The following is a 140,493-nucleotide window of genomic DNA, read 5'->3' on the forward strand; positions in this document are numbered from 1 at the left end:
GTATATATTGCAGTGGCACTCCTGAGGATTCAAACACTCCTTTCTCCAGGGACAAGACTGAAGGAACTGTTCAGCTGCTTCTTCTGAGACTCTGCTTCAAGGTAAGCTTCTGCTCCTTCCTCACCACTCACTCCAATATCAAAGCTTTTCCTGAGCATTGCAATAAATATATATAAAGACAAAGTCAAGGCTAGAGTTCCTGAGCTCCAAGGAGCAATCAGAGCTTATGCATGCGCTGAATTTTGCAGCACTTTGCTATTCTCTGTGAATCAGGAGGGCAGGAGAGAAGGAAGGATTTGGGAAAGAAACTCAAGCCAGCTCACCTGAAAATTAACATCAAATGGTTGAATAACAAGGAGGGGTGAGGTGATTGAGCACCAAACCTCCAACCATGACCTTGCAAAATGCCTCTGGAAAAACACAGGTGACTAAACTTGAAAATTCTCTCCAAACCCTGTTTGGTAAATCAAACAACTCTGTCTACTTGGAGATCATACAAAAGCAGCCAATGTGAGACTGCAGCAGAGGCATTTGGGAGTCCTCTGCCACTTCAGGGCTGTGAGCAGTGTCCTGTGCTGCTCTTTGTCATGGAGGGTTTTTATCTCTGTATCTATTAAGTAAGATGCCAAGTTAGATAGATAAATTTTAATCTCATTGTGTGAGTAACACTAAAGGACATCTCAGACACTTCTCAAATTGATTTGGGGCAGACAGGGTTGTGCTCTGCAGAGTAATGTAAGAAGTCATCACCAGTAGCTCATGTTCTCAGTTTCCAGCCCATTGGTCAGCACATTCCAGATCCAGGGCTTGAAAAGGGAAAAAGGACCAGATGTCCTGGGTCAGAGGAGGGCTGTGTGTAGCTCTACATGCTGAATGCAGTGGAAATGGAGAGATGAGGGTCAGGGAGAAGGATAAGAAAAGAACAAACGTGCAAGGTGACTTGTCAAGCCTTCAGCAGCCCTCAGCTCAGCCCCTTCCCAGCCAAAGCTGAGCTTTCTGCTTTAGTGGCTGTGGAATCTTTCTGTGCCAGGAACCCTTTGAACTGCCTGTCCTACCTGCCTTATTCCAAATGCTGCTGATAATAAATCACTCCTCTGAGTGTCTGGCCATGCAAATGGAAGCATCCCTGCCATCCCAAACTTGTGCTGCCTCTGAAAGGACACAAAGCTCCTTGCTTGGTTGCCAGCATCCCAGGGAGCTTTTCAGCACTTTTCTCATAAAGGAATGATCTTATTGAATGCTGAGAATCACATCAGCACTGAGAAGGACAAAATGGGACAGCTGGTTCTCCAAGAAAGTCCTGCAATGATTCCTTTCACAGTACAGGAAAATCCATCATCAAAGATGAAGAGGGGCAGCAGCAGGAACCCCAAGTACCCACAGGAAGAGCTGCACCCTCTCAGTGCTTGCATTGCAGCAGCCACTGTGCTGATAAAATTAAGGTGTTGTCCCTCTTACTTGCTGCTACCATCTGCTTGACCCCTTAATTTTTTCCCCCCATGCTTCTGCAAGTTCAGGGTCTGGGCTTGGATAACATGGAAATGCAGGGTGAGCAGCAGGACAGCCATTGCCCAATGCCAGCTGAGAGGCAGGAGCCCAAGTGCATCATTGGGGTTCAGAATTGGGTCTGACTGGAAGAGCTGTGTGTCTGTGTGAACATGGATGGGGCCAGGGCCATGTAGGAAGTGCAGCACTGCTGTTCTTTCCCTGCCCAGTGCCCCATGAGATTCAAGCCCAGCTCAGCATTGCAGGGGCTGAGCAGAGTCCGTGCCCAGCTGCAGGTGTCTGCTGTGGGGAGGTGCTCAGGGCAGGAGGGAGGTGGGGAAAGGTGACCTTGTCCCAGGGCTGTGCCTCACTTGCAAGATAACTTTGCAGTGACAGGTGATGACACTCGTGGTGGCTTTGGCTCCTTCCTCACCCAGGCTGAATTCTCCCACTGCTGCCTCCTCCTCTGGGCACCTAAACCCTGGTTTAGGTTTCACCCTTATTGCCTTAATGATTTTTCCATATCCAGTAGGACAGAAATTTCTTCTTTCCTGCTCTCTCATAATTCCCTCCTCTGCCAGCTCTGTTCCCCTGCACAAAAAGGCTCCAGGCCATGCCCAGCTGTGTCCAAGCTGAGTGTCCCTCTGCATTTGTCTTCCAGGGGAGCAAGAGTCCTTCACTGAAATCCTCCCACCATGCTGGGGCTGCTGCTGCTGCTGCAGGTGCTGGCGAGCTGCCTCTGGCTGGGACACAACGAGGTGGTGCACAACTTTATAAATCCATGTGTTCGGTTTTTCTATGCACAGACCCCCCCACGTGGTGGCATTCGTCCAACAAATGCAGCCAGGATCTGCCAGGTCTATCAAAACCAATATCGCTTTGTCACCCTGTATGACAGAACCAATAGAATTCCAGTGTACTCTGCTTACATCTACCAGCCTGGACCTGGAAACAGATACAACTCATGGTTTGTTGAGCCCCAGGTGAGTGTCTCTCTTACTGCACATCACTCTCCACTCACTCACAGATGAGCTGCAGCATTTAAATTACCACTTCCATTTCCTACCACCCCACTACTCACATGCAAATGGACACACACTGGATGGGAATTTTATCCTTTTATTTCAAACAACTGCACCACGCGGTTCCTCTGATGCATCTGAGACATCAGCAGGAGGATGAGCTGAATCATATCCCAAAGGTGCCCAGTTTTCTGCCTTCACCTGACAGCAACAGCAAATCAAATTAATTTGCTTTACATTACAAAGTCCAATGATTCCCCTCCCTGTGCCCTGCTGGGGTGAGGGACCAAGTGACGGAGAAAAGGCTCCCAAGAGAGGCTAAACTTGAGGGACCACCAGTCCTGCTGGGATCTGATCCCCACTTTACCCTGAGCTGTTCTGCAACCCTGACAGAGCTTATCTGCTCCCAGTGAAGAGTCAAACAGGCTTTGTGAGGGCTGTGAGAGAAGTGAGGAGAAACTCAGAAGGGGCTGAGATGGCCCAGGGACAAAGCCTTGGGGGAAAAGGCACTGGGGATGAGAGGGTCAGCTTAAGTGTGGAGGGATTTCTGGAGTGATGTTTGAGGCAGTGAAAAGTGAGGAGCAGCAGTGTCAGTCCAGTCAGAAGGGTGTGATCTCCATGCATGGGCAGTGAGCCCTGAGCACCTTTGGCTCAGGCTTGGCCCAGAAGGATCCAGCAGACAGACAGAACTCCAAAGCTATTGAGCCCTCACAAATGTCCTTCACACCTCCAGGAACACAGGCCAGGCTAATTCAGGAACAGAAGAGCAGTAAATTCAGGACCTTTCCCTGGGCAGAGTAGGGGGAGAATTCTGGGTGAAATTGTGGAAGACAATTATGTCCAGTTCCAGAGGAAGGCTAAATGTGCTTCCACACAGATGAAGAACAACCTGTTGAAGTTATGAAAAAATAATCATTTGCACTTGTTACTCACATGAACATGAGCAATTAATCTGCTCTTCCACCACTGCAGTTTTCACGTTAGTGAGGCATAAACACTTCTGTCATTTTGTAGAATCATAGAATGGTTTGTGTTGGAAGGAACCTTAAACATCATCTCAATCCAAACCCCCTGCATGGGCCAGGCCACTTGCCACCAGGCCAACATGCTCCAAACCCATCACTGGCCTCCTCTTCCTAGACCATAGACACAGGATACCTGGAAAATCTTTGATTTTGTTAACTTTCTCCAGAGGCTTTTTGGAGTACTCCAAACATTTTCCAGGACTCTTCTGGGATTACAGGCTCCTCTCACAGGCTGATCATTTGTGACTTCTTTTGAGTGATGCTGCAGAAAATGCTCCCTGGCCCAGAGCAGCTCTCACACACGTTCTTAGCACTGCTGTCACAGATTCCATTTACACTGAGATCTTTTTGCTTCCTGAGCAAAACTGTTCATCCTTGAACAAACTGAAGCCCTCCCAGGGAAACCTCAGCTGCAGGACTGATTTCCTGTCACATCTCCCTGGGTATGGGGTTAGAGGAGGCAACCTCTCGTGTTCCAGGACAGGGGTACACATGTAGCAACCACACATAAAATCACAGAATCACAGCGTGACATGAGGGGATACAGAGAGAGCCCTGGGCAGATTTGGGATGTGGAGACAGGAGGAAAGAGGAGCAGAGTTGGTAGGGAAGGTGTCTTACCACAGTCACCTTTCAATCCTGGGAGTGGGAAATTCTGCTTGTCTCATGCATCCATCCATGCTCCCAGCACTGGCTGAAGGCTGGATCACAAAGGTCACAAGGCGAAATGAGAGCAGTCACATTCTTAGCTGATTTCTAGTTAAAGCTTCTGTGTTCATGCAGGAGTAGCATGTCTATGATTTCTCTCTGATTCATACATTTCCCTACACTGAGGTAACAATAAACGGGGTTTTGACAATCAGAGATGTCTGCTCCAGGTTAATCTGTTTCATTAAATGCATCCTCAGTACTGACACCTTTTCCTTTTCTTACCCTGTCAAGCTGATCAACCAAAAGTATCGCAAGGATATGGATGAAGAGATTGCAATCATACAACAATACAAGATCAATTCAACAGTAATTGCCCAGAGTCAGGCTATTGACAAAGACTACAGTGGTGCCCCGGGTCTGGACCGTGGTCACTTGTGTCCCAGTGGCCACCAGACTGGCATTGACAAGACGGCTACCTTCACCCTCACCAACATAGTGCCCCAGTACATGGGACTCAACCAGGGTGCCTGGCATGACTACGAGGAAATAACGATGCGTGACAAAACCCGGGGCTGTGACACCACCTATGTCATCACGGGCGCTGTGCCTGGGAACAGAAGCATCTCCAATGGGAGGGTTAATATACCCAGCCACATCTGGTCAGCTGCCTGCTGCCTGAATAGGAGAAAGCCCATAAAGGCTTGGGCAGCCATTGCTGAGAACCAGATAGAAAGGAACCATGTGAGGAACCTGGACCTGGGGGAGCTGGAGAACAGGTTGGCCACTCTCTATGGGAGGGGAGGGATTACTCTGTTCAGGAATTCCTGTACTGGGAAAGAAGCCTCACATCCTTGATGGAAAAGGCTCAGGAGCTTTTCCCATATATCACAAAATCACAGAATCACTGAACGGGTGGGTTTTGATGGGACCTTAAAGCCTTCAAGATCATCTCATTTTGACCTGCCTATCACAGGCAGGGACACCTTCCAGTGCCCCAGGTTGTTCCAAGCCCTCCCCAGCCTGGCCTTGAACGCTTCCAGGGATGGGGCAGTAAGAACAGCTCTCGGTAACTTTTTGCTCTATATATCACAGCCTGCTCCCAGGAATTTACTTCTTTAGAATATCCCATCTAACTCTGTCCTCCATCAGTGTGAAACCATTCCCTCTTGTCCTGTCACTCCATCCCCTTGTCCAAAGAGCCTCTCCAGCCCTCTTAGACATCCTGTAGGTACTGGACTCTCTGGAGCCTTCTCCAGGCTGAACATGCCCAGCTCTCTCAGCCTCTCTCCAGAGCAGACGGGCTCCAGCCCTCAGAGCACCTTCATGGCCTGCACTGGACTCCACTCCAACAGCTTTGGATCCTTCTGGAGCTGTGGGCCCCAGAGCTGGAGGCAGCACTGCAGCTGGGCTCTCAGCAGAGCAGAGCACAGGGGGACAAATGTCCTGTGCAGCTTCTTTGCTGCTTCCTTGTCTGGTGTGTTTGCAGCTCTGTCCCTCAGGGCACCTCCTCCTCTGCCCAAAGGCACAAAGCCATGGCCAGAGCCTCCAGCTGCTTTGCTTTGCTGCCCATCTCAGGAGAGAGCTCTCAGGGACGAGTCCTCTCCTCCTTAGCTCTCCCTGACAGAGTGCAGCTGACTTGTCCCTCCCCTCCTTAGCAAGGCTGTGCCACCAGGGCACCTCAGGCTGCCCAGACATCTTGTCTGGACATCTCCATGTCTGCACATACCCAAACCCCAACCATGATTCTGGACAACCTGCTCTGGCTCATCCTGCTTGAGCCTTGAGTGTGGACTAGAAGATCTTGAGAAGTCCCTCCAGAACCCAACAATTCTGTGATTATGTGATCCTGGGACATGCTTTTGTTTGCTTGCTTTTGGAAGGGCACCTTGAGAGCAGCACCTGTTGTATCAGACAGGTAGGCTTTGGCATCAGATACACAGAAAGGTTAGAGCAGCCAAAGCTAAATTCCTGTGATGCACTCCTTGCATACCTTCATTCTCCGCTCTGCTTCTGAAGCTTTTCTGCAGATTTATGGGAAATTGATTTGGGGAAATGTATTCAATGGTTGTAAAAGATCACTGTGTGCAACATCATTCAGTTTGCAAGAGCTTACAATAAAAGTTATTTGCTGCAGTGTTGGATTGCAGGGTCATGTCTTATATAAACCACAAGTTGCTTTGCACCAAAATTTTAACTATCAGCAGTGAAGTCAGTGCCCAGAGCACCCTTGCAGGATTGGGGGTCCAAGTGCAATCTGAGGATGCCATAACACCCACACAAGTGTCAGCATCAGACACCAGTTATTCTCCTGTGAATGGGCATGGACAATGTGGGCCAGGGTCCCAACAGCTAATGAAAGCTGCATCACAATCGGAGGTGGCAGCTCGGGTGTGGACTGCTCAGCTCAGGAGCTGTTGTACATGGTTCTGCTTGATCTCATTGCTCAGGTAGGACCAACCTTTTTGTGGGCTGCATTAAACCATAGGTTCTGGTGGAGGTGCAGATTTAGGCAGGGCTATGTAAGTGTCCCCAGGCCTGGTGGTGTCCCAAGTCTTACCACAGGTAGCAGAACTCCAGGCCTGTGTCAGCTGCATAAAGACATTCACCCTGGACCCCTGCAGCTGCCCTGAGTTATGATCCCCACTGGGGCTGGCTGATGTGCTGCAGGATCCTGGGGAACACCCACCCCCACTTGGGTCAGCAGCCAGGGGCCAGGCCCTTTTCCCAGGGACAGCTCTGGGGGCTCTGGACACCTGAGCACAGGAACCAGATGCCAGCACAGACATGGGGCACTGCCTGGCAGCACCATGGACTTGTGCTGCTGTTGCCTCCAGCTGCCACGGGCAGAGCAGCAAGAGCCCTGCCTTGTGCCAGCTGGGCTGCACAGAGATCCAGGAGAAGATTGTGCTTTGGAGGAGAACAGAGTGAGCACATCACTCTCACCCCTTTGCTGGACAGCTCCTGCAATCCCAGGTCTTTGCCTGGATGGATTTTTTCTGCAGGCATCAAATGCTGACACAGCCCGTGATGGAGTGAAGGCTTAAGGGTGATTTCAGGCTGAGTCACTTCTGCAGACATCTCTGCTGTGGCTCCCTCTGACTTGCTCACCCACCTCTGCACACTGGCTGCAGCTTGTGACCCCACTCATCCTCACCATGGCTCATCCCATGCCCACTGCCTCAGCTTTCCAGGCTCTGCAGCCACTGGCTGCTTGATCATCTCCATCAGACCCTCCTCTATCAATTTCACAGGTTCTGCCCTGGACCTTTATCCCTGGCAGTACCCAGAAACGCTCAACCCTCCACAAGAAGCTTGTGAAACACTTAGGAGCCCCTCAGAGAAAGGAATCTTCTGAGTCACTTCAAAATCTCCACTCTCCAGTACTGCAATCACAACGCAGTATACATTTCCCTGAATTTATTTATTGTGAAAAAACTCAAGCCACGTCACCTTGACAACTGATATCAGACATTGCAATTAGAAGGGAGAGGGAGCATATTGAATACAAAAACCCCTCCCAAGACAGTGCAGAAGTCCTCTGGACAAACACAGGTGCTGGCATAAGTCCTGGACAAACTCACTCTAAACCCTGTTTGGGAAATCCTACACATCTTCCTTCCTGGAGATCCTATAAAAATAGCCATTCTCAGACTGCAGCAGAGACATTTGAGAGTCCTCTACCACTTGGCAGAAATGCCCTGCCTTCCACAGCAGGGAGGTGAAATATTTGGAAAACACCAAGTAAAGGATCAGCCTGACTGCTGCCTTCCCACAGCTATTAGTGGTGCTTCTCACAGCAGCCCAGCCTGGAGCAGAGCAGAGGGCTGCCCCAGCTCCACAGCCATGCTGCCAGGCACCAGTCATCTGGGATTGCCTCTGTTTTCTGCTGAGCCTGGTGTGCATGGGGAATAGGGATAGAGCCCTTTGCTGAGCCGAGAGCTGCTCCATGCCCACGCTGGGCTGGGAAGCTCCTCTGCTCCCTGGGAAGATGCAGCTGCACTGACATGGCAGGGTAATTTTGCAGTTTGCTCTGTGTCTGTCCACCTTTGGGGACAGCTCTGGGCTCCACTGTGTCACAGGGATTTTAGCCACAAACGAAATATTATTTTTGCAGGGAGATATTAGGAAACACTGTGACCTAAAGGCACTCCACTGCAAAGTGGGTTGGATCATGCCCCTTGCTTAGTCCTTTTCTATTTTAACGAAGGGTTCAGATTCTGTGGACTGAACACGCTGCCATGTGGAGTACTAAAAGAGAATGACAGAGGAGAATCAAGACAGTGGCAGTTTCTGGCCTCTGTTTGAGAGAACTGCTGGGAAAAGCTCCTTTGGTCCATCCAGGAGCCAAAACTTTTTGTTAGGTAACTTTTATAAAGTTACATTGTAAAATTAAACCTCAGATGTCTGACGAACTATTTCTCTGTTGTCTATCTTGGTTGGTTTCTTGTCCCACTCCCTGCACTGAGTTTCTCACTTGCTGTACACCTGGGTAAAATGTCCCTTGCTGTTGCCAACAGCACTTTGGCACAGGAATATCAGCCAAGAACCTCTGAGGGTCAGGTGAGGAGGTGTTCAGGAATGTTGCTGCCCAAGCACTGTGCCCCACAGCCGAAGATGCTGCAGACAACACTGATACCATGGCAGTGTTTTTGGGGGATACAAACTGAGTATCCAACATCACCCATGTCAGCCAGGCTCACACCGTGCTCCAGGCTCTGCCTGATTTCTGTGGAAGATCAGCCTGTGAAGGTCTGTTATACCAGGAGGTTTGGAAACTCCTGGCTGCTGATTACAATGAAGAAGGAAACACCTCTTGACAGACCATGCTCCTAAGAGAACTGGAGACACAGTGTACCCAACAGGACTCTGGATTTGGAGCTGATCAGTGCATGTTCAGACAGCAGAAATGACCAGATAAATCTGACCTTCACCAGTTGCATAATATCAGCTATACCATAGAAAGAAAAAAAAATGCATAGTTCTATTTCATTACTTGGGGAGGGATAACTGAGGAGGAAATACATTTGGAGCAAGCTTAGAGAATCCACGGTAATACTCATTCAAGATTTTGAAGTGTTTTGCCATAAAAAAGTGAAACACACAGATCTCTGACAGGAGAATTTAAGCAGGGAAATGCAAAGCAGCTTCTCCAAGTATATGCAAGAACACTGAAGCACAAACAGCACACAGACCTCCAGGGACCATCTCTGTGTCCTACCATCCTTATATTTTACAAATAGTACTTGTCATTTAGTGCAACAGTTTGCCACACACAGTTTTAAGTGTCAATTCTCATCTTCCTGTTTTTTTGGGTTTTCTTATATAATGTAATTTAACTCATTATCTCCTCCTCTCTACACACATGATAGAAAATGATTTAGCACTTCAGAATGGCAAAAAGACCAGAAAAAGAAGAAATTTTCTTCTTAAGGCAAATTCTCTTTCTAATGGGCACACGGAACATACGTTTGAACTAGCATTCATTCCTTCTCTTTGAAGGAGAGAAAACTCTGTGTATAAAGTGCAAGGCTACTAAATGTATATGTTTAAGATATTGTGATTTCCTGCATCAATGTGTTGTCTAATGTGTGCTGTGTGTTATCTGTTTATCTGGCAGATTTCACTGCAGGCACATTTGAAACAAGTACACAAACAGCTGATAAACAAATAAAAAAAATTTAAGGGCACCAGTAAATCAAAAGTTTACTTCTTTTACATGTGCAAACTGTAGCTGAAGTGCAGAAAGCTTTGCACTTACAGGCAGAGTGGTGGGTGGAGCCGCCTGAGAGAATTTACGGAGTTCAATACAGCAGCATACAGAGACAGAAAATTGCTGCACATGACCAAGCTGAGGTACCAGAAGTGTCATTCACACTGTGCTGTGCTCAGAGTAGGAGATCTGGCCTTCCAACTGCACTATATACTCTGCTCGGAGCCTATCACACACCGGGGAGGACAATATGGGTTTTTCTGCCTTTCCTTGAAACGTGGCTTTTCAAAATGTTCTTGGGTTCTGCTCAAAGCTCTGGTGTCCACCAGTCATGTTTCTGAGTGCTCTCCCAAAAGCTCATCTCCCTCATCATCAGTGTGTGCAGCAACAAGCTCCAGAGGTAATTCAGTGGTGTGGGCAAACCCGGCCCTTTCCCCAGGGACAGCTTTGGAGGAGAACAGAGTGAGCACATCGCTGTCACCTCCTGTTGCTGGACAGTTCCTTCAATCCCAGGTCCTCTGCCTGGATGGATTTTGTCTCCTGGCATCAAATGCTGACACAGCCCCGGATGGGATGAAAGTAACAGATTATTTGTATTGCATTACAAAGCCCAATGATTCCATTCCCTGTGTCTGGAAATGGTGGGTGCCCATGTAATGGGGAAAAGGCTCCCAAGAGAGGCTAAACTTGAGGGACCACCAGTCCTGCTGGGATCTGATCCCCACTTTACCCTGAGCTGTTCTGCACTCCTGACAGAGCTTATCTGTTCCCAGTGAAGAGTCAAACAGGCTTTGTGAGGGCTGTGAGAGAAGTGAGGAGAAACTCAGCTGGGGCTGAGATGGCCCAGGGACAAAGCCTTGGGGGAAAAGGCACTGGAGATGAGAGGGTCAGCTTAAGTGTGGAGGGATTTCTGGAGTGATGTTTGAGGCAGTGAAAAGTGAGGAGCAGCAGTGTCAGTCCAGTCAGAAGGGTGTGATCTCCATGCATGGGCAGTGAGCCCTGAGCACCTTTGGCTCAGGCTTGGTCCAGAAGGATCCAGCAGACACACAGAACTCCAAAGCTATGGAACCCTCACAAATGTCCTTCAGACAAACTTCAGTGGAACTGGCCAGGACAATTGCAGAAGAGAAAAAGAGGCAATTCCTGTCTTTGCTAAGGACAAAGTGGCAGGATGGCATTTGGGGGAAGGTGAGCCAGAGAAGGAACACACATGCCCTACTGCCGAGGAAGGCTAAATATGTTTCCCTATAGATAAAAAAGAATCAGTTAAAATTCTGAAAAACTAATCTTTTCATCTTATTACACATAGGAACTTGAGCAACAATTCTGGTCTTGCACCACTGCAGCCTCCACTATCTCTCTTTTTGTAGAATCATAAAATGGTTGGTGTTGGAAGAATCCTTAAAGACCATCTCATTCTAACACTCCTACATGGGCCAGGCCACTTGCCACATGACTAGCATGTTCCAAGCCCTATCCAATTTGGCATGTTCTGCCTGGATCTTGAACGCAGGCCACCAAAAAAATCTTTGGTCTTGTTAAATTCCCCAGTATTCTACTCAGCATACAGACCCCTCTAAGAGGCTGATTATTTATAACTTCTTTTGATGCTGCAGAAAATGCTCCCTGGCCCAGATCAGCTCTCAGAGCCGTTCTTAGTACTGCTGTCACAGATTCCATTTACAATCAGATCTTTTTGCTTCCTGAGCAAAACTGCTCGTCCTTAAAGAAACTGCAACCCTCCTAGGGTAACCTCAGCTCCAGGACTGATTTCCTGTCACATCTCCCTGGGTATGGGGTTAGAGGAGGCAACCTCTGGTGTTCCAGGCCTGGGCTACACCTGTAGCAACCACACATAAAATCACGGAATCACAGAATCAGAGCATGGCAGAACTGGGCTGTGGAGACAGGATGAAGGCAGGGCAGAATTTGCAGAGAAGGTGTCTCACCTAATTCACCTTTCAGTCCTAGGAGTGGAAAATGCTCCTTGTCTCATGCATCCATCCATGCTACCAGCACAGGAAGGTTGGATCACAAAGGTCGCAAATCAAAATGAAAGTAGTCATATTCTGAGTGGCTTTCTAGTTAAAGCTTTTGTGTTCGTGCAGGAGGGGCATTTCTATGATTTATCTCTGATTCATTCATTTCCCTACATTGAGATGACAAAAAATGAGATTTTGACAATCAGTGATTGTGCTCCACGGTAATCTGTTTCTTTACAGGCATCCTCAGTACTGACACCTTTTCCTCTTCTTACCCTGTCAAGCTGATCAGCGACAGTTAAAACAAGAACATGGCTGAAGAGCGTGACATCGAACCCGAATACGGCATCAATTCAACGGTAATTGGCCAGCATCAGGCCATTGACCAAGACTACAAGAACCTCACAGATCTGGACCGTGGTCACTTGAGTCCCAGTAGCCACCAAACTGATGTCAATAGCAGTTGGGCTACCTTCACCCTCATGCATATTGTCCCTCAGGATAGAACATTTAACCAGAATGTCTGGAGAATCTACGAGAATAAAATGATGTCCAATAACAGTAAGGGCTGTGATACCACCTATGTCATCACGGGTGCTGTACCTGGGCACACCTACATCTCCAATGGGAGGGTTAATATACCCAGCCACATCTGGTCAGCTGCCTGCTGTGTGAAGAACAAAAAACCCTTGAGGTCTTGGGGGGCCATCGCTGAGAACAAGAGGAACAAGAACAAGGTGAATATCCTTGGGCTGTGGGATCTGGAGAAAATGTTGGTTGGGATCTATGCGGGGAGAGGGGTTACTCTGTTCAAAAATTCCTGTGCCTAGAAATAAGGCTCACATCCTTGACGGAAAAGCCTCAGGAGTTGTTCCCACATGCCACAGAATCACTGAATGGGTTGGTTTTGATGGGACCTTAAAGCCTTCAAGATCATCTCATTTTGACCTGCCTATCACAGGCAGGGACACCTTCCAGTGCCCCAGATTGTTCCAAGCTCTCCCCAGCCTGGCCTTGAACGCTTCCAGGGATGGGCAGTCAGAATAGCTCTGGATAACTTCTGTTCGTACCACAGCCTGCTCCCAGCAATTTGCTTCTTTAGAATATCCCATCTAAGCCTGCCCTCCATCAGTGTGAAACCATTCCCTCTTGTCCTGTCACTCCATCCCCTTGCCCAAAGAGCCTCTCCAGCCCTCTTAGACATCCTGTAGGTACTGGACTCTCTGGACTCTTCTCCAGGCTGAACATGCCCAGCTCTCTCAGCCTCTCTCCAGAGCAGACGGGCTCCAGCCCTCAGAGCACCTTCATGGCCTGCACTGGACTCCACTCCAACAGCTTTGGATCCTTCTTGAGCTGTGGGCCCCAGAGCTGGAGGTAGCACTGCAGCTGGGCTCTCAGCAGAGCAGAGCACAGGGGGACAAATGTCCTGTGCAGCTTCTTTGCTGCTTCCTTGTCTGCTGTGTTTGCAGCTCTGTCCCTCAGGGCTCCTCCTCCTCTGCCCAAAGGCACAAAGCCATGGCCAGAGCCTCCAGCTGCTTTGCTTTCCTGCCCATCTCAGGAGAGAGCTCTCAGGGACGAGTCCTCTCCTCCTTAGCTCTCCCTGACAGTGTGCAGCTGACTTGTCCCTCCCCTCCTTAGCAAGGCTGTGCCACCAGGGCACCTCAGGCTGCCCAGACATCTTGTCTGGACATCTCCATGTCTGCACATACCCAAACCCCAACCATGATTCTGGACAACCTGCTCTGCCTCATCCGGTTTGAGCCTGGAGTTTGCACAAGGAGATCTTGAGAAGTCTCTCCAAAACCCAACAATTCAGTGATTATGTGATCCTGGGACATGCTTTTGTTTGCTTGCTTTTGGAAGTGCATCTTGAGAGTACAACCTGTTGTATCAGACAGGCAGGCTTTGGTATCAGATACATAGAAAGCTTTGAGCAGCCAAAGCTAAATTGCTGTGGTGCACTGCTTCCACACCTTTATTCTCTACTCTGCTTCTGAAGCTTTGCTGCAGATTTATGGGAAATTGATTTGGGGAAATATATTCAATGGTTGTAAAAGATCACTGTGTGCCACATCATTTAGTTTGTAAGAGTTTACAATACAAGTCATTTGCTGCAGTGATGGATTGCCGGGTCATGTCTTATATAAAACACAAGTTGCTTCTCACTGAGATTTCCAGCATCCACCAGTGATGTTTCAGTGCCCAGAGCATCCTTGCAGGGCACTGGGTGTCCAAGGGCAATCTGAGGATCCTGTAACACCCACACAAGTGTCAGTATCAGACACCAGTTACTTCTCCTGTGAATGGGCATGAACAAAGTTGGCCAGGGTGCCAACAGCTCACACAAGACACCCCTATAACTCCAGCAATAAAACCTGCAACTTTCATGTCCTGACTCTTGATCCTTAACGGTGGGGGCCTGTGCAACAAAGAGTTCAAAGGGTTCTGTTCCTTCAGGCTTATGTGGAATTGCCCCCCTTTTCCCTGGGAGGGGTTTACCCTGTGTCATGCAGCACTGTGGGGTTGGGGACACTTTGGGGGTCTCTGATGCTTTATGGCCCCTTCTAATGATGTGACCACTGTTGGGCTCAGCTTTGTTATGTCAGATGGGCCTCAGCAAAAAGGAGGAATTTGCCCCAGCTCTGCTTCTTCTTGGCCTTCTCCCTCATTCTGGCTAAACCCCTCTTTGTTTAAGGCATCTGTTCCAGGTTAACAGAGAGAAAAGGAACCACATCACTGAAACAGTCTGTTTAAAAATCTTTGGTCAAACCTGCCTATTTCTCTGCATGTTTCTGGTTGAATCAACGAATTCATAACTCTCTTATCCCTGGACTTTTGGAAATTGAAAGGACCTTAAGGACCAGCTAGTTCCATGCCCTCTCATGGCCAAGGACACCTTCCAGTATCTCAGCTTGCTCCAAACCCAAGCCAAAATGGTCATGGACACTTCCAGGGATGGGGGAGCTTGTGGGGGCAACCTGTGCTGGGGTGTTACCACCCCACAGTAAGAAATTCCTTCATAATATCCAATCTATATCTACGTTCAGTGCATTTCAAGCTGTTTCACTTTCTTCTAATGTCTTGGTTTTTCCCCAGCCTGCACCCACACCCCCACAGCTGTTCCCTCACTCCCCAGACACCGGGATCAGGGAGAGAACTGGGAGGGTAAAAGCTGGAAAACTCGTGGATGGAGAAAAAGACAGTGTAACGGGGAAAGCAAAAGCTGTGCACACAAGGAAAGCACAGTCAAGGAATTCTTTGCCCATTCCCCATGGACAAAAAATGTCCACCCACCTCCAGGAGAACAGGAGTCATCCCACCTAACAGTTACCTGGGAAGATAAAACTCACCACTGCAAATGTCCTCTTCTTCTTCCCCTCACTTCATATCCTCAGCATGATGCCACATGGTCTGGAAGATCCCTCAGGTCACTTAGGGTCACCTGTCCTGGCTGTGTCTCCTGCCAACCTCCCAAGTACCCCCAGCCTCCTGGCCAGCCTGGCAGTACAAAAAGCAGAAAAGGCCTTGGCTCCGTGAGAGCTCTGCTCAGAAATAACCAAAAATATCCCTGTCTTATATACTCTGTGTGCAGTAGAACTGCAAAAACACAGCCCCATACCTGCCACTGTCAAGAAAATTAACTCTGAACCCAGCACATTTATGAGCTTCACACCCTTGTCCATAGTCTGTCTCCAGCTCTCCTGTAGGCTCCTAAAGACCTGGCAGGAGCTCTGAGGTATCCCCAGAGCCTTCGCCTTCCCAGGCTGCTGGGATGAAGCTGGTACAAAGCCATGAACATCAGGCAAAAGAGTATTTGTTGCCTGGCCATAGCAATGATGTTATGTGAGGCTGCAGAAGAGCAGCCTGTGATTGTCTGAGTGTACTCAGAGACAGGCCAGCCCATCTCATGTCACCAGAGATGTTCTGTTGGGAGCAAAAACACATGGAGGAGCTGGAGCAGCAGCAGCTGCAGCTGGTGGGATTGATGAAATGACCAAGGAAGTCACCAGACCCTGTTAACTGATCCTGACACACCATGCTGCAAGTCAGCAAATTTCAGAGAAATTCTGAGGAAACCATTACAAACAACTGTCAACCTATTTCATGGTGGGTATGAACAAACCCCCTGAAAAAAAAAAACCCAAAAAACGGAAAACTTCTCTTTTCTGTGGTATTCCCTGCTTATAAAAATGGTATATATTGCAGTGACACTCCTGAGGATTCAAACAGTCCTTTCTTCAGGGACAAGACTGAAGGAACTGTTCAGCTGCCTCTTCTGAGACTCTGCTTCAAGGTAAGCTCCTGCTCCTTCCTCACCACTCACTCCAATACTCAAAGCTTTTCCCTGAGCTTTGCAATAAATATATAAAGACAAAGTCTAGGCTGGATTCATTGAGCTCCAAGGAGCAATCAGAGCTTATGCATGCACTGAATTTTGCAGCACTTTAGTATTCTCTGTCAATCAGGAGGGCAAGAAGGGAAGGAAGGATTTGGAAAAGAAACTCAAGCCAGCTCACCTGAAATTTAATATGAAACTGTTGAATAACAAGGAGAGGTGATTTTATTGAGCACCAAAACTCAACTCATGACCTTGCAACAGTCCTCCAGAAAAATATGGATGGCTGTATTCCTAGAAAATTCACTCTAAACCCTGTTTGGTAAACCCAACAACTCTGTCTACTTGGAGATCATACAAAAGCAGCCAATGTGAGACTGCGGCAGAGGCATTTGAGAGTCCTGTGCTCATTCGGGGCTGTGAGCAGTGTCCTGAGCTATTCTTTGTCATTGAGGGATTTTATCTATGTATCTATTAAGTAAAATTACTAATCTATTGGTAAGATTAAGTTAGTTAGATAAATTTTAATCTCATTGTGTGGGTAACCCTAAAGGACATCTCAGTCACTTCTCAGATTGATTTGGGGTAAATAGGGCTGTGCTCTGCAGAGTACTGTAAGAAGTCACCACCTGTGGTTCCTGTTCTCAGTTTCTAGATCATTGGACACCACATTCCTGGTGCAGCTCAGCCAAAACTGGGCTTTGTGCTTTAGAGGCTGGAGCAGCTTTCTGTCCCAGGAACCCTTTGAACTGCCTGTCCTACCTGCCTTATTCCAAATGCTGCTGATAATAAATCACTCCTCTAAGTGTCTGGCCATGCAAATGGAAGCATCCCTACCATCCCAAACCTGTGCTGCCTCTGAAAGGACACAAAGCCCCTTGCTTTGTTGCCAGCATCCCAGGGAGCTTTTCAGCACTTTTCTCATAAAGTAATGATCTTATTGACAGCTGAGAATCACATCAGCACTGAGAAAGACAAAATGGGACAGCTGGCTGTCCAAAAAGTACTGCAAAATGCCTTTGACAGTACAGGAAAATCCATCATCAAAGCTGAAGAGGGGCAGCAGCAGGAATCCCAAACACCCACAGGAAGAGCTGCACCCTCTCAGTGCTTGCATTGCAGCAGCCACTGTGCTGATAAGATTGAGGTGTTATCTCTCCTGCTTGCTGCTACCGTCTGCTTGGCCCCTTCATTTTCTCTCTCCATTGTTGGGAAGGATGAATCAGGAAAACCTTATAAATATGATTTTCTAGCAAAAGATTTTGAGAATATGGAAACCATAAGTGATATAGAAATGATAGCAGTTTTTGACTGTGTGGCTGAGAGCAACAATGTGGACGCTTGAAGGATTCCTTCCTTTGTTTAGATAATGCCAGGTGCCACAAATACCAAAGTGCCAGCAGAGATTCTCTCCAGGCGTAAGAGGAAGGGTCCAGGATAAGGTTTACACACAAGAAAGCAGTAAAACATGGTAATATAGCAACTTCTATAGGTTGCATGCAAATGTTAGAGAATTTGTATCGTGTATTAGATTGGTTAGTGGAAATTAGAATATTCAATATAGAAGAAGATTTATTGTATTGTAATGAGAAACTCGGTCTCTTAATTCCTTCTCTTAGTTCTTATTTACTTCTCTTACTTTGTCCTCTTACTTATCTCTTAGAACTCCTACCACCCCAAACTCTCTCTCTGCCCTGCTCTGAGCTATGGCTGGCAGCTCCAAGCAGGGCCCTCTTTACCCACGCCCTATGCAATAAACTGCAAACTTCAAGACCAAAATATAGAGAGCACCTGAGTTTGTCCTGACCACCATCCCCCACCAAGGCTCTCCCACACTCCATGTCTGCAAGTTCAGGGTCTGGGCTTGGATAACGTGGAAATGCAGGGTGAGCAGCAGGACAGCCATTGCCCAATGCCAGCTGAGAGGCAGGAGCCCAAGTGCATCATTGGGGTTCAGGATTGGGTCTGACTGGAGGAGCTGTGTGTCTGTTTGAACCTGGATGGGGCCAGGGACATGTAGGAAGTGCAGCACTGCTGTTCTTTCCCTGCCCAGTGCCCCATGAGATTCAAGCCCAGCTCAGCATTGCAGGGGCTGAGCAGAGTCCGTGCCCAGCTGCAGGTGTCTGCTGTGGGGAGGCGCTCAGGGCAGGAGGGAGGTGGGGAAAGGTGACCTTGTCCCAGGGCTGTGCCTCACTTGCAAGATAACTTTGCAGTGACAGGTGATGACACTCGTGGTGGCTTTGGCTCCTTCCTCACCCAGGCTGAATTCTACCACTGCTGACTCCTCCTCTGGGCACCTAAACCCTGGTTTAGGTTTCATCCTTATTGCCCTCATGACTTTTCCCTATCCAGCAGGACAGTAATTCCTCCTTTCCTGCTCTCTCATACCATCCTCCTCTGCCAGCTCTGTTCCGCTGCACAAAAAGCCTCCAGGCCATGCCCAGCTCTGTCCAAGCTGAGTGTCCCTCTGCATTTGCCTTCCAGGGGAGCAAGAGCCCTTCACTGAAATCCTCCCACCATGCTGGAGCTGCTGCTGCTGCAGGTGTTGGTGAGCTGCCTCTGGCTGGGACACAGCGAGGTGGTGCCAAGCTTTAAAAGTCCATGTAGTCAGGTTTTCTATATGGATACCCCACCAAGTGATTCCCTGAATCCAACGAATGCAGCCAGGATCTGCCAGTTCTATGACAACAAATATCGCTTTACCACCCTGTATGACAGAAACAACAGAATTCCAGTGTACTCTGCTTACATCTACAAGCCTGGACATGGAGACAGATCCGACTCATGGTTTGTTGAGCCTCAGGTGAGTTTCTCTCTTACTGCACATCACCCTCCACTCACTCACAGATGAGCTCCAGTATTTAAATTACCCCTCCTATTTTCTACCACCCCAGTACTCACATGCAAATGGACACACACTGGATGGGAATTTTATCCTTTTACTTCAAACACCTGCACCATGTGGTTCCTCTGATGCATCTGCGACATCAGCAGGAGGATGAGATGAATCATATCCCAAAGCTGCCCAGTTTTCTGCCTTCACCTGACAACAACAGCAAATCAAATTAATTTGTGTTACATTACAAAGTCCAATGATTCCCCTCCTTGTGCCCTGCTGGGGTGGGGGACCAAGTGATGGAGAAAAGGTTCCCAAGAGAGGCTAAACTTGAGGGACCACCAGTCCTGCTGGGATCTGATCCCCACTTTACCCTGAGTTGTTCTGCACCCCTGACAGAGCTTATCTGCTCCCAGTGAAGAGTCAAACAGGCTTTGTGAGAGTGTGAGAGAAGTGAGGAGAAACTCAGAAGGGTCTCAGATGGCCCAGGGACAAAGCCTTGGGGGAAAAGGCACTGGGGATGAGAGGGTCAGTTTAAGTGTGGAGGGATTTCTGGAGTGATGTTTGAGGCAGTGAAAAGTGAGGAGCAGCAGTGTCAGTCCAGTCAGAAGGGTGTGATCTCCATGCATGGGCAGTGAGCCCTGAGCACCTTTGGCTCAGGATTAGTCCAGAAGGATCCAGCAGACACACAGAACTCCAAAGCTATGGAGCCCTCACAAATGTCCTTCAGACCTCCAGGAACACAGGCCAGCCCAATTAAGGAATACAAGGGCATAAAATTCAGGACCTTTCCATGGGCAGAGTAGTGTGAGAATTTTGGGTGAAAATGTGGTAGATCATCAAGTCCAGTTCCAGCAGAAGTCTAAATATGCTTCTTTACCGATGAACAACAACCTGTTGAAATTATAAAAAAAATAATAATCTCCACTTGTTAGTCACATGAACATGAGCAATTAATCTGCTCTTGCCTCACCGCAGCCTCCACATTAGTGACGCATAAAAACTTCTTTATAGAAGCATAGGGTGGTTTGTGTTAGAAGGAACACTTAAGATCATATCAATCCAAACCCCCTTCGTGGCCCAGGCCACTTGCCACCAGGCCACCATGCTCCAAACCTATGACTGACCATCTCTTCCTAGACCGTAGACACAGCATAACTGGAAAATCTTTGATTTTGTTAACTTTCTCCAGAGGCCTTTTTGGAGTATTGATAAAGTTTCTCCAGGACTGTTCTGGGATTACAGGCTCCTCTCTAAAGCTGATCATTTGTAACTTCTTTTGAATGATGCTGCAGAAAATGCTCCCTGGCTCAAATCAGCTCCTCTCACACATTCTTAGCATTCCTCTCACAAATTCCATTTACATTGAAATCTTTTTGCTTCCTGAGCAAAACTGTTCATCCTTGAACAAACTGCAGCCCTCCCAGGGAAACCTCAACTCCAGGGTTGATTTCCTGTCACATCTCCCTGGGTATGGGGTTAGAGGAGGCAACCTCTGGTGTTCCAGGACTGGGGTACACCTGTAGCAACCACACATAAAATCACAGAATCACAGAATCACAGAATCACAGTGTGGCATGAGAGGATCCAGGGAGAGCCCTGAGTAGATTTGGGCTGTGGAGACAGGAGGAAAGGGAAGCAGATTTGGCTGGGAAGGTGTCTCCCCAAAGTCACCTTTCAATCCTAGGAGTGGCAAATGCTACTTGTCTCATGCATCCATCCATGCTCCCAGCACAGGCTGAAGGCTGGATCACAAAGGTCACAAGACAAAATGAGAACAGCCACGTTCTGAGCTGCGTTCTAGTTAAAGCTTTTATGTTCATGCAGGACGGGCATTTCTATGATTTTGCTGTGAGTCATCCATTTGCCTACACTGAGATGAGAAAAAATGGGGTTTTGACAATCAGAGATGTGTGCTCCATGGTAATCTGTTTCATTACATGCATCCTCAGTACTGACACCTTTTCCTCTTCTTACCCTGTCAAGCTAATCAAGCACAATTATCGCAGGGATATGGATACAGAGGATTCCATCATAGATACCTACGGGATCACTTCAGCAGATATTGGCAAGAGTCAGGCTATTGACAAAGACTACAGTGATGCCCAGGGTCTGGACCGTAGTCACTTGTGTCCCAGTGGCCACCAAAGTGGCGATGACAAGAAGGCTACCTTCACCCTCACCAACATAGTGCCCCTCTACAGCACACTCAACCAAGGTGGCTGGAGAAACTACGAGGACAAAACGGTGGCCCAGAAAACCCAGGGCTGTGACAAAACCTATGTCATCACGGGAGCTGTACCTGGGAACACCTACATCTCTGATGGGAGGGTTAATGTACCCAGCCACATCTGGTCAGCTGCCTGCTGTGTGAAGGGCACAACGCCCATAAAGGCTTGGGGGGCCATTGCTGAGAATGACAAGAGCAGTAACTATGTGAGGGACCTCGAGCTGTGGGACCTGGAGCAAATATTGTCCGGGCTGTATGGGAAACCAAGGATTACTCTGTTCAGAAATTCCTGTGCCAAGGCATAAGTCTCACATCCTTGATGGAAAAGGCTCAGGAGCTTTTCTCACATGTCACAGAATCACAGAATCACAGAATCACAGAGTGAGTAGGTTTTGATGGGATCTTAAAGCCTTCAAGATCATCTCATTTTGACCTGCCTGCCAGGGGCAGGGACACCTTCCACTGCCCCAGGTTGTTCCAAGCCCTCCCCAGCCTGGCCTTGAACACTTCCAGGGATGGGGCAGTCAGAACAGCTCTGGGTAACTTTTGCTCTATATAACACAGCCTGCTCCCAGCAATTTGCTTCTTTAGAATATCCCATCTAAGCCTGCCCTCCATCAGTGTGAAACCATTCCCTCTTGTCCTGTCACTCCATCCCCTTGTCCAAAGAGCCTCTCCAGCCCTCTTAGACATCCTGTAGGTACTGGACTCTCTGGAGCCTTCTCCAGGCTGAACATGCCCAGCTCTCTCAGCCTCTCTCCAGAGCAGATGGGCTCCAGCCCTCAGAGCACCTTCATGGCCTGCACTGGACTCCACTCCAACAGCTTTGGATCCTTCTGGAGCTGTGGGCCCCAGAGCTGGAGGCAGCACTGCAGCTGGGCTCTCAGCAGAGCAGAGCAGAGCACAGGGGGACAAATGTCCTGTGCACCTTCTGTGCTGCTTCCTTGTCTGCTGTGTTTGCAGCTCTGTCCCTCAGGGCACCTCCTCCTCTGCCCAAAGGCACAAAGCCGTGGCCAGAGCCTCCAGCTGCTTTGCTTTGCTGCCCATCTCAGGAGAGAGCTCTCAGGGACGAGTCCTCTCCTCCTTAGCTCTCCCTGACAGTGTGCAGCTGACTTGTCCCTCCCCTCCTTAGCAAGGCTGTGCCACCAGGGCACCTCAGGCTGCCCAGACATCTTGTCTGGACATCTCCATATCTGCACATACCCAAACCCCAACCATGATTCTGGACAACCTGCTCTGGCTCATCCTGCTTGAGCCTGGAGTGTGGACTAGAAGGTCTTGAGAAGTCCCTCCATAACCCAACAATTCTGTGATTATGTGATCCTGGGACATGCTTTTGTTTGCTTGCTTTTGAAAGTGCACCTTGAGAGCAGCACCTGTTGTATCAGACAGGCAGGCTTTGGCATTAGATACACAGAAAGCTTAGAGCAGCCAATGTGAAATTCCTGTGATGCACTCCTTGCATGCCTTCATTCTCCGCTCTGCTTCTGAAGCTTTTCTGCAGATTTATGGGAAATTGATTTGGGGAAATGTATTCAATGGTTGTAAAAGATCACTGTGTGTCACACCATTCAGTTTGCAAGAGCTTACAATAAAAGTTATTTGCTGCAGTGCTGGATTGCAGGGTCATGTCTTATATAAACCACAAGTTGCTTTGCACTAAAATTTTAACTATCAGCAGTGAAGTCAGTGTCCAGAGCACCCTTGCAGGATTGGGGGTCCAAGTGCAATCTGAGGATGCCATAACACCCACACAAATGTCAGCATCAGACACCAGTTATTCTCCTGTGAATGGGCATGGACAATGTGGGCCAGGGTCCCAACAGCTAATGAAAGCTGCATCACGATCAGAGGTGGCAGCTCGGGTGTGGACTGCTCAGCTCAGGAGCTGTTGTACATGGTTCTGCTTGATCTCATTGCTCAGGTAGGACCAACCTTTTTGTGGGCTGCATTAAAACATAGGTTCTGGTGGAGGTGCAGATTTAGGCAGGTCTATGTAAGTGTCCCCAGGCCTGGTGGTGTCCCAAGTCTTACCACAGGCAGCAGAACTCCAGGCCTGTGTCAGCTGCATAAAGAGATTCACCCTGGACCCCTGCAGCTGCCCTGAGTTATGATCCCCACTGGGGCTGGCTGATGTGCTGCAGGATCCTGGGCAACACCCAACCCCACTTGGGTCAGCAGCCAGGGGCCAGGCCCTTTCCCCAGGGACAGCTCTGGGGGCTCTGGACACCTGAGCACAGGAACCAGATGCCAGCACAGACATGGGGCACTGCCTGGCAGCACCATGGACTTGTGCTGCTGTTGCTCCAGCTGCCACGGGCAGAGCAGCAAGAGCCCTGCCTTGTGCCAGCTGGGCTGCACAGAGACCCAGGAGAAGATTGTGCTTTGGAGGAGAACAGAGTGAGCACATCACTCTCACCCCTTTGCTGGACAGCTCCTGCAATCCCAGGTCTTTGCCTGGATGGATTTTTTCTGTAGGCATGAAATACTGACACAGCACCTGATGGAGTGAAGGCTTAAGGGTGATTTCAGGCTGAGTCACTTCTGCAGACATCTCTGCTGTGGCTCCCTCTGACTTGCTCACCCACCTCTGCACACTGGCTGCAGCTTGTGACCCCACTCATCCTCACCATGGCTCATCCCATGCCCACTGCCTCTGCTTTCCAGGCTCTGCAGCCACTGGCTGCTTGATCATCTCCATCAGACCCTCCTCTATCAATTTCAGGTTCTGCCCTGGACCTTTATCCCTGGCAGTACCCAGAAATGCTCAACCCTCCACAAGAAGCTTGTGAAACACTTAGGAGCCCCTCAGAGAAAGGAATCTTCTGAGTCACTTCAAAATCTCCACTCTCCAGTACTGCAATCACAACACAGTATACATTTCCCTGAATTTTCTTAGTTTATTTCTTGTGAAAAAACTCAAGCCACGTAACCTTGACAAGTGATATCAAACATTGCAATTAGAAGGGAGAGGGAGCATATTGAATACAAAAACCCCTCCCAAGACAGTGCAGAAGTCCTCTGGACAAACACAGGTGCTGGCATAAGTCCTGGACAAACTCACTCTAAACCCTGTTTGGGAAATCCTACACATCTTCCTTCCTGGAGATCCTATAAAAATAGCCATTCTCAGACTGCAGCAGAGACATTTGAGAGTCCTCTACCACTTGGCAGAAATGCCCTGCCTTCCACAGCAGGTAGGTGAAATATTTGGAAAACACCAAGGATCAGCCTGACTGCTGCCTTCCCACAGCTATTGGTGGTGCTTCTCACAGCAGCCCAGCCTGGAGCAGAGCAGAGGGCTGCCCCAGCTCCACACCCATGCTGCCAGGCACCTGTCATCTGGGATTGCCTCTGTTTTCTGCTGAGCCTGGTGTGCATGGGGAATAGGGATAGAGCCCTTTGCTGAGCCCAGAGCTGCTCCATGCCCACACTGGGCTGGGAAGCTCCTCTGCTCCCTGGGAAGATGCAGCTGCACTGACATGGCAGGGTAATTTTGCAGTTTGCTCTGTGTCTGTCCACCTTTGGGGACAGGTCTGGGCTCCACTGTGTCACAGGGATTTTAGCCACAAACGAAATATTATTTTTGCGGGGATATATGAGGAAACACTGTGACCTAAAGGCACTCCACTGCAACGTGGGTTGGATCATGCCCCTTGCTTAGTCCTTTTCTATTTTAACGAAGGGTTCAGATTCTGTGGACTGAACACGGTGCCATGTGGAGTACTAAAAGAGAATGACAGAGGAGAATCAAGACAGTGGCAGCTTCTGGCCTCTGCTTGAGAGAACTGCTGGGAAAAGCTCCTTTGGTCCATCCAGGAGCCAAAATTTCCTGTTAGGTAACTTTTATAAAGTTACATTGTAAAATTAAACCTCAGATATCTGAAGAACTATTTCTCTGTTGTCTATCTTGGTTGGTTTCTTGCCCTACACCCTGCACTGAGTTTCTCACTTGCTGTACACCTGGGTAAAATGTCCCTTGCTGCTGGGCAACAGCACTTTGGCACAGGAATATCAGCCAAAAACCTCTGAGGGTCAGGTGAGGAGGTGTTCAGGAATGTTGCTGCCCAAGCACTGTGCCCCACAGCCGAAGATGCTGCAGACAACACTGATACCATGGCAGTGTTTTTGGGGGATACAAACTGAGTTTTCAGCATCACCCATGTCAGTCACCCTCACACCGTGCTCCAGGCTCTGCCTGATTTCTGTGGAAGATCAGCCTGTGAAGGTCTGTTATACCAGGAGGTTTTGAAACTCCTGGCTACTGATTACAATGAAGAAGGAAACACCTCTTGACAGACCATGCTCCTAAGAGAATTGGAGACACAGTGTACCCAACAGGACTCTGGATTTGGAGCTGATCAGTGCATGTTCAGACACCAGAAATGACCAGATAAATCTGACCTTCACCAGCTGCATAATATCAGCTATACCATAGAAAGTAAAAAAAAATGCATAGTTCTATTTCATTACTTGGGGAGGGATAACTGAGGAGGAAATACATTTGGAGCAAGCTTAGAGAATCCACGGTAATACTCATTCAAGATTTTGAAGTGTTTTACCATAAACAAGTGAAACACACAGATCTCTGACAGGAGAAATGAAGCAGGGAAATGCAAAGCAGCTTCTCCAAGTATATGCAAGAACACTGAAGCACAAAGAGCACACAGACCTCCAGGGACCATCTCTGTGTCCTACCATCCTTATATTTTACAAAAAGTACTTGTCATTTAGTGCAACAGTTTGCCACACACAGTTTTAAGTGTCAATTCTCATCTTCCTGTTTTTTTGGGTTTTCTTATATAATGTAATTTAACTCATTATCTCCTCCTCTCTACACACATGATAGAAAATGATTTAGCACTTCAGAATGGCAAAAAGACCAGAAAAAGAAGAAATTTTCTTCTTAAGGCAAATTCTCTTTCTAATGGGCACACGGAACATACGTTTGAACTAGCATTCATTCCTTCTCTTTGAAGGAGAGAAAACTCTGTGTATAAAGTGCAAGGCTACTAAATGTATATGTTTAAGATATTGTGATTTCCTGCATCAATGTGTTGTCTAATGTGTGCTGTGTGTTATCTGTTCATCTGGCAGATTTCACTGCAGGCACATTTGAAACAAGTACACAAACAGCTGATAAACAAATAAAAAAAAATTTAAGGGCACCAGTAAATCAAAAGTTTACTTCTTTTACATGTGCAAACTGTAGCTGAAGTGCAGAAAGCTTTGCACTTACAGCAGAGCTGTGGGTGGAGCCGCCTGAGAGAATTTACGGAGTTCAATACAGCAGCATACAGAGACAGAAAATTGCTGCACATGAGCAAGCTGAGGTACCAGAAGTGTCATTCACACTGTGCTGTGCTCAGAGTAAGAGATCTGGCCTTCCAACTGCACTAAATACTCTGCTCGGAGCCTATCATACACCGGGGAGGACAATATGGGTTTTTCTGCCTTTCCTTGAAATGTGGCTTTTCAAAATGTTCTTGGGTTCTGCTCAAAGCTCTGGTGTGCACATGTCATGGTTCTGAGTGCTCTCCTGAAAGCTCATCTCCCTCATCATCGGTGTGTGCAGCAACAAGCTCCAGAGGTAATTCAGTGGTGTGGGCAAACCCGGCCCTTTCCCCAGGGACAGCTTTGGAGGAGAACAGAGTGAGCACATCGCTGTCACCTCCTGTTGCTGGACAGTTCCTTCAATCCCAGGTCCTCTGCCTGGATGGATTTTGTCTCCTGGCATCAAATGCTGACACAGCCCCGGATGGGATGAAAGTAACAGATTATTTGTGTTACATTACAAAGCCCAATGATTCCATTCCCTGTGTCTGGAAATGGTGGGTGCCCATGTAATGGGGAAAAGGCTCCCAAGAGAGGCTAAACTTGAGGGACGACCAGTCCTGCAGGGATCTGATCCCCACTTTACCCTCAGCTGTTCTGCACTCCTGACAGAGCTTATCTGCTCCCAGTGAAGAGTCAAACAGGCTTTGTGAGGGCTGTGAGAGAAGTGAGGAGAAACTCAGACGGGGCTGAGATGGCCCAGGGACAAAGCCTTGGGGGAAAAGGCACTGGAGATGAGAGGGTCAGCTTAAGTGTGGAGGGATTTCTGGAGTGATGTTTGAGGCAGTGAAAAGTGAGGAGCAGCAGTGTCAGTCCAGTCAGAAGGGTGTGATCTCCATGCATGGGCAGTGAGCCCTGAGCACCTTTGGCTCCGGCTTGGCCCAGAAGGATCCAGCAGACAGACAGAACTCCAAAGCTATGGATCCCTCACAAATGTCCTTCAGACAAACTTCAGGGGAACTGGCCAGGACAATTGCAGAAGAGAAAAAGAGGCAATTCCTGTCTTTGCTAAGGACAAAGTGGCAGGATGGCATTTGGGGGAAGGTGAGCCGGGGAAGGAACACACATGCCCTACTGCCGAGGAAGGCTAAATATGTTTCCCTATAGTTAAAAAAGAATCAGTTAAAATTATGAAAAACTAATCTTTTCATCTTATTACACATAGGAACTTGAGCAACAATTCTGGTCTTGCACCACTGCAGCCTCCACTATCTCTCTTTTTGTAGAATCATAAAATGGTTGGTGTTGGAAGAATCCTTAAAGACCATCTCATTCTAACACTCCTACATGGGCCAGGCCACTTGCCACATGACTAGCATGTTCCAAGCCCTATCCAACTTGGCATGTTCTCCTGGATCTTGAACGCAGGCCACCAAAAAAATCTTTGGTCTTGTTAAATTCCCCAGTATTCTACTTGGCATACAGACCCCTCTAAGAGGCTGATTATTTATAACTTCTTTTGAGTGATGCTGCAGAAAATGCTCCCTGGCCCAGAGCAACTCTCAGAGCCGTTCTTAGTACTGCTGTCACAGATTCCATTTACAATCAGATCTTTTTGCTTCCTGAGCAAAACTGTTCGTCCTTAAAGAAACTGCAACCCTCCTAGGGTAACCTCAGCTCCAGGACTGATTTCCTGTCACATCTCCCTGGGTATGGGGTTAGAGGAGGCAACCTCTGGTGTTCCAGGCCTGGGCTACACCTGTAGCAACCACACATAAAATCACGGAATCACAGAATCAGAGCATGGCAGAACTGGGCTGTGGAGACAGGATGAAGGCAGGGCAGAATTTGCAGAGAAGGTGTCTCACCTAATTCACCTTTCAGTCCTAGGAGTGGAAAATGCTCCTTGTCTCATGCATCCGTCCATGCTACCAGCACAGGAAGGTTGGATCACAAAGGTCGCAAATCAAAATGAAAGTAGTCATATTCTGAGCGGCTTTCTAGTTAAAGCTTTTATGTTCATGCAGGAGGGGCATTTCTATGATTTATCTCTGATTCATTCATTTCCCTACATTGAGATGACAAAAAATGAGATTTTGACAATCAGTGATTGTGCTCCACGGTAATCTGTTTCTTTACAGGCATCCTCAGTACTGACACCTTTTCCTCTTCTTACCCTGTCAAGCTGATCAGCGACAGTTAAAACAAGAACATGGCTGAAGAGCGTGACATCGAACCCGAATACGGCATCAATTCAACGGTAATTGGCCAGCATCAGGCCATTGACCAAGACTACAAGAACCTCACAGATCTGGACCGTGGTCACTTGAGTCCCAGTAGCCACCAAACTGATGTCAATAGCAGTTGGGCTACCTTCACCCTCATGCATATTGTCCCTCAGGATAGAACATTTAACCAGAATGTCTGGAGAATCTACGAGAATAAAATGATGTCCAATAACAGTAAGGGCTGTGATACCACCTATGTCATCACGGGTGCTGTACCTGGGCACACCTACATCTCCAATGGGAGGGTTAATATACCCAGCCACATCTGGTCAGCTGCCTGCTGTGTGAAGAACAAAAAACCCTTGAGGTCTTGGGGGGCCATCGCTGAGAACAAGAGGAACAAGAACAAGGTGAATATCCTTGGGCTGTGGGATCTGGAGAAAATGTTGGTTGGGATCTATGCGGGGAGAGGGGTTACTCTGTTCAAAAATTCCTGTGCCTAGAAATAAGGCTCACATCCTTGACAGAAAAGCCTCAGGAGTTGTTCCCACATGCCACAGAATCACTGAATGGGTTGGTTTTGATGGGACCTTAAAGCCTTCAAGATCATCTCATTTTGACCTGCCTATCACAGGCAGGGACACCTTCCAGTACCCCAGATTGTTCCAAGCTCTCCCCAGCCTGGCCTTGAACGCTTCCAGGGATGGGGCAGTCAGAATAGCTCTGGATAACTTCTGTTCGTACCACAGCCTGCTCCCAGCAATTTACTTCTTTAGAATATCCCATCTAAGCCTGCCCTCCATCAGTGTGAAACCATTCCCTCTTGTCCTGTCACTCCATCCACTTGCTCAAAGAGCCTCTCCAGCCCTCTTAGACATCCTGTAGGTACTGGACTCTCTGGAGCCTTCTCCAGGCTGAACATGCCCAGCTCTCTCAGCCTCTCTCCAGAGCAGATGGGCTCCAGCCCTCAGAGCACCTTCATGGCCTGCACTGGACTCCACTCCAACAGCTTTGCATCCTTCTTGAGCTGTGGGCCCCAGAGCTGGAGGCAGCACTGCAGCTGGGCTCTCAGCAGAGCAGAGCACAGGGGGACAAATGTCCTGTGCACCTTCTGTGCTGCTTCCTTGTCTGCTGTGTTTGCAGCTCTGTCCCTCAGGGCACCTCCTCCTCTGCCCAAAGGCACAAAGCCGTGGCCAGAGCCTCCAGCTGCTTTGCTTTGCTGCCCATCTCAGGAGAGAGCTCTCAGGGACGAGTCCTCTCCTCCTTAGCTCTCCCTGACAGAGTGCAGCTGACTTGTCCCTCCCCTCCTTAGCAAGGCTGTGCCACCAGGGCACCTCAGGCTGCCCAGACATCTTGTCTGGACATCTCCATGGCTGCACATACCCAAACCCCAACCATGATTCTGGACAACCTGCTCTGCCTCATCCTGCTTGAGCCCGGAGTGTGGACTAGATCATCTTGAAAAGTCCCTCCAGAACCCAACAATTCAGTGATTATATGATCCTGGGACATGCTTTTGTTTGCTTGCTTTTGGAAGTGCATCTTGAGAGTACAACCTGTTGTATCAGACAGGCAGGCTTTGGTATCAGATACATAGAAAGCTTTGAGCAGCCAAAGCTAAATTGCTGTGGTGCATTGCTTCCACACCTTTATTCTCTACTCTGCTTCTGAAGCTTTGCTGCAGATTTATGGGAAATTGACTTGGGGAAATGTATTCAATGGTTGTAAAAGATCACTGTGTGCCACATCATTTAGTTTGTAAGAGTTTACAATACAAGTCATTTGCTGCAGTGCTGGATTGCCGGGTCATGTCTTATATAAAACACAAGTTACTTCTCACTGAGATTTCCAGCATCCACCAGTGATGTTTCAGTGCCCAGAGCATCCTTGCAGGGCACTGGGTGTCCAAGGGCAATCTGAGGATCCTGTAACACCCACACAAGTGTCAGTATCAGACACCAGTTACTTCTCCTGTGAATGGGCATGAACAAAGTTGGCCAGGGTGCCAACAGCTCACACAAGACACCCCTATAACTCCAGCAATAAAACCTGCAACTTTCATGTCCTGACTCTTGATCCTTAACGGTGGGGGCCTGTGCAACAAAGAGTTCAAAGGGTTCTGTGCATTCAGCCTTATGTGGAATTGCCCCACTTGACCCTGGGAGGGGTTTACCCTGTGTCATGCAGCACTGTGGGGTTGGGGACACTTTGGGGGTCTCTGCTGCTTTATGGCCCCTTCTAATGATGTGACCACTGTTGGGCTCAGCTTTGTTATGTCAGATGGGCCTCAGCAAAAAGGAGGAATTTGCCCCAGCTCTGCTTCTTCTTGGCCTTCTCCCTCATTCTGGCTAAACCCCTCTTTGTTTAAGGCATCCGTTCCAGGTTAACAGAGAGAAAAGGAACCACATCACTGAAACAGTCTGTTTAAAAAAACTTTGGTCAAACCAGCCTATTTCTCTGCATGTTTCTGGTTGAATCAACGAATTCATGACTCTCTTATCCCTGGACTTTTGGAAATTGAAAGGACCTTAAGGACCAGCTAGTTCCATGCCCTCTCATGGCCAAGGACACCTTCCAGTATCTCAGCTTGCTCCAAACCCAAGCCAAAATGGTCATGGACACTTCCAGGGATGGGGGAGCTTGTGGGGGCAACCTGTGCTGGGGTGTTACCACCCCACAGTAAGAAATTCCTTCATAATATCCAATCTATATCTACGTTCAGTGCATTTCAAGCTGTTTCACTTTCTTCTAATGTCTTGGTTTTTCCCCAGCCTGCACCCACACCCCCACAGCTGTTCCCTCACTCCCCAGACACCGGGATCAGGGAGAGAACTGGAAGGGTAAAAGCTGGAAAACTCGTGGATGGAGAAAAAGACAGTGTATCGGGGAAAGCAAAAGCTGTGCACACAAGGAAAGCACAGTCAAGGAATTCTTTGCCCATTCCCCATGGACAAAAAATGCCCACCCACCTCCAGGAGAACAGGAGCCATCCCACCTAACAGTTACCTGGGAAGATAAAACTCACCACTGCAAATGTCCTCTTCTTCTTCCCCTCACTTCATATCCTCAGCATGATGCCACATGGTCTGGGAGATCCCTCAGGTCACTTAGGGTCACCTGTCCTGGCTGTGTCTCCTGCCAACCTCCCAAGTCCCCCCAGCCTCCTGGCCAGCCTGGCAGTACAAAAAGCAGAAAAGGCCTTGGCTCCGTGAGAGCTCTGCTCAGAAATAACCAAAAATATCCCTGTCTTATATACTCTGTGTGCAGTAGAACTGCAAAAACACAGCCCCATACCTGCCACTGTCAAGAAAATTAACTCTGAACCCAGCACATTTATGAGCTTCACACCCTTGTCCATAGTCTGTCTCCAGCTCTCCTGTAGGGTCCTAAAGTCCTGGCAGGTGCTCTGAGGTATCCCCAGAGCCTTCTCCTTCCCAGGCTGCTGGGATGAAGCTGGTACAAAGCCATGAACATCAGGCAAAAGAGTATTTGTTGCCTGGCCATAGCAATGATGTTATGTGAGGCTGCAGAAGAGCAGCCTGTGACTGTCTGAGTGTACTCAGAGACAGGCCAGTCCATCTCATGTCACCAGAGAAGTTCTGTTGGGAGCAAAAACACATGGAGGAGCTGGAGCAGCAGCAGCTGCAGCTGGTGGGATTGATGAAATGACCAAGGAAGTCACCAGACCCTGTTAACTGATCCTGACACACCATGCTGCAAGTCAGCAAATTTCAGAGAAATTCTGAGGAAACCATTACAAACAACTGTCAACCTATTTCATGGTGGGTATGAACAAACCCCCTGAAAAAAAAAACCCAAAAAACGGAAAACTTCTCTTTTCTGTGGTATTCCCTGCTTATAAAAATGGTATATATTGCAGTGACACTCCTGAGGATTCAAACAGTCCTTTCTTCAGGGACAAGACTGAAGGAACTGTTCAGCTGCCTCTTCTGAGACTCTGCTTCAAGGTAAGCTCCTGCTCCTTCCTCACCACTCACTCCAATACTCAAAGCTTTTCCCTGAGCTTTGCAATAAATATATAAAGACAAAGTCTAGGCTGGATTCATTGAGCTCCAAGGAGCAATCAGAGCTTATGCATGCACTGAATTTTGCAGCACTTTAGTATTCTCTGTCAATCAGGAGGGCAAGAAGGGAAGGAAGGATTTGGAAAAGAAACTCAAGCCAGCTCACCTGAAATTTAATATGAAACTGTTGAATAACAAGGAGAGGTGATTTTATTGAGCACCAAAACTCAACTCATGACCTTGCAACAGTCCTCCAGAAAAATATGGATGGCTGTATTCCTAGAAAATTCACTCTAAACCCTGTTTGGTAAACCCAACAACTCTGTCTACTTGGAGATCATACAAAAGCAGCCAATCTGAGACTGCGGCAGAGGCATTTGAGAGTCCTGTGCTCATTCGGGGCTCTGAGCAGTGTCCTGAGCTATTCTTTGTCATTGAGGGATTTTATCTATGTATCTATTAAGTAAAATTACTAATCTATTGGTAAGATTAAGTTAGTTAGATAAATTTTATTCTCATTGTGTGGGTAACCCTAAAGGACATCTCAGTCACTTCTCAGATTGATTTGGGGTAAATAGGGCTGTGCTCTGCAGAGTACTGTAAGAAGTCACCACCTGTGGTTCCTGTTCTCAGTTTCTAGATCATTGGACACCACATTCCTGGTGCAGCTCAGCCAAAACTGGGCTTTGTGCTTTAGAGGCTGGAGCAGCTTTCTGTGCCAGGAACCCTTTGAACTGCCTGTCCTACCTGCCTTATTCCAAATGCTGCTGATAATAAATCACTCCTCTAAGTGTCTGGCCATGCAAATGGAAGCATCCCTACTATCCCAAACCTGTGCTGCCACTGAAAGGACACAAAGCCCCTTGCTTGGTTGCCAGCATCCCAGGGAGCTTTTCAGCACTTTTCTCATAAAGTAATGATCTTATTGACAGCTGAGAATCACATCAGCACTGAGAAAGACAAAATGGGACAGCTGGCTGTCCAAAAAGTACTGCAAAATGCCTTTGACAGTACAGGAAAATCCATCATCAAAGCTGAAGAGGGGCAGCAGCAGGAATCCCAAACACCCACAGGAAGAGCTGCACCCTCTCAGTGCTTGCATCGCAGCACCCATAGGGCTGATAAGATTGAGGTGTTATCTCTCCTGCTTGCTGCTACCGTCTGCTTGGCCCCTTCATTTTCTATCTCCATTGTTGGGAAGGATGAATCAGGAAAACCTTATAAATATGATTATCTAGCAAAAGATTTTGAGAATATGGAAACCATAAGTGATATAGAAATGATAGCAGTTTTTGACTGTGTGGCTGAGAGCAACAATGTGGACGCTTGAAGGATTCCTTCCTTTGTTTAGATAATGCCAGGTGCCACAAATACCAAAGTGCCAGCAGAGATTCTCTCCAGGCATAACAGGAAGGGTCCGGGATAAGGTTTACAGACAAGAAAGCAGTAAAACATGGTAATATAGCAACTTCTATAGGTTGCATGCAAATGTTAGAGAATTTGTATCGTGTATTAGATTGGTTAGTGGAAATTAGAATATTCAATATAGAAGAAGATGTATTGTATTGTAATGAGAAACTCGGTCTCTTAATTCCTTCTCTTAGTTCTTATTTACTTCTCTTACTTTGTCCTCTTACTTATCTCTTAGAACTCCTACCACCCCAAGCTCTCTCTCTGCCCTGCTCTGAGCTATGGCTGGCAGCTCCAAGCAGGGCCCTCTTTACCCACACACTATGCAATAAACTGCAAACTTCAAGACCAGAACATAGAGAGCACCTGAGTTTGTCCTGACCACCATCCCCCACCAAGGCTCTCCCACACTCCATGTCTGCAAGTTCAGGGTCTGGACTTGGATAACGTGGAAATGCAGAGTGAGCAGCAGGACAGCCATTGCCCAATGCCAGCTGAGAGGCAGGAGCCCAAGTGCATCATTGGGGTTCAGGATTGGGTCTGACTGCAGGAGCTGTGTGTCTGTTTGAACCTGGATGGGGCCAGGGACATGTAGGAAGTGCAGCACTGCTGTTCTTTCCCTGCCCAGTGCCCCATGAGATTCAAGCCCAGCTCAGCATTGCAGGGGTTGAGCAGAGTATGTGCCCAGCTGCAGGTGTCTGCTGTGGGGAGGTGCTCAGGGCAGGAGGGAGGTGGGGAAAGGTGACCTTGTCCCAGGGCTGTGCCTCACTTGCAAGATAACTTTGCAGTGACAGGTGATGACACTCGTGGTGGCTTTGGCTCCTTCCTCACCCAGGCTGAATTCTACCACTGCTGACTCCTCCTCTGGGCACCTAAACCCTGGTTTAGGTTTCATCCTTATTGCCCTCATGACTTTTCCCTATCCAGCAGGACAGAAATTCCTCCTTTCCTGCTCTCTCATACCATCCTCCTCTGCCAGCTCTGTTCCACTGCACAAAAAGCCTCCAGGCCATGCCCAGCTCTGTCCAAGCTGAGTGTCCCTCTGCATTTGCCTTCCAGGGGAGCAAGAGCCCTTCACTGAAATCCTCCCACCATGCTGGGGCTGCTGCTGCTGCTGCAGGTGTTGGCGAGCTGCCTCTGGCTGGGACACAGCGAGGTGGTGCCAAGCTTTAAAAGTCCATGTAGTCAGGTTTTTTATATGGATACCCCACCAAGTGATTCCCTGAATCCAACGAATGCAGCCAGGATCTGCCAGTTCTATGACAACAAATATCGCTTTACCACCCTGTATGACAGAAACAACAGAATTCCAGTGTACTCTGCTTACATCTACAAGCCTGGACATGGAGACAGATCCAACTCATGGTTTGTTGAGCCTCAGGTGAGTTTCTCTCTTACTGCACATCACCCTCCACTCACTCACAGATGAGCTCCAGTATTTAAATTACCCCTCCTATTTTCTACCACCCCAGTACTCACATGCAAATGGACACACACTGGATGGGAATTTTATCCTTTTACTTCAAACACCTGCACCATGTGGTTCCTCTGATGCATCTGAGACATCAGCAGGAGGATGAGATGAATCATATCCCAAAGGTGCCCAGTTTTCTGCCTTCACCTGACAACAACAGCAAATCAAATTAATTTGTGTTACATTACAAAGTCCAATGATTCCCCTCCTTGTGCCCTGCTGGGGTGGGGGACCAAGTGATGGAGAAAAGGTTCCCAAGAGAGGCTAAACTTGAGGGACCACCAGTCCTGCTGGGATCTGATCCCCACTTTACCCTGAGTTGTTCTGCACCCCTGACAGAGCTTATCTGCTCCCAGTGAAGAGTCAAACAGGCTTTGTGAGGGCTGTGAGAGAAATGAGGAGAAACTCAGAAGGGTCTCAGATGGCCCAGGGACAAAGCCTTGGGAGAAAAGGCACTGGGGATGAGAGGGTCAGCTTAAGTGTGGAGGGATTTCTGGAGTGATGTTTGAGGCAGTGAAACGTGAGGAGCAGCAGTGTCAGTCCAGTCAGAAGGGTGTGATCTCCATGCATGGGCAGTGAGCCCTGAGCACCTTTGGCTCAGGATTAGTCCAGAAGGATCCAGCAGACACACAGAACTCCAAAGCTATGGAGCCCTCACAAATGTCCTTCAGACCTCCAGGAACACAGGCCAGCCCAATTAAGGAATACAAGGGCATAAAATTCAGGACCTTTCCATGGGCAGAGTAGTGTGAGAATTTTGGGTGAAAATGTGGTAGATCATCAAGTCCAGTTCCAGCAGAAGTCTAAATATGCTTCTTTACCGATGAACAACAACCTGTTGAAATTATAAAAAAAATAATAATCTCCACTTGTTAGTCACATGAACATGAGCAATTAATCTGCTCTTGCTCCACCGCAGCCTCCACATTAGTGACGCATAAAAACTTCTTTATAGAAGCATAGGGTGGTTTGTGTTAGAAGGAACACTTAAGATCATATCAATCCAAACCCCCTTCGTGGCCCAGGCCACTTGCCACCAGGCCACCATGCTCCAAACCTATGACTGACCATGTCTTCCTGGACCGTAGACACAGCATAACTGGAAAATCTTTGATTTTGTTACCTTTCTCCAGAGGCCTTTTTGGAGTATTGATAAAGTTTCTCCAGGACTGTTCTGGGATTACAGGCTCCTCTCTAAAGCTGATCATTTGTAACTTCTTTTGAATGATGCTGCAGAAAATGCTCCCTGGCTCAAATCAGCTCCTCTCACACATTCTTAGCATTCCTCTCACAAATTCCATTTACATTGAAATCTTTTTGCTTCCTGAGCAAAACTGTTCATCCTTGAACAAACTGCAGCCCTCCCAGGGAAACCTCAACTCCAGGGTTGATTTCCTGTCACATCTCCCTGGGTATGGGGTTAGAGGAGGCAACCTCTGGTGTTCCAGGACTGGGGTACACCTGTAGCAACCACACATAAAATCACAGAATCACAGAATCACAGTGTGGCATGAGAGGATCCAGGGAGAGCCCTGAGTAGATTTGGGCTGTGGAGACAGGAGGAAAGGGAAGCAGATTTGGCTGGGAAGGTGTCTCCCCAAAGTCACCTTTCAATCCTAGGAGTGGCAAATGCTACTTGTCTCATGCATCCATCCATGCTCCCAGCACAGGCTGAAGGCTGGATCACAAAGGTCACAAGACAAAATGAGAACAGCCACGTTCTGAGCTGCGCTCTAGTTAAAGCTTTTATGTTCATGCAGGACGGGCATTTCTATGATTTTGCTGTGAGTCATCCATTTGCCTACATTGAGATGAGAAAAAATGGGGTTTTGACAATCAGAGATGTGTGCTCCATGGTAATCTGTTTCATTACATGCATCCTCAGTACTGACACCTTTTCCTCTTCTTACCCTGTCAAGCTAATCAAGCACAATTATCGCAGGGATATGGATACAGAGGATTCCATCGTAGATACCTACGGGATCACTTCAGCAGATATTGGCAAGAGTCAGGCTATTGACAAAGACTACAGTGATGCCCAGGGTCTGGACCGTAGTCACTTGTGTCCCAGTGGCCACCAAAGTGGCGATGACAAGAAGGCTACCTTCACCCTCACCAACATAGTGCCCCTCTACAGCAAACTCAACCAAGGTGGCTGGAGAAACTACGAGGACAAAACGATGGCCCAGAAAACCCAGGGCTGTGACAAAACCTATGTCATCACGGGAGCTGTACCTGGGAACACCTACATCTCTGATGGGAGGGTTAATGTACCCAGCCACATCTGGTCAGCTTCCTGCTGTGTGAAGGGCACAACGCCCATAAAGGCTTGGGGGGCCATTGCTGAGAATGACAAGAACAGTAACTATGTGAGGGACCTCGAGCTGTGGGACCTGGAGCAAATATTGTCCGGGCTGTATGGGAAACCAAGGATTACTCTGTTCAGAAATTCCTGTGCCAAGGAATAAGTCTCACATCCTTGATGGAAAAGGCACAGGAGCTTTTCTCACATGTCACAGAATCACAGAATCACAGAATCACAGAGTGAGTAGGTTTTGATGGGACCTTAAAGCCTTCAAGATCATCTCATTTTGACCTGCCTGCCAGGGGCAGGGACACCTTCCACTGCCCCAGGTTGTTCCAAGCCCTCCCCAGCCTGGCGTTGAACAGTTCCAGGGATGGAGCAGTCAGAACAGCTCTGGGTAACTTTTGCTCTATATACCACAGCCTGCTCCCAGCAATTTGCTTCTTTAGAATATCCCATCTAAGCCTGCCCTCCATCAGTGTGAAACCATTCCCTCTTGTCCTGTCACTCCATAGCCTTGTCCAAAGAGCCTCTCCAGCCCTCTTAGACATCCTGTAGGTACTGGACTCTCTGGAGTCTTCTCCAGGCTGAACATGCCCAGCTCTCTCAGCCTCTCTCCAGAGCAGACGGGCTCCAGCCCTCAGAGCACCTTCATGGCCTGCACTGGACTCCACTCCAACAGCTTTGCATCCTTCTGGAGCTGTGGGCCCCAGAGCTGGAGGCAGCACTGCAGCTGGGCTCTCAGCAGAGCAGAGCACAGGGGGACAAATGTCCTGTGCAGCTTCTGTGCTGCTTCCTTGTCTGCTGTGTTTGCAGCTCTGTCCCTCAGGGCACCTCCTCCTCTGCCCAAAGGCACAAAGCCGTGGCCAGAGCCTCCAGCTGCTTTGCTTTGCTGCCCATCTCAGGAGAGAGCTCTCAGGGACGAGTCCTCTCCTCCTTAGCTCTCCCTGACAGTGTGCAGCTGACTTGTCCCTCCCCTCCTTAGCAAGGCTGTGCCACCAGGGCACCTCAGGCTGCCCAGACATCTTGTCTGGACACCTCCATGGCTGCACATACCCAAACCCCAACCATGATTCTGGACAACCTGCTCTGCCTCATCCTGCCTGAGCCTGGAGTGTGGACTAGAAGGTCTTGAGAAGTCCCTCCAGAACCCAGCCATTCAGTGATTATGTGATCCTGGGACATGCTTTTGTTTGCTTGCTTTTGGAAGGGCACCTTGAGAGCAGCACCTGTTGTATCAGAGAGGCTTTGGCATCAGATACACAGAAAGCTTAGAGCAGCCAATGTGAAATTCCTGTGATGCACTCCTTGCATGCCTTCATTCTCCGCTCTGCTTCTGAAGCTTTTCTGCAGATTTATGGGAAATTGATTTGGGGAAATGTATTCAATGGTTGTAAAAAATCATTGTGTGCCACACCATTCAGTTTGCAAGAGCTTACAATAAAAGTCATTTGCTGCAGTGCTGGATTGCAGGGTCATGTCTTATATAAACCACAAGTTGCTTTGCACTAAAATTTTAACTATCAGCAGTAAAGTCAGTGTCCAGAGCACCCTTGCAGGATTAGGGGTCCAAGTGCAATCTGAGGATGCCATAGCACCCACACAAGTGTCAGCATCAGACACCAGTTATTCTCCTGTGAATGGGCATGGACAATGTGGGCCAGGGTCCCAACAGCTAATGAAAGCTGCATCACGATCAGAGGTGGCAGCTCGGGTGTGGACTGCTCAGCTCAGGAGCTGTTGTACATGGTTCTGCTTGACCGCATTGCTCAGGTAGGACCAACCTTTTTATTGGTTGCATTAAAACATAGGTTCTGGTGGAGGTGCAGATTTAGGCAGGTCTATGTAAGTGTCCCCAGGCCTGGTGGTGTCCCAAGTCTTACCACAGGCAGCAGAACTCCAGGCCTGTGTCAGCTGCATAAAGAGATTCACCCTGGACCCCTGCAGCTGCCCTGAGTTATGATCCCCACTGGGGCTGGCTGATGTGCTGCAGGATCCTGGGCAACACCCAACCCCACTTGGGTCAGCAGCCAGGGGCCAGGCCCTTTCCCCAGGGACAGCTCTGGGGGCTCTGGACACCTGAGCACAGGAACCAGATGCCAGCACAGACATGGGGCACTGCCTGGCAGCACCATGGACTTGTGCTGCTGTTGCCTGCAGCTGCCACGGGCAGAGCAGCAAGAGCCCTGCCTTGTGCCAGCTGAGCTGCACAGAGACCCAGGAGAAGATTGTGCTTTGGAGGAGAACAGAGTGAGCACATCACTCTCACCCCTTTGCTGGACAGCTCCTGCAATCCCAGGTCTTTGCCTGGATGGATTTTTTCTGTAGGCATCAAATGCTGACACAGCCCCTGATGGAGTGAAGGCTTAAGGGTGATTTCAGGCTGAGTCACTTCTGCAGACATCTCTGCTGTGGCTCCCTCTGACTTGCTCACCCACCTCTGCACACTGGCTGCAACTTGTGACCCCACTCATCCTCACCATGGCTCATCCCATGCCCACTGCCTCTGCTTTCCAGGCTCTGCAGCCACTGGCTGCTTGATCATCTCCATCAGACCCTCCTCTATCAATTTCAGGTTCTGCCCTGGACCTTTATCCCTGGCAGTACCCAGAAATGCACAACCCTCCACAAGAAGCTTGTGAAACACTTAGGAGCCCCTCAGAGAAAGGAATCTTCTGAGTCACTTCAAAATCTCCACTCTCCAGTACTGCAATCACAACACAGTATACATTTCCCTGAATTTTCTTAGTTTATTTCTTGAGAAAAAACTTAAGCCACATCACCTTGACAAGTGATATCAAACATTTTAATTAAAAGGGAAGGGGAGAATATTGAATACAAAACCCCCTCCCAAGCCAGTGCAGAAGTCCTCTGGAAAAACACAGGTGCTGACATAACTCCTGGACAAACTCACTCTAAACCCTGTTTGGGAAATCCTACACATCTTCCTTCCTGGAGATCCTATAAAAATAGCCATTCTCAGACTGCAGCAGAGACATTTGAGAGTCCTCTACCACTTGGCAGAAATGCCCTGCCTTCCACAGCAGGGAGGTGAAATATTTGGGAAACACCAAGTAAAGGATCAGCATGACTGCTGCCTTCCCACAGCTATTAGTGGTGCTTCTCACAGCAGCCCAGCCTGTGCAGCCTGCACCAGGGCCTCACCAGCCTCACACCTAAGAATAAATTCCTAATATCCCATCTAACCCTGCCCTCTCACAATGGGAAGCCATTCCTCCTTGCCCTGTCACTTCATGCTCATGTCTAAAGCCCCTCTCCAGCTCTCCTGGAGCACCTTTAGGCACTGGAAGTGGCTCCAAGATCTCCCTGGAGTCATCTGTTCAGGTTGAACATCCCCAGCTGTCTCTGTGTATATCCTGGAATATGGCTGCAGACAGAGAATCCAAACCCTGGGGTCCATCTTCAGCCTCATAAAGTGCAGTGAGTAACAGATCACTTCAGGACACAGCTCCTGCTCATGTGGCACAAGAGGAATGCTCCCATATAATGCACGTAAAAATTTCTCAGTGCCAATGGTGGTGCCAGAATTTTCTATATGGAAGCATTACATGGTAGGTAAACTCCTAAAATGGAAATCTGAGAACTAGTCCTAGAACACATCTCTGTTTGCAGAGCACAGGTTAAACTTACAGATACTTTCACATCTGACATAAATTAAAAGTTCTCTTTTAAAACCAAGTTGTGTTTTCATGTTCCAAAGCCATCTAGAAGACAGCACTGTCAAATGGAGAGTTTCTCTCTGAATCCCCACTGTCTGTGTGAATGGCTACTCCCCTCACTTCCATCAACACTGACCTCTTCAGGGTTTGTCTCCTTTACTGCCTTCCAAGCCTGTGGACCTTCTCAGAAGAACAGGGACACCTGAAGATGAAATGGCTTCTTGGTTACCTTTGCTGCCTGTACTTCCCTCTTCAAACCCTCCTTTTTATTTAGAGTGAAGGTCCATATCACAGAATCACAGAATTCCAACCACAATTAGGTCAAATCTTTGACCACTTTGTGGCACCTTGGACTCAGGGTGTGGCTTCACCAGTGCCAAGTACAGGACAGCAATCACTGCTCTGGTCCTGCTGGCCACTCTGCTGCTGTTATAAGCCACGATGCCATTGGCCTTCTTGATCACCTGGGCACAGCTGGCCCATGTTCAGGACCTCTTGGTCCTGGGATGCTTTCTAGTGACTTTGCCCCAGGCTGTAGCACTGCCTGAGGTTATTGTGGCTGAAATGTAGGACCCAGCACTTGGTATTGTTGAACCTCATTCCATTGGCCTCCCACCATAGACTCAGCCTGTCCAGGTCCTTCTGCAGACCCTTCCTACCTTCCAGTAGATCAACATTCCCAGCATACTTGACATTATCCATGAACTTACCAAGGGTTCACATGATATGTAGTACATATAACAGGAATTATTATTCTAACAGGAATAAAAAAAGCCATGGCAAATATAAACATCAAGGCTATAGAGTGAGAGTAACTCAATGGAATACTAAGCAGTGAAGCAATGACACATACACTCTATCTTGAAACAGGAAACTAGACCAAAACCTCCTCATATCCTCCAAATTATAAGGAAGGGATCAATCCCATTTGGCTTTTGTCATATGCCAGGTAAACTTCTGTAGTTAATCTGGTCAATCTGGATATGTTAAAGTCAATGCAGAGAAGCAGGTCATGACCCTGAGTCATTTGACCTCTATATATACACGAATAACTATATATCTCTGTGTGTGTATAAATTAATACATATTCACATGCATACATTACATAACAATAATATATATTATTATATATAATTTATATTCTTTATTATAGATATCTAGGCAATAGGGTGAGATGAACTATTCTCTAAAGGGACTTGTTCCTCCCCACTGCTTGCCTCAGACACAGATACTTGCATTCAGCCAGGTGAAATTCATCTTACCCAGCTGAGTGTGGCTAAAAAAAGGCAGAAGAATATCCAGACCTTGCAAATTCCCAATAATACAAGAACATGTCAAGTATTATGTGTGCTTGAGCCTGTCCTCAGATGCCTTTGCACTGGGCTCTCTCACACTCTGTAGCTACAAAAGGAGCTGTCAAATTAATCAGCTGCCATGATCTGCAGCTTCCTTGTCTGAGCTGGAGGAATTATGTAGGAACTGTCATAGAAAACACTAATCCAAAATAACTGGGAAGAGGGGAGTGATGAGGAATGCATGTATATAGTGAACCATAAGGGAATCCAGTCAGATTTTCAGCTGCAGTGCAGGGGGTGAAGGGGTTTAATTTCCAAGGGGAACAATTGAAGAGAAAAGTGTTCCTGCACTTGACCCACCTGGGTGGGGAAGAGGCAGGGGGACATCAGGCGTCCAGCAAAGCTGCTGTTTGTGGGGAGGGTGGTGTGTGGGCTGAAATGACAGTGGTACCCTTTAATGTGCTTGGGATAATGGTCCATATGTACTCCTGGTGGCTTGGGAGGGGCTGCAGTTTTATTGGAAATACATCTGCTGCATGGTGGGAGGAGAAGTGGGTTTGGGAAGCAGTTTCAGGCAGGGCTCTTTCCCATCTGTCAGTGATAGGGTGCAGTCCTCCTACCAGCACTCTGTAGGTGGAAGGGCATGCTGTCCCCATTAGACTTAAGCTGTGACATCTTCTGCCTCCTTCACAGGTTGGATTTGTGTCCAGGCTTCCTCCTCATTTGCCACTGCTGGTCTTAAGGTTGCTGGAACAATCTGGTTTCTTCTGTGGCAAGTCATTAACTTCATGAGTTTACATCTGAATGCCACAATTCCCTGAGAAGTTGTCCCTACAACAGGAAAAAGACTCTATTACAGGTGAGAAAAAGCAGGTTTTCCATGGTTTCTTCTATATTTACTATGAGAAACGACAGATTATTTTTTGCAGAAGACACCATTTAGGATCTCAGTTACTATTTTATCTGGCATTGGCTATTTCACTTTTGTTCTGCCACAGAGCCAGTACAATGTAAATGATTCTCGGCACTTTTCCACATAGCATATTTTCAGAAATCCTACAAAGGCCCAGGCAATCTGCACCATGGTTGACTACCTTCACTAAAACATGTTTCAAAGCATTGTTCACACTTTATATGGCTTTATCCAGCCATAAATTAACAAAAGTCTGATTCTGATGTGATTTCACAAGGTCCTGCCTTCTCACTTTTCAAAAATCCCCAAAAAATCCCCATTCAGATAAGAACTATCAGTAAATAGTAAGGAACATGAAGAGAAACAGCAAAGGGAGCAAGAGAAGAGGAGAATTCCCAAATGTTAAATAGGGACATCTTGGCTTAAGTAGGATGTGGAGCCTGTGAACAGGAACAGCCTTGGTGCATCTCAGTGTAGTAACAGAAACAGGGAGGAGACCAGACTGAAATAAATCTGAAATACAAAGTTGACATGACACAACTCTGAAATCAGGGGGATGAAGGAAACAGAATTACATGGTTGTGGTGGCAGATGCTCCCCCAGACTTCCTACAGTTTGGTCAGAGAGAAAAAGACTGATTGCATAATCTATCTGAAACAATGTATTTGTATAATTAATCTTAATTTTCCCACAGAATTAATCTCCCACCCATTATTTGAACTGTCATTCTCAGTTCCACAATGGCTGGGACAAAGACTGCTTTTTAGAATTATAGAACCACAAAATGATTTGGGTTGGAAGGTATCTTAAAGCCCACCTCATTCCATCCCCCTGCCATGGGCAGGGACACCTTCCACTAGACAAGTTTGCGCCAAGCCCCATCCAACCTGGCCTTGGACACTTCCAGGGATGAGGAGTCCACAACCTCTCTGGGAAACTTGTTCTGAGATTTTTTGATTACAAAAGCTCTAGTTCCTCCTTTTCTTGTGCCAGTATTTAACAGGTGAATCCGACAACCTCAAAATCCTGGGTCATATTTAACACCAAAGATGTCCAGAAATCTAAGCAGTGCAATAGGGACAGGCTGATCCAGTTGATAACTCTTCCACCTCTAGGGATTTTTTTTGTTAGATTTCACATTTTCCTCATTCTGTCCCACTTACCTTATTGTCTGCTTGGTGAGTCACACAAAGGCAATGGGAATAATAAGCAGAACAAACCAGATAGCTGTAAAACCTGAAAATCAATATGATTAGCACCTGGAGTTATCTTAATTATTGCATTTACTACAGCTGGCAGGGGAGGGCAGGGATTTTGTTGCCCCATTGCTCCCAGGCCCCAACCAGAGGGGACTTGAGCAACTAGAGATTGACCACAGTCAAATAACCAGGGACTACTGATGTTGTGGTCTTTAGAGTAGTTTGCAAAACTCCTCCTTCCCTTCCTTCATTCACTCCATTATTCCTCCTCACCATAACATGCACTACAGTTTTTGACAGACCCCAGATGGAATCAAGAGCCCTTGTGCAAAGTCTTGAGCATATGCACAGTGAGACACAATTTCTATTTCATCAGCTAATGGCTGAGTGGAAGATGAGGAAGGGGGAGAAGAAAATTTCTTCAGACTGATCTAAATGCACTGATTTAGCTGTGAAGAAATGTTATATTTGCCCACCTTTTTTATTCCTTTGAAAATGTAAAAAAACACTCAGCATTTAAATATTTACATTTTTTCCTGCTTTTTTCCAGTTGAAGTGATTTGCCGAATTCACAGAAAGTCTCAGAGAAGAATCTGAAAATGGCTCCATTTAAAAAGAGACTTCTGGTTGATCTGTTTTCTTTTACATCCCTTACAAATCTTTGAAAACTTCTTTATAAAAGCTCAAGTGCTTAAACAATCTGTTTATATGTCTTTACTAACTTCTCACACAATACATGGATACAGACTTGTCTTGCAGCATATTTAGCAGCTCTTCTAATAGAAATGGACCTCTTTGGAATAGAACAACAAACTGAAAGACCAATTAAGTGCTCTATGTGATGGAGTGAAGTCTTTAATAAAATGGCATACCTGTCACTGGCAGTGTCCCTGATGAGGAAGGGGAAGAGGACAGAAGAGTCAAACCTATGAAGAGAGAAATTCTTGATTTTAGTATCAATTTGCTCTTTTGATGAAGAGCACCACAGCAGTGATGAGGAGAGAGTCAGGCAAAGAGCCAGCTCATTCCAGCACCAAAGCAGTGCCAAGGGTAGAGTCTGACAGCTCACCCTCTGCACAGAACCCTTAAAAATTGCCATGTTTATTTCCTGACCATCAATAGAACTTTCCAGCCTGCATGCCAACATATCCACTGATCTGATACCTGCTAATGGTGGGCATGAAGTGAACTGGAATGGGATCCATCTAAAATCTTTACTTCATATGTGACTGTGGAAGGATGACTTTCAGTGTGCCAAGTTACTTGGAAACAACCAGGACTAGTTTTTACCCAGAAATGTAAGCTACAACTTCTCTGGTGCAAGAAATTAATTGAATTTCTCTCTTATCCTGAAAAGGAAGCTCTGAACTTGCCCCAGTATGGACAGATTTTTAACAAGATGTCCTGTAATAGTGGTTTCCTGATAAATTTCTTTGTGCTAGCACTGAAGGAGAACTGAGAAAGTTCCAGCCCCATTATAGACATCACATCATAGTAAATACAAAGGCAACACTTTAGGGGAATTAATATTTGGTGCTCTATTTGCAAGGATCTGACCTTGCTGAGGTTTGAGAGCATTTTGCAGGCAACTGGAATTACTGTTTTGTTGAAATAAAGGCCAAGGGGGCTTCTTTTGTTATCCAGTCCCATGTTTTTCACAAACCCAATTTAAAAATTCTAAAATATTTGTAATTTTAAAATATATGTAATTTCAATCGGCTATATTATTTTCTAGGACTGGTTTGTTGATGGGTCATATCCATCACAGCAAGAAGTTCTTTTGTTCTGATAGCACCAAGTGAAATTTTTAATGGTGTCATAACGGAAGAGGAAAGACCAGACAGCAAATTATGACTTCTGTACTAGGAACACTCTGAACCAGGCACCACAGGGAAACAGATCTATAAAAAAAGGGAGAAAGCCCTGGGCTGATGCTGCAACAGTGTGTGCAGTGATGTGGTATGGTCATAAGGGCTGGAATGACAAAATAGGCTGGATTTCTCACTGACAGTCATTCCTTTTACACATATAAAAGCCACAGCAAACTTTCACAAAGCAGAAACCAACAACACATTTTCCTGGAAATGTGTGGAGTTTCTTCCATTAGTGGGGACACCTACTTCATAGTTACTTCCCAAGGGATTAAGTGAAGGACACAGTCTGTGTACATTACCATAATTTCAGTATTAAGTTACTGTTTCTTTTGTTGGCTTTAATACAGTTATTTTGATACAATGCACTGGTTTATGTTGTGTAATAATCTGCTAGAAGTTATTTTAGTTTTATACTGTGTAGTAAGTGATTCTGATGAAGATCTTTTGTCTGTTACCTCCTGTTCATTTGTCTTAATAAACAATTCCTATTTATATAAATAATCTGATTTACCATCAAGAGAACTTGCAGGACAGCGTGATTCCTTAAATTTAAACTCTTGAAAAAATCTGAGGCTAAGGAAGGACTGCCTTCATTTAAACCTCTTTCTGTGAAGGTGTTTAAATACACAGGGAGTTCTTTCTTCCCCTCAGTGGCAGGGCTTCTTTAGTAAACTTTTTTGAAGCTCCCACTCTCCCCATGACAGTTGGAGGCTCTGAACCCCACATGAGCAGGTCAGGACATTGTTGTGGTGTAACCACAACCATCTTACCTGGCCCAATGATCTCTGGTGGCCATTGGTTGCTGTCATTGGTGCATCTCATATCAAGGTGGGTCCAGATGATTTTGCCATTCTCCTCCTTGCATGTCCTGTTGCCAGAAGTGGGGGGTCTCTTATCATAACCTGTCTGGCACTTGAAATGTAAGACTTGTCCCACATAATATTTTTTGGGCAGACTTATGGAGGCATGTGGAACAGACTTGGGAGGACCACAGAAATCTGTGGGAGCACAAGGCAGCACATGGTTAAAGCAAATAGATTTTGCATACTGTTCCTGTTCTTGAAAATCTTGTGTTCTTAGAAAATATAGACAAGCAGGATATACCAAGCCTTTCTAATTTTTGGTTAGGATATAAAATACTCATTTGCTTACACCACATCTCTTATTCAGCCAAGATATCACAGAAATCATGTCTTTGTCTCTGACTGCAAAATCATTAAATATCACTCACCACTTTTACACTACTTCCATGGAAATCAGCAGGAGAAGCATTATAGTATTGAATGAGATCTTATTTACCTTTCTGTTTGGACTCTGAAATGTCTTCTTGCTTCTGGGGTGCATGGCCCCTTGATTCTCTTTCTAACTCCATCGTGGGAGCCATTGATGACAAATTTTTCTCATCTGTGGAGAAGTTACATTTGTTGAGTTACAGCAGGACAAATATCAGAACAAAGTGCCGGAGCACCCAAGCTTTTAGAGGTTGGATAGAACTCTTCCAAGACCTAACTTAGAAAAATAAGCACACAAGATATTTTGTTAATGCCCAGATTTGTTTTATACCAAGTAACACAAGAGGAGAAACACCTCTATGTATAGAAAAAAAAACCAACACTCACTCACCAATGCATTCAAATGGTATGTATATCCAAACAGCACGCTGCTGTTTACTCTGGCACTGAATTCCTGGGTATACACCAGCTTTTCTGGCATAGCCAGGGTCACACTTATAGTACAGTTTGGTCTGTAGTGGATACATTTCAGCAGTAACATCAGCAAATTCAGTTGTTGGAAGATGTGGGCATGTACCTGCAAATAGAAAGCCTGAGAATCAGGACAGACTGGCATTTCACTTTATGCATCAAGGACTTCCCTGTTCTCAACACCAGACACGTCCAGCAGATGGACAACATGAAACATTATCAACATTTTCTTAATGAAGCTGTACACAAGAATTTTGGAGAGCAGCTACCCACACTAGAGTGTGCAGCCTCAGTCTATGGAGTGAGGCACACTAGGCAAAAATAAGCAATTAAAAGTTGCAATCATCTGTAACCAAACATTGGGAATGGGCATAGACTCTCAGTTCTGTCTGAGGACACCAAACAGCTTAACTGTGAAAGAAGTTTGCAAACATAAATATAACTTGTCCCAAAACAAGGATATGAAGTGTCGTGTCATCAGCAAATCATATCTAAATATATTTCTCAATCAGTTGGAATGAATTAAGTTAGATCATTTCTGTGTACTTGAAAAGCCTGCTCAAGCTGAACTGGGGACCCAGAGGTTGATAAAGGCACTACTTAATGATTATTTATGGCCTAAAGGCTGAGAAATTAAAGGATCAAACAGTCTGTTTGCACCAGGGCTGGCACTCTGGATCTTTCTGTGCACTATGCACAGCCCTTTATGCTTGTGCACAACAGTAACAGCATTCAGGTGTGAAATTTCTTAGTCATCATATCCTCACATTTTCTGCAACCATAATTAATGCAGCCTTAGCAACCAGCAGGAATAACTGTGAAAGGCCTTCAAGTTCCTGATAGCTATTCATCATTTGGTGTCTCCCAAAGTGCCTTTTCTTTGAAAGACCAACAGGAACTCGACCTGTGACTCCAAGCCCCAACCCTGAAATGCCCTTTTCTTTCATTTCCTCACTCTGTTATTTTCTGCCCTTTTTATTTTACATTGTCTTGCTGTTTAGTAAAAGTCACAAAGTTTGAAGAAGGCAACAACAAAAAGTATGTGAGCAGTTTAACAGCTAATCTGCATAAGGCTTGTTTTAATCCCCTTGTACCTTTGTGTTATCAAAGGATTTGCCTTGTAAACGACATCAGACTGTGGCTTTGAGAGAAACGACTGCACCCGAAATAGTTAACCACATGGTTTACCACAGACTGTCAGGGTGATTAAAATTAAAGAGTTATCAGATCAGCAGCAAGTTGAGATCATGTACTCTCACTTTCCCTGAAAGCTAAAAGCTTGTTTCCCTCAAGACTTCAAAAGCCTCTTTGAAGCAGACTGCAGATTTGAATCTCAGCACAAGGCACTCAAACCTACAACTCATTAGTCTCTTCTTAAGAAAACCCACAACATTTAACCTACTCATCATAAAGGGCAAACATTCATTTAATTGATGATCAAATGTTGGGTTCTTCTGATCTTGCACTCATCAAACAGGGATTGTGCAGAAATGGTGCACTTGGGAGATAGTGAACATCCACCCTCAGCTGGATTGCACACAACCTTCCTTGAATCCAGCCTTTTTATTTCACCCACATTGCTCAAATTCTTGTCTTCTAATATCTAAATAACTGCAATATCTTCTTTGGCCTTTACAATCATATTCCTTTCTCTGATCCAGAAAGAATTTTGGAAGATGAATTTCCAAGGTCTTCTTGTGACCTTCTGCTGCTGCCCTATGACTTTTAACTGCTTTTAGCTGCTGTTGTCCCATAAAAGATTTTGCTCCCATTTTCAAGAACCTTCTCCTTCACAACCATCATAACGTTTTAAAACACTGGCTTCTCCTCCCACACTAGAGCTCCTCACCAATGTGTTTGGTATCAAAGTCATCAGTTTTTGAGTTTATTGTGGTACGTGTCCTCACACTGGGAGGAGCCGTGAATGAATACGGATATTGCAAAATATCGTTTGTCATGATTGCTCTTAATTGTCTCAAAGTATCTTATATACCTTCAGAAGTGCTTCACTTTATGTGGTTTTTACTCCTCTTTCTAGAAAAAGTAGGCACTCAGCATACAACCCATGCACGCTCCTGCCAGGCAGCTGTAGGGAGTGAAAGGTCCTCTCTGAGCCTCCTTTTGTCCAGGCTGATCTCCTCCAGATCCCTCAGCCTCTCCTAATCAGACTTGTGTTCCAGACCCTTCCCCAGCTCCACTGCCCTTCTCTGGACCTATTCCAGCATCTCCATGTCTTTCTTTGGTTTCATAGCATGGCACTTCCTGGTGTCGTGTGGGAAGACTGCAGAGAGGATGCAGACTTGGTGAGGTCTGGACCATACTGACCTCTGGAGTGAATCATGCCTAAAATTTCATTCCATCTTTGTGCCCAAGGAAACTGCATGGTTTGCCCCTAAAAAAATCAACATCCTTGCTGTGTGAGTGGTAAAATAGACAAAGGATTGGAAGAATCCAGGGAGTAGGGAATGGCAGGGTGGATTTTTTTTCCTTCATGAGATTTCTGACCTTTTACATTTTTAGGGAAGATTAGCTTTGTTTCTTGAGGTTTTTTGCTGTTTTGCACCTTGTTGGTAGTCAATTCTTGTTAGAGTTGGCATGATATGAAAATATCAATCTTTTAAAAGGCCAGCACATCTGGGCATAACCTGCCTCACAGCCTGTGGTGACCTGGTTTTGCACAGCTTTCCCTGGATTCTGCATCCCTCCACAGCTGCTTCAGGGTTGCACTCCTGCTATTACTGGGTTGAAATACTGCCCTCACATTACCTTGAGGTGTCTTGATGTTTTGTTTGCCTCCTCATTTTCCCTCTGCACATATTCCAATTTTTTGTCCCCATGACAAGGGGTTGTGTGCCACTATTTCCTTCTCTTTCTATCCCAATGTTCACTGTTATTTCTTTCCTTCATTCACAAAATTCATCAGCCCCTACTAATTATTCTCACTTCCCACACCCCAAAAGTGTCCTGGGACTCTATTTCTCAGCACTTAGAAGTAGTAAATGGGCCAAACAGAGAGGTTGGTGTAATTCTGTTCATGGAGATTTAACCCTTCTGTCAGTTTCAGAATTGTAAGAACACTTAGCTCTCCTAAGGCAGATGGGAAATTCTGTTCTCCAAATGTCTACAGGATTTGTAGAAATTCTGGAGGTGGTTTCAATTATGATGATGGAGAGGATGGAGATAAATCCTTGGAATTAGAAGGAGACTTGTATATTGAGACAATAGACAGCCATGAAAAATAAAAATTCAAAACTAGGTATTGGTGCTGCCTAAATTAAGTTTGAAAAGTTTTTGGAGACCTGCAAGCCTTGTAATCTGAGCCAACAATAGGTGTGAGTTGGGGAGTGTGATGTCATTTGAGATGTCTCAGGGCATCTGGGATTTCCACATGAGCTGTCAAATATCACACAGGAGATATTGGAGGGAAAGAAACCCAGCATCTAAATCAGCATCAGTTCTTTCAGGTTTCTTCCCTCACGTTTCCCAGTTAAGTATGTTACTCACCCAACCACAAAACTGGTCTTGGTGGGTGTGCTGGCAGTACCAGGCTTCATGAAACCTTCCTGCCTGCTTCTCTTCCATGTCTGAGCTGGCAGAGCAGTGATAGATGAGGCTTTAAAACAACACCTTAAGTCCACGAGAAGAGAGTGGGGAAAATTTGTAACAGGTATTTTTAGTGTTAGGTAAAACACAGACAGTGAGTCATGCCACAATAACCTAAAGTCAGAACTTCCTCTGTCACGTGGCTGTGTGTCACCAGTGCTGACATTATTCTGATGTCAAGTTAAAGCAGCAAGGTGCAAAAATAGGCTGATTTTCCCCTTACTACAAAGGCAGTAGGATGGGATTGGTGGGAAACTGAATGTTCTGAAGTTTTGGGCAGAAGCAGTGGAAGAAACCAGGCACACACCTGTCTAGTTCAGAGATGAAGAGCACCTCTCCCCAGAGACACCCACAAATCAAACCAGGCTAAAAGCAAGCTATTTCCCCAGCTGTGCCTGAAAAGCCAAACCAGCCCTGGGGATTATGTGCTGTGTGAAACTGGGCTCTCTAAATGGTGCAGTCTCATGAAGATGAAACTGATACAGGCAAGGCGAAGGAATTGATACCAACAACAGGACTGAAACGGTAAATGAACTTTTTCTAACTTCAAAACTTATTCCCAAAGGATCCTTTAACAAGCCAGCCTTGGCTCTGCAGGATTCTTTCTCCCACTAATGTCATTTAATGCTTATGTGAATTTGTAAGATGGGAATAGATGACAGATGTGGGGTTGGGGTACAGATCCCAACTTTATTGTAATTTGCCTGCAAGATTATAATTAGCTGTACCTTAGATTATAGAGAGATTATCTTTAAAAAATTAATTTGAGTAGTAGTGAGTCTGCAGTGTGACAGAAATACAGTGCAGATAAAATGACCGAGCATAAGTTTTAATACAAACAGCAATGGAGGAGAGAACAACCTTAGGGGGTTGGAGGTGGGTTTGAATATTTCCTGCAGTGGTGAACAAGAATGTCTTGTTCTAAGGATCTGGCAGTTCAGTCCCTGCTGAGTTTGCTGTACCAGATGTTCTCTGTTCAAACAACATTGCAAAATAAAGTAGAATATGAACTGTCAGGAGATCCAGGACCATAGAAACCTGGGTTTGGGAGAAATGCACTTCTCTTACCTGTTGGCTTAATCCTGCTGACCAGTTGTTTGCCATTGACCTAGGCAGTAAAATCTAATACAAAAAAATTCTATATACAGCAAGGCTAGAGTGGTTTGCACAGTGGACTAAGCTTTCTCATGCTAAGCATAATTTAGCCTCAGGAATGTGCCTTCATAGCTCCTTCTGTGGGAAGTGGAGCCAGGCAAACCTTTCTAGAGCACAGCAGACACCTAATCTACCTAATCTAGAGCAAAGCTTTAAGGTGCTTCTTTCTTTTTATCAGCTGCAGTGGTGGAAGAATGTTCTTACATGCTAGCATTGAAAATCAGAGTGGTTTACCTGATGCACTGACAGATCTCACACCTGCCCTAACAGGGAGGCTGGGCTGGGGACTTAGACTCAAAATGTGGAATCGGAAGAGGGAACATTAGGAAAGAGAGAGAGAGGAAAACTAGCCTGGGCACGGTGTGCTGTATAGAAAGTGCACAAAGTGAAGAATGGGGAACACTTTTGGTTTTGTTTCTGGGTGTTTATAACATCCTTGGTTCCGTGCTAAAGCCACAGAGCTCAGACTCTCTAAATGCAACCACAGCACATGGTTTTGTAGCAGAACACAGAGCCAAATTTTGAAAACAGCATAGGTGAAAGCCTTGTTTTGGTGTGTGACATTTTTGCTCAAATAGACAACCTCAGTAACACACATCTTTGATATTTTCATCTAAAAGGAAACAAAAAGTCTCTTTTTAAACAGCAGCATAGATAGAGATTCTTTCCTTTGTCTGGAACTTTCCCAGCCTTGCCTTTTGTATGGCTGAATGGGCAGTAGAGAATATCCTCTCTGAAAATAATTGAATGGTCTGACAAATGCGTGTCCCAGCCTCGGGAAAGTGAAAAGAGTTCTGGTGGAGAAATTTTGATTTCAAATAAGCCCTAAGGACTCATCTCCCTGACTTAGGGACTTAGTATGGTCATGGAACTTTGCCCCGGAGATCTCAAGAATGAGATGGAAATTTTCTGCACCTGGCAATGATTTTTCTCATGTCATGCATGAAGTATTTTTCCACGTAGAGAGGGTTACATATTCTTTATGTGAGGGCTCACACTTTACAAATCAAGAACATGAAGAAAAAGCAGCAGATGACAGAGTGCTGCTCCCCTGGCAGGGCTGCAGAACAGGAAGTGAAGTGAGGAAAGTCATGGAAGGGCTTTGCAAACGTGGGTTTTGGGGAAGCATTAGAGGAGACGGAGCACAGACTCAGTGAGACACGTTGTTCCAAAATTCAGGACCAAGGTCAGGGAATGGAATCCGTGGGTAGAAAATATCCAGAAGCTGGGCTTTGAACATAGCATTAATGCAACAGGGAAAACAGGGCAGACAAAGCTGAACATTGAGGAGGTAGGGGGACCAAAATAACAACACTCTGAAGGCAACAGTGAGCAAAGTCAGAAGCAGTGGCTTTCTAGATGTAAAGAGTGGATATTTTTCTATGATAAAAGGAAAAAAGGACATAATATCCCACCTCTGATAAGGTGGGGGAACAATTTCTCCAGCTGAAGAAGCAGGTTCTGCAGGATCTCTGTCTGTGATATCTGCTTTTCGTCAGTAGGATCACACTTTCTTAACATTTTTTAAACATTTTTTAATTGTAACAGTATCTTGAGCCCTTTGTTCCTGAAAGCTGCTGTAGCTAAAAGATTTACAAAGGTATTTGCTCTCTAGCTGACCTTACAAGAATCACTTGTCTGTGTTTGACAACTTTAATGTATTCTACATTGCATTTCAAATCCATGGGAGCCAGCACCAATATGCAAGTACAATAGGAAAGAAATTCCTCTCATTTACATTACTGAGATCTGGTACCCATCTTGGATGAATGAAATTCATTTGAATGAGTTTCTTTATTTTGTGAGTTGTAATCCTTTCCAGGTTTAAGTTGCAAATCTGTTCAGTGTATCCCTGTATGAGGAACAGCAAGATGGAAGGGTTGAAGGAGCACAGACACCTTTTACCTTGTGTTTGCCCTCACTTCGTGCTTCACCCATACCTGCATCCTCTAGGCTGCTGTGCAGGATAAAGGAGATAAATGTGATGCTCTTCACAGGAAATCCAGGATTTCTCTTCTTCTTCTTAGCACTAAGGTGTAGTTTAATTTTTATTAAATGAATTATCATCCCACGCCTTAATTTCCCCAGTCCCCCAGGACTTTGCCCTCTCAGAACACTTCGAGAACTATCAGTGAAACTGTTCTGTAAAACAAATACTTTTTATTTCCGTTTCCCTCTAATTATCTTTATTATTATTACAGTTGTTATTATTATATAGTGCATTTTGACAAACACCATCTAGGGCTTGACCTATTTACAAAACTGAACTTGCAGTGCTGGGACAAGCTGAAAATACTGAGGCAAAATAATTTAAAAAAGCACTGCATGTGCTGAGGCCTGGTTGATTTTTGACCAGTTTGACCCAGCCCCTTTCCCTTTGCTTTGCTTATGTCTGTTCCCAGGTCTCCTTGTTGACCCCCTTTAGGAATTTAAACCAACAGGTCCTACAGCCACAATTCCTTAAGTGTCTCCATTATTAAAAACCCCTAAATTGGTAAAAGATGGTATTTCTACCTTAGTATACTATTTGCAGGGAGAAATTACAAATATATATATTTAAATATTATTTTTAAAAATTGAGAGAGACATTGAAAATAAATACAGGAAGATGAGGAAAGAAGAGCTTAGTGATACAGTGGAGAATGCAATGCTGTGCATTTATTCATTCAGTGGTGAATAAAATTACATAGCATAAAATGCAACTGCTCTGACACCCCTTGATTTTTTTCCAAAAAACCAGAAAGGTTTCTGATAAACGAGACCTGCCAGCAAGAAATTTCACAACATGTTCCAGGCAGAGTAATACAGAAAGTGTGATCTAGGGGACCTGACTCATCCCAGAACTGATCCCACTGACATATCTCTGGCTGAGCATCTCGCAGTGCTGCTCCTGCACGCAGCACCACAGGGCTCTGGCACCACATCTGGCACTGAAAACACCCCATGAAGGAGAAGGTGCAACATTAACTGGCAAAATAATGAGAATAAAATCACCTGGGGCTTCAACACTGGTGAAGGTCCTTCCTGCATTAATGAGTTCATTCATTAGCAACACACACTTCCCCTGACGTGGCCAGCCCCAAGGAAAATTCCCAGCCCTGCTAAAGATGATCCATTAGCAGTTACAGTACCAGCATATCTGAGAGCCTGCCTTAGACTGTGTCTGTTCATGCCTCTCAGCCTGCACATCATCATCATCAGACACAGAAGGAAATATCACATTTATGGAGCTCTGAGAATGGAAGATTTTTTTTTCCCTGCCTTTGAACAAAGCAGTTTAAATTTAAATACACTAATGCATCACCAGACCATTTCTCAATGCACACACTTGTCAAGATAAATAAACCAAATCTAAGCAGTGTCACCATTTATAAATGTGTAAAATTATGCTGAATTGGATTAGCTATCTCCATTCACAGTTTATAGGCACTGCTGATAGAGAGGCATGGCTGAAAAAGTATTTCATATCTATAGTACCCATAGCAAATTTGGATGGTACCTTTTAAATAACAGTATTGCCATCAATTTTTCCTACACAGATACTGGCATTTCAGTGTCTATTTTTGTTTCCTAAAGTTACAAGAAAATGGAAAAAGGAAATTCAAAGGGCTGCCTCAAGCTGCTTTGATCTGCCCACTCTTCAAATGATGGGTTGGAGGATACATACATTAGTCAGACAAAAAATATCCTCTAGAGCTCTGGATTTTCTGAAGTTGACAGTTTGTGGGCACAGAACCCACTTCTCTCATTTCCTTAGAATAATAAATTCCTTAAGCTCCTTAACATCTTTCCTTTGCTGAAAGGAGTCAGAATGTTGTGAACACCTTCCAGTAGCCACCAAAAAACCCAAATCATACTTTCCCACCCCAGAAGGCAAAAAAGAATCTTTTACCTGTCTTATTCCCCTTGATGAATCCAAACAAGAGCCACATCAAAAGCCACTTGAGCTCCATGGGACTTGTCCACATCTTTTCTCCACTCCTCTGAGGATGGTGAAGTTTCTCAGAAGTGATGAGCTGTTGCCAACTAAACCAAGGAGCTGATTACTGCCTGATGAGGCTGGCTGGGAGCGTCACCCACGTGTGCAGCGAGGGCTTTGGTCAGCAAATCATCATTTTGCTGGCTCCACGAGAAAGAACAAAGGCTGCTTTCTGTTCAGGTATTAGTCTGTTATCCAGGAAACCAAACTCGATGTTCAGTGCGGCCGAGCATGCCATCGTGTGTAGGAAGTGGTTTTACACAGCAGAGCTCCTGGCTCCAGAGCTCTTTCACATTTCACTACAGCTGAGTAGAAGCACAGAGACTTTAATAGGTTTAATAGGTTTGTTCAGGCACTCAGCCCCAAATCTGTGGCTGGACAGGTATTAGAGAGTATGTATTCCATATGGTAGTGGAATAGATGTCTGGTGTGTGACAATGGATCTCAGGCAACATCTGTGGGCTCCACCTGTGAAAAAAAGGTTCCATGGCTCATCCTTTTGTCTTTTCAGAGGTCTTCTGTTAGTGATGATTAAGCCACACTGCATTTGGTTTTGATGGAAGCATGTGTGTGCAGTTTCTCTGAATCACAGCTGAGCTTCTGAAAGATGGACAGCTTGACTAAAAAACAAAACAAAACAAAACAAAAAAACATGAGGGTGAGGCTGGAAGGTTTGGAAGAGCTTTCCCTTGCTCCTAAATTGTCTGGGTGTGATATGCTTCAATGAAATTCTTCCAAATGCCAGTGGATAACTGGAAATTACCAAGGAAGTATCACACTTCATGTAGTTTTTCTTCAGCCACTTCCACAGAAATTATTTCCTATTAGTAACTAGAGAATTAATTGGGGTAGACTACAGAAAAAACCAGATTTAAACTATCTGTGGTATTCCATTAGATTATTACATGCTGGGCATTTATTTCTCCTTTATAAATCATCAATTAATTAATTATACTTAACAGGCAAGCTAAGGAATAGATGTGATACATTTTTAACTGCTGCTATGGCTGCATTCATCCATCTGCCACCTTTTTCCTGATAAAGCTCCCTTTGCTCTCTCCATGAGAGATTTTGTGCAGCTTTGTGATGCAGGTGACAAATCCTCCTGCAGGGTTTGCCAGCTGCAAGGCTTTGCCAGGAGATTACTTCTCAAATCCAAGTGCAACAGGGCATGGAGAACAAGATTTCTGAAGCAACTGCTGAGGGTAAAATGCTCTGCTCACCCCAGGGCTGCTTCATGCTCCACAGGTATTTACTGCCTTTGCTTCAGTATCAAATCATCTTCCACATTTAACAGTGTAATAGGAAAAGCTCATGTCAAAGCCCTCTGAAGGATTTAGAGAGTTTCACTCCTGAAAAATCTGTCAGAAAGTCTTAGACCCCAATCCTTCACCTTTTTCCAAAATGCCTGGAGATATGTAACTGCCTGAACCCTGCAGTCATCCGGGCTGGTAAAACATATTTATTATGTTGCATGGAAAGAAATCCCAAACTTTTTATCCTTTCCTTACTAAATATGGAGTCTGTTCTTTTGAGGTGAAGGGATTTACTTGCCAACATCTGCTTCAATTTCTTGCTTGGTCTAACTATTTAATTCCACAGCTATTTTAATGATGGACAAAGAGATGAGGAATGTTTTCTGCAGTCCTCCAGCTCAATATTTCATGCAGCCATTTGCTTTCAGATAGCAAACCTCAGCACTGGTGAATAACAGCCACTAAGATTTTATCATAAAAGGTGAGATTTTATCCAAGAATGAATGGGAAGTACAGTCAGTTGTACTGGAAGGAATGGTGACTCCAGGTGGCTCATTGCTACAAACACAGACTGCATGAGAAAGACCTGTAAGTCAGCCTTTACATCTCTTAAAGGTCAGAAAAAACGGTTATGGTTTGTGAGAGGAATTAGCCAGATCAGCTTTGGGAAACAGGTCAATTTGCGGAATGATTCTACGAAAAACACAGTGCAGATTCTGCAAGGAACAGACCCAAAGTAGGGCAAGGTAGAGCAGGGGAGAGTGAGAACAGAGAGACTCAGCAAGAGGGAAAGGCACCCAGGCACAGATAAAAACTGGGGTTTATGAGAAATAAAACATAATTAGCATTATAATTTAGGTTATTAACATGAGATGTTAGCAACAGAATTAGATGTGGCTAATTCTAAGGAAGGGAGTTGCTATGAAAATGCAAAGGGTATCTGGGAAGTGGTGGAGGAAAAAAAAAGAAAAAAGGCATCTTGAGAATTAAGGAAGATGTAGGAGGAAAAGAAGGTGCTGGGATATCTGGGATATATTGACTTTTTCTTCGATCAGCAGAGTTTTGCTGCTCAGCTAAGTCCTGAGAGCTGTGAGGAAAAGAGCCTGTCACGTAGCTCAGGCCACCACAGAAAAGATTATAAAGATTATTTTTATTTAATGTCACAAGACCACAAGTACAGAAATGGAGTTGCCAGGGAATAAACCACAAACACAGCTACAGCCTTTTTAGGTCTAGGTGTAACAAGGGCCTTTTGAAACCCTGAAAGTGCTTTTAAAACTTTGCAAAAATTCATTTGGTCTGGAGGAATGTCCTTTCCTTAAACTTGAAGGAAGCTTGGATTAGCTTTCTGATAAGATCACAATACTGTGAATTTATTGCAGCCCTTCCCAGTTCAAGGCAGTTGTAAACATGCATGTAACTCACCGAAGTAAGCAAGTTTTGTGTTTTATTCAACTTTTCTGCTGTAAATTACTCTTACACAAGTCCTCTATTCAAGGGAATAACATTTCATATGGACCTTCCCAGGGAGGGTGTGGGGGTGGCTCTAGCAGCTACCTAAATTCTGTTAATCAGCAGGTTATGCATCCTTAAAATTACAGTAATGGTGGTTGTGAACTCACATTGTGCACCCATAAAGGCCCTTCCCAACCTCCACAGCAGCATCCAGCTTTGCTGCAGGGCAAGTTTGGGGAAGCTCGAGTTATACAATGTCCTTGAAATTATCATCAGAAAAATTTCATCCAACCTAATTATCTATAAAGGTGAAACAGGTTTTAAGCACTTTTTTATTTCCCATAAAAGTGAGATGGAGCTGACACGAGGCACACAAATTTCACACCTCACATGGAGCATCTTTACCATGTCCACAAAGCACAACTCAAGAGACAGTTGTATGGTCAGTACAATTGTCAGAGTTCCCCCTCGAGTCAGTGAAGAGTCAATAAGAGCATCTAGAGAGTGATTCACCTCCTCTTCTGAACATCTACATCCACCAGATGAGTCACTCTTATCTTCTCTCCATCTCTCCTTCCATCTGCACACAACTGTCTTTTAGGTAAGCCCCAGCTGGATGAGACAAATCCATACTGAGTTTGGAAATAGAAATTAAATTGATTGTTTAGGACTGAGAACAGTCTTTTCTGCCCTACATTCTGGATATGGGTCATCATGGCTCATATTCACTATTCCTTTCTTTGATGCTGAGTTGGGAGATAAATATTTGAGAATTATGAAAAACTCTTGGATGTATTTAGTTTCCATGCAGTGAGTATTGGCACAATGTTCTTAACACACCAGTGCCTATACTGGGTTCCTTAATACTTCCCCATGCAAATACAGCTGAATAATACAGATAACTTCCTTCCTATTCTTATCTGCAATCATCATTCCCTTGGCCTGAGCAAACAAAAAAAAAAAAAAATTGAGGAACTGGTAAATGAAGTGTATTATTGCATGGTCATATTTGCTCCTTCTTTTTATTACCAGGAAGTTATAGTGAATCAAGTATATTTAATTCTGTAAAGTGCACAATTCCTAACACAGCCCTTGCAGTGATTTCCTTACTCAAGACACCATTTCTTTGCTTCATTTCAGTGACAATTTTTTATATTATCTGTAAAGTTATGGAAATATAACCTAGATGAATTATGAGGTAAGTATGAAATTTATTAGAAAAATCCCTGAAATGAAAGTGCCCTTAAAATGGTTCAAAAGTGTGTCAAATAGAAGAGCATATTGAGAGCCTGATTAACTGCCAGAAGAGAAGGATGCACTGAAAGGAGGTGCTCAGGTGAGTCTTTGATTATTCAGTATTTCCAGCAGCTCCCTGGATGATGAAGTTCAGGTGGCAATGTCACACATGAAAAACATAAATCTAACTCTGAACTGTACAGCACATGAAAGAAATCCCTTGTTTTGTGCTGTGACAGTGAAGCCATGGATATGATGCTGCCCCTGCTTGTGGGCACTGCACATGAGAAAAGCATGGAGCAGCAATGGGAATGAAAACTGGGTCTAGAAAACCCTTTCCAAAAGAAAGGACCAAACAACTTGAAGCTGTCTGAGGAATGATGATGGAGAAGGGGACAAGGTAAGAGCCTTAGCAGTGGTAGCAATGGAGCTCTTCTAGGCATGGAGGTGATGAGCCCTCAAGTCTAGGGACTATTTAAATAGGACACATCCCTTTTATTAGACATCTAAAATCAAGAGAGAGAAATGTGAGCAAGTTTTAATGTTCAGTTTGGCACATTCCACTATTCCTATCCCACCTTTGGCCCTTAAATTGCCAAGTAAACTTACCATGGTTGCAGACCACCATTAGAAACCTTCCTGCTGCATGTCAGACAGCACCTTTCTGCATCTTCATTACCTTCATGGGCTGGATAGATGCTTCTGTTCAGGAAGGCAGAGCTCAGTGCCTTCCTTTATCTCAGTGAAAGCACAGTTAATCTCATCTGTGTGGATTTTGTTGAGTCAGCTCTGAGTTTACCACCTCATAGGAAGCTGATGTACATGTTCCAAGAAATGGGGCTAAATTCTCTGCCACAGAAATTAAAAGCAAACAGTTTCAGGTCTTAGACCCTAATGTATTGCCTTACCCTGGGAGTGAAAGAAACCTGAACTGGATGGATTTTGAGGATTAATTATAGAAATGCAAAAAATTAGAACTTCAAAATGCAACTAGTAGTGGGAACTATTTAGAGAAGTTCTTCAGCTAGAGTAACTTGGAAAATTTCTAGATCTAACCACTAACCAAGAGAAGCTCGTGTTCAAGTGTGAAAAATTGGTGAAGTACTCAGGAAACAGGTACAGAGTGAGAAAATGAAAAGCTGTGTAGAAAATTTAGGATGCATTTTGCTTCAGCCAGGCCAAAGAAACAGAAAATAATAGGAGCTTTTCTTTCTTGAGCAGAAATTATTAAAGCTGGCCCTTTTATTCAGTGCAGAATAAGGGTTCATGTCTTGTTTCTTTGCTTCTAATGAGGCTCAGGACTTTGTCCAATATCTTTGTGATGAATCCCAAATCCTCTTCTTACAGAATCAAGTGCAATCCTTTTAATTATTACCAGAGTAACTCAGACTGAAATTTGTTGCGGAAGCCAGACCTCATGATTTGGGACAGAATTTCGAAACCATGATTTCCTGTGGTTGCTGTAGAATTTTCCCAGTAGGGCATTTTTCAAATGCACATTCAGTGGTTCTCAAATACTGCTGTGACACCAATATTCTAGTGGTTGTAGATGAGGCAAACTAAAATGGGACAATTAAGCATTAATGAGGGAGCACTGATGTTCAGCAGAACCCAACATTTGAGGACAGAAAATTATGGATGAAATATTAAATAAATAGCTCACTGGTGGGTACCCTTTCTACTGGGTCAGATCTCCATGGTCTGTTTTGGTGCAGTTGATCTGAAACTATTTTCATTGACTGAGCATTTGTGCAGTGGAGAAGGATGGGGCTAGGATGGGATCTTCGGATTACCAAATCATACAAATTACAGAGTCACAGAATGGTTTGGGTTGGAAGGGGCCTTAAAGACCATCCAGTTTCAATCCCCCTGTTGTGGGTAGTGCCACCTTCCACTATCCCAGATTGCTCCAAGTCCTGTCCAACCAGGCCTTGAACACTTCCAGGGATGGTAAGTCAACAGTTTCTCTGAGAAACCTGTTCCAGTGCCTCACCACCTTCACAATAAACTCCTCCTAATACCTAATCCAACTCTGCTTTCCTTTGGCTTAAGGCCATTTCCCCTTGTCCTATCACCTTGTGAGAAGTGCCTCTCAGACCTCTTGTGAGCCTCCTTTAGATACTGGAATGCTGCTCGAAGGTCTCCCTGACCATGAGATGATTGATGTTTGAAGTGCAAAGCTCTGAGCAACTTTACAGGCCTGTGGAGGATTCCAGGGCACTTTGTGTCTTTCTCCTGAGGGAGCTCAACTGGTGAAACAAGATGAGAAAAGAATTTTGGATCAACATAGTGCTTTTCACATTTTCTCAGTTAATGAGAAGTTGATGTAGACACAGACTGTTGAGTTAGTCACCCGTCTGCTGTCACAGTGGAAGGAGAGAAGCAGCAGCAGCTCAGATGACCTATTTCTGATGTCTGCACTGGGGTGAAATGAGCTCCACTGTCAAGTGGCTGCTTTGCTGCACTGGCTGTGAACACCCAAATGCTACAGATGCCACATTTGGTTTAGGATACTCACCAAACCTCCAGCCTGACATTCAACTGCCATGAACAAACTCTGCCTGCTATAATTAGCACCAAACTTTGCCCTGCAATGCCTTGGTGTCCATAACAGACCCCCAGTGCTTAGAGACCTTGGCAAAAACAGCCTCCCTACCACCAGGTTTAATCTCTTCCATCAGATGAGCCAGAAATTTGTCAGTTGTCCTGGATCCAGACCCTGTCACCAACCCCACCATCTCTCTGACTCTTGTGCACAGGTCAGAAATGGTGGAGCACAGCAGGCTAGGGGCTGAATTCTGGACAGCTTCACTCTTAAAAGGTAATGCAATTAAAGGTGAAAGCGATGGACTGCAGCTGGCAAATCTGCAGTATGGAAAGGTCGAAGGTGTCCACACGAGTCCAAACACTGTCCACACAAGTTCTGATCAGGGTCTCTGATGGTCAGTGCCTCTCTACTGTTGGTTGGGAGGAAAAGGAAAGAAGAAGGTGACATAGACAGGATTGAGCTGACTAAAGCATGCTAATGAAATGCAGGAGTTATTTCCATAAAGCAGTTCGTATTTCATGCCCTGGAGCTGTTCTTCCAAGAAAAGAGCAGCTATTTATCAGGCTATTCAACATAAGTACTCTTACCCTGAGGAAGTTCTCCTCTGACCCTAAGGAATTAAACTGTCCACGTTTTATAGCCAGACCTTATTTCATCACCTGCATCCATCCAAATGAGGGAACTGCCTGGTGGTTGGCTTTGGAGGTTGCAGAGGAATCATTCATGTGGGGCAAACAGCCTCAAACTTTCTCCCAGAGATCAGGACAAATCTCATTGTAACTTAACAACATTCAGTGCTGAAAAGGGGCCCTCACCCCAAAATGCTGAGCTCAGACAGTGAGTGCAGTTGGCTTTGAATCTGATTGTATTTACCAATTGCACAAAATGTGCAAATTTTGCTGGAGGTCACCTTCATCCAGCAGAATTCCATCATGAGTGGGATGGTCTTGTGTTTTGAAAGGGTACAATGACACTGCAAGCAGGAAATCAGGTAAATAAACAACATGTGGGATCATTTATATCTCTTCTGGATGTACACTCATTCTCTTCTCAACTGATCCTCTGATTATCACAGTTCAGCCCTTCTGCAGGCCTGTCTATTTTGATCACTGCATGGTGATAACCAAGGACAACCCTACATAGTCCTCTGAAGAAAAAAATAAACAATCTTAGAATTTTAGGCTCTGTCCTAAATGGTTCCAACTCCTAAATTTATTTCTAGTTCCCAGAGACCAACATTCCCTCATCTCGAGACTTTGACTTGCAACTTACTTTAAATATAGGGAATCATTAAATAAGTCTCTGAAAGTGAGAATATTTTGGGTAAAGAGTTTCACATGTCCCCATGTCACACAGAGGCTGATGTCACTTGTGTTAAAGGAATAAAGAAAGGACAACTTCCATGGCTGATTTACTTCCTATCAGCCAGACTGCCCCTCACTCAGATGCCCTCATGACCACCTTCATTATATCTGTCACCTGCATGATACAAAGAGCAGCACTCAAAAAAACATCTCATTAGCCGTTTTCATGGTGAGCAAGTGGAAAACTTGAAATATGTGATGTGACTAATAAAAGCCAGACACTGAGCCTCCTCAATTTGGAGTGTTTTTGTCAGGTCATTTAAAGTTAAAAGTGGAAAGTACTCCAGATGCTCAGCCAGATATATGCACTTAGACTATAAAAGAATAGATAAAAGATAATATAAAAAAATAAATCATAATAGAATTATAGTATCTACCTGCTTGGTTGTTCAGTATTCACCAAGATGATTACATGTATCATCTCTTTTTAGTGGGATCAAGAAAATTCAAAAATTAAATATTTGCACAAAGACAGTAACTGCACCCATTTTAATGCAACTGGGTTTGCATCCTGGTTGCTGTGGCATCTCAAACGTCCATTCACAGCCAAACCTCAGCTTCTCACACTCCCCAGAAGGTGACATTGTCTGAGCAGAGCTGCTGGCACTCACTGATTGTGACAGATACTGCTGTGAGCTCCCCATGGTGGCACAGCCTGGCTCTGCCCTTGGAATGCTCCATTCTGGCAACACCCAGCTCCAGTGTGGAGCTTTGAAATGAGAAACCATAACCATTAAATGGGAATTTTTCATACATGGGAAACCAGAGGAGCTAAGAGACGGAGAGTTTCATGGGAAGGACCTACTGCCAAAGGCAACAAGCATCAGAAGGAGCCCAGAGGAGACAGATAAGAGCACCTTGTCTCAATTTTGGCTCCTCCACTAACTCCAAATGTGGATCGGGGAAGTAACTTCCTTCCCTTTCCCCTTGCCCAACACCTGCAAACTCTTGATTACAATAAATTCTTGATTAAAACCTTCATGTTAACTGCAGAGATGTCTCTGTGTTCTCCTGCCTGATGCCATGTGCAGTCTTCGAGCTGAGACAGGACTGTCTTAGAATCATTTGGGTTGGAAGGGGCCTTAAAGACCTTAAAGATGATCTTGTTCCATGGACAGGGACACCCTCCACTATCCCAGCTTGTTCCAAGCCCTGTCCAACCTGGGCTTGAACATTTCCAGGGATGGGGCAGCCACAGCTTCTCTGGGCAACCTGTGCCAGCGCTCACCACACACAGAGTAAAGAATTTCTTCCTGATATCCAATCCAACGCTATCCTCTGTCAGTTTAAAGCATCCCCCCTGTCCTGTCTCTCCAAGCACTCGTACAAAGTCCCTTTCCAGCTCTCTTGGACACTGCTCAGGTACTGAAAGGTGTCTCAAGTTCTCCCCAGACCCTTCTCTTCTCTGAGTTGAAGGATTATTGAAAACATCTCCTCCTGATTCTGAATAACTAGAAAACAACAGAGCAGAAGTTTAGTCAAAATGTTTCTGCCTTACATTTAAAAAGAAAGAGAGAAAAGCTTCATTTGTTTTTGCTTCAGGAAGCTCTCTGCACCAACGGAGAAGAAAGCCCCTTTCTAAAATAACAAGAAATTCATTAGCACTGCTTGTACTTTTTTAAGGTCACCATTGCAGATATTTTTGATAACACATCCTTTTACGTACATGTGGTCTGGTCTGATGGTGGAGATAACGCTGTTTACCTGAAGAGTAGGTTTGGGGTGGGGTTTTTTTTATGTCTCCCTTGTTCTCCAGGAACAAAAGGATGGACAATGCTCACACCTGGCCATTGCTCATTTATAGTTAAAGCACTGGAATGAGTGTAGAAGGAAAAACAAGGCACATGGTGAACATCATCAGGCTGAAAAAGATGAAAGCTCAGTGTTCCATTTCCATCATTTGCCTTCCATGATATAATGATCTGATCCATGGTGGGATCAGATCATCAAGGACTTTAGAGGACTCTTATCTCTGCCTACACTGCTTTTTTTTTTTTTTTTTTAAATATAAGAGTTGACAGGCTGTGCTACATTACCTGTCAGGGTTGTTCAGTATCAGGCACTTTTCAATAATCAAAATAGTGTTTCTGCAGGAAGGGGCAAGAAATCCTGCCCAGAAAAATGCAGAATAATCAGCTTTTGTTCCTAATCTTGTTTTAACTTCCAGTCATTAGTTGCTTTATAACATAGAAGATAAAAGTTTGTCTTGAATGAGATATACACTCAGAATAAACACACAGCTCTTTGTTTCTTACTCAAACAGCATCTTGTGAATTGTAGAGTTATCACAAACTGCATGGTAAACAATTATGTATTTTCATAAAATTAAACTATGACCAAAAGTAAGTTCTAAGATATAACATGGAATGTGGAAAGTGTCCCAGTAAATTAGGAAAGTGCTGTTCCAAGGATCGTGTTCCAGAGATGACTGACCACCTGGGTACAGTCCATACTTGAAAATGTATTGGGCATCTCAGTTTTAGAAAGCTAAAACTGGATGAGATTAATTGATTATAATTGTGTAAGACAACATCCCTGAGTCTATATATCCATATATATGGTCCTCTAGTGAGATGGAAAGTGTAACAGCTGGAAAATGCTGCTTGGGGCTTGAGGAAGCTCAAAATCCTAAACCAGACTGGTCAGGGATGAGGATGTTCCAGTGTTCCTGTCTCTAGTGGCATCACACACCTCTGTGGCAGAAACAATCTGGAAGGGCTGGCATGTTGGTAGTCCTAGAGGACTACCCTAAACCAGCATTTTTTTATTCAACAGATTCTGAACATCTGTCTTAGCTTCAAAACTTCACCTGGAATATCAATGCCACTGGACACACTTCAGGGCCCAGGATACTGCACATGATCCACATAGAAAGAAATCCACACAAAAAGACAGGTGAGACCATGTCCCAGCACAAAATTCTGCATGGTAAATAAGCTGAATTTCTGTCTAAAAGCTGGGGATCCCTAATGGAGGAGGAGAACTCCTTTTTGATATTTTCCCAGTTGTGAGAGCACTTGGAGAGTAAGTCCAGAGCAAGTCTGAATGTTAAATCTTCTCCTTCATCTCTCTGCAGAAGTACAGCAAGTAACAAAGCCATAGAAATAATCCCAGACTCATCAAACAGTTCAGATTAGAAACAAGGCTGGTAATGAGATCCCACCTGGATTTATCCACTTGGGGCTTGCAAACCTCCAAGGATGGAGACTGCACAACTTCTCTGGGCAACCTGTTACTACTCATGAGCATCCCTGTGCCCATTAACGTGCTTTTAACACCAAACAGTTCTGTTTATGTCAAGAATGTCATGACAGCCACCACGGCAGGATGTTAGAGAATTCTCTTTGAACTTCAAGTTCTTGGACTCAGCTGTTTTGGGCTGAAAACAGTGGTTCATGAGAACTTGCTATAAATCTTGAGCAAGCGGAAGGGGAACCTCACCTATCTGTGAATCATCAGAGCAAAGGCATTTCCAGAGCAACGTCGCTCCGCTCGATAACAACCCACAGTTCTTAGAATTTAATTTCATATCCAGAATTTTATTTCAGTCTAAAAAGGCTACCTGGAAATTCAGATAGAGCTTTTATTTAGATGTTTGTAAAGTTCATTTTCTTCTTCACTTCCAAACCCTCCCTCACTGTTTGCCTTGGTTTCCAGTATCTTTCTGTTATTAGTTTCAAAACTGGTGATCAGTGCAACAGAGTTGTTTTTTTTTTAATTAAAATCCTCCTCATGTTTATAAAATCACAAAATCATAGAACATTTTAAGCTGGAAGTGACGCACAGGGATGACTGAGTCCATCTCCCAGCAAAGGTTCTTAATCCAGATCTTTGTAGGTTCATTTCACACAATTCACAGAATGATTAGGTTGGAAGAGACCTTCAAGATCATCAAGTCCAACCCATTTCAACTCAGGATCTTCTAGAATTCCAAACAGACAAACCTCCTGAAATCCCTCCAGTTTCTCAGGGATTTTCAGCATGTAAGAAGCCTGCATTTTTGGCACAGAGACACACTGTGTGGCAAACACAGGGGAGTTCTGAATAATTTCTTATCCAAAACCTTCGTAGCAGCACAACCCTTTTTTTCCCCATCAGTGATGGCAGATATCCCATCTGTACTGAGTCTAGTCATGCATAATATTTTAAGTTTTTTATGTTCTCTTGCTTCTTCAAACAAGCTTGAGACAGTGGTGGTAGGATAAAATGGTCATTTTCCTCATTTAAAGCATGTTTTTTTCCTATGGCTGCCCAAACAAAAACACTCCCTGTGCAGTGTCAAAAGCAATGGAGTTTTCTTTAGTTGTCATCAAAAATATTGAAGTATGTGTGTTGGAAACTTCATCTGTGGTGAAATGTCTGTTCTGAGACATTTCTTACTCATTTTAGTTATGCAACTCAGCCAAAGTATGAAACCAGGTGAAAATGTGAAGCAAGTAAAAAATAGGGGAAAAACCCCCACAATTTTCTGGGGGTTTGGGTTACTCTAAATATGGCAAAAGGTACTGTTTCCTTCACTGCCTTCACAGTCACATTTTCAGCTGTTCTTTCCCTTAGAAGAAAAAAAAATATTTCAAATGCCCTTCTAACCATTTTCAACTCCTTCAGGTTGCTACTCCTTGAAGTTCGGTTTTTTGGTTTGGTTTTTTTTTTTTTAAGGCAGCAAACCCAAGCTGATCTTCCCAAGCCAGGACAAATTTTCCACTGGGACTGTCCTCTTTATATTTCATTTTGCCCTGTGGGTACAGATGAAGATCACTGGGAGGACAACAGCAAGCATTTTCTGGGGTCAAAAAAAAAAAAAAAAAAGAAAATCAAATCCAGAAAGGTTTGGAGGTTCTGCCAGGGTCACAACAAAAAGTGTGGTGTGCAGCAGGGTTGGTTTTTTGGCATCTCCACCTTTGGCTGGAAACCACCATTTAATGGGATTTAACTACTTTTTGAGCCGGTTGGCACTGCTCTGATCAGCCCTCACGTTTTGCTTTAGTGCCACATGCTGATCCCCACCATTTCCCACCCGTGTGAGTGGGAGCTGCTCTGTTGTCCTGATCCTCAGAGGTTCTGAAGGGTGGTTTCTCAGAGCCACCCCAAAAAGCTCCAGCTAGGTTGCCATGCACTGCCCTCTAATGCCACTCTGGCATATTAGCAGCCCTCATCCTCAGAGATGTGTAACAAAACAAATCATCCACATCCAACAAAAGCTGCTATCAATGCTTTAGGGAAATGAGACATAAATGAGACATTTATAGGCTGCTTTCCCCACTCCTCCCAGCAGTGTTTTATTTTACACTCTCTTAGAGAAAAATGAGAACTCCCTATTTACCTTTTTCTAGAGCATTTTGGGTGCTTGATGCTTCCAGGGTCCCCTTCAGCTGCCTCTTTTCACCCAACACATCTGGTTGGTTTTAGGTCAGGTTATTAGGTTTACATTAGGTTTTTTATTTCACTGCTGCTTCTTGGAGAGGATGAGATACCCAAGAATGCAGGTGGCCACTCAAACATGCATCTGTGTGCTGGATTTATGAGGATACTTTCTCCTTTTTTAAGATTTTAATGCTTCCCAGCAGCCTGTTTGCTTTCCTGCTTCCTTCCTTCCCTGAGCAGGCATTTCTGGAAAATTATCCACAATGAATGCAGCATCTCGTTCCTTAATGGAAGCAGCTGATTCAGAGCTGCCGTTGCGTGTTTTGTTAGTGCTATTTTCTCTTGTGTGCATTGCTTTGCATTCATTAACACTGAGTTCCATCTGTCATCTCATCACCCAGCCAGTACCATTCCATCCTTTTACAACTTCTTGCTTCCAGTTTTTGGCTGATTACTCTGAAAAAGTTGGGATTTGCAACAGATTTCACCACTTTGGCTGTTCACCTTTTCCAGGTGGCCTGTTGGTACAATGAGGGGTTCCAATCTAGGCTGGTGGCTCTTGCAGTGGGAAAATCAGTTTATTCACAGCTTTATGGACCTCCCTGTGGTTAATTCCATCTCCATAATCCTCTCCTCATTCAGGAGACCCAGCTGCATCAAACTCATCTCAAAATGATGAGACAATTGTGAAGCTGGGAGAAAACAGGTGCAAGAAAATGTAAAGACAGAGCCACATGAGATTAGAAAGGCAGGTACAGAGGTAGAACTGGTGACACAGTAGTCATGAGTGGGACTCAAGAGGAAAAGCACCAATATGGAAAGGTTTAAAACATGAATGGGGGAAAAAATAACTGGAAAATCAGACTTGAACATCTGTGAAGGTTTGTAGGAAGCACAGAGCTGGCCAGTGCTCCCTCACCTCTGCAGATGTAGCTGAAAAGGAGATTTCAACCACAACTCACCCACCTTCAAGATGTGTACCGGGGATGACCTCACATATTTCTCCTCCATTTCCAGTCTGTCTGGGACCTGGGCAGCAGGGTGAGGTTTCTTTATCTGCCTGCAGCCTCTCTAAATTTAATGAGGAGGCTTTTCTTGGCTCCTTTGCTCCTAAAGGGGTGTGTACAAACATTTTGCGGCTATTATTACAAACAGTGATGGATTGGTTTTGATCTATGCCTAACGCACTTTCCAGACTTAACCAAGAGCTGCTTCTTTTCTTGTGAGTCTTCTGATTCATGGTTTTAAATAGGTAATTATTTACAGTTCTGATAATTCAACATTTACCCACCCTGCTATGACTTGTTCTGAGAAGGAAATGGAATCTCCCGTTGCTCTCGTGTTTTCCACCTTTGCACACTCTAATCTCCTTTGAGTTTCTCCTGGTGGCTGTCATGCTGTGATATTGCTCTGTGACATTTCAATCCACAGGGATTTCTCTCAATACCTTTTGATACAATTAATTATTTGATTCCTTCCTTTAACATAGGATACATAGTTCTTTTCTCAGTGGGGTCGTTATTAAAGTAGTGCCTTGCTGATTTCTTTTTCTTTCACAAGGTTATAGACATGTGAATTTTATCAATCCTTCCTTTAAAAAATGCAGGCACTGCTAAAGCAAGAAACCATAGGAAGATGATTGGGAGATCCTCTATAAATAAAGTGAATATAATTTCTTCTTATATTTAAGAAGCATTCGCTGTCATTATGAAAATAGACATATCTGTAAATGTGCTTAGAAAGCTTGGGTTAATAGAAAGCAGTGTAAGTAGAAGAGGAAGTAGTAGCTTTATTTTATTTATTTTTTCAGCTAACCACGGGGAAATAAACTGCACACCAGCACAGTCGGAAGCAATGCTGGAGATAAAACCTTTCTGATTAATACAGAGATAGTGTTTGTAATATTTTGAGGTTGAGTTGCCAGATGTATCTGCTTCAGGGCTGGAGGTTGTGTCTGGCTTTGCAGACGGTCTTGCATGTTCATTTGCATCATCAAATAGTGAAGGGCATAAATACAGCCCTGCCCTCGGTTCCTGTCACTGTCACCACAGAGATCAGTGCCTGTCCCCCTGCCCTCGGGAGGATGAAGACTCCACTGAGATCCTCTCTCAGCCTCCTCTTCTCCCGCAGAACAACCCAACTACCCAGAGCTTCCCCTCCAGACCCTCCCCATCTCCGCGGACTCCTTCGGACGCTCTCCGTGTTCAGGGATTCCATGATTAAATCAAAGCTCCGAGCGCAGATTACACTCGACGTGCGCTGCGACAACCCGAAGGACCCTGGGCTTCTTATTCTGCGGGGTGGCAGCTTCCCCACTGGGAGGGCAGCTGAGGCGGCGGCAGCAACATTCCAATCACTCCCTCCCGGCCTCCGGGAGCTGCCGTGCCACCCTCTCGGCTCCGACTGGTCCGTACTGGACCGGCTGTGAGGGATGGCAATGGCAGCGGTGCCGTGCCGCCCTCTCTGTTCCTCCTGGTCCATACTGGGCTGGCTGTGAGGGGTGGCAATAGCAGCGGTACCATACCGCCCTCCCGGTCCGTACTGCGCTGGCTGTGAGGGACGACAATGGCGGCGATGCCGTGCCGCCCTCACAGTTCCTCCTGGTCCATATTGGGCTGGCTGTGAGGGACGACAATGGCGGCGATGCCGTGCCGCCCTCCCGGTCCCTCACGGTCCGTACTGCGCTGGCTGTGAGAGATGGCAATGGCAGCGGTGCTGTGCCTCCCTCCCAGTCCCTCCCGGTCCATATTGGGCTGGCTGTGAGGGGTGGGAAGGGCGGCGGTGCCGTGCCGCCCTCACGGTTCCTCCCGGTCCGTACGGGGCTGGCTCTGAGGGGTGGCAATGGCAGCGGTGCTGTGCCTCCCTCACAGTCCGTACGGAGTTGGCTGTGAGGGGTGGGAATGGCGGCGGTGCCGTACCGCCCTCCCGGTCCGTACGGAGTTGGCTCTGAGGGGTGGGAATGGCAGCGGTGCTGTGCCACCCTCCCGCTCCGTACTGCGCTGGCTGTGCGGAGTGGCAATGGCAGCGCCGCCGTACCGCCCTCAACAGTCCTGACTGGTCCGCACAGGGGAGGCTGTGAGGGGCGGACATGGCGGCGGTGTCGCTCCCTCCTCCCGCCGCCGGGGGGCGCTGGCGCGGCGGTGGCGCGGAGCGCAGTGCGCAGGCGCGGCCCTTCCCGGCGTGCTCAGCGCCGGCTCATGGCGGCGGCGGCGCCGGGACGGGTGAGTGGCGGCTTCGGGCCTGGCCCCGGCCGTGTGGGGAGGCGGCTCCGGGACCCGCGGGGTGTGGGGAGGCAGGGCAGGGCGGGTGTGCCACGCTCAGCGGCTCCTCCGAGGGGTCCGGGCCTGTGTGCAAGGTAGGGGGGGCGTCAGGGCCTGCTTCGCCTTCTCTGTTCCCAGAGCGACGGAGGTTGCAGCCCACCCTGTTTTTTTGTCGTGGGGACAGCCCCTGTGCCTTGCTCCCTCGTCCCTTCCCCTCAGTGACAGCGCCCTCCGTGCATTCATCCGTGCATCCATCCATGCGTTGTTCACGGAAGGGCAGCACAGCTGGGGAAGGGTGTGGAGCACAAGTCTGAGGAGGACTGGCTGGAGAAAAGGAGGCTCAGGGGTGACCTTCTGGCTCTGCACAACTCCCTGAGGAGGGGGCAGCCGAGTGGGGGTCCGGCTCTGCTCACAGATAACAAGTGACAGGACAATAGGAAATGGCATCAAGCTGCACCAGGGGAGGTTCAGGCTGGGAAGAATTTCTTATCAGAGAGGGTGGTTAAATGTTGGAACAGAATGCCCAGGGAGGTGGCGAAGTCCCCATCCCTAGAAGTGTCCAAGAGAACACTGGATGTGGCACTGAGTGCTCTGGGTTACAAGGTGGGGATCGGTCACAGGTTGGACTCGATCCCAGAGGTCTTTTCCGACTTGGTTGATTCTGTGATTCCCCAGTGCATACCATGGATAACATCACTCCTGCTGCCAAAATCCCGCTGCTCTGTGGCAGGTGGGAATTCCCACAACATGCTGTCCTCATCCTGTGAATCTGTGCCTTTATAACCCCTGCAGTGTTTCATCCTGAGGCCAGATGTTTAATAATCCTCAAAACCTCATTTTTCTTTTTGCAGTAAACTCTTTGCTATTGAGCTCTAATTGTTCATATTCCACTGCAGGATTAAATTAATTAATACCTTTAAATTAATTAATACCTTTCAAACTGTTACATTTGTACAGCTTTGTTCTAGTTATGTGTATTTACCATTAGCCAGAAAAAGGTCAATTTTCTCTGGCTCTAGAAAAAATGAAATAAGAGGTGGTGTACCCATATGTGCAAACTATTAGCAAATAACCTGCAAATAGATTGGTGGTGTGATTTGGAGGGGTTTTTTTTCTTTTGTCTTTCAGTTTTAAATTGAAGAGAAAATGTCACTTTACGATGACTTGGGGGTTGAGACCAGCGACTCCAAAACTGAAGGCTGGTCCAAGAATTTCAAACTGCTGCAGTCTCAGTTGCAGGTGAAGAAAGCAGCTCTCACACAAGCAAAGGTACAGTCCTTTTGTGGTTTTGCATTCTGTTTTTCAGACTTCTTTTGTGTTCAGTGCGCTGTGTTTGTGACCTCAGAATTCTGATTCGGGGTAATCTTGCTGACATTTGTCCGTGAGTTTGTTGCAAAGAGCCTGGAAAAGCTGAAGGGGAAAAAGGTATTTTTCTTGATGTGTCTTAGAGGGAATATTGCAAAATTAAAACTGAAGAAAGCACTGAAGTATCTACTGCAAACCTCTGAGCTATTAACAGCAGAGCCAAAAGCTGATCTTCAAGTTTAGCTTTAAAGATAATAAGATTCAGCTTTAGAAATATTTTTAAAATGTAAATAGGGAGTCACACTGTGATTGATTATTTACATGTTTACATCATTTTATGGTTGTTATTTAAAAGGCTCTTGGTGCAAATCATTATGTATTAGAAATTTTTACAACAAGTATTTCCAGAGTAGATGAAAGGGAGGAGTGCAAGCTGATTCTTATTAGACTGTGACAGAGCCATTTTCTCTTTTTATTGCTGCTGCTTTTTCTTTCACCCTTTTTCTTTGATCAGTGTTGATATTTTGGTTCAGGCAGAGCACAGGTGCTCTTTGGGCTGTGTAGGTTCTGTAGTGAGACTGCTTAATTAAAAGAAGCAGCAGTAGCACTGATGCCAGATACTTAAGTAGCCACAGCATGTTTTTTCACTGGAGTTACTCCTGATTTGTGCTGCTGAAATTGAGGGCAGGATTTAGTTGATAATTGGTACAGACTGCATGGATAAAATTTACTGACTGCTGTATTAGCTGTATTCTTTGTCCATGTAACTGATGTGTAGTGTATCCTTAGCCTAACAGAATAATAGGATGGAATTAGAAAACTCAAGAGTTCAGAAGAGATTAAAATATTTTATCTGGTGATAAATGGGAAGAACAGTAGGTTTTTGGAATAATTCTGAGTTTTTTAGAAGCTAACTTGGGTCAAACTCACCTGAATTGATTGGGTGAATTTTTAATGTGTGTTTCTGATCCTGGTCAAAACCTAGGACCATTCACTTACCACTGCAAAGTATATCAAGTAAGCTGATTTTTAGAAAACTGCTTTATGTTTTCTAGACATTGTATGTTTTGATGATTTTTGCAGAGTCAGAGAACAAAACAAACCACAGTCCTTGCTCCAGTGATTGACCTGAAACGAGGCAGCTCTTCTGATGAGAGACAGATTGTGGACACACCCCCTCATGTAGCAGCTGGGCTGAAGGTAAGAGCAGAGCAGCTGAAAGTGCAGCTGTTAACAAACGTCTGGGAAGTCAATTGTTCTCCCAGTGGTCAAAAAAGTGATTATTTTCTGAGAATGTCTTCCTCTGCTGAGAGTTCTTTAACAAACATTTCAACTTCAGACTTCCATGTGGTACAGCATGGAATTACCACAGTTAATGTGCAGTTACAAAACAGTGTTCTTAGAATCCTGGACAGCTTCAAAATACTTGGCAAGACAGCAATTTGGGCAGCTAAATAATGACTATAACTGTGATTGCATCAGTGTTGGAACTGGACCTGTATAACAATCAACTGAAAATAAAAGAGGAGCCACCTAACCTTTTAAATTGATTTTTCATGGTAAGGAATCAAGAGAAACTCTGTCCCTGCAGCTTTCTCAAAGAAAAAGTTCTGAAATGGTTCTTTCAGATTAGAGGAGAACAGTCTGTGTGCCTCTGTTGGTATTATATCAACAGCAGCTGATGAGATTGTGTGGGAGGACCCTGGCAGATGGTTGCAGCAGCAAGATGCCGTAAAGCCTCCAGTAATGCATTCATGGGGTTTGAAAAATTCCTGGCCATGCTGATTTGCTGCTGCTTTGCATTTTGCAAGGGGAGGGGGTGGTTCTTTCTTCATGGGAAAATTTTCTGTAATGAGAGACTGGATGAAATGTTAGTTCTAAATAAAACCAAGTTTCTTCTGGCACCAGTGGGATTAGGATATTACCTGACATTACCAAAGTGTTAAATTTTTGATTTGCAACTGGGTGTTGTTTTCAGATCTGAGCTAAAGAAAAAAATTTTTTTTTTTTTTCAGGATCCTGTCCCTAGTGGTTTTTCTGCAGGAGATGTGCTGATTCCCCTGGCAGATGAGTATGATCCCATGTTCCCAAATGACTACGAGAAGGTGGTGAAACGTCAGAGAGAGGAACGGCAGCGACAGCGGGAGCTGGAGAGGCAAAAGGAGATTGAAGAGAGAGAAAAGTAAGGCTTTGTTTAAGTACTTGACACATTGACTCTTATCTTAAGAATAGACATGTCAGTTTGTTTAATTTTATCTCTCTGTTTTCATGGAAGTTCTTAGAGGTTTTGTGGATACTGCATGCTTGTAGAAGCAAGTGCAGTGTTTTGCATATGTTTTAATGCTCTTGGTAAAAATCACCTAACAGTGCAAAAACAGTAAGAATTATCAGCTTTGCAGTCTCTTCAGCTGAAAGGCCCTTATCAAAGGGTCTGAATTTACTTTGTTTCAATAATAGCAGCAATATTTGGGTACTTCATGATTGTTATCAGACTTTGACCTCGCAGGTGTTTCAGAGTGTTTGATATCAGTGTCACCTGACTACAGAAAAACCTTTTCCACACTCAAGGATGAACCATCTTTTCTGCTTCTAAAACTACATACTCATCTATGAATGCATTAAGTTTTAAACGTAGCTAGCACAGCCTTTGAGAGGCATAGTTGCATTTCCTTTTTAAATCCTCTGCAATCAGTAATTTAATTAAGTTAATTATGTTTTTATTAATCTATTGCCTCTGGGCAAAAGAAAATACTATTTTATTTTTATTGCCCTTTCCCTGAAATAAGAAATCTCTGTAATCCTATTGAGGAAGTTAAATGCAGATTCAATATCTGATTATTATAAATGATAAAATGTCTGCCAACCAGGCAGAAGATTACATTTGCTCATTTCAAGTGAAGTGAATAAACCATCTTCATTACAGAATGAATCATCTGAAGTCTGGAATTACAGTTCTGCTGCCCTGTTTAGATTGTGAAAATTAATTTCTGTAGTTACTGGGTCTTCTCTATCTTCTCTTGGTTATATGTTTTGATGGAGAAGGAATGCCTCAGGCTCTGCCCTACTGGCATGCAGCACCTCAGAAATCTGGGATGTCATTCCCACAGTTTCAGCACTGACTGCTCTTTGGTTCTATTTGTACTTGTGTGTGGGCCAAGAGTCTTTATACATTTAGACATTAGAGAAAAGAGGTGAAAATTGCATAATAAATTCTGATGTCAAACTGGGGAAACAGTCTCAGCCAAATGTGCGTCAGATGTGTGCTTTGGAGTACAGGCCGTAGATTTGTTCTGATTTCACAGTCAGAGATTCAGAAAGTGGTTCCACAGTAGAGCTGTTTTTTATCATCCTTTAGCACAGTTTTGGTGGCTGTGCTAGGAAAAAGATCTGATTTGTGCACCAGGTGGTGCTCTTAACTTTTGAGGGAAAGTTCTTTTCCTTTCTGTTGTATTAAAATGAGTAATCTCTTGATCACATCAGATAACAGCAGAAGTGCTAACAAATCTTGAAGCATTCCTTACTTCACATTAGAAGTTATTCCTGAATCTTATTTTATTTGCCAAGCAAGCTTCTCAACAATCTGATGTTTAAGCATGAGGATATTTTTTTATTGAGTAAATTATATTACTCTGTATAGCCTGTGATGGGAAATATAAAAAGGACTTTGTCCAAGCAGAGTGATTGATTAAATAATGTTTGTTACCTTGTTCTCTGTTCCATCCAACACCTGATCCACAGTAATCATTCAGTCCCTGTGGTCTGTTTGGACAGGATTTATTCAGGTGCTTCCTCCATTCTTCTTAGCTGACTTGCAAGAGGAAAATTATCTTGGTTTAGATCCACCTTCTGTTTTACCAAAAATGCCCCACGAGGGTAAAAGCAAAGAATCAAGTGGTGAAGGTGTTAACTTGCACTTTTATGGGAAACATGTTAAATGCCAGTTGGATGGAGCAGAATAATTCAGCCTGCAGAGGTGGGATCATGAATTAAAACAAAGAGTTGACTTCCATGGTTTCTCATCCTAACTTGCTGTGTCTCCTAGAAGGCGTAAAGACAGACATGAGGCCAGCGGGTTTTCCAGACGACCGGATCCAGATTCTGATGAAGATGAAGATTATGAAAGGGAGAGACGGAAAAGAAGTAAGGGAGCTGCTTATGTTCCTGGTGTGGAAAGAGGAGAAAAAAAGAGAGAGGAATTCACAGTCTTATTTCATGGATTCTATATTTCTGTGTCCTCACATGAGTACACTGTTAATTCTGAGCCTTTAGAATAAATCTGGCATTTTATTATCACATAATATAATGGAGAAGCCTGGTATTTTTCCATGGAGGCAGATGGCAGCCAAATTACTTGTGGAACTACCTCTGTTCAACCTTAGTTTGTAGATACCTGTTGTAAGTTCCTGCATGATGTAGATTCTATGCAAGGGGTGAGACATCACTGAATTTTCACTATTGCAACTTTTCATTCCTGCATTTGTTACATCAGTGCCCTTAGAGCTTGTCAAGTGATGTGGATCAGAAATATGTCTTTTCATAAACAAAATTAGTCTTTATTCTCTTTCAGCAACAAAGTTACAATAAATAATTCAGGTCTTTTGTGATATCCTCCAAATGTGTTGTGTTCAATTTTGCTCACAGGTATGGGAGGAGCTGCCATTGCACCACCCACTTCTCTGGTGGAGAAGGACAAAGAACGTGAGTACTCCAAAATCCTCTTCTCCAAACACAGCAGTGTTAATTTCTTACTCAACTTTTTATTTGGTTTAGTCCTCCTGCTTTTCCCATGGGAGTCTTTGTAGCAGCAGGACATGAGCAAGTTTTTTGTTCATGGGAGGAGGCTGTGGGGCACCTGTGATGCTGCCCTGCTTCACATCTGTGTTCTGAAGAAATCTTTCTGCATTGCTGAACAAGTGGCTTGGCAAACTGGGCTCTTCCAGCCATGTGCAACTACTCACTTCTGATATGAAAGAAGAAATGTTTTCTCTGGGGAGACTAGAAACCTCCACAGGGTGGAGAGAGAATTTTTCCATTGCTCTTTCCTTGAGGAGGTACTTAGTGAATATCTTTTCTTAAGGAGTTAGGCATTAGAAACAGAATGTTTTAAGTTTTTCAGGGATGCAGTTTAGCTGAAGAGATTTGTGAGGTGGTGTGAGTATCTCAATTGTCCACAAGATGGCACCATCCTGCTATGGGAACAAAACCATCCCCTTTCTTTTTTCATATCTAACTGTTGGAAATGTTAAGATTTAAAATAATTACCAGTGTGTTGTCTACTTTAGGAAAATAATAATAAGAAAAAATCTTATGCACACAAGCTTTTCTTTGAGAGTCCTCATTGTATTTATGAGAGGATTAAAATGTAAAAAATACCTCAAAGCTTAAGTGCATGATACAGTGAAAGCATTTGACATGTGTAAACATTCAAAACAGAAAGACGTTGTTTAGAGTAATTAATTAAGAGCAATTGATCAGTGTCAAGGAAAAGTAAATATAAGCTGGAAATAGCAGAAATATCCATAAGGGGAGAGCTTTTAAAATGTGACATGGTCCCACAAAGAAACGTTTGTATGGCTTCTTGCTTGATGCTCAAATCCAGGCTGGAAGAAAACAAGAAAATACTGGTGTAGCAAAAGTCCCGTCCATCTGCTGTTTAAATAGGCATTATTTTTCCTCATATTATATCCTCCAACTTCATGTCTGACCTTTCATTTGATAAGATACAGGAGCTGCTGTAGAGGAAAATATTCTAAAATTAAGTCAGTCTGGTAAAAGTCTGTAAGGCCATTCAAAAGTGATTTTTTTCTAGTGTTCTAGTAGGTTTGATTTTTTTTTTTTCTATTTTGCTGTTTGACTTGTCAATGGAAGGTGATTTAATAATCCAACCAGTATGATTGAGATATCCAGCTCCATCTCCATCCCCAGGAAGAGCTGCAGTTCAGATATTCCCAGTGAGATGAGTTGCATTCATTCTTTTTAATAGACTGGTTTCTCTTCTCTGCAGATGTGCAGTGTATTTTTATTACAGTCCTTGGGCCTTGAGTTGTGTGCATTGATCCATTTTTGTCATTATTCTGTTCCTGATGAATGGGAGTTTGTCCTCCACATAAACTCTTTGTAGTGCAGGTGGTCTCTTAATGTTCCTCTTCTCCATTTAATAAGAGGATAATAAATGCATTATAGAGCTGTGGAAATCTACATCCAATGAAAAAAACCCACAATAACTCAGATGTTGTTTCTGAGAGAGAGAGAGGTGAGGGGATGTTAAAACAGCATGTGCAAAGGAAACCTTCTTCTGATTTGGATTTTGTGGAAGTCCTTTTCATAGTTTGTCAGGATTTTATTAAAAAAACCCCACATGTCTCTGTTTTCTCCAGCTGTAGCATCATTCCCATATGAGGAGGAGTCAAGACCTCGGGCACCTTCTTCCAAAGCAGCAATTCCTCCTCCAGTGTATGATGAGCCAGAGAGACCTCGTTCCCCCACAGGACCCAGCAACTCCTTCCTTGCCAACATGGGGTAAATAAATGAGTGACTACTGCATATTTTGTGGGAAAAGGCATTGGAAGGTGGTGGAAACCAAAAGCTGAAATAGTCAGGAGAGAAGAGCACAACCCATTGCATGTATGTGGTTAGTCTGAGTTCACAGAGTCCAAACTGGCAGGATACAGGAAAAAATGTGGATGGACAGGACTGGGGGAAACACATCTGAGGTGGTTGCATTCAAGGCTGTGTTTTTAAGCCACACTCAGCACAAAGTGTTTATGGCCTGTATAAGCCAAACAATGGAGTGTACTTGAAAACCCAGGTGATGTGTTAGTTCTTCTAGGTTTGTTTCCCAGTTTTATCTTTAGTTGTCTTAAATACCAACAAATTGATATTTCAAATCATTTCAGCTCTGCTTTTTTCAAACATTGAGTGTATTTGCATGAATGTAGCAGCTGTGGCTGCAAATCTGCTCATTTACTTTCCTACCTTGTATGATGCTCGTGTTAACTGTGGTAACAAAGTGAAGGTGAATCTATAGCTAAAAACAGCTTAGAGACCTCGTTTTTAGGCTTGGTGAGGTTTTTTTAATTATCCAGAAAAAGATAACCAAACTTGTATTGTTGGACCAGCTTGTGCTTTGTTACCAGCTCTGATTAGCAGTACCATGCAACCCTCACTTCGTTGAAGGAAGGGCTAAAAATCTGACCTAACCTGCCTTACTTTGACCACACAATTGGCTCTTTCTTCTGTGACTTAGTGTTTTAAATTTTCAGCATTACATAACCAGACTTTTTAGCCTTTTGCTAGAAAAAAATCATGTAACTTGTGGAAGCTCCTGAATTTTCTTCCCCTGTGTAAGGGGATTTTAGGAGGTAGAATATCTGAGCACTCAGGAGAAATGCAGTGGTTTTGTGGAAGAAACCTTTACAAACTGATGATTTTTTTCTCATTGCAGGGGAACAGTAGCTCACAAAATCATGCAGAAGTATGGTTTCAGAGAGGGCCAGGGGCTGGGCAAACATGAACAGGGGCTCAGCACAGCCCTGTCAGTAGAGAAAACAAGCAAGAGGGGTGGCAAGATCATTGTTGGTGAATCTACAGAGAAAGGTAATTGTGTCCTGCACCAAGTGTGTGAGAAATGAAGCTCCTGGGTTTCGATTTACCATCTGTCCTTGTTGAAAATGTGGGAGTTGGAAAAATGACTCCTATTTGTTCTTGTGGAAATTTACATTTTTCTTAATCTTTTTGTAAAGTGATCCTGTATAAATTTTTTTAGCTCATCCTCCCGTTCCTCTAATCAGTTGTCCTCCTTTAGTGTTGGGGAAGCATCTTCACTTCCCAGGCTGATCCTGCTCTGCCCTGATGGCTTTTTCCCTGTCACATGCTGTTGATATTGCTCTCATTTCCCTGCTCTTGTTTGATCTTGAGACAGCATCCAGGCTTCTGAGCACAAGTGGTGGAAGTCAGAATGCTTTTAGTCTTGTAGCTCTTATGATACAATTCTGAATTTAGAAATTATTTCCCTCAAAGAAGTAGTACATTGTCAGTGTTAGTGCTTAATTCAAACCATTGGAATTGATTTTTCTGCTTACTGTCATTCCAGGTAGCTACAAGTTGTGAATAAGTGTTCCTCACCACTATGAAATTACATTTTGTGGCTTTTATTCCGTTGTTTGATCAATGATATTCTGATAAAAGTCCCTAATTGAGCTTTAATCTAAAATTATTCCACAATTCACTGTTCTGTCTTCAAACAGAAACGGGCAAGAAGGCAGATTCCAACCCCTTGACTGAGATACTGAAATGCCCAACTAAAGTGGTCTTACTGAGGGTGAGTTGGGAGTAAGGGAACCTGTCTTGGTGTTGAAATGTTTAAACCTTTGTTCCTGATACAAAACTTCACAATTCAAATGGTTCTGGCCTGCACCCATGTGGTGTTTGTGTTCTGGAGAAATGATGTGACTTCCTGGGGTACAAGGTGTGAGTTTAAATCAACACTGCTTTAAATTGTGCAGTTCTCTTGTCTTAGGGACAGGGAACTGTCTCCTGTAGCTCTTAAACTTTTAAAGTATTTGTGGTCACAGTTCACAGAGGATCTGATCTGCACAGACTCCATCCAGTGAATTGGGTTTATTCTTTGACTTTCAGAACATGGTTGGTGCTGGGGAGGTGGATGAAGACCTTGAAGTTGAAACTAAGGAGGAATGTGAGAAATATGGCAAGGTTGGAAAATGTGTCATCTTTGAGGTGAGTGACAATCTGTCTCTCTTTTTGGCTACTCTGAAAGTAAACTGGGCACTCATTCCTCACAGCTGGACTCTTACTGCCTAAGAGGGGCATACATAGAAAATCTCTCAGGGTCCTTTTCTGTGTTGGAATTCTGGATTTTCTGTATCTGTAACATACAAGCATCTAATAGTAACAACTATGCAAAAATGATTGAGTATTGTGTTTTTGGAATCTTCTTATTTCATTCTTTCACTGCCTTTGTGAAGAACAGCAATTGAAAACAATGTTCTTGCTACTGTTCTAATTGTGGCTTGGGGTTTTTGTTTTGTTTAGATCCCTGGTGCCCCTGATGATGAAGCTGTAAGAATATTTTTAGAGTTTGAACGGGTTGAATCTGCCATCAAAGGTAGGATCCTAAATTGTGTCCTGTGAACCTCAGAGTTAACTTCTGTAGAGAGATTAAACAGTCTCACTGGTCAGGCTGTTGAGTTAAAGAGTTAAAGAGATGATTATTTTATTGAGTTGCTGCTTGCTGATCTGCTCTTTGTTTCAATTCCAGCTGTTGTGGATCTAAATGGAAGATATTTTGGAGGCAGAGTGGTGAAGGCTTGTTTCTACAACCTGGACAAGTTCAGAGTGCTGGATCTGGCAGAGCAAGTTTGATTTTAAAAATCTAGCTCGAGGTGTCATTGTTTTGGCAATCACGTTTTCAGCAGTAGGCTGGGAATAAAGAAGAGAAAAGTAGCTTTCCTAGCAGACTGGAAACGAGCCTCATTGAATGGATTTTACACATTCATTGTGACTTATGTTTTTTTGTAATATAAAGCCCTTTGAAAGTAAGATTCACGTCTGTGTGGTTTTGAATTGCACATTTCTGCTTTCTGCTCTGGGGATCCTGGTGTTTTTGAGCTTTCAGATGATTTTGCTCTGTTGAAAACCCACTGCTGAGGAGATGCTTTGTCTGTATTCCTGCTTTCTTTGTTCTGGTGCTTCATCATGGAGTCCCTGTGCTGGATCCACAATAAGTGTGAAGCTTTGGACAAGGACTGTGTGCTATGATCTTCTCCCTGATGGTCTTTGCTAGAGTTAGAGCCTTGCTCTCCTGAGTCCTCATCTCTGCACACCAGTGATTTGGGTCATTGGACAGTTGCAGCTGGTTTGTTCTCCTGACTCCAGGACAAAGCTTCCATGCCAGAATGGAGACTGAAATAACAAGGATTGAGTCTGTCTTCACAGATCAAAAGAAAATCCATGTCTAATCCAGGGAAATGGAAAGAGGAGGGAATTTAATGGACTCTTAGCAAGAACTCTGTGCTGTTGGGTAGTCTGTGCTGGGAATTTCCAGGGATAACTGATTTCAGGTCATTAACTGGGGAAAAGGGAAACTCCTTCCTGTATCTGGCCAACTGTCAGAATCTCACTTCTCTAACTCACACATAGGCAACTAACTTCATTTAATCATTTCAAACTTGGCATTTGCTCTTTGTGTTTATATTTCTGTATTTGAGGTAAATATCATCAGGGTTAGGCTTTCTTTTCCTTTTGGGAAGGAGTGCCTGTGGAAGTTTTCAGAGTAGGAGGCCATGGAGGAAAGTTCTCATGAAAATCTGAAGAGTTAACAAACTAATCTGCTAAACACTACTGCTCTTATTTCTAACTTGATGTAAAATAGTACACAGCTCTCTGCTCCTGATTTTATGTTTTGTTTGGGAACAGTATTTGACAAAGAGTTGGCAAGAGGTGACTGCAGTGGTGGCAGTTGTCTCTGCCCCATTGCACCCAGAATTGTGCAGATACTGAAGTGGCTGTGAGCCCTGAGGGCATTTTGGCTGTTTGAAAGCTGGTGCTGGATGTCTTCTTTCTGTTACACACATGGACTGGGGGGAGGGGGGACATACCTGTAGTTCAATGCTGTGAATATCTCCAGCTCTTGCCCTTCTGTTGAGTTTTAGCTGCAGATTTCTGTGACAAACCCTTGGGTCTTGTGTTTTGCTTATTTTGTCTGCTTGTATTCCACCAACTTCTGTACAAACATTTGCTTGTAAAACAGAATTTTTAAAAAAACTGGTATTTTACCTGCTGTGTGTGGCTTCCTTACTCTCTGCTCTTTATTGTGCAAGGCACAGAGTTGGGCACTTCTGCACCCGAGTTGGCACTTCCTCTGTTCCACCCTCCCTGCAGCAGAGGTGAGGAACAAGCCTGACATGAAAACCACAGGACTTGGGGCAAAAACCAGAATCTAAATTCTGTTCCTCCCTTTGTTCTTCTTCATTTTCTCTTTGACTTTGAGCCTTTACTGCTGTGTAGTAAAACAAGAGATCAGCCTGGTATGAATTAGCATAGCTTTGCTTGTAGTACTCAAATAATTTGAGTGGCTGCTGTAGAAAGTTTAACCGCTGGTTACAGATTGAGTGTGAGCTGAACTTAGTTTGAAATAGAACTTAGATTTAAGCAACATTTATGGCTCTTATTTCAGCAAAAACCTCTTGAGTGACTAGGCTGTAAGCATTTCCTGAGGTACACAGGCTGGCTTTTGTGCCTTTTACCAGCTGTTCTGCTTTTTAGCACCAGCTTCCAGTCTGATAACTTGGAGGTTTTCCATTTGCCTTATTGGCAACTTTTGAACCATTTCATTCTGAGAATCCTTATTGTGGTTGAAGACAGGAGTAAAGTTTATCCATGAGAATGTAGGGAAGAGGGTTTGTTCATTTATTATTTTGTGTAAGATACTCATGCTATAAAATGAGGTGTTTTTCTGTACCATGGGGACACTGAAGCAAGCAAACCTGGAGCAGATCTACATGTCCTGAGTTCAGTCTGTGTGGTGGGTGCTGTACAAACATGTGGAGCCAGGTGTGTAAGCAGGTGATGCAAACACAGGTGATGCAAAGTGGGGAAACCAGCAAAGGTTCAGACACTCACTGAGCTCTCTGGTCAGACTTTGTCTCCTAGGCAGGAAGCATTTTTTTCCAAATGCACCTTCTCCCTGTTCTTCAACACTCTCAATGTGTTGGCTCAGACTTTCTCAGGCTTGCCTTTAAAAATTTGATTCTGAATTTACTTCTCTGCTGGAGAATTGGCCTCCTCTGGAATCTTGCCACTGACTTCTATTTCTGGTAGTTTCTCAAATAACTTTTTATCTAACACCTCCAGCTCTTCTTACACATCCCTTGTTCTCCTCTGTTTCATCAGTGCCTTTTCCAAAGGCTCAGCACCACTTAATTTGGAGCTCTCTGCAGCTGACAAGTTTTATTTGGTGGTTTGTCTTTACACCCTGGAAATTGTGCAGCCACCTCATTCTGTCATCTGTGCATGTGGTGACTGGTCTGAAGCAATAATATTTTTGTTTCTCTTTTTCTGTGGTGCCTCAAAATGTTCTGACTTCACAGAAAGTGAAGAGTATGATTGGCTGTTTAGAACATTTACTTTACTTTAGGCATTTCCTTTACTGGCAGTGCAGCTTCAGGTGAAGCACTGGGTGTTTTTCAGGTATGATTTCCTAAATTTAAACTAATTCCTTGCCTTGAGCATCTGTATAAACATTGTGATTTTCAAATGTGTTGAATAGCTGCATCTCCTCTTGGGCTGAGTATGAACTGTTCATTGCTTTTGGGAATTCAGATGAGATGCCTGCTCAGTGAGATTTGAATGTCCTGAAGCCAGCAGGAAGCTGAGAGGGACGTGTAGGACGTGTCAGCCCAGAGCTGAATGAGATGCCTGGTGCATTAACAACCCTGAAGTCTTAAGAACAGGGATTTGCACAGTGGCATCACCTTTTGCTGCCTTGTTCTCTTCCTAATTCAGAACACTGGCTACTATTTTAATAGTGGGGATTTAGTGACTTGATTACTTTCCTAATTGTTAAAACCCCAAGGTGATGTTGCTGGGCAGTAGCAGCTATTTCAGAGCCCATTGTTAAGCACATAGGTTATGATTTATTTTCTCACCTCCACTGTTCTACACTTAAATTGTATTTCACCTGTCAATTTATCACTTTGCCTGCTCTGTCAGATTGAAATCTGATGTGAGATGGAGTTTGCAGTTTTTTAATATTACTATTGTCAAAATCTTAAGTTTGCTTTGCCAGTGAAAGGTGAGAGTTGTTGCCCTGAAGAACTTTCTATCTGAATAACCATGGAGGGAGGGAAGCAGGTATAAGAATACCTTGCCCAAGGACATGCAGAAGGTGGTTTGGAGAGTTGGGATTACACCCTATTCCCCTGAACTTGCAACTCTGCAACCAAAACCCACATTCCTGGTGGAGCTGCTTTTTGTTGTGGCAACAGAAAATGGTAAAATCTGTTAGCCTTGAGCTTTGGATTCTGAAGCAAGTTCAGGAGGAGATGTAATTCATGTGCTGCAGTCCATGTAAGTGATTGCCTTAGGAGGGGTTTATCTGAAACTAGGTTCCTGTGGGAGATTTGAGTGTGTCAGGGTATTTTATCCTTCTGTGCAAGAGAAAATATGTGTTGTAACGTCATAGTTTTCTTAAAGATGGAAAGACAAATATGGAAGGTTTCAAAGAGCATCTTAAACTCTCAAATCCTCCTTGCTCCACCGGCAGAAGTCTAATGGGGGAATGAGAACTTTCAGTCCTCACAGCACGTGGTGCAAGAGACCCTGAGCAAGACTAAGACTCACCCTGTGTTACGCTGAATTAAATCCAAAGTTGGTGCCTAGCATTGCTCCTCCTTTGGTACAGGACTTGGCACTTCTTGTTGAGCTCCCAGATGTTCCTGCCAGCCTCTTCCCAGTCTGCCCAGGTCCCTCTGGGTGGCAGCATGACCCTCTGAGGTAGCTGCCACTCCTCCCAGTCTATGTGATCTGCAAATTTGCTCCAGTGAAGGTATTTAAGAGAGCTGGATCCAGCATTGGCCCCTGGAATTCACCAACAGCTTCTGCCTCCATCCAGACCCTGAGCCACTGATCACTGGGACCAGGCATTCAGACAGCTTTTGGTGTCTGCTCCTGCAGCTCCAAGAGCTTATTTGTGAGGAGGATCTTAAATGTTTGGGAGTCTTACAGAAGTCAAGCTAGACAATACCCAGAGCTCTCCTCTGCCAGACCAGTCTTTCATTGTGGAAGGTTAAGACATGCAAACACAACTTCCCCTCAGTGAATCCGAGCTGACTGTTGCTGATTTTCTTGTCCTTCGTAAAAACAGTGTTAGACTAGCTCCTCCCAGAATTGTAGAAATTATTTACAAATCTCTAAAAATTGAGAGAGACTAAAAACATCCACACAGCTGAGGTCCATGTGTGGATGCATCTAGTAACATGCTCCTAGCTGGGTGCAAGACTAACCCTAATCATTTTCCCAAAAAAAGGAGGAACTGCTTATGATCATGGAGGACTTAGTGCATTACAAGCACTTTCTGTCACAGTAAGTTCATTACTGTCATGATTGATTCCTTAGGAGAATTCCTGCCTTTAGGTGATGAGGCAGTTGTCCTTAAAGACAAGCAGGGATTGATTGTGTCTAGCAGTGTGTGCTCTGCTAATTTGCTGAGCAATGAGAGGACACAGCCAGGAGATGTGGAGCCCTGCTGTGCTGCTCTGGGGAGATTTAGGTTCTTCATAGGTGGGTTTGAAAGTAGCACCTGGGCTGGGGAATTTTTTTGGTGTGCCATCTAGACAGTGCTTTCAGTAAAAAACTTCCTCTTGCCCTGTGACGCTGTGATTTTATTCAAGCTGCAAAGCAATTAAAGAGCAATCCCAATGCTTTTATCATCCATCAGTTTGGTTTATCCTCACAAATCACCACTGGCTTCTAGTTGTGGATGTAGAAGATACTTCTGAAGTCCAGATGGAGATGAACAGCATGCTCCTGGCAGGACACTGGCCCTTGACTTGGTGTTCAATTTGTGAACACAGCTGTTCTTACCTGTGATGTAGTTTAAAGGATAAATTCATCTGCTTTGCCTTGGTTTGAATAATAAAATCATAGAATGCTTTGGATTATAAGGGATCTCAAAGACCATCTAGTTTCAAACCCCTGCCGTGGGCACAGACACTTTCCACTGGACCAAGTTGCTCAAACATTAACTTTTCCTCAAAAGACTTTAGTGACATTTCCTGCTCCACAAAGGACAACAGGATATTTTTTAAGGATGCAAAAACTGGTAATTACATGAGTTGATCATAACATCAGCCAGACCTGACAGACATTAACCCCTGGGCAGCTCTGGATATAATCATAGATACTCATACCTTATGTCAGGAGCAGTGAAGGAGTAGCTGCTCCTTTTTTTCCTCTTCACTAACAGATTTATTAACTCTGAAACTTTTCCTAAATGAGTGCTTGGGTTGGTAAGATTGCCTTCCTTTTTCTGCAGGTCAGTGGGTTACAAGTGCTGGTTGTCTTGAATGTCCAGTGTGATTTTACCTTCTGTTTACTGCAAAAAAATCTTTTGTGTCACTTGAGGTGCAACTCAGCCAGTTAGTGGCAAGGAGAAAAAGAATGCTGTAAAGCCTGCAGGACTTTTAACTACTGGACAAAAAGGTGGGCAAACCTAAAATCTTTCACTTCTGTTTCTGAACAGAGAGAATGAATGACAGAGTCCCTGTCTGTGTGCCTATGTTTAACCAGAGCTGTGCAGCAGCTGACAATAAATACAAATGTGATCCTGTTGTCAGCTGTGCTCCTTTAGGCATCTTGCTGCCTCTTTGTGTCAGGTGGGGGCTGCATCTTGCTGGTGGCTTTTTGTACACAGGTACAAATAGAGCTTTCCATGTCAGTCAGCAAAACCCTGTTTGAATGGGGGAGAATGGATTTTGAAAAGGAAAAGGTGCAATGGAAGAATGGGTATGAAAACCAAAAAAAACATTTGGTAAGTTGAAGAAGGAATAGTGTGTGTGTTTTCCTGCAGAGGTTTCCTCTCATACCCTGATCCCTGCTGAGCTCATGGCTGTGGCTTTATGGCTTTTTCTCTTTTCTTTTTTAGCATCAGGAAATTGGGAAATCTCAAACCATGGGGTTGTTAGTACAGAAATGTAAAAACACAGCTTTATGTCTTATGTCCAAACAAATGTCAGGTGTCCAAACAACATCACCCACCCCAAGCTTTCAGCCCTTTAGCTGGGGAACCAGGGGACAGGGCACAAATACCCTGCACCCACCAGGCCCTGTCTGCCATGCAGGACATCTCCTGCCCTGCTTTGGCAACCCCAGCAGTTGCTGCACATGCTTAAAGCCCAAGCCACCTTCAGCTCTATGGAAAACAAGATCATTCCCAGGAAAAGCCTAACCCTTTCCTTTCTTCTCTCCTGCTTCTTACTCCTCCTCTGGGAAGAGCATGGGGTTGTTTTTCAAAGCAGCTTTAAAGCATCTTGCCACTTCACAGCCCTTGAGTTGTTTTTCCTCTCCCAGTCTCTCAGGTGTTGATCTCTGGCCTCCATTTGAGAGCTTGCAGCAAGTCAACAGCTCAGGAATCCACATGGTCCTGCCAAGACAAAGGTCTTCCACTCATCTGGGGTTTCTCCACCTTCTGCCGCAGGCACAAAGCTGGGGAGCACTTTTGGACTTCTCTGCTTTGAACTTGTAAAACTTGTATAGCAACTGTGAACCAAAACTCAAATGATACTCTGGCAAAACACATGAACTCCTTTGGGAGGATGGGAAGTGAAAACTGCTGGGGTTTGGTGTTTTTCCTCTTTGGGAAAGCGCTGGGTTTGTGCAGTTCTTGCGATGCAGTTACCACTGGGAGAGATGTGAGCTGGAGCAATTCCCAGTGCCTTGTCTTCCCTCTTTGTAGGAAGGGATGTTGCACTCAAACAAAATGTAAAGGCCTTTCCAGGGAAATAATCCTGTGGCGAGGAAGTGTACTCAAACCTGGAGTTCAGAGATTTGCTTGAAGCACAAATTTCAGAGCAAGATCCATCTCCCTGCAGCAGTTACAGCCCTGCCCATCATCCCCTATGACACAACACCATTGCACCAAAGACAGTCCCAAAGTTCTCACATTCACCTGCATGCACTCAGCTCTTCTGAGGAAGTCAGGAATTCAGGGATAATAAGGAAATTAAGTTTTGAAAATACCTTCAGCTATCACATAGTAGTCATGGTTTCTTCCCTGTTCTTCACATGAATTTCTACCTCATCTTTAAAAGTGTTTTACTTTGTTTTATTTCTATTCAGCAAGCTGATTTATTAATGGGCTAAGCCCAATAGTTTTTGGGGGTTTTTTTCTGCAGTGTTGGGGACCATAAAAGCCTGGAAACTTGAGGCTGCTATCAGCATTTATGTTAAAAAATGGTGGTGTTGGCATCATAAAATCAATACATACATTTTTTCCCCCCTGTATTAAAAACAGAGGGAGTTAACTGCATGGCAAGAATTTGCCTCAGCAAGCCTGGACTGTGTGAAATAGAATTGATTGTCTGTCACTCTTGATACATCAGAAGAAGGATGCAGATGTTTCTCCAAATGTGACATTTCCTCTTCAGTGCCAGGTGAGTGTGTGGTAGCAGTTCAAAGCCACAGAAATCAATGGAGAAGGGAAAGTGAATTTCCTGCATGGAAAGAGCAAAATCAAATTTAGAAACCTGCTGGAGCTGGCAGCAGCAGGGAAGCCAGGAAGGTTTGTACCTGCCAGCTGCAGTAATTGCTGCCTGCAGATCACTCCTGGGAAGTGCTGTCCAGTTCTTTCTCTCCAAAACCCAAGAGCTGAAAATTGTGCAAAACAGGAGACTAGGGTCTGCAAGGGACCAAGAGTTCCTGGCCACAAAATGATTTAGGTTAGAAAGGGCCCTAAAGATCATCTCATTCCAACACCTTCCACTATTCCAAGTTGTTCCAAGCCCCATCCAACCTGGCCTTGGGCACTTCCAGGGCTGGGGCAGCCACAGCTTCTCTGAGTACCCTGTGCCCTCATCACCCTTCCAGAGGAGAATTTTTTCCTAATCTCTAACCTAACTCTGCCCTCTGTCAGTCTAAAGCCATTCCTCCTTGTCCTAAGTCTTTGACCTGCATCTCTCTAATCCAATCTTGTCTCCACACCTTTACAGAGCACCTAATCTCTGATATGAAGACGCCAGCACTAATACCAGAGGTTGACAAAAGTAATCTCTAGGTCAGCTAGGCTGTAAACTCTCCAAAAGCTCATTGTTCCCAGTCCCTTCTGCATCTTAAGCCCTGATGACCTGGTTGTGCTGCCTGTTCTCCCAGCAGAGCCCTGAGCCTCTCTGCAGCCTTCCCCTGCTAAATTTGCAAGGCTGAAGCTGATCAGCATGTGGGGAGAGCTCTCTGTGGAAAAGGGAGCTGGGTACCAGTGTCTGGCTGTTGGAGTGTGGGAGGATCAGCAAAAGCCTTGAAAACCTGAGCAGGGGTGAAAGCAGAAGTGTGGTGGTCAGTGTCTGGTCACTGAAATGTGACCTTGAAGATTGGCTTAGGTGTGACTGCAGCAGCTCAGCCAGGGAACAGCTGAGCAGTGGGAAAAGGGAAAGCAGGACCTTCAGGCAATGTGCAACCCAGGGGAGGAGGAGGAGAGCCTGCCTGAGCACTCACATATCTTATAAAAGGACAAAATAGAACTTTGCAAGCTGGATCAATCAAGTGAGTAAGTCCCCTGGTGTACCCAGAGCCAGCAATTCCCAGCACCCTCATCTTCCTTGGGCTTGTGCCATGCAAGTCATTCCAAGTGTTATAAATATTTCAAAGGAGCTGTTTGCATTCTTATTTGCTTGCAGAGTCCCAGGCTTGCAGTGAAGGAGATCCCCATGACTGCTTCTCAGGCTGAAAGCACTGACATTCCTGTCTCACACTGCTCCCAGCCCTTATCTCTCTACCTGGAAAGGGAGAACAGTTCCATACTGATTTCCTGGCTGGGAATGTGCAGGGAATGTGCAGGGCAGCTCATCTCATCCCTGTGTCCCCTGCTGCAAAGCCTTGTGCACACAGATGGATTCAGTGCAAGGTGGGAAAGGCAAATTAAATCTCCATCCTGGATAAAGAGGTTTTTCTGGGCTTAAGGATGAAGTTGAGGGGAAAATCCTTCTCTGTGAGGGTGGTGAGGCCTTGGTACAAGCTGCCCAGAGAAGCTGTGGCTGTCCCATCCCTGGAAGTGTCCAAGGTCATGTCGGACAGGGCTTGGAGCTTCCTGGGACAGTGGAAGGTGTCCCTGCCCATGGCAGGGGATTTGGAACTGGATTGTCTTTAAGATCCTTTCCAGCCCAAACTTTTCCATGTTTCTATGAAATATGGATTTTAAACCTGTGAGACAAGTAAAAAGGTGCTTTGCTGGGTCAGTTCTAACTGAACAACCCCCTACCATATCAGTCATTAAATTATGTTTTTGTTCCCTTTGGAAACACCTTCCTACAGGACATGGCTGGGAAAGCTGATAGCAACCACTGAGGCTCCAGGTGCCTCTCCCACAGAAACCAGGGCTTGGGAAGATCTCAGGAAGCTTTCTGGCCATCTCTGAGCCCTGAGGCACAATCAGTGCTGGCTGAAACCTTTCCCACCATGTTCACTCAACCTGTTTGGAAAACCCCAAGTGATGCTGAGCCACTGGCACCCTCCCTGGCTGTGCAGCCATTTGTGCTGTGCCAGGAGGAGAGATGCTCTGATTTCACTGTCCTGGGCCAGAATTTGCTTAGTTTCTTCTAAACCTTGTTTTAGGATCAGCTTGATTCTCAGTAATTTTAAAAAATTATTACTATTTTTATTTTTAGGTTGTTCTTTCTAGATGCCAGACAGAAATGCTGTTGAACTGTGAGTAAGGGGTGAAGATCCTGGTACACCAGAAATCCCCAGACTGTGTTTAAAGTCTTCTCTGCTTTTTTAAACTGCCTGGCACCACTGAGATGCCTGAGGTGCTTTCTCTGGGTGAAACCCAATAATATCTGATATAGGGAACGATGCTCTGACTCCTGGGATGGCCTTGGCTGGGAAACTGGTTTCTGGAATTTTCTGGAAAATGGAAAGCAGATGTATGGACACCTAGGATGGTCCCATCAGATCTTTCTAGGTCAATATACAGAATAACTGGAGCAAATCTCAGTGCAAGGACCAGGTGACAGAAGCACTTTAATGGGGACATGAACCATCATCCTCTAATTATTTATTATATCCTCTAATACAGGTGCTGGTCACAACTACAAAACTCTGGGATGCTCCTAGTGGGAAGTTTTTGGAGCTGAAGTCCAGGCATTATCAGTGTTGGAAAAAAAAAAAAAAAAAAAGCACCCAAGGAGTTAAGCCCTTCTCAGGGACTGAGCAGGATGTTATGGACAGCTTGGACATGAGCATCCAAACATGGATTTTCATGGATAAGACACTCATTTTGGGTCTAACCCTGAGTGTATTGCATTAAGTTTATTTTGCTAAGCCCTGGAATCATGTGCTGGAAATATCCTTCTGGAGATGAACTGCTAATTCACATTTATCCTGGGAAATAAAACTGTAAAAATCTGGGTTTGTAGAGATTTGAAACCTCATCTCTCTAAGGAGTTTCACTTGTTTGCCAGAGCAGAGGCTGGGTTGGAGTTGAGGAGGGCCAGAAGAACTCCTGGTCCTGCTGCCCTGGCTTTGGGCATGGCTGGGATGTCCTTCCCTTCCACCTGGGTGCTGGGACACATGGAGTGAAGGAGGACTCTTCTTTACCTTCTGGGTTCTCTGGCAATATGGATGTCCAACCCACCTGCCTTCAATTTTACCAGCCCACAGGCCTTTAAAGTTATTAAACATCCTGGGAAATTCCATTTTTGGATTATTTTTCCCCCAAGGAAATGGTTGCCTGCTCAATTTGCTTGGGCAGACTCCCAGCCTATCCTGCTGTGTGTTCCAGGGGCAGGGCATAAACCAGCTGCTGTAACTGTAGAAGCCCAGCAGTCCATGCCATCAAATTGTGAACACTTTTGTTCCTCACATGATGCTGGAGCTCAGGAGTATCTCCATGTGCAGCAGCCAACACTCCCTGAGCAGGACAAAGGCAGCAAAGCCATGCAGGACATTGATGTCCCTGTCCCTGCCATTCCTGTTGGAGTCACAGCTCTCATGGCAGCCTGGGGGGTGTTGTTTTTTGGGTTTTTTTGGAGTGCTCCTCACCCACTGGCCTAAACATGTTTGTGCAGCGGGGGTTAAGCCAAACCTGGCAGATTTTGCCTTGGGGAGGGTGAGGAACACTCACCTGGAGCATTGAGGGGGTCTGGATGGGGCTGGAGCCTGCAGAGAGGGCATAAAGGAGCCACAGTAAAAATAAAACAACCCTCCCATGTTAAAATACTCCACCTTCACCTCCTGCTGCAACCTGAGCTGCAGAGATGAGGACACACAGACCTGATGATTCCAAAGCTCGTGGCTCATCCCAGCCCTGTGATGCCAGGCAAGGGGTGTTTGCTCATCCTCAGGATCCAGCACAGCAGCATCTGAGCTTGCAGGTGCCTGTGCAAGGGCAGGAGATGCTGAGCATGGGATCTCAGTCTCTGACCCCCTTGTTTCTAAAGCAGCTGGGTTTTCCCAGTTCATCCCAAAGCCACCACAAAGATGGGATTGACACTTTGATGAGCTCAGAAATTTGCATAAGTGATGCAGGAGGCCAAAATTCCATTATCACACCCACATCCACTACATTCAGTTCTATATTGGTCCTACCAAGAAAAAACACCACAAATGAACTAAAAAACCCTTTCCCAGTACTTTCCACCCCTTTCTAAGGCAATCAGCTCCCTGTCCTGTTCCTGTCACCTCCTTCCCACCCCTGCTGCCTCCGGGAAGCGAAGGGTTAAAACTCTGAAACTGCAAGAACTTCCTCCTTTCTGCAGTGCCACCCTCGGAATGACGCTGGTTTCTGACGGGCTTTGCCCAAATATGTCCGTTTCCTTCTGAAAGAAGGAGGAGGAAGGAAAGAAATAGAGATACAGAAGGAAATACATAATTTTTTTTGTGTGTATATATCTAAGAGAAGGCGTCCGAGGAATCCAGGCGTCCTGTCTCCTCCCGCTCCATGCCGTTCCGCAAAGGTAGGGATGGAAGGGTGGGCACATCCCGGGATGGAAGGGTGAGCACATCCCGGGATGGAAAGGTGGGCACATCCCGGGTGGAAGGGGGAGCACATCCCGGGCTGTTAGGGTGGGCACATCCCGGGCTGTTAGGGTGGGCACATCCCGGGATGCTCCCCCAGGCACTCCCTGGGCATCCAGGGATGGGTCCGTGCCCCTGGCGGTGCCTCCTGCGGGGATGGGAGATGGGAGCTCCGGGCTGTGCCCGGCTCTGCCGCACCGCCGGCTTTGGGGGAGGACGGGGGACACCGCTGAGTGTGTGTGTGTGTTCTGTGCAGCCTGAAAAGGGCAAATGTCCCCTCTCCGCCTTCCCTGAGGTCTGTGTGCTGCAGGGGGGGTGAAGGGCTGAGGACGGAGGGCAGAGGAATGCTCCTGGGCAGGGATGCTGCCGGTCTGAGAGCTGCAACCTGCGAGCTTCTGTGTCCTTGGCAGGTGCTCGGCTGAGGGGCTGGGAGGAGACACTGGGGAGGGAAACCCGGCCAAGCCCCTTCCATTCTCAGATCTGCATCCCAAACCATCTCTCCTCCACAGAAATCCCCACTCGCCACCCCCTGGCTTGGCAGTGTAGGGCAAGCAGCGCCCAATATGGGACTAAAGCCCTGCTGGGTGCTCCTGTGCTGCTGTGGATGAGTTTTCCATCCTCTCCGCAGAGATTCCTAAATGTCACCTCCTCCTCATTCCGGAGGGAAGCGCTGGCGCTCTGGGACACAGAGTGGGATGCTTGCCGTGGTCCCTTTTCCCAGCAGCTCTGCTGGGTGGAGAAACGGGAGGGAAAATCTCTTCTTAATGAGCCAAAAAAGCCAGGAGAGGCAGGGTGAAGTCGGGATGTGCAAGGACACGAGCAGAAGGTGCTCAGCATCGCACACAGGAGCTTTGGCTGGGGCAGGGACAGAAGTGTCACACAGTGGCACTGGCACGGCATGGAAAGGCAGCAGGAGGGACTGAATCTGGCGGGGAGAGGCTGGATTTGTTTTTTCTCCCCCCTGCCCGCTCTGGGGGATGTTACGGGGGTGAGGCAGTGATGCTCACAGAGCCCGTATCTCCAGCTCCGGGTTTTCTCCCTCCTTTCAAGGCTCTCGGAGCGTGATGTGGTTCACACCCTCGCAAATTGCCAGCGCAGCAGACTGCAGGGCTCGGTTTAATTTTAGGTGATAAACGGATTAATTTGGAGCGGAGGGAGAGAGATGCTGGGGGCGGGCAGTGGGAGGAAAGCTGAGCGTGTGAGCTGGGGAGCAGGGAGAGACCGGGGGAATTTCCCGTGTTGGAGGCAGCTCCCATTGCCCTGCTGCAGCCTCAGCAGGGGTAGAAATGACTCTGAGCAGGTCCCCAGCACTTGGCAACACGCGGTGGGTTTGCAGCAATTGATTCTTTTCCATGCAGTCCTGCCCAGCACACCTAAATTTGGGAGAAATGACCCATTTGCTGGGACCCCGTGCTGGGCTTGGCGTCGCTGCCCGGCTCGTGGGGCACAGCTGAGCTGCAAACCCTCGGCAGTTCTGTCCTGCAGCCCTTGTGGCACTGTCTCAGCCGTAGCTCGTCTGTCTACAAACTTCCTCTAGAGGTCAACCTTGAAATGCCAGAACAGCTTTCAGCAGCTCCACAGAGCCCAAGGTGACAGAGGCCGCTGTGGATGGGTTTTCTCCATTGTTTGTGCGTTTTACGAATACTTCTGTCACCACAAGAGTTGTCAAGCACTGGAAAAGTGGTGCCTGGAGGAGTGGTGGAGTCATCGTCCCTGCAGATGTGGCACTTGGGGACATGGTTTAGTGGTGGCTTAGCAGTGCTGTGACCTGGCTGCAGCCTTTAACCTCAGCTCAGAGCATCCTGCTGGGCTGGTGGGAGCCCACACCACCAGCCCTACCTGGAACACTGCTCAGTGGCTGCTGCTGGGCTCCCTGGACTCTCCAGGGACACATCCATGAGCCACCAGGCAGGAGGGCTGTGGAAAGCATGGCCTTGTGGCTGCCCTTCAAAAGCTGCCCACAGCAAGCTGTGCACATCCCAAATTTGCAGGAGAGTTGGGCATGAAGATATTTTCCTTCTAGTTCAGCTTGGTGCATAAAAATCCTTTCTCAAGGGGGTGGCTTCAGCTGGGTTGGAATCTGGCTGTGTTCCTGACTCTCCCAGAGGAATATGGGGACTCCAGGCAGCTTGGCAAGGAGGCTGAGTGCTTTTTGGGAACAGCATCTCACTTCAGGGCTTGCTCACAGCCACCCTGACCCAGGGTGCAAAGAGGAGGCTCTGCCCAAGGGCTGCTGCTCTATAACCCTCAGCAGCTTGAGGCACAAGGACACTTTGGGATGAGCATTTTGGAGGCTCTCAGCTGTGTGGAAATGGAGCATCCTGTAGTGGAAAATGCAAACTTGCAGCTTTGGCATCACTTTCCTGTGTCTCCCAGAGAAGTCTGTGTGAAGTTCTGGTTGCCTTGGCTCTCCTGCCTCCTTTCTCCTCGGCCATCATAGCCAGTTGCATTGCCACAGGATCTTCACTTCATGGCTGTATAACATCTGCCATTTAGCCAACCTCAAGGCATTTGGCAGTTTCAGATATTAAAAAAAGGTATTTCTAACAGGGATGCTCAAGGACAGCCAGGAGGAACGAGCTTAGGACAGAAATTAATTTCTTCCAGCACTGCTGCATCAGCTGGGAGCGCTGGAGAGAGCCCTGATCCCCAGGCAGTGCCATTACCCTGGCAAAGGCCTGGCTGTGGCTGCAGCTCTGCTGGCAGGAGGTGTTGGGAGCTTTCACCTAAAGTGCCCTTCCTGAAAAATATGATTTAATTACTGCAGCTGGCGCGAGGAAGCCTGGGAGTGTGCAGGTGATAAGCTGGCAGGGCATTGCCAGCGTGGGAGACATTTGTCATCTGTCAAAGGACAAATGAAATCCTGGTGCTGCTGGCTGGGAAGGAGCTGGAGATAAGACTGAAAGCCAGCCAGCAGAGGTTGGACACATGATGATAGAAGCACAGAACAATTTGGGTTGGAAAGGATGTAAAAGATCAGCTTGTTCCAAACCCTCTGACAGGTCAAGGACACCTTGTACTCGATGAAGTTACTCAAAACCCTCTCCAACCTCACCTGGAACACTTCCATATCACCTCTCTGGGCAACCTGTGCCAGGGTCTCACCACCCTCATCATAATTTTTTTTTCTTATATCTAATATAAATCAACCCTCCTTCACTTTGAAACCATCAAACCTTGTCCTGTTGCAACAGGGCCTGCTATAATATCTGTCCCCATCTTTCTTATAGGTTCTCTTTAGGCACTGGAAGGGGCTCTAAGATCTCCCATAAGCTTTCTCCATGCTGAACAGCCCCAGCTTTCTCACCCTGTCTCTATAACAAAGGTTCTCCAGCCCTTGGAGCACCTTCATGGCCTCCTCTGGACTTGCTCCAGCAGCTCCACATCCTTCTTGTACCGGAGACTCGGAGCTGGACACGGTGCCCCAGGTGGGGTCTCATCAGAGTGGAGTGGAGGGGCAGAATCTCTCACTCCCCTACTGCTCTCACTGCTTTGTACATTCTGTTAGCAGAAGTCACAGCATCCCCTGGTCTCATTTCTGCTTGCTGGGATCAAGGAGGCTCTTGTTAGCAGGAGCAGAGGTGCCTTTTGCCTGTGAGCACGAAGGGAAGGGCAGGACTGTGCCACATCCCAGCACTGTCATTGCTGCTGCCTGTCCCCCGCACCACCGAGCACTTCCTTGCTGCCCCAGCTCTTGCAGTGACTCAGATTACAACACCCCCGATGGGAAACTCTGCTTTTGCAGGATGGTTACAGCTAAAGGTGGAGAACTGCCTTTCTGCAGCTTTTTTAGGTATTGGAAGGGGCAACCTTGTCACTTTAGGAAGCTTTCTGGATTGCTGGCAATGCCCTGCAAACCCACATGCTGCTGTCTTTGCAGGTCATGTCACCCATCACTTCTTGATATCGTGTCTTCCTGACAGCCCTGGAAAAGTTTTTATCCAGCATTTCCTGTCAGAGGCACTGGACAGGATTTTTAAGCACAAAAGCCACGTGAGGAGTCAGGAGCTGCTTGAGGGAGGTCCTGCCTGCTGCAGCTCCCCATGGGGACTGTCCCAGTGACAGTGACACCGTGGGTGTCTGCTTGAGGGTGTCTGCTCAAAGAGCAGGGAGGAAACGTGTGGCAGAACTGGCCCTGGCTCTCCTGACTCACTGGCTCATTCCTGAGTCAAACCATCACCTTGTTTTCACTGAACACCTTTCCTGGAAGGCTGGAAATCCCCTCCCATCCTGCTTTGTCCCCCCACAGCCTGTTTCTTACTGGGGTATTTTCATTCTGGCTCTTTGTTCCATTTCATCCCCTTTCATCTCACCAGCCTCTTGAGCCAAAGGACCCAAAGGAGCTGGTGTCTGTCCCCCCATCACACCCTCCCTGCTCCTCCCTGCAATTCCAAAAAACCCCTCAGTGAGCATGACCCTTCTGCTGCCTCTCATGCACTTTCTTTAGCATTTATGCCACTCATGGGAAGTTTTTAATGGATTTCAGGGTCACCATGCCCAGTTTTGTTCCCATTGTTGCTCACTGGGTCATGCACAGCCAAGCAGCAGAGTCCAGCACGTCCCATGGTGCTGGTGCAGGGGGGCACATGCCAGGCCATGGTGGCCAGGTGGGACAACCTTGGCTGCCACCAGCCGCAGGTGGAACCATCACACCCTTAGAAACTCTTGTAGGACCCTTCTAAAGGGTGTGCAGCTCTGAGAGGGCCAGTGAGATTTTTGGGACCCACTCTGCATTCTGATCATTCCACAGAAACCATCTGGTGGGGAGAGATTTGTGTTGTTAGCACCTCTCAGATTTCCTGGGTCTGGGAATTAAACCACGTAACAATATTGAAGGCATATCCTCATGTCCTAACCTGGGAGCAAGCAGACACACCTACAACCTCCCTGCCAGGGCCAGCATCCCACCAAGCAACTCAGGATGCTGGAAAACCCCTCCTTTTGGTGTCCTGCCTCCCTCCTGGCAGGGTGGGGAAGGGCTCTCCATTGCTGTGTTTCCAGCTGAATCCAAGCTCAGTTGCTTTCTCACTCAGGAAAGCAGCTCAGATTGGGCTTGGGCTTCACCCCAGTGCTCAGATCCCACCACCACCACCCCCCAGGCCCCTTTTCCACCTGGCATCCCACCATCCTTGTACCACTGGGAGCCTGTGCCAGCAGAGCTGCTGCCCTGCTGAACCTTTCCCTGACACACCCTCCGCGATGGAGAAATTGATCTCGGCACAAAACAGCTCCAAAGGCTTTAAATCAGATGACCACAGGTTTTTTTCATGGAGGGACGTGGGAGGATTTCAAAACCAGGAGCAGGCAAGGTGTGATCCCTGTTTTCCTGGTGCGTGCGTGCAGGCACACACATCTCTGCAGGGCGCCTGATTCTTTTCCCCATCATAACTACATTTTAAGGTTGGGGGAAAAAAAAAAAAAGAAGGATGGGGCACAAACCCTAGTTGGGACTCAAGATCAAACCCACATAAAGCAGATTTAGGTTTCCTTTGTGTTTTCCCCTGGAGAATTCCTTGTCCTGGGAAGAGGTATAAGGATTCCACTAATTAGGATTCCACTGGGGCAGCATATCTTGTATAAACCTTAAACATTCCTTGCTATAAAGAACAGCTATTATCTTTTCTGTAGCATCCTTTTCCAGGCTGAAAACTATTCCCCAGTTTTCTCCTTCCTGGAGAACAAAATCACTCTCATTTTATGCTCTCCCATATACCCCATTCTGAACACATCTCCTTGTTTTGCTCACCCTGTCCCATTGCAGATTAAACCTCTTCCCAAAAGCACAGGGCCTGGAGTGAGATTTTCTCTGGTTCCTCACCCCTTCCTTGGTGCTGAGGAACCAGCACCATCCAGGCCAGAAAACCCAACTTCCTGCATTTTGTTTGCCACCCTCTTGCTAAAATATCATGGAATTAGGCTTTCCTTTTGGTTTCCCTTCATTATTATGAATAATACTAATAATAACAATAACAATAATAATAATAATAATAATAATAATAATAATAATAATAATAATAACAATAATAACAATAATAATAGCAGTATTTTCTCCAGGGACTTTGTGCTGTTTGCTCTCAGACTGCTGAGACCTTTTTGTTGCCCCTCTGCCCTTTACTCCTTGTTGGATGATTTCCAGCTTTGTCAATTGAGGCAGGGGAAACTGAGGCATGGGAGGGTGCAGAGATGGGCTGGAGGCTGCACTGACAGTTCCTTTAGCTGCTCTTATCCACAGATCCAGCTCTTCTGCACCAATCCTGGCTGTGCTGGAGCATCCTGAGGTACATTTTGGGGATATTACCGGTGCAGACTTCATTGTAGTGCACTCAGAGCTTCCAAATCAGCCCCTGCGGGCAGGAGCAGGGTGTTAAAACCCCACCTAGAGAGATGTTGGTTTGGGTTGGAAATCAAGGAAAGCTTTTCTCAGCCCTGAAAAAGATTATCTGCGGACAGAAGGGGCACGCTGAGACAGACCTTGCGAAATGGTTTGGGGAGAAACGATGCTGCGGGGGAAGGGGCGATGGGGAAGGTGGTGGAAAATCCACAGAGAAAAAGAGATATTGCCGTGACCTTGTGAGTCCCAGCCCCACTTTGAGCTCCCTTTCGGCAGGGACACGGCAGGGCTGGCGTTAATCAGCCAGCCCGATTTATTTATTCCCCTCCCCGCCGCCTTTGGAGCTTGCTCACCGACCCGACGCGGGGAGAACCTTTCCCAGCGCAGCGAGCTGAACTTGTTTACCAGTTTCACTTATTATTTTATTGGCCTGCTGGCATGAAGGACGGCGGGGACGGCGGGGCTGGGGCCGGTCCGGGGAAGCCACACGAGCCCTGCACGCCCCGCTGGCGTGGACACGGGCAGGGAGCGCACGGAGCGCTCCGGCGGCTGCGGACACGCGAAGGGAGCGTGCCAGAGCCGTGCTGCTGATGCTGCTGAGCTCTCCAGCTCCTTCCAGGAAACCCTGAGAGCAGCTGAGGCTGGTAAACAACAGGAACAACCCGCCCGGGTCAGGGCTTTTGGTTTTGTTTTTTTTTTCTCCCAGTGGTACTGATGGTTTAGGCTCTTAGATTTTAGGTTTTTCAAATTCTGCGCTGCATTAGTGCATAGCTCCATATAAAAGTGTTTGTTAACTTGTCTTCACGTTTTGGTCAGGCAAAACAATCCCTGTGTGCCTGAGATCCAAGGACACCCTGCTGCTTCAGGCCTTGAAAAGCATAAACAAAAGTGAATTTGGAGGTGGGGAGAAGAAAACTGGGGGAATGTGACTTCATTACCTGAAAGTCTAATTGGAAGATTAACCCCTGATATGTAGATGGACCAAACTTAGATCTGTCTGAAAAACTCATGAACTTTGTCCATTTTTGGGTGTAGCCTCTTGGGAAGGCTTTGTCTGCCCCTAATGCACCTTCATTAAATAAACATAATTTATTCTTTTAGCTTTGTCTGCCCTCTGTTTCTAGGTAAACCCCAAAAGGCTTATCAGTTCTAGGAGAAAAATTGAGTGTTTTGCTGGTCCCAAATCCATGAGCCCCAAGGAGGGATGAGGCTTCCCAGTTCCAGCTCTCCTGACCCAAGATGCTCCAGCTGCCTGTGCTGGGGGATAACAGGGTTGCACTGGCTCTTGCTCGTGGGCTTGAAGGTGAGGAATGAAAAACTGCATTTCTGTGCCTGGGAGACCAAATTTTTCCTCCCCTAAAAATGCAAATGGGCACTGCCCAGGTAAGCTGGCATATGTGTAAAATAAAGGCTTCTCAGTCATCAGTATAAATTTCTCAGGAGAAAATTCGTGCCTTCATGCCAGATATGACCCAGGCAAGCACCCCACCTTAATGCCAACAGGAGACTCTAACATGGCTGGAGCACAAATTTGAGAATTTGACTTGTTTTTTTCCTCCTTCTCACTGACTTTGTTTGAAATCCTCCTTATTAGCAAGGAATTTCTCACAGGAACAGTAGGCTGAGGGTGTGATTTGTGCTTAGGCAGCCCAATAAAGCCCTTCCACAAAAGGAATTTGGGATGGTTTTATGCCAACACCAGGTGCTCCAGGAATGGATCCATGCTCACAAAACAACTTTCCCATTCACAGCAGAATATAGAAAAATAAATTTATAGAATAAACAGTATATAGAATAATAATAAAGAAAAATAAATGGCAGGGTTTGGGGTTTTTTTCTAATCTGGGTCCATTTCCCAGCTGGAAGTCTGGATCTCATCCATGCCTGAGAACAAAGGCTTTGGGAAGAGGGACTCAGAAGCAGCTTTACCACCAAAATCTCCATGTAGCTGAACCAAGTTGAGCAGGGTGAGTTGAGGCAGAGGAGGCACCTGCCAGCAGTGATTTTTATGTTTATTTTTTTTCTCCAAGGTGGCTTTGCCAAAGGCAGGGAATGGATTTCCACCTCCTGCCAGCTGTGAAGATCACGTGCACAGGGGAATGCTGTCAGCAAAGCCTTTGTTTCCCTTAAACATTAAGTCACCTTTGATTGCTGCCATGTTTCTCCTTTGCTTTTTTTTTTTTTACTCTTAATAATTTTTGGGTGCAGCCGAGCTGCTGAGAACCTGATCACGTCCAACACATTTACAACACAAATAAAAGAACAATGCAATAAAACATTAAATCATGTAGGGCTGTTGCAACAGCAGCAATTAGGTGGAAAACATGAGGGTGGGAAGCATTCTTTTTAGGGATGTGACTTTCCTAGCCCAAATTCTGGATGACCTGAGGTTACCTTTTCCAGCTTGGGATGTGCTGTCACACCGTGCTGGCAGCCATGGGGTTGGGTGGCCTGGCAGGTTACAGCCTGGCTGCAGGCAAGATGGGACAAGGCAGCGTGGGATGAGGCTGGCATGTGCCAGTGCTGAGCTTTAGTCACCCCTGTCATCGATGACTGGCTCTGCCTGAATGCAAGAGGACCAGATTTCTGAGCAGCATCCGAAGGCACCGGCGGCTGCCGGGGGCTGGGGTGGCTGTGTGTGCTCCTGCACGTGTGCAAGGGAGCTGTGCTTGCTCAGGCTCTGGCCTGAGATGGCTTTGAGCCTGATGAGATGGGTTTTCTGGGATATTCAGCTGGTTAAGTCTGGAATGAGCGCCAGTGTTTAGGGAGGGACACAGCACATCCGTGCTCTAAGCATGTCCTGCAGCTCCTGTGACCCTCTGGCTTGCCCACCTTCACCCCAAACCCATCCTGTGGGATCCCCCTTGGCCACAGCTGCAGAAAGGCCTTGCTTTTGCACAGCTGGCACACGTGGGAATTGCTCTGGGCTCTGCTCCATGGTACAAACTATCTCCCACTGCCTCAGTGACATCCATGGAACCCCTGAGGCATCACAAACACCCTCAGCCAGCAGTGGGTGAAAGGTGCCCATCAATCAGTGCCTGGGGCTGTCCCAGCCTGGCTAACAACAACATGAACTGAAGGAACATCATTCCTCAGAGCTCAGCTCTCCTCCTTTACAGGGAAGCTGGCAGGAAAGCCTGCCCAGGAGACAGGTGGCCCTCAGATCTCTTGTTGACTGTCTAGCAGTTGTTTTCCTTCAGGCTGAGCTCTGGGTAAACAGCTGGGCTGGGAAATGTGAAACCCTGGCACTGCAGGCATCAGCCCAGGGACGTGCAGGGAGCACGAACCCACCAGAGCTGTGCAGGGGGCACAGGGGGATGGACACGAGGTGAGCCCCTGGGCTGGGGTCATTGGTTTGGTTTGAGAGGTGTCTATCTGTGGCACAGAGTGCTGGAACAGGTTGATTCCAGAAAAGCCCCTGGATCCCTGGAAGTGTCCAAGGCCAGGCTGGATGGGGCTTGGAGCACCCTGGGATGGTGGAAGGTGTCCCTGCTCATGGCAGGGGGGTTGGAACAGAATAATCTTTTATGTCCCTTCCAACCCAAACCATTCTGTGATTCCCTGATGAGTGGTGTTGCTGGAAATGCTGAAGCAGACACAACAGAAGTGGTTTTCCCCCATCCCCATCGTTATTCAGTGAGGATAATCAATGGCCAAGGTGTGCTTCCACCTGTGCCATGCCCTCCTGGCTCTGTCTCTCAGCTCGAGTAAAAGCAGCTTAGGAGAAACCTGAGGCCCTCCCAAGTGCTTTGAAGCACAGCATCTTTCCTTGTGACTCCTGCCAGGCAACCAGGCACTGCTTTGCTACTCCCTGTTAAACTCCAGGGCAGAAATGTAAACATTGAGCTCAGTTTCCTTTTTTTTTTTTTCCTTCCCCAAGGAGCTGTTAACAGTTTGTCATTGTGGGTTGGAAAATATAAATGTATTTGAGAAAATATGTTGGCAGCAAGCTCCCCATATTGTTTCAGCTTGCCCCAAAATTGCACAGAAATTTTCCATTAATATTTTTCATGTCTGATTGGAAAATATCAGGGAAAGAAGAAACAAATTCTTCTTCTATTTTTTTTTTTTTTTTTTAGCCTTTTTTACTTTCCCAGCCAGGTCTCCATGGCATAGAAAAAAAGTAAAAGAAATACACAAATGAGAATCATCTGCTACGACTTAAATGCATTAAAATCATTGCTCTACAAGTGGAAGAATTTTAAGAAAACCATGATAAGGAAATTTGGTTATTTAATTTCTGCATTCCAGCAATCTGTGTGATCTGATTCCAGTGATTTGGGTCCAAAACTTGGTTAGGAGAGGTGTTAGGAAATTGGAGGTTCTCTGAGAGAGGTTTTGACTGAACAGAGCTCCAGCAAAAGATACGGAAACAAAACTGGACTTCACTATTTTAAATTTCAGCTTGTTGACCACACACTTTCCCTCCCACTTGTCTCTCACAGACCTCCTAAAAGCAGTGCCTGCAGGTCTTGAGTTTAAAAGCACTCTGGAAAAGTGGGACACAGAGCTCACCTCGGGATGCTTTGTGGTTTCCACCACGGAGAGGGGAGCCCTTGGGGAGGCTGATCCAGGGAACAGCTCAACCCCAGCAGTGGTGCTGCTCCCAAAAGTGGTTCTTCTTGGCCAGAGCTGAGGTGTGTGGGCCACTGTTGGGCAACCTGGGTGATGGCAGCGCTGTGAGGAAGCAGGGATGAGCAGGGGGCAGACGTGCTCACGAAGGGGAGGTGTGGGTGGGAAGATCCTCCGCACGTACACAATTTCGAAATGCAGCTCCTCACCAAAGCTCTGCTCTTCCTCCCTACGTGGGACTCTGAATTGGACAAGGACTCGTGTTTTGGGTCACTTTGTGCTGGAGAGCACTGAGATGTGCATGGGATGGTTTGGGGCATAGCTCTGAGGTTCCCTCCGTGCTCAGAGGACACAAACTCCTCCAGGACACGTCTCTGGTTTGCAGTCAGCACCCACAGCAGGGCAGCTGAATTGTTCCCTGTGCAAGACAGTGCCCTTTCTCTACACTGGTGGTAGAAGTGGTCAGAGGTGACCAGTTCCTTGTAGACACCCCAAAATTACATCAATCCTTGCCAAACTCTACCCCAGCTTTGCTGGGGATGGAGGCAGAGCAGCAGGAGCTGGGAGCTTCAACACCTCCTCCCTGCTCAGCATCCCTCAGGGGAGCCTTTCCCTCTGAGCCTCCCAGGCAGTGCAGATCCTTCTGGGATGCTGCTTCAAAAGCCCCTCTGTCAGGAGCCAAACTGATTATCAGCGGGGGTTGAGACCTGAGATTAAAAAATACCCTTTCTCCTAGGCTGTGATTAATCTGCTGCCCGCTGCTGCCTACAAGCACGTCCTCCTTGATCCTCACAAACACAAACCACCACGTGTTCTCCCCCAGAGCTTTGTGTTTTAGGTGTTTTTGCATGACTTTGAAGAGATTCCCCATCATCTCTGGGGTGTCTGGCTTCACCACATCATTAGATGCTCCTCTGTCACCATGACGATGCTGAGGTTGTCGCTGGCCCGGGCTTGTTACATAATGAGGTGAGTCAGCCCCAGAAAGGCCACAGCCTTTGCCATTGTTTGATTTAATAACCTGCAATGAGGAGATAACGATCCAGGCTCTTAATGAAAGGTGGGTGGTAATGAGAAGTTAGGAAACTGTTCAATAGCAAAATCCATGGGATAATGACAGGCTGTGATTTCCGGAGGGTGATCATCCTCCACCGTAAATGGGCTGAACACGCTCCTCATCCGTGGGGGGTTTCACATCCAGAAGTTGAGTTCTTGGTGAACACAATCAACTTCAGCCATTGGCACCTCCATGAAAATAAATCCCGTAACAATCTGTGCGTACAAGAGGGATGGAATTCTTTGTTCTTCCCATCAGATCTCCAAAATGCTGCATGGCTTTGCAGCGCTGTGCTGGTTTATGCTGGGACAGGTTGATTCTCTTCAGAATAGCTGCTCTGGGGCTGACTCGTGGCCAGAACAATGTTGATGATATAGAGATATTGATAATATAGAGATGTTTTTGGTTTAGCTGAGCAGGGCTTACACAGAGTCAAGGCTTTTCTGCTCCTCATCCTACCAGTGAGGAGGCGGGGGGACACAAGGATTGGGAGGGGACAGAGCAAGGACAGCTGACCCCAAACTGACCAAAAATATTCCATAACACATTTTGGCATGTTTAGGAAAGAGGGAACATTCGGGGTGATGGTATTTGCCTTCCCAAGTCTCGTCTACATGTGATGGAGCCCTGTTTTCCTGAGGATCACTGGAATTTTCCTTGCTTGAAAACTCCTTGTTTTGCTTTGCTTGTGCACGTGGCTTTTGCTTTACCCATTAAACTGTTTGTACCTCAACCCATGAGTTTTCTCACATTCCAGTTCTCCCCCTCATCCCATGGTGGGGGAGCGAGCGAGTGGGGCTGAGCTCCCAGCCAGGGTTAAACCATGAAAATCCTGGATTGGATCTGGTTCAGGTGTGAGCAAAAGGCTGTAATTCTGCTGATTTTCCCGGAGAAGGCACTGTGGTAACACATGCCAGGTTCTGCCGGCAGCAGCAGGACAGGGAATATCCGATCTGGCAGCAGGGACAGAGCAGCCCTGTAAACACACTTTTCTCTCAGACCAGCAGGATTTTTCTGCTGGATCAGCGCCTTGTCGCAGGTTGTTGTAGCCTCTTGATTAGGGATGAGGTAACCTAAAGTCAAGTTCAACATCCTGTGGATTTACACCCTAAAGCAACCCCAGGATTTTCAGTGGGGAATTTCACAGCTTAAAATAACAGGGCAAACAGGGAAGTGTTCCCTCCAGTAACTGAAAGTACCTGGGAGGTACTGGAGGCTCAACCCCGTGCCAGGTTAATGTGAATATTGTCTTTTCAGAAGCTCTGACAATGCCAAGACCTGAATCGTGTCTCTCTGACTGATCTGCACCCTTTGACCCTTGCTATTGGGACCAAGCCTGAACTTTGGCAGCCAGGTTTTATTTCAAGGAGGACCAGTATCCAATTCCTGAGGTTGGAATATCCCAAACTCTTGCCATTTACTCTCTAACTATTCTTAGAAACCTGAGTTTCATAGAATCACAGTATTGCCTGAGTTGGAAGTGACCTTTAAGATCACCCAGTTCAAACCTCAGCCATGGGCAGGGACACTTTCACAAAAACAAGTTGCTTCAAGCCCTGTCCAACCTTGGATGCTTCCAGGGATGGAGCAGCCACTTTGGGCAACCAGTGCCAGGGCCTCACCACCCTCACAGTAAAGAATTTCTTTATAATATCTACCCTAAATCTACCCTTTCTGCAACCTATGCAGTCAATTATCTTTGTGATTTAGCCCATTTGTGGGGTGAGTTTTGTTTTGCAGAGTGTTGTAAGGTCAGGAACTTTCACAGGACATTGCTCAATCCTCCTGGACTCATTTCTGAGCAGACCTGCCAGCTTTGAGAAATGTCCCTGCTTTAGTGGATGTTTGCAGCTTCAGAATGTTATCTCCAAATTATATTTCTTGAGAATTACAGAATATATCTATTTCTTAAAATTACAAATAAACCTCCTTTCTTGGGAATGAATCTCTGTTTGGGAGGATCCTTTGGGGTCATCAATCCTGGCTAATGGACACCCATTGTACACCTTCCTATTTTTGATCTTAAGATTTTCTGTGTCTTCCCAAGGACCATCCAGGACTCATTTGGAGGCACCCACCTCTCTGAGGACAGGGGAGGAAACCTTGAATGACTTTGCTTTTAATTTGACGAATTGAGATTGAATCCAGGCTCTCATCCTTCCTTCTTCCTCATATTAATCAAAGCCAGGCATTGCATTTACAACTCTCCCATTTCCTTTCCTGCTGCCCTTTAACTCAGTCAGTTATATAGAGGTGTTTACCTCCAGTTAGAGCACAAATCTTACTCAAAAGAAATAAGGTTTGAACCCTTGCCCTCCTGTCTGAAGAGTTATAGATGAAAAGAAATTAAACAAACAAGCAAACAACTTTGCAAAGTGTTGACTCCAGGAAGAATTTACTGTCCTCAAATATCGGAAATAAATCCTTCACGGTTCAGAGTGTGACTGTGACAACACACGGGGAGCTCAGAGCAGAGGGCTGAGCAAAAGCAGCAGAATGAGGCTGAATTCTGCATTTCTGCATTTCTGCAACTCCGTCCTGGCTTTTCCTGTGCCTTGGGTGCCAGGAAAGCAGGGTCAGCCCTGGGTGCAGTGTTTGACCGGGGCTGATACCGCGGGGTGAGCAATGCCCTGTGCGTCCGTGGGGATTTCCCCCTCTGCTGCTCAGCCCGGATTTCTCACTGTCAGAAGCTGAACCCCGCGGAATTTCTCCCCTTTCTCTGCTTGTTGCTATTTTTAAGCAAAGTGGCAGTACGGCAGCCCAGGTCTTGCTCCAGGAGTGTCCCAGCTGCTGCCAGCAATGATCGGAATTTCTTACAAGGAAGGAGTTCCTTGAGCACATCAGCAATTACAGGGTGCAACAGGCTGAAAATCTGCGTGTGTGCAGGGGTGGGTGAAAGGAGGGAGAGCTCCGGGGCACACGGTGTTTGTTCCATGTTTATTGGATGTTTGTTCCCTGCCCTGCCTGGATCCCGCACCCCGGGCAGGGCTCAGCCCTCGCTGCTGCAGAGGCACCAGGAGCTCTCCCTGATTTCAGGGCTCTGTAAATCCCGTGCTGAGCAGCATCCCTTGGAATGGAAACCCTGTCTGCCAATAATTTGGTGAAGAGATGGTTTTGCTTGGTTTCTGTTCCATTTACCCGATGCGGCAGGAGGAGGAAGAGCAGTGTTAGCCTGCAAGGACAGGGAGGGTGAAAGGCGAGAAATGAGGAAGGAAAACACAACTTGTTTAGAGCAGAGGGAATAAAAAAACTCTTTTCCATGGCAGAAACACCCGGGTCCAGTAGCTCTTGGTGTTCCCTGCCGGCCATCAAGGAGGGATGAGGGAGACAATGGTGATAAAGGAACAATTCGCACTTCGCTCCTTGTTTATTTTTTCCTACAACTGAAATACCTGCGAGGGGCGAGGGAGGCAATTGTAAACTTCAGGCGAAAAGGACCTTGAACTCCAGCTGCCTCTCCGAATCCACACATTTTTATCAGCCTGATAAAAATCAGGCATTCATCACCCTCCCCGCCACAAGCCTGACCCGTAGCAGCTTTTTATCAAGTCCTTCCAAAGAAAACGCCATCAGCAGTGAAAACCACTCATCATCCAGCTGGCAAGAGGAGGGGGTCAACCACTTGGTTTCCTTCCTGACCTTTCTGAAAGCATCTAATTCCCCGAAAAATATTGCAGCCAATTTTCTTGGCTTCTTCAGTATCCCACTTTTTAAAATCATTTTTTGCAAGCGCAGAATTTAGCATTTTGTTTGGATTTTTTTTTTCCTTGAAAACCATATAAATGCCCCTTGGTCAGCCCAGAGCAATAAATTTTTCTGTTGCAAGAAAATGTCATTAAAGCACTAAGAGGAATCTGGGCACCTGCTGCCAGCTCCCAGGGTAGGGAGCACTTTGAAACGGCTTTAAACTGGATGAGAGTAGATTTAGATGGGATATTAGGGAGAAATTCTTTCCTGTGGGTGTGGTGAGGGCCTGGCACAGGGTGTCCAGAGAAGCTGTGGATCCCTGGAAGTGTCCAAGGTCAGGCTGGATGGGGTTTGGAGCAACCTGGGACAGTGGAAGGTGTCCCTGCCATGGCAGGGTGATGGGACTGGATGATCTTGGAAATCCCTCTAAACCCAAACCATCCCGTGATTCTGAACTTTGTGCCCACATTCCAGGCTGATAAACCAAGGCCATACTGGAAACTGCTGCAGATGGAGCTGCCCCGACATGAATGGAGCACATGGGTGGCTGCATCTACACAGTGATGTACACACAGCTCCCAGCCACCCTCTCCAAATTCTAATCACAAAAAATCCCGGGATGTGTGACTTGGATCCCACCAGGTCCAAAGGAGAGGATGCATGTTGCTCTGAATGTAGGCAAGAACATGACTGGTCCTTCCCTTCCAAGTTTCCTTTAGAGGGAATCAAACACATCAGTTTCAAACACAGATATTAAAAGAGGAGGGTGAATCATGGCTTAGTCAGAGCTGGGGCTCGGTGGAGCAGTCGCTGCTGGTGCTGGCATTTTGATGCCAGGGGGAGGATGCCAGGGAAGGCTGGCTGCTGATCAGCAGGTTCTTCCGAAGGGGATGGAGAATGAAGTCTGGAGCTGTTATTTTGGGATGCATCCAGAGCCTAATGCCACTGTTCAGGGTGGGTTGCTAGGTGAGTTTGACGTTGGAGCAGCAGTGGAACAAAAGAGGGAATTGAGTGGTTTTAGTTTTGGTGTTTTGGAGAAGTTTGAAGACTGTAAACCCCATAATAAGTGGGTATCCCATCTCACAGAAATGAGTTTTTTTCCCCTTCTCTTCCAGACTTTCCCTTTTTGTACTTCCCTCTCCACCTCTCTGGACCTGCTGCATTCACCCCTTGGCTGCTCAAGGTGAATTTTTTTCCCATCTTACCACCGTGACTTTCCTATTTCAAACCCTGGCATTACATTTATACCCCTGTCCCTTCTCATTTATTAAATACTACCAGTTCCTGGCTGGGGTATGTATGGCACAGCTCCAGCCTACCCTGCCTGGTTGATTCCTCCCTGTGTCACACACTGAGGCTGTGGGACAGCATCACTGCCTGTCCCATGTCACACTGTGCCTGTGGTGGCTCTCAAGCAGCTGACACTTCTTCCTGACAACATTCAAGCTGCGTCAGTGACTTGATTTCCCAAAGAATCGCTGAGCTAAGCACCCCTTTGGACTCTTTTAACAGCAGCTGCAAGCAACATCTTATTTACCAGCCCAGGTGCTATTTTTAGCCAGCTGGGATTTTGTGAAGCACGATTTGGGAGGGGGGAAAATAATCCTCTGAGTGCACCTAGCACTGTCCTGCTCCCTGCCCTCTCCCCAGGCTGCAAGTGCCTTATAAATAGTAGTGCTTCTTCCAGCTGACCTCCCTGGGAGCAGCTGGGTGCTGGTGCCTTTGAAATCCAGGCCACTTATTTAGGAGTCAAAGCTTTCCGCTCCAGTTATTTAGGAGTTTCTAAGCCAAGAGTTACTAGGTGGATCTAATTTGAAGCGACTGTGATTTTAATTCAGGCAGGGTTTCGCTTTCGGGCTCCTTTTCATGTCGTGGGGGTGGTGATTTGTGAGGTGGAAAAGAGCCACGGAGAGGGGAGAGAGCTGCTGGAGGAAGGGGGATGATGCTCGAATTCCTTGTCCTGTAAAATCATGTGAATTTTTGTCCTCCTTCTGACTCATGCTCTAGCTGGGAAGCGACTTTCTGTTGCCCTACATGTGAAAAGGATTTGGGGATTTTGTGCAGAGCGGTCCAGGGAGGGCTGTTGTAAGCCTGACTCCCATCCTTGCCAACTGGAGCACTCACAGCTCTATCCCACCTTCCTTCCCACATCCCAAATCTCTGGTTCTTTTCCAGCTCCCTCATAGTAGCTTTTTAAAAATTTTTTTTTTTTTTTTTTTTTTTTTTTGCCTGTGAATATTTTTTCCCTGTGTGGGAGAGGAAAGATTGTGCAGTTTTTACTCCATCTTGGCACCATGTAAGGAATTAGCCAGAAATACTTTCTTTCTAAATGCATTATAAAAATACAAGCTTTTACTTCCAGAGAAGGAAAATGCCTTAAGTTAAAAAAAGGCTATTGAACATTTTAGGTATCCAAGATGCTCCTTTATCAGGCTTTAAATTTTGAAGCAAAATTTGCTTCATTAAACATCATCAAAGCAGATGCTCCCACCTCTACAGCTCTTCCCACCGATGACACATTCCCACATTTCCCTGCTGTGGCAAATTCCCACCCAAAATCCTTCCAAAGAGACCCCTCCATGCCAGGTGGGATCGTCCCCATCAGTGCTGGGGGACAAGGACGGTTTGAGCACCTGCCTTTGGGATTTGGGCGTGGTCACGGGAATTTTCAGGGTGGTCCCAACCCCTCCGTGCTGCAAACAGAGGCTGTGTGGGGGTGTCAGCACTGCTGGGCTGCCGTTTGTAGCCTAATTTAGAGTGGAAAAGTAACTTGTAGGAACCTGGAGAGTGGATTAAGAAGTGTAATAAACTAATAAAATAATACAAATAAAAACAATAAAATTTATTATTATTATTAATAATAATAATTATTATTATTATCACTATTATTAAAATAGTATTTATTGCATATGAACATCACAATTCAGAAAAATTAAATAGTAGAATGACAAAATAATAAAAAGAATAAAATCACTATATGAAAACATTAAATAATAAACAATTAAACGCGATTATTAAATTAAAATAATATTAAATTAAAAAAAAAAAATTAGCATTATGGTCCCGTTTGAGAGAGCAGAGCTGCCCGCGGAGCATCCCCGGCGCTGCTGGCGGAGGATGCGGGGGGCCCCGCCCGGGCGCGGAGCGGGGCGGAGCAGCCGCGGTGGCCGCGGGCGGAGGCGGAGCCGCCGCATCCCGGGCATCCCCTCCGGGGGAGGCGGCTCGGCACCGCATGTGCGACGTGAGCGACGTGCAGGAGCGCAGGGCCGGCATCCCCCGGCCCCCCGGGACCTCCCGGGACCCCCCGGCATCCCGGGACCCCCGCGGGTCCCCCCGGCGCGGACCCGCCGAGCGCGGAGTGAGGAGCGCAAGGGGCGCTCCGAGGAGCCCCCATCCCACCGCTGTCTGCTAAGCGCTCCTTTTTCTTTTTTTTTCTTTTTTCTTTTTTTTTTGTATTTTTAAAAATTGTTCTTCATTTGTGTCTAGTTTATTTCCTTTTTTTTTTGTTAAATTTTCTTTTTTTCTTATTTATTTTTTTAATTTTCTTTTTAAACTTTATTCCCAATTTTTTCCTTTATTTCCATCTCCCCTTCTTATTTTCACCTCTACTCCCTATTTTATCTTCTTAATTAATTTTGAATTTATTTTAAAATTTTCCCTCTTTATATCTTTCACTCCTTATTCGTTTTTAAAATACCTTTTTAAAAAAGTTATTTATCGTCGAGTTTTAATTTTCATTAAAAAAAAAATTTAAAAAAACCCAAAAAGAAATCCCAAATAAACTGATTCAATTTCCATCATTTTCCACCATTCTCGATGAGAATTGAAGCAGGGCGTTGATTTAACTGTAAATATTTTAGTCCAGATTCTCGGGATGGGATGGGCGGGTCGGTGCCGCGTCCCCCCCGCGGAACAAAGCGCGTCCTTTGTCCGCGCTGCAGTGCGCGGGGCGGGCGGCAGGGGGCAGCAGTGGCCGCGCCGCCATCCCCCCTTCATCCTCCTCCTCCTCCTCCTCCTCCTCCTCCTGCTCCAGCCCATTCTCCTCCTCCTCCTGCTGCCCATTTTCCTCCTCCTCCTCCTCCTCCGCGGCGCCGCAGCGCCCGCCCGGCCCGGCCCGGTTCTGCCCCGCCCCGGAGGCGGGCCCGGCCTGTCGGGATAGAAAAGGGCGGCGCGGCCGCTGCCGGCACATCGTGAGCGGAGCCGGTCGGAGCTCAGCGCGGATTGTAGCACCACTCCTTCCCCGGCTGCCTCGCGTGGAGATCCTGCCTTTTTTTTTTTTCCCTCTTGTTATTTTTTTTTTCCCGATTCAAAAGGAAGATAATTTTTTTTTTATATATATATTTTTTTTTTCTCCCCGCTTTTCATCGCGGATCGCGGCGGAGCTCGCCCTCGCTCCCTCCCGGCTGCGCTGGGGCCGCTCCTGCCCGGCTTTGTGCCCTGCAGACCCGGCCCTCCTCTTCCTCCTCCTCCCCCTCCTGCCGTAAAACCTTCACGAGGTTCGGAGCAGCATCCGAAAGCGCCGCAGCCGCTCGCCCAAACCACCGACTGCAACAAAAACCCTTTCTATTTTTTTTATCATATATTTCCCCCACCTCCTCCCCCCCTCCCCTTTTTTTATTTCTCCTCCTCCCTCCCACAAACGCATCAAGGTGGACGCGGAGCGCAAAAAGACCTTTGTTTTAAAAATGCCCATGGAGCTGACGCAAAGCCGCATCCAGAAGATTTGGCTTCCCAATGACAACCGCCCGGCGCTGCCCCGCCGCTGTGAGTACGGGCACGGCAGCATCCCGGCGGGATGGGGATGGAGGGATGGGGATTGGGATGATGGGTGGGGAGCTCTCCCCTTTCCCTGCGCCCCGCTGGTGCAGCATCCCTGCAGCATCCTTTCTCCCCAGCATCCTGGCGGTCCCGCATCCCACCCGCCGCCATCCCGTGACTCGGTGGGAAGGTGCAGCCGTCACATGGCCCCGCAGGATGCGGGGAGGCGCCGGGACACGCGTGGCCCCGTTTCCACTCTCTGGGATTAAAAGGGAAGGGAGCAGGTTGTTCACCTCGCAGCCGGGGCGCCAGCTCAGATGGGATTTTCGCGGTGTCAAGCGGCTCGCCCGGGGATTTATTAATGACAGAATTGTGAATGGTTTGTGGGGAAGGGACCGTAAAGATAATCTCCTGCCACGTGACAGAACACCTCCCACTAGACCAGGTTGCTCCAAACTCCGTCCAGTTAGTGTGTTAATTTTTTTTTTTTGGAGGTGGCGGGATGATTAGCACAATGGATTTAGGGGAGCAAAACACGAACCGAACACCAGCCGCTTGCACTTTACCGTTTAGCCTGTGGGGATGAGATAGGCAGGTGGAGGGGAAGGCAAAAAATTGATGCTGAAACTTCTGTAGTGGTTTCCCCTTGTCTCTGAAGCTCGGAATATAAAAATGTTTGGGTCATCCCGATGTTACTATAAACCAGATCTTGAATCATGATGCAATCTGCAAGCTCGGGAAGCAGCTCCTCTAAGTCACCCATCAGCAACACTGCCAACCTGCCAGTTGTGCGACTCCCAACTCTAAATGAGCGTCTCAGGAATGTGCGGAGCCGGGATGGAGGGGGTGGCACTCGCAGCCTGTCGAGGGATGGAAGTGGCTTGGGTGAATCAAACAGAATGCTTGTCTTCATCAGGCGTTTAAAGTCGCTTCTGATGTTTATTTACCTTGTCTGGACAGTTTCCCCTTCTAAATAATAATTCTTTTAAAAATAGCTATCCTCTGAACTTGCCAGATGCTGTTGCCCGTGGCTGTGGGTCAGGCACCCTGGAGCAGATGTTGGGATGCTCCGCCTGTGCCTGGCAAGGGCAGCTCTGCAGCGGGAGCTGCCGGGGAAATGATTTCAGCAACAGGCTGCACATCTGGGTAGCCAAGGGGCTTTGCTCAGAGTGCGGTAAAACGTCTCCCGGGTTAATGCTTTGCACGTGTGTCTCTGTTGGCTGGATTTTTTTCCCGAGGACTGGCACCTCTGAAAGAAATCCCTTGTGCATGCAGTGGTTTTCTGCCACTTCACTCACCTGGTTTCTCAGAGGGAGCTCCCTCTTGGTAGCGGGGAAAACTAACGTATTTAATATATTAAGGCACCGAGGGGCTTATTAATAACATAATGTGGCTTCTAATTATTTTTCCTTGGGGTGTGGGAGCAAGCCACGCTGGGCACTGTTCACTGTGCAACGTGAGAAGAGGGATTTTAGGCTTTTTTTTTTTTTTAACTCAAGGTATTTTAAACACGAGGTGCTATTAATTCCTCAGCAGCAACAAAGAGCGAGGGCTGGGTGGGAAGGGAGGAATAACGGAGACCACGTCCAGCGTGATGCCCGCAGGGAGCGGGCGCCGCCCTGGGAGCATCCTCTGCAGGGACGCTGCCCGGGTGGGAAATAATTAGCCCGATTGTGTGTTCGCTCGCCCAGCGGAGGCTGCAGCGATTCCTTCAGCTGCCCTTTTGACGGCGATCCATTAAATTGCTGTCACGCCGCACGTCTCTCACGTAGGGGCTGGGAAAGCGGAGCCGTCGAAGGCGCTGGGCTGGGCAGAGCCGGGCGAGGGGAGGGGGATGCTCCGGGAGGGAAGGAAGGGGATTTTCCGGGAGGAAAAAGGATGTTCCAGGAGGGAAGGGGATGCCGCTGCCTCTCTCCATCCCGTCCCTGCTTTTTGCCGTCCCTCGGGCTCGGTGGGTGTGGGAGCACAGCCGGGGATGTTCCATCCTCGCGGCTCCACGTGCGCGTGTGATGCGGGATCGGGCATCCCTGAAAGGGGTGGGAACTGCGGCGGGAAGAAGCTGGGAAAAGGGGAATAGGACTAACAGAATGTGCGCTCTGGGGGAATACTGATGATGAGACAGTCAAAATGCCTGAATTAGGGAGGTGGCTGTTTTATCCGACTTTTTATAGAAGCAAATTTCCTTCCCTTTTCTGCTGTTTGTATTTTTTCCCCTTCTTTTAACCACTGGTGTGAAGCTGGCTTTCTGGCAAACAGCAAAAGTGATGAGCTCCTCCTAAATATCCTCTGATTGAGCCTGAAAGTCATCCCTGCCCTTGACTTACCTGTCTAGATGTCGATAAGGAGTAATGAATATGTATTGAAATCCTTGATGGCTTCCCAGCAGTGGTGAATAGAAATGATGAATGAGGCTTTTGTGAAAGACTGGGAGCAAAACACTGGGTTCTGTTTCATCCCTGATGCAAAGTTCCCCGGAGCCTTTTGATTTGGGCTCGGATTCCTGGTGGAAAGTTGCTCACTGATGCCACGGTGTTTTGGGAGGTGCTGTTCCATTGTTCGAGGGCAGCAAAAATTGGGAAATTCCTGAATTTAGGGTGTTTAACTCTTGCAGCACCCTTTGGAGGTGACACGTGTGCCCACCCAGTGCCAACCCTGGGGCTGTCACAGCTGTCTGGAGCCACAGGGACATGAACAGTACCCAGCATTGTCCCTTCCTCTTCCAGTGCTATTTAATGGCCCCAAATCCTCTTGGCTCTGCTCTTTGAGTTCCTTTGTCCACTGGCAGGTAGGGAAAGGAAGAGTTTCCTTATTCAGCAATTATTCCTTCCTCCTCCCCTTGTGTGTGGGTTTTGTGTAAAGCAGACTTGCACTCATAGCTTGGATGAGGATGTGAGGTTGTTTTAGGTGGGGAAAAGTGTTTTTCTGGGTATGTTGCACAGCTCCCTTGTGCCCCAGCACAGAAAACTTGCACTTGTTATCAAAATCTTTGGGAGCTGCCCTGGGGTTTTGAAACGCAGCACGGGGGTGTTGCACAAAGGGGGTGAGTGTGAGGGCAGCTCCAGCCTGGGAAATTCATGAAACAAAAAAAGAGGAAATGTATTGGGTAGTTTTTAATATTTTGCCTGCTGAGTTTGCTTTGGTGAGAAACTCAGGAAAACGATGGGTTGCTCTTCTCTGTCATCTGGACACCAGTGCCATAACTCTTCCTTGTGGCCTTAATTTGGTTTCTCCAGCTGCTGAGTTTATTTTCTTAAAAGGGGAAGATAATCCCATATACTTTGTATCTTCTGTGGATACCTCAGTTTGCCATTTCCAGATCCACTCTGACAAAAGCCTATCCCAGCCCTGTCTCCATCCCTGGGAGCCCCTGGCATCCTGGTCCCACCTTCAGCAGCTGTGACAGGCAGGCAGAGCTCTCACCCAGGCCATAATTAAGCTGGGTTTTATGGCTCTGCCACCAGCCACTCACTCCCTGCATTCCTTTCCTATGAGGTCTCTGGGCTCACCGGTGGATGGAAGGGTGGGTGAGAAATCCCCTGCAAATGCTGCCTCTGGATTTTCTTTCCAGCTGTTTGACATGGACCCTCTTCACCACAACAACAACAAAAAAATATCCCAACAACCCAGTTTGGGTTTATGAGGAAAAAAGGGATAAATCACTTGGAGAGCTGCTTTTAAATGCTGGTAGTTCTGTGGTTCTCTTGCCTTGTTTGTCTTCAGAAAATCCTCTTAGTTGGTTGTGTGTCAGCTAAAAATCAAGTCAAAGATTTTGGGAGATGCCTTCTGTGGGTGAAGATTTTGGACCAGGCCTGGTATTTCAGCACAGACACTGCTGCAGGGACGGGTCCAGAATCCTTGGCTATCCTTGAACTTTTCATGGAATTGGCCAAACCATTGGAATGCTAAGTTGTGCTTGCCTTGATTTTAATTTTTTTTTAAAAATTATTTCATTTTGGATGCAAATGAGGAAACTGAGGCACAGAAGAGCCTGGGCCAGCTGCTGGCTCCTTGCCTACTTTGCACCCATCAGGATGTTCTTGCTGTGGCTTTCAGGTTTTCTCTAGCTGCTGAAGTACTTGAAGGAGTCTGGATAAAAACAAGTGCCTTGATGCAGGATGAGGTGGAGAGTTAACAGCTCCTGTTGTTTTTCCTTGCAGCCTGTGGGCCCCAGCTTGCCAATTCCCCCACTGTGATAGTCATGGTTGGCCTCCCAGCCCGTGGCAAGACCTACATCTCCAAGAAGCTGACACGCTACCTCAACTGGATTGGTGTCCCCACAAAAGGTGAGGCTGGCATGGCTTCCAGGGCAAAGCAGGAGGTCTGGTCCTCAGGAATTCCTCTAGATCAGTGCTTTGGGAGGTGGGAGGTAATGGGGGATATTTCAAAGATCCCACAGGTGAAATACCTGTGTTTTCACATCCTGCTGCAGCCCAGGTTTGCCTTCACTTTGAAGACCAAAGGATGCTCTGAGCCTTTTTCTCTGAGGGTGTAATTCCTCATCCCCAGCTTGCTTTAAGTGCAGAAGCTGCATGGCTGAGTGATGCCCCTCATGTTGATGGTTTGTTCCTGCTTTCCCCCCCAGTTTTCAACGTTGGGGAGTATCGGCGCGAGGCCGTGAAGCATTACAGCTCCTATGACTTCTTCCGTCCTGACAACGAGGAGGCCATGAAAGTCAGGAGGTGAGTGTGGCCACCCCCTCCCTGACCCCACATCCTGCTGAACCTCATGGCTGGCAGCACAGCTGCCAAGTTTGGGGGGGATGAACTGAGAAGTTGGGCTCTGAATTTCCCCTGGATTTGAATTTCCCCTGCCCACTCAAGGAGGGTTCTGAGAGCTCAAAACTGAATCTGTATGGGATTGGTAACTTCAGGGTGGCCAGCACACCCAGAGGACATCAGGGCCATGTGTGTGTCCCCTGTTTTGCAGGCAGTGTGCCATGGCTGCCCTGAGGGATGTGAAGCTGTACCTGACGGAGGAGGCCGGGCAGATCGCGGTGAGCTCCCAGATGTGCTCTGGGGTTTGGCAGCTGTGCCAGCCCCAAAGTCCCCTGCAGTCCCTGCTCTGAGGAGGGGCTCTCTGGGAAGCCAGCTCTTTGTGGTGCTGATTGAGATCTTCTGCTTTTAAAGGTTTTTGATGCCACCAATACCACCCGGGAGAGGAGAGGGATGATCCTGAACTTTGCCAAAGAGAATGGATTCAAGGTCAGTGGCATGGGGCTGATACTTGCACTGTGAAGTTCACTCTTGTGTAGAGTTGGTGTATCTTTCATGTGTTATCCTAATGCTGCTCCTGTGTGAGGCAGATTTCACTGCTGGGTTTGATTAAAAACATGAAACTTTCTTCATTCCCTGTACTGAGCTGTGGGGAAGGAAGTGATGGGAGTGGGGCAGAGGGAGAGGTTGGGTCAAGCAGGGAGGAGATTGGGTTGAGTAAGGAGCTGGCTGAATGTTAGAAATCTTGCTCTTTCTGGTGGCTTTCAGCTGAGCTTTGCTTTGCTTCGCTTCACAGGTGTTCTTCATTGAATCTGTCTGCAATGATCCCAACGTAGTGGCCACCAACGTTATGGTAAGTGTGGAATTGGTGGAAGTGTCCTGCCTTTGTTTTCCCTCCATAGAGAGGTAGGAATGGCATCACCTTCACAAGCTCTGGTCTTCTGGACTTCAGCTCCCCTGGTATCTGCTGGAGGGACAGCACAGCATGGCACTGGCAGTCTAGGAGGTTCCTGGAATGTGTTGATGACTTCTTTCTCCAAGTGATAGCACCTCTCATTGTTTGCTCTTCTATGTTGTGCCTTGTTGTCACCAACAAGGAGGGGCTGGTGAGGAATGTGAAGCTCCTGGGTTTCATTGGTGTGAAATGAGTTGTCAGGAGAGCAGATTTTGGCCTGGAGTACTGTAGGATAAAAAGCCCAGGAGGGAAGAAGGGCCCAAGAAAACTGGTTAATGTTGAAGGATCAGCTTCTCCAAGTTCAGCTGTGATGCATTCCCAGCAAAGGAGCAGCCATCAAAAGTGCCAGGATGAACAAGGAACTCCTGGACAAGCCCAAACACAAAAAGGAAGCCTACAGAGAGGATGGAAGCAAGGACAGGCAGCCTGGGAGGAATTCAGAGATTGTCTGTGCAGCCAGGGATTGGGTTAGGAAAGACAAAGCCCTGACAGAATTTGGGGACTACAGGCTCAGTCTCATACCAGTGCTTGGGAAGATCATGGAGCAGATCATCGTGGAAACTCTGCTGAGGCACATGGAAAACAAAAAGGTGTTGGTGACAGCCAACATGGCTTCACTGGAGGCAGGGGCTGGAGCTGGAGTGTCTTTTCCCCTGCTGGAAGCTGCTGTCCCAGTGACCAACTTTCTGGGAGGTTGCACACAGCCTTTTCTACAACAAAATGCTCAGTTTGCTACTTTTTTTTTCCCCCACAAGCTGGATTTTTTTGAGGATTTTAATCCCTTTATTTGGAAATTAATGCTTGAAGGGTGAGAAAATGATCTCCTGGCTGAGTGTGGGATTTTGTTCCATGGGGAACTGCAGATGAATGGTGCTGTTAGTGCTGGTGTGAAAAATACACCCCAGGCCTGGGATGCTGCCACATGTGTTGATCCATTGTGTTATCCTGTTGGTTTCAGGACTGCTTGTGAAATTACCAATGTGTAATGCTGCTGTTCAAACCCAAATCTTCAGGAAAAAGAGCCTGTTAGATTAGTTCAGGCAGGACTTAGTCTGTGAGGGTTGTGAATAGTCACATTGCCTGTTCCTAGGGTCTTTCAGGCCAACAGCTTGCAGCAAATAATGCACAGAAAGGGATTGAATGTTGCCATCCTACTGTCCTGCTGCTGAGCTGGGATAAGCATCTTGTCTATGCTTGTGCACTTCCCTTTCTCAGCTTGAATTTGACCCTGATGGAGTTTTTTTGTGTGTGGTTTTTTTTTGTTTGTTTTTTTTTAGCCATTAGGAAGCTGAGTTTTCCTACTGTTGGGTGGTAAAGGGCTACCCCAACTCTTGGGGGAGAATGGGAATGGATGATAAGTGTCTAAACTAAGCATGCAATGGTTGATACCAAATTCTCCCACCTTATGCTTGGGTTTGGGTCTGGTTTGCTTCTTTGCTGCTCTGTGATGAGTGATGACTGTAAAGTACTCATCACTTACTTTCAGCTGATCACTGGATCTTGGCAGGACTTTGAAATTCCAGATTAGCATTGTCTGGCTTGGAAAGCTTCCTAACCTTTCCTTGTGGCATGTTTTTTTTCTGCTGCAGGAAGTCAAATTGTCCAGCCCAGATTACCGGGACTGTAACTCCACTGATGCCATGGAGGATTTCATGAAGAGGATCAATTGTTACCAAGCCAGCTACCAGCCCCTTGACCCTGATGACTATGACAGGTAAGAGACCTCGACTTCTTGAGTTACCTTGAGCACCTGCCCTTTCCCAGTGAACAGTGAAGGGTGGAGCTGTATTTCACTTTGTCTTTAAGCACCTGGCTGTGCTAGGATGATTTATGGCCAGGCCTCACCTTGGATTCAGGCCTTTTACAGGAAAATGCTGGTTTCCCCAGGTCCTGTGCCAGGGAAATGGGCACTGATGCCTTCCCAGGCTCTACTGGGCTCAGATGAGCTGTTTTCAACCCTGCTCTGCAGGTCTAAGTACAAAGGCTTTGGGAAAGCACTTAGTTTGAGTGGTTGAGGTGCTTTTTTCATTGTCCCAGTTAAAGGAAGGGACTGCTTGGCTCAAACTACAGGATTGAGTAAGCCCTGTGGCTTCTGCCTGGTTGTTGTGTGCCTTGGAAGAGGTTTGCTGTCCTGCCTGACTCTGCAGGCACCTCCCAGCCTCTCCACTGCTCACAAACACATCTGTGTGCCCTGCACTGATTGTCCCATCGTGCTGATCCCTGTCTGGGGAGGAGCATGTTCCCTGTGAGTCCTGTTTAATCCTCTTTACTGCTGCAGGAGGAGGGGTGGTGATTACACTGCTGCTATTCAGCTCTCCACGAATCCCCATTACCTGTTGGCTCCCTGCTGAAAATAGCCTGCAGGAAATCCTCTGAGCCTGTGATTACATGGGCAGAGATAACCCACAATGACGTCTGTCTGTCCCCAGGGAACTTTCTCTCATCAAAGTCATCGACGTGGGCCGGCGGTTCCTGGTCAACAGGGTTCAGGATCACATCCAGAGCAGGATTGTTTATTACCTGATGAACATCCACGTCCAGCCCCGCACCATTTACCTCTGCCGGCACGGGGAGAGCGAGTTCAACCTCAAGGGCAGGATTGGAGGGGACTCTGGCCTCTCCAACAGGGGCAAGAAGGTGAGGGAGGAGGAAAATATTCTCCTGTGGCTTCCAGGAGTTATCTGGCTGTAGGGCTACACTTACTGGGAAGTAGGGAAGAAGCTCCATTGGGAAGCTATGGACCATGAATCAACCTCTTTTTACTATATCCCACAGTTTGCAGAGGCACTGAACAAGTTTGTGGAAGAGCAGAACCTGAAGGATCTCAAAATTTGGACCAGCCAGCTAAAGAGGACAATCCAAACAGCAGAAGCTCTCCAGCTGCCCTATGAGCAGTGGAAGGCGCTCAATGAAATCGATGCTGTGAGTATCTGTGCAGCCACAACAGCTGGATGGGGCTGGTTGTTGCTTCACGAGAGGAAGTGAGGTTTTGTCTGGTGCTGTTTGGCTTGAACATCTCCAGTAACCTCGTGGTTGTTCTTCCCTGGCAGGGTGTGTGTGAAGAAATGACCTATGAAGAAATCAGGGAGCAACATCCAGAGGAATTTGCTCTGCGGGATCAGGATAAATATTACTACCGTTATCCTTCTGGGGAGGTAGGTCTGCAGGGACACCTTCAGACACAGGATTTTTACTTGAAATGTGACCTTTCTTCCTCATTCTGTCCTCTCCTCTTGAGCAGAGGAGCAGTGAAAGCTCCAAGAAATGAGAATTAAGAGATCAGGGCTCATGTTTACCTCTACCTTGAGCTCTTGTGAGATCTTGGCATATGAGGATTTCACCAAGAAATAATGTCATTTAACAAACAGTCCCACTGATTTTATAGCAGATTAGTAGGGAAAGGTCTCTGGAGGTTTCTAGTCCAACCTCCATCATTCTATCTGCTCACAGTTTTGTGCTGCCCCAATTTTCTTTCATTTCCAAAAAAAGTAATTTTCACCTTGTTCTCAGTATCATTCCCTAGGGGTTGATGGTAATATCTCTGTTCCTGGCAGTCTGCTTTCAGGGGTGACACAATGAGGTGGGAGTTGACATCAGTTCTGGATGATACTTTAGGCTGTGAATTGAGCTAGTTATCCCCAAATTGAAAGTCATGCCCATAGATATTTCAGAAAAATCTTTGGAGTTATCCTTGTGACCCTGTATCTAACAGAAGAATATGTGGGGATAGGTGAAGAGGTTCTATCTTCAAAGCCTTTGTTGCTTACCTTAATTAATTTTCCAGGAGTGAGCTGTAATTCACTGAGATGTGAATGGCTCCTTCTCTGACAGAAGAATTAAAGTTCCAGAGTAGCCTGAGGATGAGGATTTATTTATTTTTAGCAGTTTGTTGGTTTACTCAGAGGCATGGAAATCAGGAGGTGTACCAATATGAGGACTGTTTTTTGGGATGCTAATTGCATTGATCCCATGCCTCATCTCTCTTTCCTTCTGTCCCAGTCCTACCAAGACCTGGTGCAGCGCCTGGAGCCAGTCATCATGGAGCTGGAGAGGCAAGAGAACGTCCTTGTCATCTGCCACCAGGCTGTCATGCGCTGTCTGCTGGCATATTTCCTGGACAAGAGTGCAGGTGAGCTCCCTGTCCCTGGGAAGAGGATTGGCCCTGCTGGAGGAGGGATGATGGCATTCACATGGAGTGTGCATCTCTTTGCTGTGGGGTGAAGGAGTCTGAGCCTGCCTTGGAGTGAGGTGGGATAACCCTCCTGCTTTGCTGTCTCTGCAGATGAGATGCCCTACCTGAAATGTCCCCTGCACACAGTGTTGAAGCTGACCCCGGTAGCCTATGGTGAGTGAGACCTTCCTAAACGTGCCAGGAGGGTTGACTTGTACCTTCTCCTGAATCCAGGCAGTCTGGGAGAAAAGCAGGGATCTGTGCTGGGGCACTTGGTAACATCCTGGCCTTGCTGATCTTTGTGCTCCTTTCTGCAGGCTGCCGGGTGGAATCCATCTCACTGAACATTGAAGCAGTCAACACACACAGAGACCGACCAGAGGTGAGTCTTGCCTTTCCCTGGAGCTGTCCTTTGGTGTCCCCTTCCTGTCCCCTGTGGTCAGCTGGCAGTGGGAACTGCCAAATCATGCCTGGGTGGGCATGGGGAGATTGCTCAGCTGGGTGCTTGGAAGTGCTGCTGGAAGACTGGGAGCATCAGATGTGTTCTTGCTCTGCAAAGTCGTGGCCAGCTGAGGGTTTTCCAGGGGAAAAGGACTGTTGCATGTTCCTGCTTCCCAGTGTGTGTGCCCAGGGGAAACTCCTCCCTGGTCTCTGACTTTCCCTGCATGGTCATCCACTTGCCTGAGCAGGGAATGGAGCTGTGGATGGAGAAGGTGACTTCTCCCAGCTGCCTGGCAGAGCCTGGGCTCAGTGCTTGCCCTACATCTGCCTCGAGGCTCTTTTTTCCTGGTATACCCGTGGCTCTCTGTCCCTCTGCAGGGCGGGAGGTGGCAGTGCCAGGCTGGGGATGCTCTGTGGAGGAGACCCCTCCTGTAGAGAAAAATTCCTGTAAGGTTGGGTCCATCTGCCAAGTGCTCCACTGGAGCTCAGAGGCCAGAACAGGAGGATGCTAACTCTGTGTCAGAGAGGGACACAGGGACCCTGGCAGCACCCATGCCTCAAGGTGCTGGGCCATTTCCAACTTGTGCTTAGTGGTGGTGGAGCCCACAGTGATGCTGGAGAGTTGGGGCTGTCCCCTTTTGGCCCACACCTCCTTTCCTTTGCTTCCCCTGTCAGGTGGCAGCCCCTGAGCCTCCTGTCCCTCCCTGCAGCTGTAGGGGGGAAGCCAGTCCTTCCCCCTGCATGGGGCCATCGATGCCCTGCTTTGCCACCCTCTCTGGGGGTGGCAGCAAGGCTTGTGCCAAGTGCTTGAGTGCCCCTGCTCAGCTTTGCCTCCATCCCTCCTCGCTTGAGTCGGAGCTTGGCGCGGTGCTGACCCTCGCTGGCTGCTCTGCTCCCACTTCCCAAATCTTCCTGATCAGCCTGGGCTGGCTCATCTTCCCTCTTCTTGCTTTCACTCCTCTCTCTGGGTGGAGAGACCAGCTTTGAGAGGAGACTGATGGGCACCTCTGTGTGTGCACTCATGGCTTGATTGCTGCTGGGTGTGTTCACCTACCTGTACTTACTTTTTTTTGTCAGCTGAGACTCAGATGAGGAGAAAATCTGTCTCATGTCTGAGTGCAGAGCCTTTTTTTTACCTCCCCTTCTGTGCTCTTAAACATTTTGCATCAGGGTATTTTTTGTGTCCAGAGCCTTTCAGTGCATCCTTTGCTCATTGACAGTGACTGTGGGGAAAAGCAGAGGCCACTTTAAGATAAAAAAAAGAAAACCAAAGCAACTTGCTTCTTTTTTTCCTTTATAACTGTCGCCTTCTTCCTTTTTTCTTTTATTTTGCTTTATTTTTTTATATTTACTTTTATTTTCTTTGTCTCACTTTAATTTAGGAAGCAAAGAAGGGACCTAACCCGCTCATGAGACGTAATAGCGTTACCCCTCTAGCAAGCCCAGAGCCCACCAAAAAACCTCGCATCAACAGCTTTGAGGAGCATGTGGCTGTTTCTTCTGCCCTGCCAGGCTGTGTTCCTCAGGAAGTGCCCACGCAGATGCCGGGACAAGTTAGTTGAACTCTTCTTTTTTTTAAATTTTTTTTTTTCCCCCCTTTCATTTTTTTTTCTTTTTGTTGTTGTTCTCGTTGTTTTATTGTTTGTTGTCCTCCTGTCACTGCTGAAGCTGAGGAGCTGCTTGCACTTGTTGTAACCTGTGCTGCTGTCTGAGATGCATCTTCCTCCCACGGCTGCTGTCCCTGCCTGCCTTGGGTCACTGTTGATCCTTTCTTGGGTTTTGAGAGTGTCATGGACTTCCACCAAGCTCTAGGCTGCATTAATTTAGTGCCTTCATCATCCAGCATGAGGGGTCTCCTCCCTGGAGTGAGCAGGAACAAAGGGCTTGTGCCTTCCCTCTGGGTTTGCTTGGCTCCAGTGTAGACCTGACCATGGCAATAAATCAAATGCTCTTGTGCTCCTCTTAAAGAGGAGCTGCCAAGGTTCACCTTTGGCTGGAAAGGTCTCCCTCATCCTGGAGCTGTAGGCAAAATGGACCAAAATTGAGTAGCAGGCTCTTGGAGTGGTGAAACCCTGTGGGTAGCTGCCAAGGTTCTCATGTGTCCTCTCCTCTTTCACCCACCCATGAAGGGACACAGGAAGAAAGGCCTTGCTTGCTGCTCACTTCTCCAGGCACAAACCCCTCTCCTAGGCTCACTGAGGAGTCCTATATAATCTATAGGAGCCTTTGCCATGCTGCCCTTGCCCCCAGCTGCCTGTTGGATCTTGCTGTCTTGCCCAGCCCCTGTCCCTGCTGTGTGTTGGTGTGATGTCCTTTCTCCCCTCCTCACCCAGACCCTGAGCAGGTTAGGAATGGCTCTGTGCCCCCCGTTTGCTCTGCTTGGTTGTTGCTTTGCATGAGCCTCCCAGGACAGCTGGGTCTGTCTCAGCTCCCAGGGCTCTGCTTGGGCTGCTTCAGCCTCACAAAGAAACTTTCTGCCAGCTCTGGCTGCCTGGTGCCCCTCACTGCTGTCCTGTGCCTGGAGTGGAGTTACTGATGCCTCTGTTCTTTCTGTTCTGTCTCTCTGCAGCCTTTACTAGGGAAGGCATGCCTGTAAGTACCTTCTTGCATCTTACTCCCCCTTCCAACCCTTTTTTTCCGTGTCTCTTGCCATCCTGCTGGGTTGTTTTGTTGCAAAATCCAGATGGGGTGTGGATTTCTTGGAGTTAATACTTGGCTGTTTTGGGGAGGGATTTGTTTTTGGAAAGGTAAAGAGGAGAGTGTGGGTGCTGGTTTGTATCCTAGCTTGGTGAGATGTCCCAATTTTGTTGTGAAATGAAGCAAATTGTCGCTTTGATGCTTGTTGGTGATGCTGTTGGGTTTTCCTGGATTTGTCTGCTGTGTGGTACTGTAGGTGAGAGACCTGGGTGCTCTGTCCTTCCTGAGGGCTCTGAGGTGTGTCTGTGACTGATGGCTCCAGGGAGGTATCTGAGAAGCTTCTGACCTTCTCAGGAATGGGTTTTCTGGAGCTGGGTAATCCTGGGACCAGCCATCTGCAGTTCTGGAAACTTGGATTTTTGAAACAGTCAGCCTAGATGTTGTGGGCAGAGTGAATGGAAGTTGTCCTTCTCTACCTCTGTTAAGAAAGGAAAGCATCTTGAGTATTTGATGCACGAATTATGAATAATCAAGGCTCTGGTTTGGCTTAGTGCTGTTGTATCCCTGAGTAACAGAACAGGACAGCTCCTGGATAAATCTGAAACCTTCAGACTTAATGCTACATTGAGTTGAGAGCAGCAGTCATTTGCTCAGATGTCTGGGAAGACTTTGGGGCTGAGCTGATACTGGATAGTGTCCAGGGGGTCGTTTTGCCCTCTGAGGGCCAGTTCAAATCAGGATACCTGTGAGCATCCCTGGCTTGGGTTGTTCTGTGGGCTGAGGATGGAGGGATCTGCTCCAACATGGCCAGGCCAGAGCTCAGCTCTGCTTGCCTGTAGCAGCTGTTGAATCTCGGATTTCTTCCCCTTTCAGAGCAAACATTTTTGAGAAAAGGGAAGTTAGGGCTGTAGCACTTGGCTTTGCAGGTGGATGGGTTGGGTGGGATCACTGTGTGAGTGCAGAGGTTGAGTTGCTCAGCATGGCCTGCATGCCTGTGATCCTCCCCTTGCTGCTCATGGCCACTACAGCCCCTGATGAAACCTGACCTCTTGGGCTGCTCTGAAAGCATTTGAGTTTTTGTCCATCCTCCCCTCTGTGGTTTTCAAATCTGTATTGTAACAAAAGGCACTGCATGCCTTGGTGCTGGCTGGGACACTGAGAACACTCTGGTGTTGAGTTTGGGAGATAAGGTGTCAGATTTTGCTGGGGCAGGCAGTGATGGTTACCCAGCAAGTTTAAAATCTCCAGCTGCTGGGAGCCTGTCCCCACCTCCTAGTGTGGGATTTAAAATCTGCTTTTGTGGGGCCCATAAGGACACACCAAAGCTGAGGTTTGGGTGATCTTCACATTGCTGTCAGCTCTGGGAACCTGCTGTCTTGTTTGGTCCCTCACTGTCACCACCTGTATGGGGAGGTGGAAAATTCCTCCTTCACAACTTGCACCAGGGGTCTGGGTTGGTAGTGGGAGCTTCACTGCATCAACCCTCACTGTTGGGGTCTTGTCCCCCATCCAGGAGGACCAGGGGACAGCTGGAGAGGCTGGGGACATGGCTGAGACCTCAGCATCCTCCTGGCTGTGGGATTGAGCTGACTGGGGGTTGTGGGACTACCTGGCGTGATGATTTCTTTTCCTTTTGCTTGGTTTGTGATCCAAAGTGCACTTTTGAACAGTCACCTGATCCCCCTCCCTTCTTCTCCCCTTCACTTTTCATGCTTAAAAAGAAGACCTGTTTGTCACTTTCTCAAAGTTTTCTCTTTGCTAATATTTCCAAGGTAAATGGCTGTGATGCATGTGGCTTTCCCTAACCCTCCTCCTGTCTCCTTAGATAACAGAGAGAACAGCTCTGCCTTGTAGCCTGGCTGGAATTCCTGGTGCTTGTAAGAGGCAGCTTAGGTAGTAAAAACATTTAAAAACAACCCAAAAAAAAGAAAAAAAAAGAGGCTCCTTCCTAGCTGTTTCCAAGTCCTTTTTTTCCCTCCCTTGTTCCATGTAGTTCTGTGAGTTGGGAAGTGTCCTTGTTGGTCCCCTGGGTTTCTCCTGGAGCAGATGCTCCCCTGGGGGCTGGTCCTGCTTGTGTTTAGCTGGTTGTCTCTGGTTTTGTGGTCCTCACCACGTGCTGGTGGGTACCTGCTGTCATTACCAGGGCTGTGTCTGGAGCATCTCTTGGGCCCATGAAACCTCATGGGGTGTCACCAGGAGAGTTGTGTGCTGCTCCACCACTGGTGGTGGCTGGTCCTTGGCATGGCCAGTGGGAACTGCTGCCTGTTTTTGGCATTGCTAAGGATGGACAAACAGTGACCTTGTCCTTGGCAGGCAGAGGGGACACTGCCCACCCTCGAGGGGAGCAAGAGAGTGATGGTTAATTGGGCTGTTTGAATGAACACTGTGGTTCTCTGTCACCATGGACCAAAGAGCGTCTTCAGAAGGGCAGACAGGATGGAGTGGGAGGGTTGCCTTGGGTTTAGCTCAGTTTTTAGGGCTATCTAAATTCCACCCTGCAGTTAAAGCCAGGCAATGCCTGAGGAGGGGCTGAGCAGTGATTGTCACCTGCCCCTCTCCTGGCGTGGGCAGTGTCCTCCCCTCTGTGCTGGGTGCTTTGTAGTGATCCGTGCGTGGCTTTGTTCCTCCTCATCCTCTTGTTCACGTGTTCTAGAAGGTGCTGCTGAGCTTCACCCTGACCCAACTCTCCTTCCCCTCTCGTTCCAGAACATGAACAACTCCCAGAAGCCGTCGTGACTCCGTGAGCACCGCCGGCGCCGCCAGCTTCTCATCCCATCGCCATTCCCGAAGCTTGCTCACCCTCCGGGCCCCTCCAGCTCTGGCTGTGTGAGCCCCACGCTGGGCTGGCTCTGCTCACACTGCCCATTCCTCCCCAAACCCCGTGCTGCTCAGGGGGGGATGCAGGAGAGCCGAGGTGGAGCAGCCCAGCTCCCTCCTGGGGTCACCACCAGCTCCTCAGGCTGCAGCGTTTGCTCTCCTCTCCAGCATCCTGTTAGGTCGTAGCGAGCTGTAAAGTGCTTCTGTAGTGCACAGGAGTTTCCTTTTCTTCTCTTTTTTCAGTGGTTTTGATCTTCTGTATAGATGATTGGTACCCATCCATCTCTGGGTGGGGTGTGTATATATGTGGATGGTGCGGGGTTAGCAGAGAAATAGGGGGAAGGGGGGTGGGTAAAGGGGTTTTGCATTTTTTTTATTATTATTATTAATGTTGTTAATTACTTTTGAATAAGCCCCTAACATGCTGTGCTGCAGTCTCTCACCCACACTACAACTGGTCACACATGCCAGCCTGGCTCATGCAGCTCTGTGAGCACCAGGAAAGCAGCTGTGTGAACTCCTTCACTGCAAGAACTGCTGGGTTTAATAAAAAACAACAACCCATTCTTCCACCTTTTTTTTTTTTTTTAAAGAGGTTTGCAGAGAATATAGATCTGCAAAATAGGTTGAAAGAAGCCTGCAGTGCATGTGGAACCATGCCAGCAGGGGCTTGGGTGATGCTTTCATCTTGGGGAGCACCCAGGGATCATCTGAGCTCAGGCATGGGTTGAATTTTGGGGAGGCTGGGCACTGTTTGAGGTGCTGTGCTGGTACTTCATCTCCCCTTTCTTCTTTTTTAGATGAAAGTGGAGGGTTTGAATCCCAATGCTTAGATGCATTTTGCAGACACACACAGGTCTCATGGAGGTGGCCAGAAGTCTGGCTGGGTTGCAGGAGTCCCTGTCTGACTGCAAAAAGCCACAGGAAGGGACAGTTTTGTGTCAGTTTTTTAAATTTTATACACACACGTGTGTGTATATGTATGTACTTAGAAACTGCTTGGTTTTTGCACTTTATTTGTGGCAGAAGCATAACTACTTTATTTTTTGTCAGAGTTGTGCCCCTTAACAGGGGAAGCCTGAATGCAGGCAACTTTTTCTGTTTGTTTATAATTGTATTTTGCATGCTGGAAAGCTGGGACTACAAAATAATAGTAGTTACAGTTTGAGGTGGGGGGAACAGGGTGAGGTCCTGACTGACTCCATCAGCCAACTCCCAGTGGTTTGATCCATAAGATCCCTTGTTGGCAGCCTGTCCTGGGCTGGGAGACAGCAGTTAAAAATGGCAATTAACCACTATTGCTTTGTGCAAAAGTCTGTGGATTTTGAAATTTTTTTTCCAGTATTTTGGGTTGGTTTGGGGTTTTTTTCCCCCACCCATGTGCAGCATCTTCTCCATGCCTGTCTCATATCTTTATTTTTTTGCTGGAGATAAAGGCAGCAGCTGGGATTCATCCTTCCCATGGCTTTTCCTGCATAGGGAGCACCATCCCCAGAGCTGGCAGGGGAGAGGCTGGGTGGAGAAATGCTATTTTTGTGAGTGTGTGTTTTGGGGGTGGGTTTGGTCTGTTTTTCCTTTGGGAAAAGGCGAACCACAGTGCCTCGCGCTTCAGCCTCGCGCTCGGAGCGGCACCGACGGCGGGAGGGCGCCGGGGCCACGCTCAGCCCCTGTCCCCTGGGGGGGACAGTCCTGGCAGTGCCCTGCCTCTGTGAGCTTGTGCATATGTGTATCATAGTCCTGTACAGATAAAACAAACACCACTCCCCGCTCCTTGCTTTATTTCTGTTTAAATAACCCCATTAAAAGCGGCTTCTCCCTCTGTGCCCTGGGTGGCATCTGCGCTTTCGGTTTCTCTGCCTTTCACACAAATGAATGTTTTGGGGAGGCCACGCACTTGGCTCTTGTCATCTTCCTCCTTCACGGGGAGTTTTATCTCTTCCCCTCCTGCTGCAAAAAGATAAGCCAGCAAACACAAACATGACGTCTGGCTGCCCCGAGATCAATCCTGTACACGTGAAACTGCGCGGATGTTTTGGTGTGTATTTGTGTGTGTGTATATATATAAATATATATATATCAAACAGAAAAAAAAAAGAACACAAAATGGCCCTAAACTTTGCTCCTTTGGTAATAATAGGTGTCTTAGTAGCTCTACAAAAACCTGGAATTTGAACATGGTGGTTTTTACCAGCATTGGGAAAATTGAGCTCTCTTGAGCTCCTCCTGTGCTGGAGGGGTTGGTGGGATGGTGTCAATCCTGTGCCATCCCACCTGCCCCAGAAACCTTGCTGTCCATCTCTTTGGTTAACAGAGCCAGGGACTGGGCAGTTGATGCCACAGCCAAGGCAAACTGGGAGAGAGGACATGTCAAACCACACCAATGATTTTTTCCCCTCTCTGGTTTGTTTTCCTTTGTGATACTTGAATTTATTTTTTTATTTTTTTTGTTTTTATAGCAAAGCGCTCTTTATTTATTTAATGTATACTGCAAAGCTTGGAGAGAAGGGTGTAGTTACTTGGGATTACTTTTTTTTTTAATTTGTGGTATGTTAACTGTTCTGTATATACATCTGGAATAATTGCCTGATATAAAGCTGTGCCAGCTTAAAAACAGGGTCTGCCTTTCAGAAATTTGTATATTTTGCAGTTGCTGGACCAATAAAATATCTTGTTGAAATACAGACATGGCTTGATTCTTCCTGGTGTAAGAAATAATGCTCTCAGGCCCTAAGGGTCACCTTCTGCTACCCTGTGCTCCCTCCCATGTGTTCCTGTGCCTCATAATTAAAAACTCATAAAAGACAGATTGTGAATGCTCCATGCCTGGAAGTGTTCAAGGCTAAGTTGAAAGGAGCAACCTGGTCTAGGGGCAGGTGTTTTTCAAGCCATTCTATGAATTCTACAAGTGTTAACACCTGCTTAGAACAAGAAAATGTCCCCCAAGCTCTCTACGTGCTCCATCACTCTTGAGTAGAGAAGTGAGGCACCTCGATCTAAATCTAGGCTGTAAATTAAGCAGGACTAGGCAGTTATTCAAACCAAGCCTAGTTCTTGAAATGAAATGGTGGCCGCTGAATGAAGGGCTGGACAAAAGCTGTCCCTGACCTCAGGGCTGTCTTTGTCCTGAAGGCAGGAAAACAGCAGCTGCCACCTGCAAGAAAAGTTCCCTGTAAACCTCTCTGTGGGTTTTTTTATTAATTCAGTATTAATTTATTGTTCTAGAGAAAAAGTGGGAGAAGGCAGGGGAAGGTGTAATTTGACATGATGCTCTGGAGCACACCTTGGGTGTGATTAGAGGCTTGTCCCACTGTAGGATTTGTATCTCTAAAGCTTGTGAGGAGCAAAAAGGGGATAAAAGGTGCAGGGTGCTGTGCATCCCAGCTCAGCCCTGTGCTTTGGCTCAGCTGGTTGATGTGCAGCCCTCCCTCTGCTCTCCCTTGGGCTGTCTTTGGGCCAGAGCTTTTTGGGGTGCACAGGAATCATCTCCCTTCTCCCAATTGCTCTGTGCTCCAGGGCCCTTGCCAAGGAGGGTGTTCTCTCATTTTAAGTGTGGTGAGGCATCTGCAATTATATTTTCTAGGTGGCCATGCTCACCCCTTTGTGCATCCTGAGGGCAGCAAGGACCCTGTGCTCTCTGGGAAATCCAGCAGCCATAAGATTTTATTTTTTTGGTTTTTTAGCCATTCTTTTTATCTCCAGCAACCTGGCTGTCTCCTTGAACCAGGCAGAGACAAAACACTTGTGTTTTAGGGCAAAGAGTGCAGCCTTGCAGGGAGTCCTGCAGGGGCTCTGATAACACCTCCAGCCAGGGTGGGCTGAGGTCACCCCAAGCCACAACATCAGAGCAGCTCCCCTGCCCTCCCCAGGGGCTGTTGGAAGCCGGGATAAAACCTTGTCCTTGTGGGAACAGCACGGGAGGAAGGTTTTGCCTCCCTGGGAATGGCTTTGGGCAGCATTCCCAAGGCTGCTCTGTAAGAAAATCCTCCTCCCTACTCCAAAAATCTGTTCTCTTTCCATGTGCACGATGGGGTTTGTGCCATGGCACCCCAAGTCAGGGAGGGGAGTCGGTGCCATCCCAGGCAGCATCTTTGGTTTTCCTTGTGTGATGCTTTTTGTAGCAGCATCCCAGACAGAGAAGCTCCTCGAGGCAGTGCAGCTTTAAAGGTTACACTCGACAGCAGGAACATTGCCCTGCTCCCAGACAAGTCCCATTTTATTTAAAAATAAAATTAAAAAAAAAAAAATAATAAAAGGAATAAACCCCCAGCTCACTGCTGGCAAACAAGGCAAGAGAACTTGTGATGGCTAAAAAAAAATAAAAAGGGCAGAGCAGTCACGCTGGCTGACTCAGCTGTGATTGATGGCTCAGGAATGTGTCTGGGATTAACTAAACCGCGGGCAAACCTTTACAATGCAGCACATTGGATGGAGCACAGCCGGCACCGGCTCACCTGCCTCCGGCTGGGGAGTGACTGCCCAAACGTCATGGGATGGAGGGGATTTTTCTTCTTTTTTATCCATCTGTGAGAAAAAAATAAATAAAAAGAAACAGCTATTTTCGGGAATTGCTATGCAAGGGGTTCCAGTGGGAATTATTTGCATTATTTCCAGGTGTCTAGGTGCACTTGTGCAGTTTTGCTGCAACCAAGATGTCCTGGAAAGGAATATATTTATGCTGAGACATGGAAAATTTATTTTGTAGCTCTGTGTAAATCACAGGCTTGCTGCTCCACGCCTAAACTCTGCCAAATATCAGGGTCCCTTCCCCATCCCTGTGTTGTATTCATGGTTAATGGAATCCTGTGTGGATGTGAATATTTGTCCCTCACATTTCCCTTGTTCCTGCATCCAACTGTGTCCTCTTTGGGGCTGAGTGGTGTGGTGGGTAGAAAAAGTGTATCAAAATTGAATTTATTTGTCAGCAATGCTGGAAGACACTACATCATGGGGGTGGAGTATTGGTAAGAGTCAACCCCAAAAGCCTTGACATGACCCCAAAATTCCTGATCTAGCTGAAGATGTTCCTGCTCATTGCAGAGAGGTTGGACAACATAACCTTAAAATGTTCCTTCTAACTCAAACTATCCTATGATTCTATTCTAGGAAATTAATTTGCAGTGTCTACACCAAAGTCAGCTTCATCTCTCACGTCCCACCTGGAAGTGCCCTGCCCTGTGGTCCATCCCCAGCAGCTGTGCCTGCTCAGGACCCAGCAGCTCCAGCTCAGCTGATGGTGGGCTAAACACCTTGAGAAATCTTCTCTGGATGTTATCTCCCTCAACTCTAATGAAAATCTAATTTTCACTCTGACATGTTACAGAATCTGGTGAGCTTCCCAGATAACACCCAGCTGATGCCTCTGTCCACCCAGACTGCTGCACAGTGAGATTTTTTTTTTCTCTTGCTGATCTAAGACTCAGATCTGTCATGGTCTGAAGGAACAACATTCAGCATCCCCCAGGCTTTACAAATTGCTTCTCCTTCTGGTAGAAGGTGCAGACTCTGATATTGCACCCACTCCTGGCCAGACACCAGCAAACATTATTTGGTCTTCACTTTAAGAGGTATCTGAGTGCTCTTTGTACTGATTTGATGTTGGTGGCTTGGAAAAGAAGTTAGAGAAGTGGGTGGCAGCAGAGGTTGTGACCAAAAAACGCAGCTGAATTAGAGCTACAAAGAGAAACAGTAATTAAGACCTAACGACTAATTATCGTGGGGGAGGGCAGCTCAAGAATGAGCACAGCCCCAAATCCAGATATTTCTAGCTGCAGCTCAAACCCCACAATTAAGCTGTGATTTTGGTCATTATGAGGAGATATTTCCAGAGCTGGGTCTTGCCCAGGTTTGCTGCCTTCACCCACTCAAATGACTGCCTGAGCATCAGCAGAAAGAAAACCCAGCATTTTGATAAATGTCATCCAAACCAGACTGGAGAGCCTGTGTTGGATGCCTCCACCAAAGCTGGGTGCCAGCCTGTGGGCAGAGCTGGAGATGGAGAGAGGAGAAGGTTTTCTGGCTAGCAGGGGATGTGTTGGTTTAGAGGCTGGTGGCGCCCAAAAATACCAATGTCCTCCCTTGGGAGTCCCACAGTGCAGCAGCACACAGAAGGAAATGTCACCTTGCATTTCTCTGCTTCTTGGTTCATCTCTACCCACTGTCTTGGGGTGACTTCATGATGCTTGTGTCCGCATTGTCTGTTCTGTTGGTGCTGAATATTGAGTTCTGCAGCTTTAAATCTGGTTCCAGGGTGAAGGGGGAGAGGAGAGGTGCAGAGTTTGTTATCAGAGATGGCACCTGCTCCCCTATATCCTTCACACAGACTGTGCTGTCTGCAGTGGGCAGCAGGAGAGAGCTCTCCTTTGCTCTTGGTTAGTTTTTCTGGCTAGCTGAGGCAGTGAAACTCTCTGGACTGTGTTTTTGGTTTTTTTTTTTTTTTTTTTTTCCTTTTTCTTGGAGCTGTTTGAACCTGCTCTGGACTGAAAACCCAGAGGAGAACTGGGAGCTCACACCTGTGCTGTGACATTTCCCAGTGCCAGAGGGACTGAGAACAGCCTGAGTGAGCCAGGCTGCACCCACAGAGGGAACTCTGCTGGATTTGCCATTTCCTCAGAGCAGTGAGAGATTTTGCTGTTTAGTATTGTTCATTTTGTGTTGGGGAGTGCTTTGCCTGTTACAGTAATTTCACGATTATAAGCCACACATTACAATACAGAGTGTGATCAAAGGTATCTGTTCTGTCACCATCTGTTGAGGGTGGGGCAGTGATCCTGATCTCCATGGGAGATATTCTGCTAATGGGCATCCATTGAAACCAGGCAGGGCAATGTTCTTTATCTCCATGGGATATTTCCTGTTCATGGCCATGGTTTATAAACCAGCTGGGGCAGTGTTCTTTATCTCCATGGGATATCTCCTGTTCATGGCCATGGTTTATAAACCAGCTGGGGCAGTGTTCTTTATCTTTTCACAACCCATCCTTCCTCCAGCCAGTCATTTTCTGCTCATGGCCATTGAGTCCCACTGTGGGACAGATAAAATTACTGCATCCCATTGGGAGTTGCTCCAGCCAGGGGGAAGAGCCCAACATTTCTTACCAAGATAAAAACAGAGGTTTTGGGACACTAAGGGAGCCCCTTTCTCCACTGGACTCCAGAGGAAAACCGGATTTCTCCACATCCCCACTGGAGCTTTAGAGGGAAACTGCACCTTGTACAGGAGCACTGCTCCAACTGAGCCACATCTGTCACTGCAGGAGGATGCAGCCACCATGGGATGGGACTGCTGCCAACACCCTGCCTGACGGGTGTCAGGTTGTACTCTGACTGTGTCAGGGTTTGGGGTTTGTTCTTTGTAGTACTGTATTTCTATTTTAATTTCCCTAGTAAAGAACTGTTATTCCTAATTGCCATATCTTTGCCTGAGAGCCCCT

The 140,493-nt window shown here is 46.5% G+C and overlaps 6 protein-coding genes across 14 annotated transcripts; 5 read left to right on the plus strand and 1 right to left on the minus strand.

The window, feature by feature from the left end:
* The first annotated feature begins 2,180 nt into the window (after positions 1-2,180).
* On the plus strand, positions 2,181-7,111 carry LOC116995167 (endonuclease domain-containing 1 protein-like). Its single transcript, XM_033057560.1, has 3 exons — positions 2,181-2,468; positions 4,475-4,959; positions 7,018-7,111. Exons 1-3 carry the CDS (start codon positions 2,181-2,183, stop codon positions 7,109-7,111), a joined length of 867 nt encoding a protein of 288 aa, XP_032913451.1.
* An 8,973-nt stretch (positions 7,112-16,084) lies between these two features.
* LOC116995168 (endonuclease domain-containing 1 protein-like) lies at positions 16,085-21,582 on the plus strand. The gene is made up of 3 exons (XM_033057561.1): positions 16,085-16,169; positions 18,696-19,014; positions 21,034-21,582. Exons 2-3 carry the CDS (start codon positions 18,730-18,732, stop codon positions 21,580-21,582), a joined length of 834 nt encoding a protein of 277 aa, XP_032913452.1. The 5' UTR covers positions 16,085-16,169; positions 18,696-18,729.
* Positions 21,583-32,662: 11,080 nt separating this feature from the next.
* LOC116995564 (endonuclease domain-containing 1 protein-like) lies at positions 32,663-38,156 on the plus strand. Its single transcript, XM_033058398.1, has 3 exons — positions 32,663-32,747; positions 35,274-35,595; positions 37,608-38,156. Exons 2-3 carry the CDS (start codon positions 35,308-35,310, stop codon positions 38,154-38,156), a joined length of 837 nt encoding a protein of 278 aa, XP_032914289.1. The 5' UTR covers positions 32,663-32,747; positions 35,274-35,307.
* A 4,729-nt stretch (positions 38,157-42,885) lies between these two features.
* Positions 42,886-57,597, minus strand: LOC116995675 (interleukin-2 receptor subunit alpha-like). Its single transcript, XM_033058557.1, has 7 exons — positions 57,308-57,597; positions 48,578-48,763; positions 48,254-48,358; positions 47,725-47,952; positions 45,953-46,006; positions 45,045-45,117; positions 42,886-43,799 (listed from the first exon to the last, which is right to left on the minus strand). Exons 1-6 carry the CDS (start codon positions 57,381-57,383, stop codon positions 45,065-45,067), a joined length of 702 nt encoding a protein of 233 aa, XP_032914448.1. The 5' UTR covers positions 57,384-57,597; the 3' UTR covers positions 42,886-43,799; positions 45,045-45,064.
* A 16,180-nt stretch (positions 57,598-73,777) lies between these two features.
* RBM17 (RNA binding motif protein 17) lies at positions 73,778-85,975 on the plus strand. 2 transcript variants are annotated; one of them, XM_033058795.1, is made up of 12 exons: positions 73,778-73,838; positions 75,006-75,146; positions 76,266-76,382; positions 77,198-77,364; positions 79,225-79,322; positions 79,824-79,880; positions 81,560-81,701; positions 82,627-82,778; positions 83,429-83,502; positions 83,820-83,918; positions 84,234-84,306; positions 84,460-85,975. In XM_033058795.1, the coding sequence occupies exons 2-12, from the start codon at positions 75,024-75,026 to the stop codon at positions 84,561-84,563; spliced, it is 1,206 nt and encodes a 401-aa protein (XP_032914686.1). In that variant the 5' UTR covers positions 73,778-73,838; positions 75,006-75,023; the 3' UTR covers positions 84,564-85,975. The 2 variants fall into 2 exon arrangements, with proteins under 2 accessions (XP_032914686.1, XP_032914688.1); XM_033058797.1 differs by having other exon boundaries at positions 79,228-79,322.
* Positions 85,976-96,677: 10,702 nt separating this feature from the next.
* PFKFB3 (6-phosphofructo-2-kinase/fructose-2,6-biphosphatase 3) lies at positions 96,678-135,014 on the plus strand. 8 transcript variants are annotated; one of them, XM_033058378.1, is made up of 17 exons: positions 96,678-96,862; positions 121,489-121,614; positions 121,914-122,010; positions 122,258-122,324; positions 122,458-122,532; positions 122,840-122,896; positions 124,588-124,712; positions 125,428-125,635; positions 125,774-125,920; positions 126,049-126,153; positions 126,998-127,127; positions 127,281-127,343; positions 127,487-127,551; positions 128,993-129,163; positions 130,180-130,202; positions 131,969-132,019; positions 132,954-135,014. In XM_033058378.1, the coding sequence occupies exons 1-17, from the start codon at positions 96,847-96,849 to the stop codon at positions 132,958-132,960; spliced, it is 1,533 nt and encodes a 510-aa protein (XP_032914269.1). In that variant the 5' UTR covers positions 96,678-96,846; the 3' UTR covers positions 132,961-135,014. The 8 variants fall into 8 exon arrangements, with proteins under 8 accessions (XP_032914269.1, XP_032914273.1, XP_032914266.1 ...); XM_033058382.2 differs by lacking the exon at positions 96,678-96,862 and adding an exon at positions 117,075-117,337; XM_033058375.2 differs by lacking the exon at positions 96,678-96,862 and adding an exon at positions 117,160-117,337 and having other exon boundaries at positions 131,972-132,019.
* Positions 135,015-140,493: the final 5,479 nt, after the last annotated feature.

This window comes from Catharus ustulatus, chromosome 4 (assembly GCF_009819885.2).
Source record: "Catharus ustulatus isolate bCatUst1 chromosome 4, bCatUst1.pri.v2, whole genome shotgun sequence".
NCBI classification, from domain to species: Eukaryota; Metazoa; Chordata; class Aves; order Passeriformes; family Turdidae; genus Catharus; species Catharus ustulatus.

What these genes read in the sequence shown, in the direction of transcription:
- LOC116995167 (XM_033057560.1), top strand. Translation starts at nt 2,181, where the DNA reads ATGCTGGGGCTGCTGCTGCTGCTGCAGGTGCTGGCGAGCTGCCTCTGG. An exon ending in CATGGTTTGTTGAGCCCCAG is followed by an intron (nt 2,469 to 4,474) that starts GTGAGTGTCTCT and finishes TACCCTGTCAAG; the next exon opens with CTGATCAACCAAAAGTATCG. An exon ending in CTGGGGGAGCTGGAGAACAG is followed by an intron (nt 4,960 to 7,017) that starts GTTGGCCACTCT and finishes TGTTGCCTCCAG; the next exon opens with CTGCCACGGGCAGAGCAGCA.
- LOC116995168 (XM_033057561.1), top strand. Translation starts at nt 18,730, where the DNA reads ATGCTGGAGCTGCTGCTGCTGCAGGTGTTGGTGAGCTGCCTCTGGCTG. An exon ending in CATGGTTTGTTGAGCCTCAG is followed by an intron (nt 19,015 to 21,033) that starts GTGAGTTTCTCT and finishes TACCCTGTCAAG; the next exon opens with CTAATCAAGCACAATTATCG.
- RBM17 (XM_033058795.1), top strand. Translation starts at nt 75,024, where the DNA reads ATGTCACTTTACGATGACTTGGGGGTTGAGACCAGCGACTCCAAAACT. An exon ending in GAAAATGTGTCATCTTTGAG is followed by an intron (nt 83,919 to 84,233) that starts GTGAGTGACAAT and finishes TGTTTTGTTTAG; the next exon opens with ATCCCTGGTGCCCCTGATGA. An exon ending in GGTTGAATCTGCCATCAAAG is followed by an intron (nt 84,307 to 84,459) that starts GTAGGATCCTAA and finishes TTTCAATTCCAG; the next exon opens with CTGTTGTGGATCTAAATGGA.
- LOC116995564 (XM_033058398.1), top strand. Translation starts at nt 35,308, where the DNA reads ATGCTGGGGCTGCTGCTGCTGCTGCAGGTGTTGGCGAGCTGCCTCTGG. An exon ending in CATGGTTTGTTGAGCCTCAG is followed by an intron (nt 35,596 to 37,607) that starts GTGAGTTTCTCT and finishes TACCCTGTCAAG; the next exon opens with CTAATCAAGCACAATTATCG.
- PFKFB3 (XM_033058382.2), top strand. Translation starts at nt 117,259, where the DNA reads ATGCCCATGGAGCTGACGCAAAGCCGCATCCAGAAGATTTGGCTTCCC. An exon ending in AGGAGGCCGGGCAGATCGCG is followed by an intron (nt 122,325 to 122,457) that starts GTGAGCTCCCAG and finishes CTGCTTTTAAAG; the next exon opens with GTTTTTGATGCCACCAATAC. An exon ending in CCACGCAGATGCCGGGACAA is followed by an intron (nt 129,164 to 130,179) that starts GTTAGTTGAACT and finishes GTCTCTCTGCAG; the next exon opens with CCTTTACTAGGGAAGGCATG.
- LOC116995675 (XM_033058557.1), bottom strand. Translation starts at nt 57,383, where the DNA reads ATGTGGACAAGTCCCATGGAGCTCAAGTGGCTTTTGATGTGGCTCTTG. An exon ending in CATACCATTTGAATGCATTG is followed by an intron (nt 48,359 to 48,577) that starts GTGAGTGAGTGT and finishes ACTTCTCCACAG; the next exon opens with ATGAGAAAAATTTGTCATCA. An exon ending in AGGGACACTGCCAGTGACAG is followed by an intron (nt 45,118 to 45,952) that starts GTATGCCATTTT and finishes ATTGATTTTCAG; the next exon opens with GTTTTACAGCTATCTGGTTT.